Source organism: Eupeodes corollae, chromosome 1 (assembly GCF_945859685.1).
Source record: "Eupeodes corollae chromosome 1, idEupCoro1.1, whole genome shotgun sequence".
Lineage (NCBI taxonomy): Eukaryota > Metazoa > Arthropoda > Insecta > Diptera > Syrphidae > Eupeodes > Eupeodes corollae.
Genome location: NC_079147.1, coordinates 128,785,891 through 128,901,372, shown reverse-complemented (window position 1 = coordinate 128,901,372; position 115,482 = coordinate 128,785,891). Strand labels below are relative to the sequence as shown.

Sequence of the window (115,482 nt, the reverse complement as noted above, 5' to 3'; positions counted from 1 at the left end):
CCAACAGCTATGGGAAGAAAAGCTCGGCAACAACAAAGAACTCCCAACCTTAGCCGATTTTACAGATTTTTTTAAATCGCGTTTTCGGACTTTGGAAGCTATGGTGCAGCATGCCACTTGCACTACACAGCCAAAGCCAATCACAAAATCGCCTGTCACTGCTAAAACCCAAAAACAACAATTTAAAACGCAATATCAATGTCAAATTTGCAAAAAAGGACAACACTCATTAATGAAATATTATCGGTTTTTAAACATGGATGCGGAGTGTGTGAAAATTGTCGATGCGATCGTTACAGTTAAATGTGAATATAGAAGATTTTCAGATCTCAGAGCACTTATTGACCCAAGCTCAGATGACACCTTTATCTCTGAGTCAGCAGCAAAGCTTTTAAATCTCACCCAACACCAAACAAACGTTAATGAATCAGGGCTGTGAAAGGTCAGCAACGGCACCAGTCAAAGTTAAGTTAACATAATGTTTAAATCTAAACATTCGACGTTTGTAGGCGCAACCAAAGCGTACATTTTTAAGTCGTTGACTGGCCTTCTTCCGACCCACAAAATGATACCACACAATTATGATCATTTGGCTAATTTGCAGTTAGCAGATCCTAAATTTATGTCCCGCTCCAATCGACATAGTTTTCGGCTTAGATGTTTATCCCGACATTATATTACCGGAAATTATTCGCAGGGAGCACGTAGTCGCTCCCATTGCACAAAACACCCAATTGGGGTGGATTATATTGGGTAAGAATCCTGAGGTTGTTCCAAAGTCGATCCGAAATTTCTTCCAACACATGGATTTCGATCCGAAAATTTTGGGAGATTGAAGAAATTCCTTACGTGATTCGAGCTTCAGACGAGGATGCGAAAAGTATTTCGCTGAAACAACCAAGCAATTATCTGAGTGACGGTTCGAAGTGAATCTTCCATTTAAGGTAGGATTTCGTCCTGAACTAGGATGTACCAATGTATCATGGAATACCTTAGATTGAAACACATGGAAGAAGTAGATGTAAACGACCCAATTTTGAAATTCTCTTTTCACTATTTTCTTCCTCATCATGCTGTATTTAAAGAATCGAGCTTAACCACAAAATTAAGAGTCGTTTTTGACGCAGCCTTAAAAACCTATGATGGTACTTCCTTGAATCAACACCTGATGACAGGTCCTAAACTTCAAAAGATATTGATATTGAGAAGATGTATCGACAAATTTTTAAAGCAACCCATCAAAGTCTTTAAACTGAAGACGGTCACTTTTGGCTCGGCTTGTGCGCCTTATTTGGCCATTCGTGTCCTACACAAAGCCTCTGATGATGAGTCTGAAAGGTATCCAAAGGGAGCTCTTTCGGTCAAAGGTGAGATGTACGACGATGATTTCATCAGTAGAGGAGATTCTATAGACGAAACTCGTATTAAACGCGAACAAACACGACATATTTTGGCGTCTGCAGGTCTCAAACTTCGGAAGTGGACGTCCAACCGCAAAGATCTTCTGCAAGACTTACCCAAAGAAGGTTGTGAGATAAGTTTTGAATCAAAATATCATGTCAAAATATTAGGCTTAAGATGGAATCCACAAGAAGACTCATTTTCCTTCAAAAACTTTCAACAGGAAACTGATGAATTGACAAAAAGGACAATGCTATCAGCAATTACAAAACTTTTTGATCCGCTCAGCTGAATTGCGCTATGTATCAAAGCCAAGATCATGATTCAAAAATTATGGTGCAGAGGAACCGATTGGGATGAACCCATTTCATCAGATCTCAAAGAAGAATGGCAAGTTTTTCAGAAAGAACTGCCTTTAATACAACACGTTAAAATCCCAAGATGGATAAATACACATAATACACGGCAATCGGTGGAATTGCACGGCTTTGGTGACGCGTCGGAGAAGGCTTATGGAGAAGTTGTCTTCATACGTGTCCTTGATAATGCCGAAAATAACCACATACATATTTTAATATCAAAAACAAAAGTGGCTCCATTGAAAACAGTCAGTCTACCACGACTAGAACTTTGTGAAGCTCTACTCTTGACATCACTGTTAAACTACACAAAAGAAGTTCTCGATGTCTCGAACGCAAAGGTATACGCATGGTCAGCCTCAATGATTACGTTGGCTTGGATTAAAGCACAACCTTTCAAATGGACAACGTTTGTCAGTAACAGGGTTGCTGAAATCCAACAATCAACAAACTGCGATATTTGGAAACACATTCCAACAGCCCATAAGCCAGCTGATTTAGCATATAGTGGCGTTTCACCTTCAGCATTAGGAACACAAGACCTTTGTTGGATAGGGCCCTTATTTTTGCGAGAAAAGTGGCAATTTGAAATACCCGTACAACCATCTACTCTCGACACCGAAAGTGAACGGAAAAGAAACAATGCAAAGATCATTAGAGCAATTGCATTCTGTTATCGCTATAAATGGAATTGCCTTGCAAAAAGACGGAAAACATTAAGGATTTCAGGAGAATTGAATCCGGATGAGCTACAAGTTGCAGCCTTATTAGTGCATAAAGCAGTACAAAGGCTCATGTTCACTGCAGAACTGAGTGAATTAGAGAATAAAAACACAATTCCCAAATTCTTGTTATCACTCAATGCCTTCATCGATAGTAATGGGTTACTTCGTGTGGGTGGCCGACTCGAGGACACACTACTTTCACATAACCAGCAACTTAAGATCATTCTGAAACCCAATTACCACTTCTCTGAGCTAGTAATGCGAGATGCACACAATAAGACCCTACACGGAGGAAATCAGCAAATTGCGGCCTTCATTCGTATGACTTACTGGATAACAAGACCTAAACAACACGTAAAAAAAACATATACATAATTGCTCAATATGTTTTAGATACAAAAAAAGGAGTCTACAACAACTCATGGGAAACCTGCCAGCACCACGAGTATAAATATCCAGACCATTCACCCATACTAGAGTTGATTACGCCTGTCCTATAGAAATTAAAACATGGAAAGGAAGAGGAGCTAAAACTTTCAAAGGAAACTTTGCCATTTTTATTTGCCTGTCTACCAAGGCAATCGACCTCGAAACAGTGTCAGACTTGACAACACCGGCATTCCTAACAGCGAAACAGTGTCAGACTTGACAACACCGGCAATCCTAACACCTTTTCGTCGCTTCACCTCACGCTGAGGCATTTGTGCCCAAATTTATAGCGACTGCGGCACGAACTTTGTGGGAGCTAGTCGCGAATTAGCTTGTATGCTAGAAAAAGCTAGACACGATTGGAAAGAAATCACAGGGACTCTATCTAATTCAGGAACAAACTGGAATTTTATTCCTCCAGCTTCCCCTCACTTTGGTAATCTTTGGGAAGCTGGTTTGAAATCAGTTAAACACCATCTAAAACGAACCACAAGAGATGAGAGGTTAACTTTCTAGGAACTCTACACACTTCTCACGCAGATCGAATTCCCTGTTTGAATTCCCGACCTCTATACCCTCTATCGAATAAAATCGATGATCTAGACTACTTAACATTAGGGCACTTCCTAATTGGTCAACCCTTGCTCACAATTCCTCAAAAGGGCAAAAGCGTAGAAAACATGAGCTACCTAGACAGATGGACAAAGACTTAAGCCCTCGTCAACGTATTCTGACAAAAATGGAACGGAGAATACCTGTCACGATTGCAACAACGACCAAAATGGACGAAAAAGGAAGCCGAACCTAAAGTTGGAAGCCTTGTTTTGGTCAAGGATGAAAGACTTAGCCAAAATCACCGACACACATCCGCACAGTCGCAACACTAAAAACTAAATCTGGAATTATGAACGGCCTATCAAGAAAATCTGTTACCTACCGTGTAACACCTCGACCGATAAAAACATCCTAATTTAAATAATAATAAAAAAAATAATTCCTACGGAAAATAATTGATTTCAAAATATATTAAAATCATCAAAAATAATAAAATACTCCACACAACACAACACCACATTTAAATCATTTACAGTCCACTCAATAAATCTAAAATAACATTCAAAACAATGCAAAGAATCCGTAAATTCAGAATTCGAAATAGAATGTTACAAAATCAAAATCTCAAAAAAAAGGACAAACTCAATATAAATTTTGTATATACACAATAAATTCAAATAAATAAATTTAAAAAAAATAATTTCATTTAATTACACCACACCATCGGCAAAACACAATCGCATCTATAGATCCAATAGTCGTCGTCTTTTCAGTTTTCATATTTCATATAAATATTTACACAACACAACTAAATTAAAATTTTTTTTTAATAATTTTCACAAAAGTTTAATTAATTAAATCAACAACATAACACAATGGACAATTATTTAAAACATTTTTTTACCACCAAAAATTATCGCACAACACTAAAACTTAATTAATTATTTTCTTATAATGTTTTTTTAAAATCAAATTGAATTCAAAAAGAATTTATTTATTTATTTATTTATTCATCTACAGATATAAGTCTTACAGATTACTGACAATTTTGATATAAAAATATAATTAAATACTTAAAGCTAATTTATAATATACTTTGCAATTGGATTTTAAATTCACATCTGTTTGTAGAAAGATCAAGTTCATTACATATAGTGTTGAAAAATTTTATGCATCTAGTAAATGGTTCGTTGCAACCATAATTACATCTATGTTTAGGATTGTTAAAGAAATGACGAAGACGCAATCTTCTTTCCGGAATATAGATTTCAAAATTATAAATGATTTGTGGGCATTTGATACGGTATGAAAATACGTCATGGACAAACAGCACACATTGAACAGAACGCCTTTTTTGTAAAGAATCAAGTCCAATCAAAGCACATCTTGACGGATATGAAGGAGTATCAATTCTCCATTTTAGTTGCCTAACAACAAATCTTGTGAAAGCCTTTTGAACTCTTTCAATACGAGTTATGCCAATGGAAGTAGAAGGACACCAAACAATTGAACAGTACTCAAGGATCGGACGAACTAGTGACATGTACACTGATTTCAGAGCATAAGGGTTAGAAAACTCGTTGCAGTTTCGCTTGACGAAACCAAGCATTGAATTAGCCCTTGCAATTACATAATCTATATGTAACGAAAAAGACAACTTCGGATCAAAAATGACTCCAAGATCACGAATCTCAGATTTGCGATCAAGAATCTGGTTGAACATATGGTAGTTGTGGATCATAGGAACTAAAATACGATGTGCCGTAAACACATTACACTTTGTGATATTTAATGGAAGGATATTCCTATCACACCAATCAGATAAAACATTTAAATCATTTTGAAGATTTTGCTGATCAATTCTATTTTTGATACATAGAAAAATTTTCATGTCATCAGCATACATCAAACAAGATGCATTTTTAAGAAGAGAGGGGATATCATTTACAAATATATTAAAAAGAAGTGGTCCCAAATGGCTACCTTGGGGAACTCCTGATGAAGCTTGTATGATATTAGAGAAGAATTTCCCCAATTTCACACATTGTGTTCTTTTATAAAGGTAGCTGGAAATCCATTTCAGAAGCAATCCGTGAATGCCGAAAGCTCGAAGTTTAACTAAAAGAATTTCATGAGAAATAGAATCAAATGCTTTTATAAAGTCTGTGTAGATAGTATCTACCTGATAACCAGATTCTAATGAATCGACGACATATTTACAATAAAGCATGAGATTTGTTGAAGTAGATTTGCCTGACATAAATCCATGTTGTTCAACGCAAATATGCTCTTTTATACTAAAATACAAACGATCTTTTACTATCAGCTCAAATAATTTAGGTATTGCAGAGAGCTTAGTTATAGCGCGGTAATTTGTTACAAGATTTTTCGGACCAGCTTTGTAAATAGGACTTATGTATGAGAACTTCCACTCATCAAGAAATACGCCAGTACAGAGAGATTTATTAAAAATTATTAGTAGTGGGAACACTAATGTGAATTGACATTGCTTCAGAACCAGAGATGGAATTCCATCTGGACCAGGATTTGAGCTAGATTTTAATTTTGAGATACCATTAAGAATGTCAGACTCAAAGAGATGAAGTTTTGAGACATTAGCATTGTTAATGCATACATTTTCTGTTTGACGAAGATTTAACTTGGTATGTTGAATATAAACCGACTTAAAAAATTTTGAGAAAAGTTCACATGAACTCTGTAAATCAGAAGAAATACTACCATCAAATTCCATATTTTCTTGAAGAGTTAAAGAACGTTTCTTTCCATTTAAGAAAGTCCAAAAGGCTTTGGAATCCGAAGAAATACGGGTTTGGATGTTCAATATGTATTGCTTGTGCAAATACTTGTTTAGAAAATCATATTCTTTACGAAATCGGCAGAAAAGCTTTCTGTCAGCTTCGGAATTTGATTTTCTAAATTTGTTAAAAGCTTTATTCTTAACATTTTTTAAATTAATTAATCGTTTATTAGACCAAGGTGTTTTAAATGATTTCAAACATTTCCTTTTTGGAATATATTGTCTTAAACCAACCGAAAAAATATCTATAAACTTTTCATAAGCACCTTGAAGTGATAAACCGGAAAGATCATGCATCCAGTCAATGGACTGAAGGTAATTGTTAAGTGCAACGAAATCTCCTTTGTTGAAATCAAAAAAATCATCATTAGACAAAAGTACAGAGTTTTTAACACAGTTTTCAAATTTTAAAATAGAACATATTGCAACATGATGAATTGAATTTTTTAAAAGTGGAAATTGCACTTGAATAATTTCAATATTAATATTATCTACAAAAACTAAATCTAACAATCTATTAAGTGAATTATAAATATGGTTAACTTGAGAAATATTTAAAGAATACATAGAATCAATAAAATTATATTCATAATCTTTTTTCATATTAAATGGAATAAGACACTTATCTTCATTTGAATAATTCCATATAATATCTCCTAAATTAAAATCCCCAACAATAAATGGGTATTGATTTTCCAATAAATTACCTACGATATTTTCTATGTTATAAATATGACTTTCATATATATCTGTTGTACTCTTCGGAGGTATATAACTTACAATAAATAAAATATCTTTACCAAAAAAGCTAACATTAATACATAATTGTTCAATATTTTCTCCAGTCTTACATAAAACAATACTTTTGCTTGGGTAAGTGGATTTAACTGCCACTAAAATTCCACCACCTCTTTTTAAAAATTCTGTATATGATCTATCTAAACGATAAATATTATAATTAGAGTGAAATATTTCAGAAGACGAATAACTCGCATTTAACCATGTCTCTGTAATAATAATTACATCATATTCATACATAGAGCTAGAAATATATAATTCATTAGTTTTAGTTCGAAGGCCACCAGCATTTTGGTAGTAAACATTAATAAGATCTAAGTTATTTGAAATGCTTAAGTTTGTAGAGTAGATTGATCCGGATGCATCTCCATTTGTTGTAATTTTTTGACTTTGAAGTTTTTTGGAAAGTTAATAAATTGCCTTACCAACACATTCTTCGGCCAGTTCAATGGATTTAGGGCAACATCAAATAAATGAACAGGAAATCCAATTTTAAATGTAACATACGCCAAATTATTTACATTCGTATCTTGTTTCACCAGCTTAAAACATTTTATTTCACCTTTATCGCAATTTATTTTTGCAGCCACATACTTCTTAATTGATTCTTCGCTAGTTAAAGCACTGAATTTTGAAATATGAATTCATACCGAATCTGATGTGACGTCATCAACGTTGGCTAAAATCGGCAGCCATTTGCAATTTTTGCAGCATAAAATAACTTACATTCTGGCACCGAAATCAAAATCGCAAAAAAAAAACGTTACCGAAACCGAACGTAAGCACACGCACATACACACACACGAGATAAGTAAAAAAAATGGGAGAGTAAAATTTTAATAATTAAAAAATTAAAATTAATAAAATTTATAAATGAAATTAATAAATATAATTCAGCAGCACCAACAGCAGCAGCAGCAACCACTAAACACAACACGCACTTAATCACTTTGATGTTATTATTATCAATAAAAAAATAGTAATAATTGGCAACCGCACTACCAATATATAATAATTTAATATAATTTTTAATAGATCCTCAAAAACATTCTCACTTTCACACGCCCGACACGAGAAATAAAAAAAAATAATAATAATTTAAATGCTAAAAATTACGCACAAAAAAAAATAGCGATCGACCGCGACCCGACATCAATGAAAATTGATTTACGTTTAAAGACGATCGTCAATAGACCACGGCGAATTCAATAACCTGCATTGGTAAAGAAGAAAACAACAACAAGAACATCATACAGTAACCTTAAATGGGCAACGGTTGTAAAAGCTCATTTAATGAAATCAATAAGGAAAAGAAAACTATGAGTTTTTTGTTGTTAACCTTGAACTTGTTTGTTTTGTTTTACGTTCCGTTAATAATTTTTTCTCTTTGCATGTTTTCACCAAAGAAAGTTAGCAATAATTTTGGAAGTATTTATGCAGCGAACAAAACATATGCCAGGGCCGGATCGGACACATACATCAAGGCGTCAATTTGCGAACATCGTTCACCGGGGCGGAAAATGTTTGTCATTATTATAAAGATGTATTTATATTATTTTAAAAGACAACTAAACACAAAATAAATTAAATATGTATAACACTATTGTGAACTAACGAGTATTAGCCCAATGTGACATTTCTTGTCAATCTAATGATTATTCTTAAAATAATAAAAGTTATTTTTTAACCTTCTTAAATAAAAAGAAAGTCATCACTCATTCTGATTTCTTATTATATTCAACACGACACCACTTTGTGAAATACCAACGAATTTTATTTGCGAATTAAGTAATTGTAACGAAGCATAAAAAAAGAAATTGCATTTTATATTTATTAATTGGAAATCTAAATAGAAAGTTTAACTGTTGAGAAGAAACAGCTTGGGTACAATGGTAAAAAGTGACAACTTTTTTTATAGAATGGAATTCAAAGTATTCTCAATCTTTAAAATGCAACGAATGGAATTGAGGAAAATGATCGAAACGCTGTGTTTGACATTGCATTTATGCTACCAATTTCATTTCAAATCAGACGATGATGAAAATTTGGATAAAGATCTTCTATTAGGAATGAGGATTTTGTAAGCGAGGAAGAAATTTCTTTATCAGTGATAAGAGCCTTAATATCTAAATGACTTACTAATATGACGTTAAACAGTTCTAATAATTTTCTGATACACAAACAAAAAAATCGATATATGGGAAGCGTTGGCTTACTAGGCTTGGGTAGTTCGTCAACGAACTAGTTCAGTAAACTAGTTCAGTTTACTGAACAATAGTTCAGCAGTTCACTTATATTTGACAGAAAATGTCAAGAAACTCGTATTTTTACACTCAAATATGTAAAATGTTATTTTTAATAAAATTAATATATTTACATTGCTTTCAAATTTTGTTTTATTAACTTGGAATAAATTGTTTTTAAATTTTTCTTGAAAACAATAATTTTTTTCAAATATTCTGTAAATTGAACAAAACTGAACGAACTAGTTCAATAACATGATTTGAACTACATTGATCAATCACTCAAGTGAACTTAATTGACCAACTCTAGCTTACACGATCAGTGTGTAACTGTGTATAAAATCAATATTCGAGGTGCGAATCACATGGTTTTTCGATTCTGCGACATAGTTCTGTGGGTCGAAAAAGGACGCTTTAAGAAGTTTCATACATATAATTAATAACCATATGTTCCCATTGTACCTGCTTTTGTACATGTTAAAAACCACACTACCTACTTAAAAAAAAAAACAACTAAAACAATATTTTTGTATTCCTTTGACACCATAATAAAGTTATGAGATCAACATTTTGAAATCTTAATTTTAAATGGCTTTGGTAGTAAGTTAAGATAACATTATTTTAAAGGTGGTTCCAAAATGTTTAATTTATTGTTTTAAAAGAGGCTGGTTCAAATTCGTTGGCTTAGGTTGTATATAATCTTTTTGTTAATTTAATTTCATTTCAAGAAGAACCTTTCTTTTAAAATTAATTTGAATTTCAGTAATGTTTCATTATTCCAAGTGTCGCAAACAATCTTTTTAAAGAAGACATTTTAATACAAGTTTTTTTTTATTTTTACCAAAAAATGTGAATGCGAAGTTCTTACTCACATTTCAAGGATTCCAGGAAGGTATAAACCATTCCTGTAGGTACACTATTGTTCCAAGGACACTACCAAGTGAGTTCGTATTTTCCTATCGAAAATGTTTAAAAATGCAAACATTGGAATTCAGTTGGTCGTGTCCTGCATTCACACTTTTTTGTAAAAAGCAAAAAAACTTTTAAGAACACGTTTGCATTCGGCTTTTAATTATTTGTGGAACCTATGGTTTCATTTTCTTTTTTGTTATTATTTGAATATATATTAAAATCCATTCAAACACAAAAATAAATATTAAAATATTTGTTCCTAATTGCGAAATCAATAGAAATCAACGGATTCCAGGTCGCTGAGCATTTTGTCACGAGTTTGTTGCTTCGAATATTCCTTGATTTCCGTTGGAATTGAACCACACTGACCGAACATGAATTCCAATTCATCGGTGGTCAATTTTTAACTACGAAGCTCCAAGGCATCAATGAATTACTTTCTCATTTGGCCTTCAAAATAGATAAATAATGTTGGCAGATGCTTCCCTGTTAAATTTGGGATGCAGGTGGTGGCTATCGACCGCAGGAACTGTTGCATATGGTGGTGTTAAGCGAACAGAGCGGCACAACATTTGTGTACAAATTCAACACAACCCAGATACCTTCTCCAGCTTTGGTCACTTCGCTGACATAATCTTGTTCGAAAATTTGACACACTGAACCGAAAAGAGCCTTGTCTGCGAATGCTCTCATCTATGCCATTCGTTTGTGATGATATTCCTCGCGTACAATTTCGTCTTGGGAGTCTTCAGATTCGTCCATGTTCATGTCTTCGATATTTGTCTGCTTCTCACCACCAGTTCGCTTCTCAATGGCATTCTCGAGCATGGGTGGAAAGATACCTTTTGCACGGAAGACATCATTCCATTCGGAATCTTCATTTAGATCCTGCATTTTTAAACAAATTAACAAAACAAGAAGTGCTTCATTTGACAGCTAAAATCAAATCTAAAATTCTCACCACAGCAATTTAATAAAAAAAACCTGTCAAAACAAGTTAATGCACCGCATCGGATTGTTGTTGGATTTCACATTTCAAAATGGACGTAATGTCAAAATTACAAATACAACAATGTTAACAAATGAGTGTTGGAGAGTAAAACGTACGAAAGATTCCGGTCTTTATATGGTGTGTCTATGTTTCACGGTCAAATATCTTCAATTTGGTCTATGATTTAACCATCAATCTTCTTACAAACAAACAACGCTTGCAGATTATTAAATTTTAGTATCACAATGCGTGCTCTGTTAAGGAAGTTCATCGCGCGATTTAATGTGTACGTAAATAAGCAGAATTGTCGATTTCGGAGAGAATATCAGCCAGAAGAAGAAAAAGTCAAAGTTTGGTGCAATTTATGGGCTGGTGGCATAATTGAACCGTACTTCTTCAAAGATGATGCGAATCGTAACATAACTGTGAATTATGAGCGCTACCGTTAGAAAATACCCAACTTTTTTTGCTCAAAATGCTAGAGCTTGACTTGCATGACGTGTGGTTTCAAAAAGACGGTACTACATGCCGCTTGTGGGTCTATGTTAAAGCTCATGTCTATACAGACAAGTCCGCTTCAATGAAAACATTGAACCATTTATTCGTGAGATACCGGACGAAATGTTAAAAAGAGTATGCCAAAATTGAACTAAGCTGATGGAATATTTGAGGCACAATGAAGGTCAACATTTGCATGAAATAATCTTCAAACATTAAATTATATCGATTTTTTATTTAACTTTCCCATAGCTTTTAAAAAATCGTATTTTAGATATGCATATGTGCTTATATCAGTGGAGAGGAGTAAAAAATTCAAATGGTATGAAGAAGTAAAATTTTTCACCAACAAATTAAATTTTAAAAGTTTACTAAAAATTCTTTTGCGCAATGCATGTTTTCTTACTAAGCCAAAAAGTCAAGTATGTCATACCTATACCTACCTTTCGTCATTGAATGTAATGCAATGATGATCTCATCGCATAAAAAAATGGTTTCGAAAAAAACTTATTTGAGCTGATGCATATGCAATGTCATTCTTTTTTTGCCAGCTGTGGCATTTTAGTAAAATTTAAATTATTTCTGCCAAAAATGTGCCTTGTGTCATAAGATCTAATATGCACGTAACCCTTGACCCGCTTTTTTAGTCCTGCATGCTAATTGAAGTAATAATCTTTTTTTTGTTGTTATTTTTTTTTTCATTGAATATTGAGAGAAAAAAGTTTTTCTTATAATATGAAAACACCTCAAGCAAACATAGAAGTTTACAGAAGCAAATTCAAAAAATTGTAAGACCCAAGAACATCGTCTTATTTTCTTAAATAAGGAAGCAATTACTGAACAAAGAAGTGTGAAGTGCAGTGATTAATGTAGACAGTTTTCTTTCTATTTAGGACAGCATATGTGGGTTTACCTTGTTGTTGCTTAAGTTTTGTGTTTTGTATGGAGTAAGTTCAAGAGCCAAAACGTGTGTAGAATAGCACTGAAAGTAGGGGAGTATTTGTTATTATAATGCATGTATTATTTACCGTTTACTTTTTAGTTTTGCTGTAAGGTTCAAGTTAACACAGCGCAGCTTACGTTAACCCGAAACATATGCCAATGACCTGCACATCCAATAATTTCCCACAGGTGACCAAATCTGCTTAGTTGCATTTAAACCGGATGCATTTCACGCGCGCATTGGACAACACGCCCAACTCCAATAATGGTGACGCATCTGGGAACCAGGGGTGGAATCGGCTAAGGTGATTGTTGATAAATGACAATCAAAATGATCGAATTTGATGTACATAAAGTGATAGTCAAATTGATACCTAAAAAGCTATCACAAAAAAATGTGACCGTCGTTTTCAAACAAATTTGTTTATTCCGAATAGAGCTACCAGACGCTTACACAAACGACTGGAAAATTATTTTCTTAGTTCACTTTGTTTCTTTTAAAAAACACATTCCTGTGACCTACAAAGCTTACGACATTCGAAAAAAAGGAAGAAAAGTTAGAATTTTATTCAAAATCAGCCAATTTGAAACTTTTACTTAGATATTTTTTAAGAATCAATTTAAAATTTCAGCAAGGCAACAACGAATTTTGACAATTTTAATCTTAAATTGTTCAATCGAATTGAATTGAGTTGAATCATCTTACACAGACGGAATGAAAATGATAGTCAATTTGAATATCAAAAAATTGATAGTCAAGAATCACCTTAGCCGATTCCACACCAGGGTTATGGTAGTTTTATGAATTAGTTTTATGTATGGCTTTGATTCAATTCAGTTAGTCTTAATTCGGATCTGATAGAGAACAGTCAAATAAAATTAGCTCATTAAAATATAACGCTTGTTTCATCTAATCAGTAAGTCGGACGGTTGGGCTGATCCCTCAGGGGTCAGCGTTCGTTTTTTTTTAGAATTTTCCTTCAGGGAATCATTAACTTTCTTTGTGCTGGATGTTGTTGCATTAATAATTCATATTGCTGATGATGGATTTGTGAAATTCCCTATTGATAATACCCGTGAGACAATTATGGATGGTACGCTTGACTTGAAGTTCCAAAAGTTGTGAGTGTCCCCCCCTTGCATTGGACTGTTGTGCTGGTGGGTGGAATTGTTGGTGTGGTTGACATGTTGGGGGTGTTTGTGTTACATGTTACAAATTGCATTCGCGATTAATTAATTATACAAAAGACGACGATAATAAAAAATTAAAGAAAAACGACGACGACGACCAAAGTAAACAAACAAAAACTGAGTCTGATTTTAATTCTTGACTTGTCAAAATGACATAAACGAGATCAAGTGTTACGATATTGCGAGTCAGTAATGTGGTTAGTATTTGAGATAAGGATAGGTTCGTAGAATAGGAATGGGGACACTGAAAACTGATGAGAAATCTCAATGGGATAACTGAGTGATAGGTATTTCTGTAGGGAGAATGGATATTAATTGTTATAAATGTATACAGAGAACATTTTTTTAGCTGTTTGGCTGAATTTGTTTGCTAATTGAGCACAAAATGTTGATAATAAAGTATTAGCCGAAAGACATACACTATTAGATGAGTTTTTACTCTCCGCTTAAAAACGTTCTTAAATGTTTTATAAAGGAGGCTAACAAAATTTAAACAACATAAAGTTTACGGATATATTAACCTCACCTTTACACATTTTAGTTGCTAAAATCATAACTTTAGTTATCAAATTATTTTAGAACACTGTTGTCCAGCTAAGTATGGTCTAACTATTTAAAGTGTATGACTCCCTACATATGAAAGCATTCCCAGATTCTAAAAGCTTCCTAAATATGCCATATTTAAGAGCTAAAACACAATAGTTTAGAGTTTTTTGCTGCATTTCACGCAGAAACGTAAGAAACTGTTTTGAAACGTAGCTTTATTCCAAAAATAAAATACACGTCTCTTGTTTCCATTTTTATTTATGCTAAGAACGCTAAAAAAATTCAAAAATCCAGAAAGTGAGACAGGTTCTCATATGAAGAAATGTCGGGCTTTTTTGACGAAGTTTTTCGAACTCTATTTTCGGGAGTCTATTATTACTATCGCTATCAGTCTGCTTACTCGTATTTTGATCTTAAAGGAGTCAACAAAACTTAAACATTTTAGAGACGTAGTGAATATGCTCTAGAGATTAGACGTTCCGAGAGTTTCGTGCGGCAAAATATTCATTATTATATTGTTTTAAATACCCAATAAAATTCTAAGTGTGGGAAAATATCGAAAGTGACGTGCGAGCAAACCAAAAACAATCTCAAGTTATAAATAATAAGTTTAAGCTCAAAAACAATAAAATAAAGATTATTTTTGTTCCTCTCACAATTTTAACATTTTTTTCCTAAAAAATCAAAAGTGTCGTTAGTTTGGATTTCTGTGCGTGTGAGAATGGCAGGTAAAACACGACTTGGAAAAGGAACCAAAATCTCTGAGAATCCAGACACTCCAATTCCATCTAGCTCTAAAAACTCAGAGAAACTGGTAAATACTCCCAAGCATACCACTCCAATCGTACCAGCCCCTTTGAACACGGAGAGCAAATTAACACAAAAAAAATCAACAATAATTACACCATCCTCAACCGACATTGACATCTTAATGAAAAATCTGAGTGAAGATATTGTTTCTAAAATCACAAAACAGATAAATGATCTTCGAGCTGAATTCATCTTACGTTTCGAACAAATAGAAAACAAACTTTTTTCTCACGTCAAAGAAGCCGAACAATCCATGAAATCACTCCAAGAAAAGGTTGCAAAAATGGAATCCCATCATGCCGACACTGACCACCTTTTGAGAGAAGTAGGTGATCTACAGAAAAGATGTGATACATCTGAAATTAGAAAACGAAAACATTATTTCTATTGTCAACAAAATTTGTAACACCATCAACTGCGCGCCTCCCACACTGAATGCTGCTTTCCGATCGAAAGGTAGATACAGAAACAATAGACATGAACTCCCCACACCGATAATACTTAAATTCAGCTCACCTAACGAGAGAAATTCAGTATTAAAATCTGTTGCTCTTTTTCATAAAACTAACAAGAGATTAATGCAACTGGAAGACATCGGTTTTAAGACGGAAGGGAATGCCAAACACAGCATCTCCTTGCACGGGAGCTTAACGCCAAAAAATCGTTCTCCGCTACATCAAGCCATGCGTCTGAAAAGAAGTGGTGCTCTTTTCAATGCATACACAAGATCTGGTTCAGTTTTCATTAAGTAGAATCAATTCTCATACAAAACGATGCTATGTTGAATTCCATCGCTGCCGCTACGATACCCGAAGACGAAAGCAGAGAAAACAACAACAGCACAACAACATGACCCAGAGTAGTAAAATTTATTTTATTTTAATTTTATATCATAGACAAACCATATAAAGACCGGAAACAAATCTGTCATTCTGGTTTGCCTACAAGCTGAAACGTCTACTTACACGCACCCTTAGGTCTAACATCAATTCACCGCTGCTAACATCAATTCACCACCCTCTAAAGTCAATTCACCACGAAAATAAGGAATAGTGCTGAGAAATTCCTTAGGGGTGGCACCTAGTGGCTACGGCGACATTAGCTATTGCATTTTTTGGGAAGAGTACGATAGCTCAGGCGACAAAGTTTGATGACGGATTTGTATAGAACAGTTAAAAACAAGTATTTTTTACTACGGGAGCGGGTCTGTTTCCCCCCATTTAGGAGGTAGGGACATTTTAAAAAAATATGTAAGTTAAATGGAAACAAAATAATGGTAATACTTACAACTAAGTTTTATAAATTTTTCAAAGCCAACTCTTTTGTCTATTAGCTTTTTTTGAAATCAAGTCAAAACTATGCAAATTAGAATAGTTCCTTGAGATATTACATTTTTAAATAAATATTTATTAATCGAAACATCTCAGATGCCAACTTAAGACTAAAATCGAAAAACATTTTTGCTGTTAACTGTCGTTAAATATTGTTTAAGAAAGACCTTATGATTTCTTATACATGAATCACTTATTAAGAAAACAACATGTTCCTACGCGATTCTATTGAAATGTAACATAATATTTAATATTGTATTTTATGATCGAGAGGATCGTGCTTAATGCTTATTATTATATTTTGGTTCATATTTTCTAATTAATAATGGAATAGATGTGTTAATTTGCATAGTTTTTGAAAAAAATTGTTTTAAGCTCAAAATTTGGCCAAAAAAGGTAAAAAAAAGTTTCTAAGTGTAATTTTTAATACTTAAATTATCTATTATTGTTTTTTAGAATTCATTGTTCATATATATTTTTGATCAAAAACTGAAAACCAGATGATTTTATGTCTTCTTGTTCTTGAGAAAATTACCAAAAAAATATATTTCAATTGAATTATTGTTTCCTTCCTTGAGTATTTACATACGTAGTCTTATTTTGATAGGAATAATCGAATATTTATTAAAGTATACCCAAGATAAATAATTTTTTTTTAAATAGAGCTTATTTAAATGCTAAAGAAACTTTTGTAAGAAGAAGTGGCAAGAAATTGTTAATTTTTTATATATTTAAATACTATATTTAAAAGTGTGTACTACGTATAATACACTTTTCAATTCATTTGTTGTATTATGTAAAGAAAACCTGAAATATATTAGCGAAAATGTAAAACATTATTTTTTTTTAATTTTGAATCTAATATAGAGTTCTGATTGAGATAAAATTAAACGTTCCAAAAATTATATTTTTGAATGTTATAATAATTCTTTTTTTATCGAATTTAGAAACGATGACTATTTCATAAAAGAATTTTGATAATTACAAAACAGTGACCAAGTTTTAACAATTTCAATATAAGTTTAGTTTTTCAAATAAAAATAAATAATAAAAGTGTGACATCACCTCAACATCACACATAACTTAAATGTTTATTTCTTCGAGGTGAGTTTGAAAACGTCAACAAAAATTCCAATGTTCGCATTTTTAAACTTTTTCAATAGGAAAATACGAACATTGGAACTCACTCGGATGTGCTTTTTTAAGTTGTTTTGTTTTTTACTAAAAAGTGTGAACGCAAAGTTCCTACTCACACTTCAAGGATTCCAGGAAGGTATAAACCATTCCTGTAGGTACATTATTGTACCAAGGACACGACCGATTGAGTTCCAATGTTCGTATTTTCCTATCGAAAATGTTTAAAAATGCAAACATTGGAACTCATTCGGTCGTGTCCTTGGTACAATAATGTACCTACAGGAATGGTTTATACCTTCCTGGAATCCTTGAAGTGTGAGTAGGAACTTTGCGTTCACACTTTTTAGTAAAAAACAAAACAACTTAAAAAAGCACCTCCGAGTGAGTTCCAATGTTCGTATTTTCCTATCGAAAATGTTTAAAAATGCAAACATTGGAACTCATTCGGTCGTGTCCTTGGTACAATAATGTACCTACAGGAATGGTTTATACCTTCCTGGAATCGTTGAAGTGTGAGTAAGAACAATGCATTCACACTTTTTTGTAAAAATCTAAAAAACTTTTAAGAACATGACCAAGTGAGTTCCAATGTTCGTATTTTGCGGCATTTTAGTAAACAAAACAATTCGTCGTAGAAGTCAAATTCTCACCACAGCTATTTTAATAAAAAAAAACATCTGTCAAAACAAGTAATTACACCGCATCGAATTGTTGTTGCATTTCAAATTTCAAAATGGACGTGATGACAAATTACAAATACAACAATGTAAACAAATGGGTGTTGGAGGGTAAAACGTACGAAAGATTCCGGTCTTTATATGCTGTGTCTATGTTTTATATTATTATTTTCGTTTATATACCATTCTATCTTTTCTTTTATCTGTCTTATTTTTTTTGTCTCTTCCATTTTCTTATCTTTTTTCAATTACTTAAAATTTATTGTCTGTAGATATTTATGTAAAAGGAGTTGTTTTGATACGCTTAATACTATGAGTATGTTGCTAAGGTATCGCTGTAAAACTGCTCAAAACAGAGTTGAGTGAGTTGATGGTGGCTTCCACTGGTAGCAGCAGTGACGGTATACTTCGAACAATGGTAAATATTTTTAGCCGTCGCGTTGAAGGGTTTAAATTAAGTCATATTAATGCTCAAAGTTTGATGCTGAAGATCGACGAGTTTAGATATTTGTTTGAAAATTCTGGAATTGACGCGGTTTGTGTTTCGGAAACATGGTTCTCGAAAGATATAAGTGACGCTTCATATTCTGTCAAGGGTTATAATCTGTTTCGCTCAGATAGGATTGACCGAGGGGGTGGAGTTGCGATTTATGTTTTCTTGCCATTGGATTCTCTATGCGAATACCTTTTTATAGATATAATAGGGGAAGTCAATAACCTTCTACCAGGCACTATTTATAGGCCGAATAGAAATGTAGATTTAGAACCTATATACCATCTTATGGACCAAATAACAATAAGTTCCACAAATATTATTATATGCGTGGACTTTAATAGCAACTTATTAGTCGATAACAGTTTAAGTAAAAATATGAAATCTTTTGATATGCATTCTGTTAATTTTTCTGTACCAACACACTTTACTAAGACTTCAAGTACTTTATTGGACCTCTTTTTTGTAACTGAGAAAGATAGGGTTGTTTTTTATAATCAACTCTCAGCTCCAGTTTTTCCAAACACGACCTGATTTTTCTGACTTATGACTTCTGTACTAAAACTACTTCCGACAATAATATCATAAAATATAGGGACTATAAAAACGTTTACATGTCAGCACTTCAAGAACATATTCGTTCAATTTTTTGGGATAATATTTATCTTCTGCCTTCGCCAGATGACCAAGTGGAATTTCTAAATGAAAACTTAAGAACGCTGTTTAACTGCCACGTGCCTTTGAAAACAAAAAAGTTTAAATGTGAATCGAAGCCCTGGCTTAGTGAAAGAATCAAACAATTAATGGACCAACGAGATCGAACTTATAGAAGCTGGATAGTTTTCCGGGTGGAAGAACTTCAGAGAGCTTATAAGACCCTTCGTAATAAAGTTGTCCTAGAAATTAGAAATGCCAAAGAACAATTTTTCTCTAGCCGACTAAACGCTAATGATGATGGTCGAAAACTGTGGGAAAACCTTCGAAAGCTTGGAATTGGTAAACAACGACAAAACAATCTACATAATATTGATAAAAACGAACTCAATCGTAAATTTTTATCTACTCCAAACAATGTAATTTCAACTCAACTATCTACTGATTCAACATTTCCTTTGATAGACCCTGCATTAAGCTTTTCAGGAGTGAGCAATCTAGATGTTGTGGAAAGTTTTCTGTCCATAAAATCCACTGCTGAAGGAATTGATGAATTAAATCCTGTATTTTTGAAATCAATTTTGCCAATGCTTTTACCCTATATTACCCATATTATCAACACAGTTCTTACAACAGGAATTTTTCCTCAGAAATGGAAGATGGGTAAAATAATTCCTATTCCCAAAAACTCACTTTGTGAGAACTTTAGACCAATTTCCATTCTTCCATTTTTGTCTAAAGTTTTTGAACGCATTATGCAAAAACAACTGAACGGCTATATAACCCGCAACAATTATTTGGTACCAATTCAGTCAGGCTTTCGCGCTCAACACAGCTGCACAACTGCACTTCTTAAAGTCATTGAAGGCATAAGGACCGAATTGGATAAGGATAAGGATAAGGTAACGTTTTTAGTTCTTCTCGAAAGCTTTTGACATGGTGAACCATACAGTGCTGATGAATAAGCTGCGTTGGGAGTTTAACGTATCTTCAGATGCAATAAAATTACTTTTTTCTTATCTTAGCAACAGAAAACAAGCTGTTTATTTGAATGATAGTCTGTCTGAGTACCTACCTTTACTTAAAGGTGTTCCCCAAGGTTCTATTTTATCACCCCTGCTATTCTCGCTGTATATAAACGAAATCGCTTCTCTTATTCCCGACGCTTCAAAGCACTTTTATGCAGATGACATACAAATCTATAGAAGTTGTTCACTAGGCCTTATCGAAAACTGTGCTTTTGATATCAATCAGGATCTCGAGCGGATCTCAAATTGGGCAGCTAATAACGGTTTGTCTCTAAACCCAAACAAATGCAAATGCCTTGTAATATCCAAAAAAGAACTTGATTTGTCATATTTTCCCTCAATCATGCTAAATGGTACTATATTAGAATTTGTAAACACTTCTAGGAACCTTGGTGTGGTTTTTAATAGGACTCTTACATGGAATGACCATATAAACTCATTAGTAGGAAAAGCATAATATGGCACTTTAAGAACATTATGGACTGCTCAAGGCTTTACACCGATTAAAACACGAACTCTACTTGCTAAGTCTTTGGTTTTACCAATCTTAACCTACGGATGTGAAATCTATCACAATTGTGATTTCTATAGCAAAAACAAATTAAAAGTAGCCTTTAATAGTGTAATACGATATATTTATGGATTAAAAAGATATGACCATGTTTCCCATCTGAGACGAAGGTTTTTAAAAATGTCTTTCGATAACTTTATCAAATTCCGAACATTGATTCTACTTTTCAAAATTATAACTACGCGAAAACCAACATATCTTTATGAACAACTTCGGTTTTCAGTATCAAACAGATCAACTTATTTAATACATCGTCGTTTTACGTGTCTTACATCTGAGAGACAATTTTTCATCAATGCATGCCGCCTTTGGAACTCACTCCCACCTTACTTGCGAGAACTTAGTGACATACAAAATTTTCAAAAAAGTTTACATGATTTTTTTTCTAATCAAAACGACTAGCTTATCTTTTACAGACATCTCACTTCTAATTCTCTATTTCTTTCTTTTTTTTGTCCTTATTTTTTTTCTATTTCTTCTACTTTTTAATATTATTACCAAAAGTAAAAATACTATAAAGTTTTTTGCCTAAATTTTTTTTTTCTTTTGTTCGTAGATGTACACGTCATTATTTATTTTTATTATACTTTTCTTCTTTGGCTATTTAAAATCACTTTTATATTATATACAATTGTAACTTATTATTTAAAATGTTATCATATATTATTTATTCATAAACTTTCACTACCTTATAAGATTCATCTTAATGTGTTAGTAACAATTACCAAAAAACTAAACTAAAACTAAACTAAATGTTTGGTTTTTGAATTTAAGTAAATAGGTGCTTTTGAGTTCCTACATATTTTTTCTAAAAAATTAAATTAAAACAAATTAAGATAAACAAATAAGTTGGGAAGAAACGTTTGTGTGGCACTCACAAATTACATGTTTCAGAATCCCTTTTCACTTCAAATCTCAAGAGGTTCAAAGCTTGTACATCAATAGATATGACACGTTTATTATGTTTTTCAATTAGCCATTAGATAACAAAATTGTCACCTTTGCTGTTTTTGGGACATTTATATTATTGAAATTCGTGTTTAAATATTAGTTCTAAAGCATCTAAAGCAAATTCACTTCAAGAAGTAGATTTATTTAATTTTTTAAAATCTTTTAAGATCTTTGGTATTATACAAAAAACCAATTTTTAAATAAATAAAATGCACGACTGGTTCGCTAGAACTTGCTAATTTCTTCCAAAAAGTCTTTTTAAAAATATTTCCTATTTCCTGCGAAATAAGTTTTTCTCAAAAATTTAAATGCCATTTTATTTAAAAAAAAAATTGATTAACTAATTTTTTCGAAAATGATTTTAAATTTCAAATTTCAATCACTAAATAAAGAGCTTATAAATATATGTAAATTTTACATTTTAATTTCGTCAAACAAAATTAATATTTTTCTTAATAAAAAAATACATTTTTGATCATAAAAATCATCATCAATTCGATCATTTGATCATCAAAAAGAGTTTGCACAGAAAGTGAAGATTATTGAAATAGAAAAATCACATGTTCTAACAAAAAAAATTTGTATGGGGACTGCTGTTATTTTTCGTATTAATAAAATAAAAAAAAAATACCTACGCTAATCGGCTGAAAACCTTAATTTCAATCAACACAATTGTTTAGACAGTAGGAGCCAGGAAAACAGACAGACGGACGCAATCGTGGTACCCACTTTTTCGACGTAATGTCATATTTGATTAAAAGCTCTAGTTCAAAATTGTTTACTAATGCAAAACATACCATATAGTTAATATATGTCGCAAGTAAAATTCACTTCAATGATCACTTTTTATGTGTGTCAAAAAAATTGAATAATAAAATTGAAGGCTAGTTTAAGGAATTTAAAGGCAACTTAATATAAAATTGATGATGTCTTATTCGAGGTTTCTTCTTAAGAGCCTGAATATTTGCTGTTTTTTCTTAGAAACAATTTTGATGAAAATAATTTAAAGTATTACTAAAGTTTTTTTCAAATTCTAAATTGAGTGAAAACAAACATTTTAGTTGTTTTTGACAGCAAAGCACTTTTTTGTGAATGTCGTTAAATTACTAATAAATCTATCAAAAGGTTTTTATTTTTAGTTCTTTGTTTTAATAGACAAAAAACCTAGAAACATAGACCAGAAAACAGCAAGAAGCAAAACGGTTGCAGAGCAGCAGAACGAAGCAAACTAGTAGCCGTGGGTAAATGTAAAAGTGGTGTTAAAGGCAGGAAGTTCGAATACGGTCCTTTGAAATCAAATGTTTTTATTTGGTTTTTTTATCATTTTTTTTATAATTTAATTTGTAAATTTGTACCTCGAAGTGGTGACAGTGGCGGTCGAGATCAAAATTTCAACAATTTTGAATTGAAAACTTATTGGAAACTTATAAACTTAAAAATCAGATGTCTTTTCAGTTAATTACAAGAACCTTTCATTAGATAAAAGTGTTGTTATCTGTAACGCTTTCGCAATCAATTTCTCTTAAGTAGTTGATGAAGTATATACATTTATGTGGGGTTCAAGCTCCTATTATCTAGGGGTTTCTTTATTTACTTAGATAAAATATTAATTTATATTTAATAAAACAACAAACAACAGAGCAAAACTTTTACACGTCTTATCCTCTTGGCGGATGGATTTCGAATGAATGACGACTCTTTCTGATCTCTCCTGCTGACACTATAATAAGGAAGGGATAGAAATAGAAGGGACGCTAGTTCTATTTTGTTATGTCTGTCCGTTCTGTCTCGTTCGTCTGTTGGCGTAGGGTGATGTGCCAAGGTTTGGCCAATCCCACATCCGGCTGTCCTGACTTATTCATCCGCCCCGGATGAACCACTCCATTGCTTCATGAATTCCGCCACTGTAGTTGTCCTAATTGGCCCTTCTCGGTTCCCGACCTTCTCGACATCATGACGTCCATGTTTTAACATTTTCATGATCTTATATGGTCCCAAAAACTTCGGCCTTAGCTTCATGCTTGTACCAAACTGAGTACGTTTGATGGCTACTAAGTCACCTAACTTATATTGAGGCGCAACAACTCGTTTATTGTCGTATGACCTCCGGTTCTCCTTCAGAATAGCCTCTATGTTTTGCCTCGCTGTCTCCCTCACTTCATCACGCTCGGTGTCCAACTCTATCATGACCTCATCTTCTAAAATTGTCCTTAAAATTGAATAGTCCGGAATCCTCATTTCCAACCCTGTCAGTATCCTAAACGGACTGACTTTGGTATTTCTCGGCGGTGTATTATTCAACACTTGTTGTACCTTATCAACGTATTTATACCAATTGCTAGGACTATCGACACATGCTTTGGCTAACATCGAGACGACAATCTTATGGACGCGTTCCACTTGTCCATTCCCTCTCGGAACTCCAGTCGCTATTAGTAAATGCTGTACACCTTGACTCATGCAATACTCTTGGAATGCTGTTGAGGTAAAAGCAATACCTCTGTCCGAGATTATTCTCCTTGGGTTTCCGAAGACTGTTGACTGTTTCTGTAGTCTGTCAATCACCTCAACTGAACCTGTACTTTTCACTGGATAAAGCGAAGTGAATTTCGAGAACGCATCTACGACTACAAGCAAATGATTGTATTGCTTGTGGGTTGCTTCCATAGGGCCAACATGATCCATATGGTACGTCCCTAAGGGAGAGTGTTCCTTATTGATTGGTGTCAATAAACCCTCTTTCTTCCCCGTTTTCGCCTCTATCACGATGCACTTCAAGCAACTTCTTACTACCTCACCTGTTTTCTTTGCCAATCCAGGTACGTAAAATTCTCGCTCCACCAAACCCATAGATTTTCTCGTGGTAAAATGGCCTTGTTGGTGAGCCAAGCTGATAATCTCCCGCTCCATTGAAGACGGCACAACAATCAATTCCTTTGTCGGGTCTTTGTACACTTCATCAGACTTCATGCAGTAATCTTCATAGTCACTCGTCTCCAAGATCCTCTTAATAGCTCGAATCCATCCCAACGAGAAACTCTCACTGGCACATCAGTTTTCTTCATCGTCATTGCAAAGGCGTTGCAATCCGTCACGATCTTAATCTTGATTCCCAACACGTAAACACGCCACTTTTTCAAAGCCTCAATTATGGCTAGCACCTCCAGTTCGTAGAAGTGTAGCTTCTCCTCGGTTGGTGTTGTTTTCCGACTCATGTACTGCGTAGGATGGAACTCTTGATCTTCTGTGTCTTGTTGCAACAACACTGCACCAAACCCGTACATACAAGCATCCGTATGAATCTCTGTTGTTGCTTTGGGGTTGAAGAGCTTCAATACCGGCGACCTAATCAATGCCTCCTTCAATTGTTCGAACGCAACTAATTGGTGTTGGTTGGTGTTGTTTTCCGACTCATGTACTGCGTAGGATGGAACTCTTGATCTTCTGTGTCTTGTTGCAACAACACTGCACCGTACCCGTACATACAAGCATCCGTATGAATCTCTGTTGTTGCTTTGGGGTTGAAGAGCTTCAATACCGGCGACCTAATCAATGCCTCCTTCAATTGTTCGAACGCAACTAATTGCTCGACATCCATCTTGAATTCGCGGTTCTTCTTCATCATATCGGACAACGGTTTAGCTATCAAAGCGTACTCCTTGACAAATCTCCTAAAATATGACGTCAAACCAAGGAAACGTTGGAGCGACTTCTGGTTGAGTGGGATAGGAAATTCTCTGATTGCCTTCGTTTTCTCCGCAGATGGCTGTAAGTTATTGCCCTCTATTATGTACCCCAAAAATTCAATCTTTTTCTTCAAGAACTTACATTTTTTCCATCGGATCTGCATACCGTTCACGAACGTGACCTCCAAAACTTTTGCTAATTTCTCCAGGCCTTTTTTCTCGTTCGCGGCAGGGATAATAATATCGTCCATGTACACGATAACCACCTCGTCACGAATGAGAGGTCTCAACACTGCCGAGACATATCGACAGAACACGGCTGGAGAATTGGAAATACCAAAGGGAACGTACTTAAACTCGAATTGTCCATGATGGGTCACAAACGAAGTGTACTTCCTGGAATCCTTCTCAACAGGTACATAAAAAAATCCGTTGCTCAAGTCCAATGTCGTGAACACGTGAGCACCCTTTAACTGATCAATGACATCATCAATCAACGGCATTGGAAAATTGTCTCGCACAATCTTCTCGTTCAGCTTGCGATAGTCACAGCAGAGGCGTTTGGTTCCATCCTTCTTTTGGACTAACACAACTGGCGCTGCGTACTCAGAGGAACTAGGCTGTACGATCCCGTCCCTCATCCATTCTGATACTTGCTGCTCAACAAATTGTTGATCACAGTACGGCAACCTCCTCGGTCTCATGTTTACCGGAACATCATCCGTTAGCGTTAGACGCATCTCCACTGGTGACGACCTACACCTCTTAGGTGCGTAACTCTCGAGCATCTTCTTCAATTGCTCTCCGTCCTCTCGCGCCATATGTCCCACATCCACTACATCATCATCGCGAACAAAATCTTTATATCCAGCTGACAGGCAAACAGTTCCCAATTCCTAGAGCAATTCATTGATTGCTAACGAATCATCATCTACATCACCATCTACGACGACGTGACCACAACCACTCTGACCCTGTATCTCCGACCCTTGGCATGAAACACCCTCATCAGTCCTGTACTCCCGGTGCTCGTTGCATTTTACACCTCTCGTTCGGCCTCTACACGCTGCCCTGCCAACACTCGCAACTACTGTTACCACCGCCTTGTTTTCAGACCTAACGTCCACAATCGGCATCGATTCATTGCTACGCGATTTTTGCGACCCTTTTTTAGTGAAAAATGCCGCCACTTCTATGATGTGAACATCTACTTCCTTCAGCACCTCATTACCTATGACCGCTGAATACGGGATATCACCCTCCCTCGCCACATGGAAAACTAACGATAAGCTCAATTCATCTACTACCACCTTCGCCTCGAAACAACCTAATGTGATAATTTGTTTCTGCCCCAGCCCAGTTAAACGCTTCTTCTTTGTACCTAACTCAACACCAGTTAATAACAACAAACTGTCATACCGCAACAAATTCAGGTCACTACCCGTATCAAACAATGTTGATAAACTCTGGCCATTCATCACGATATCTTTAAATATTCTGTTGCAATCGAGTGCCAACAAAATTGGAACTTCAGGGACTTCCTCCGCGCCTACTGTTAATGCAGTGTATGCTCGGGTTTCTTTTTGCTCATCCCGCCGTCCTACGCGACCCTTTTCCTTGCATTCTCTCAACATATGTCCTACCTGACCACACTTATAACATCTTATATCTCTCTTCATAGGACAATCTCTAGCTACGTGAGTTGGTTCTGAACACTTGTAGCATTTCTTTTCAAGCTGCTCCTGCTTGACGGACGCGCTTGGCGATGCTACCGGACCTCTGGAACTAGATGGACCACGTAACTTCTCGTATATCGACATCTGGGATTTCAGTTGCGCTATCGTTGATGCTTGATAGAGGACTGTTTTGTTCTGTCTAGTGTCTGGGATTCCTTCGACAAAATAATCGATCAGACTTTCATCGTCCAGTTGGATGCTATTACCTATCTCGATGAGGTTGTACAAATATTCCCTGAGTGATTCCGAACTCTTCTTCTTCCGCGTTCGTAACATTCGGTGTACTTCCGCAGAGCAAAGACTCTCACCAAACTCATCCTTCAAGGCTTTTCTTAGATCTGCCCAATTCTTTATATTTTTTTCGCTAAGTATAAAGAGCTTAGCGGCACCTTTAATTAATTGTTTCGCGAATATAAATTTTTGGACCTCGTCCCAGCCTACAGTTGTCGCGTTTTCCTTAAAATCGCGTACCCAGTCGGACACTTTTGGATAACCAACGCCATCAAATGTCGAAAGGGAGTCTTCGATATCGCGAAGAGTAAAACGTCTCCCTCTGTATTGTTCGCTTTCTGGAACACGGGCGGACTCGAAGCTATTGTTCGCCTCTTCATCGTCATGCATCAAGCCAAGATGCTGGAGTAGCCGCTCCTGTAGCACCACCTTTACCCCAGTCCTGTCTAATCCCAATTCGTCCAACTTTCCCCTTAATTCACTAACTGTCAGTCCCAAAATAGCTACCCTTTCCATTTCCATACCTTCGGATCAAATTCAATACTACTTTTTTTTCTATTTTCCCCACGTTAACTGTCAGCAAGAAGAGAATAAAAAAAAAGAAAGAATCGTCACTCACCCTTACAATACAAATTTTTTTCTACACGCTGCAACCAGCTACCAGCAACAACAAGGGTCTTCTTCTTTTTATTCCGCTTCTCTTCTTCGCTTTCGTTTCTTTTCTTCGTGTTGCACACCGTTGGAGCAAACGACAGTAAAACAAGTCGCAGCAGGTTTGCTTTTTGTCGATGCCCTTTATTTACTTCTTTTTTGTTGTGTAGAATCAAAATTCGGTACGGTTTAGCTTCTCCTTCTGGAGTATATAGCGAGATTGGCTTATTCGCTATACACACAGACACACACGCCGATACGCTTTGGTGGTTAACTTTCGTATTTGATCGTTTTTGGAATTTAACTTTACTAACGTAGCACTTAGCACTTCCCGGACGAGCCCCAATCTGTGGGTTTCAAGCTCCTGTTATCTAGGGTTTTCTTTATTTACTTAGATAAAATATTAATTTATATTTAATAAAACAACAAACAACAGAGCAAAACTTTTACACGTCTTATCCTCTTGGCGGATGGATTTCGAATGAATGACGACTCTTTCTGATCTCTCCTGCTGACACTATAATAAGGAAGGGATAGAAATAGAAGGAACGCTAGTTCTCTTTTGTTATGTCTGTCCGTTCTGTCTCGTTCGTCTGTTGGCGTAGGGTGATGTGCCAAGGTTTGGCCAATCCCACATTTATAATCTTCACCCCATTTTTAAGTTAGAATCTCATTTGCATGGTTTTGTGAAAAAAAAGATGTTTGAACAACTTGTTTGTCAAAGTTACAAATGTCCTCACCCTCACATTGAAAAAAAGATCAAAGGTTAAAAATGTCCTCACATTCTCAAACACATGTTCAAACGCTATAGAACAAGGCTATGAAGTTGACTGTGTGCACATTGACTTTTCTGAAGATTTTGATTAACTTAGCCCCGGAATATTTTGTGTGTACTTATAGCTCATGCTTTTTCACCATTTTTCTAAGCTTGAATCAAATCATACCTTGAAAACAGAGGTAGAACTTAGATGTTGTCATTCAAAACCTTTTATTGCCCAATCTGGTGTTAAAATAATAAAGTTAACCCATGATCGTTTTCTTTTACAAGACTACATTGACAATTTTACATTTTGGTGTGGGCCTAGTTCTCAATCCTTTAAAACCGAGGCAATAAGTTTTACTTTAAAACGAGTCGGTACTATTTAGACTCATAATTATGATACATAATATAAAAATAAAATATATAATTTACATATACAATTATAACTATATATATAATTATAATATATTTACTTATTTATGTTTCAAAACATTTCTATTAATATTAAAACTGTAACAATTAAAATTAAAAAGAAAAATGAATTACATATAAAGAAAAGAAATTCAAAATAAAAACACCACCAACTAGGACGAGACCGACGACGACGACTCAACTGCTACTGCAGTTGTTTATATTATGAAATATTACAGCAATGTTACCTCGCTCCCCCTCTACGGTGGTAAGCTGCTACACTTGCTACACCACCATCCACTTTACTAACCAACTTTACCAACATATTCTCGGTAATTGCGCATACCCGAATTCCGACCATTTGGTGACTCCATTTAAAAACAACGGAAGGCTTACCAATAGGAAAACTATGTTTAATAACAGAGTTTGCTCAGGTCGGAGCATAATTAAAAATGCTTTTGGTCAGCTCAAAGTAAAATTCCGTAGGCTTAAATATTTGGATATGAGCAATATGGACCTTCTAGGGCAAATAATTGCAGCATGTTGCATACTGCATAAATATATAACTATGCAAAAAGTAAGAATTCAAAAGTTGATTTTTACATAAATGTTTTTAATTCAATTTGTATATATGTATGTATTTCAGGACGATTCCCCTGTAGTTGAGTAAGCTCACAGCTGTGATTCTTCCAGCGAAGATGAAGATAACATTCAATCATCCGCTGAAAACAAAGTTAGTTCTAAGAGAGAACAGCTAATGACGCTGCTATAAGGAAAGCCTCCATTCCAAAAAAAACACGCTCTCGGTTTAACTAACTTTTTTTAATGAAGTGTATGCAAATCTTATAATCTAATTTTGTATTTTAAAAATAAATACTTAACTTCAATATTTATAAAAAATCAAACTAAAGAACTTCATTCTTGGGAAATAATAGATTAACTTAAATAAATTAACAAAACAACTTCATAATAGGTAATAAAATAAAAACTTAAGATACAATTAAGGCAAAAAAGTAACAGTAAGTATATTGACCATGACGAGACATTTCAGGTTCTTAGCTCTTCAGGTAATTATGTAGCTTAATTTATAGCTTTTTTTATAAGATTTGGTGGTCTTCCTCTACTGCGCCGGCCGTCCCTCGGGATTGGATTCGAAAAGCTTCTGGGCTGTAGCGTTGATGTCCATCCGCTCTACATGACCTAGCCACCTAAGCCGTTGGACTTTAATTCTGCTGACTAGGTCAGTGTCGCTGTACAGCCCGTAGAGTTCGTCGTTATATCTTCTCCTCCATTCTCCATCTATGCGTACGGGACCAAAACTCACTGAAGAATTTTTCTCTCAAAGCATCCTAAGACGCTCTCATCTTTCTTTGACAGCGTCCAGACCTCAGCGCCCTAAATGATAACCGGGATGATGAGTGTCTTATAGATGGTGATTTTACATGCTCGAGAGAGGACTTTACTTCTCAATTGCCTTCTAAGTCCAAAGAAGCAGCAATTTGCCAGTTATTCTTCGTTTGATTTCAGCGCTGGTGTCGTTGTCTGCATTAATAGCGGTGCCTAGTGAGACAAAGTCCTTAACTACCTCAAAGTTATAGCTGTCCATGGTGACGTTTTGTCCAAGACGTCGTCGTTCAGTGTCCTTTTTTGATGACAGCATATACTTGGTCTTGCCCTCATCGACCACTAAATCCATCTTCTTCGCTTCTGTCGCAACGCTCAAAGTACAATTCTTTCCAGAACGATGTTGAAGAAGTCGTATGACAGTGCATCGCCTTGTCTAAAACCTTTTTTGACATCAAATGCATCGGTAAGATCTTTTTCGACCTTGATAGAGCAGCGTGCATTCTCCATCGTCATTCTGCACAAACGGATAAGTTTGACAAGGATGCCAAAACTAGACATTGCTCGGTAGAGCTCTTCCCTATAGATGCTGTCCTACGCGGCTTTAAAATCGATAAAAAGATGGTGGGTATCGATATGAAGCTCCTGGGTTTTTTCCAAGATCTGCCGTAGTGTGAATATTTGGTCGATAGTGGACTTCAATATGAGCAGAGGTGTGAGAGATAAAACAAAAAGTCAAAGAATTCAAAAGCATATTGAACCAAAGACAAATTTACAGAAAGGCAAACAAAATTTGATTAGCGCATCTCCTGCTTTAAATCGCCTGTCTCTGAAACAAAGTAATATGTCTCCATCCTCCTCTCACTCAAACGAAGTAAAAGCTAATAAGAATGGAAAATCTACGTTACTCTCTGAAAGCGCATCAGGAGAACTATCGTTATCTTTGCCTCACTCTTCTTCTCACTCACACAAATCAAATCGATACAGACGGCGAGTGCAATAAATGACGTGATCAACTGCAATGATGAGAAAGTGATGCCCACAAGAAAAACAAACATTTTTCTCTCGCCGTTCTTCTCACCACAACGGGAACTGTTGATTGGGTTTGTAATGTGATCCCCTCACCACTGATGATGTCATCGTAGGTTGTGCTGTTGATGTGAATTTTAACACTTTTGCTTCTGCCGAAGACGAATTTCCTACCAACAATACCAAAGCTCTTATTCTACCTCAATCAGTGGAGGAAATTGACGATGTAAACAAAAATGCGAAAAATGAATATAAAAAATGCTGCCGGCGTTATGTGAAAGAAATACACACTAACGAAAATCGAAAAAAAATTTGTGCATACAGATGCTCTACACTAACAATATAAATTTAGTATTGTAAATTTACTTCGCTGAAACCCTAAAGTATACAAATGCACAAGCATGATCAACAGGTTTTGACAGCATTAAATCATCTGATATCTAAATAATCAACATGGCTTATCTAAAAAGAGAAAAACCGAATAAAAAGTGGTCAATTGCCAAAATTATGTATAAGAATAATTGAGTTCATCAATAATTACAGCAGCAGCTTCTTCTATAAGCGAATCAATAATTTGTTTATTTTTTCAGTTTTCCTTGGCATATTAAGCCAAAATAAACTTTTGAATTTCACATAAAATAAGGATAACAATAATCAGCTGTTCTCACAACTGTCAAAAATCGTTGCAAGAACACCTTGCTTTTTTATTTGCATTTCGGGCGTTTTTCAATGCTTTGAATTGTTGTTAAAAAAAAGAAAAGAATTCAAGTCGGAACTGAGATTTATAAATTTCAAAATTGGCTGCCGACTAAATCTAGTTAACACTATTTTTAGTTCTGATTTGTTTATGAAAGGATGAAAAGCTTTAGTTGAATAAGCACATCGATTACAATGTCAGTAAAGTTAATGGGATCCTAGGGTTTATCAGAATAAACTCTATTGATTTTTCCGACCCCTACAGCCTCAAATAATTATATACTGCAATTGTCAGATTGGTACTGAAATATTGCAGCATAGTTTGGAATGCCTATTATATCACTCATTCTTCTAGAATAGAAAAAATACAAAAAAGTTTTACTAAGTATGCTTTCTATAAATTAAATTGGAATATGGCAGGTCCATCTTTTTCATCTAGTTGCCTGCTTACTGACATTCAAACGCTTGAAGTAAGGGAAAAATATTTTTCAATAATGTTTGTAAAAGTTTTAATAAGCAATCGCGTCAAATGTTCTTTTTTGTTAGAAAGAATACTTTTCAACTTTACATCAAGGACTCTTCGCTCTAATTTTCATTTGCGAGACTTTAAATAGAAGAAATTATAGTAGAAACGAACCGTTTGCACGTTTTATAATAGGAACGAATTCTGTTGTTGAGGTTATAGACATTTTTTCTAATATTTCAAGAGATGTTTTAAAAGAAATGTTATATCTGCTTTGTTATCGCTATCTGTTTTGTAATTAAGATGTATCATTTCTACTATTATTATTTATTTTTGTACATATAATTATGTTTAAATTAATTATTATATTGACTTGTTAAAGAAGTCTGTAAGAGTTGTACTCTGTTTGATGAAATAAACTAAACTAATATACATTTACAACATTTAAATTTAAAAGCTATACAAATCTCCCAATTTAAGACTATGTCAGCACTTCAGATTCTGTTGGTTAGGATTGTTTCGTTTTTGAACGATGCCATGAAATATTCTAAATTAAGCATTTTGATTTTGATGGCCTGAGGACTAAATGTGAGAATGTGTTCTTGTGTCATATTGCACACACTTTCTCACATTTTATTTTCAGAAGCTTGTTAGACAAAACCAAATGTCAGTTTGAAATTCTTATCTTGTTAAATGGTGTATTTTTGATCATGAGTCAACGTTTTATACCAGTATAGGAACAGAATTTCTCACTTCAGCTTTCAGAAATCTGAGAAAAGTATTTTTATGATTCCATGTCTCAAGTATTCTCTATCGCACAGTTTAAAAACGATGAAAACTCATGGAAAGCTATTTTGTTTCCTATGGGAATATGAATAGTGAAATCTTAAAAATAATATCTTCTTAGTTGTTTCACTTCTTACTTACTTTTTGTTTGACATATAAAGCTCTTTAGTATCTGCCCCTCTTACCAATGACGTATGTTTAAAAACTTTAATTTGCTTATGTGTGGTTTCTAAATCACTAGCACGCATACTGCACGTACGTGCGACAAACTTTATTTCAATTTTGACTTCTAAGAAGATAGTTTTCCTATCTTCGTATTTTTAATCTTTGATTTGCATTCTCTATTAACGAAATGACATTTGTAATAATTAAAATAAAATTTCGTCTTTAATGATCTGAAAATAATATTGAAAGCATCTAGTGTTTACAAAATAGAAAAAGAGTTATGTCTGTGCTCATAGGGTTCACATCCAATTGTTATTCTAATTGCTGTAAGTTCCTTATCCTTGGAGCAATAATAAATGCCAAATTGTATGCGAAGTCTGAAAATACCTTTCACTTGTTCAAGCAATATATAAATATTTAAAGATCTGTATTCATGCTGTGTGTTTACAAGAATACTTTTATTCATCAAATCATTTACTTTTGGTAATGCTTGGCTAGTTTGAAAATTGTTTAGACAAATATTCAATTGCGTTGTATTCTTACATAAATGTCAGTATTCAAAATTATTTTCAGAAAGCTGGAAAAGCCAACAATCAGCTATCTAACATAGTTCAAGTTTTATAAGGTCAAATTTGTATAATATTAGTTTGCACAGTCAACATATAACATTTAAAGTTATGGCAACTTTTAATTCCTCGCCAAACATATTAAATAGTTGCGATAAGACGGCAGAATCTGTTCTATCAACAACAGCATTGTTTGTACCTTCGGAATCGCCTTTGCATGGGTATAACTACAATTCAACAGCCTCGTCTATTGAAAATCATTCGTTCATTGGAATCCAACAAAAAAATCTACCAAGTATTAACCATCACCATGTAAATTCTTCTTCGAGTCTCACTTTTATGGAGATCAAGCGGGAGCCTTGCCAAGTGTCTGAAGTAACGACCTCAAACAATCTTACAAATCATAATTCTAAATCAATGTCATCTATGACCACAACTTTGGTTAAAATTGAATCTTCGTCACCGATAATATCGGATAGGGATAAATCCCTTTCGCAAATGACCGCAAGTATGTTAAACTATATTATTTTACTTGATACTTAAAGAATACAAGTTCACCTTTTCTAATAGATAATTTAATGTCTGTTGGATTAGCAGTATCAAAAAAAAGAACTCAAGATTCATCACCTGTACAACAACCTTCCAGAGATATTAATTATTTTGGAATTCGTGTTGCAGACATAGGTACCTAAATACATTTTATTCTAACCAAAATGAGTATCAAAGAGAAAGTACTAATTCGTTTGATTATATTACTATAAAGGTGGAGTGACGACAGCAGGCTGTGGCAATATTTATTTTGCTGGGGCTGATTTGATTCCTGGTACAAACAATGAAGACATCAGAAGTATACATAACTCAAACAGGCCCCCGCCAACATTTTGGCAATATCCAAGTAAGTTCATATGATCTAGACTATAATTTTTAATGTACTATATTTCTTAATTTTATTCATGTTCATAACGTGTGCTCAATATAGTATGCAACTCAGATGAAAAAAATGTGGCTACCCATGTGCTATGAGCTAGCTAAATTTTGATAGCAAGGTGCACATTTGGCGGCGAACTGCCTAGCAAAGAGACTAGCTTTCTCTAAAGAGCTTACAAAAAGAGTGTTATTGACACCGAGCTGAGGAAAAGGAAGAATTCCTCATGTTTTTTCAAAAATGTCCAAAAATTTGTTCAATTTTTGAGACATTGCCGCAATTTTTGATCATGTAAATATTTTTGTATGTCTAATATGGGCGTTGCAGGCCTTCCTAACTTGTTTGAACTTTTTCCGGTTTTTCTCAGAAGGGTTGGCTTTATAACTACGGAAACTGACTTCTTTGACCCTTATAACCTCTTTAAAGCTAGCATCAAACCATGCGCTTTCCTTAGGTAATACTTTTAACCCTGTTCGGGATAAAAGTTCTCCAGAAGAACTAAACTTGTGATCATATCAGCGCTGGCGTCACGATATTTGAATGGGCTTGTTGACTAGCTGAGTTTTTTGTTCAACTCACCGAATATTTTAGCACACACTCCTTCGAGTGTTGTGTGGCCTGAATGTTGAAGCCATGAATAATTGTGTACATTAAAATCGCCCGTAACAACGATTTCAGTGCAACGATACGACGAAACAATTCTTTGGATGGAATAAGGCAAAGCATCAAATTCACGAGAAGGACACTCTGTCTAATAAGGGCTTTGATAAAGGAAGCAATAGTGAATGATTTGCATATTACGGAAAACCACATATAATTAAAAAAGGAAATGGTCAAGTACCATATTGTGGTAAGAGTTGATAAGCAACATCATTCCTAATGTATATGGCGAGGTCATGATGGGAAAAGAATAAAGGCACCAAGCTATACCCATAAATACAAAATTCAGCAGGATCGGAATTCTCACTTACTTGGGATTCACTTAGTGCCAAAACAAGTGGCCCGTATGGCGGTATGCCAACACAAAATTTACATTAAGCGAAAGAATATTATATTAATCTACTCTGAATTATCCAGTCATGCAAATAAAAACAAATGTCTAAAACCAAAACAAATAGAAATGAGAAATAAAATTCACTGAATTGAAACACAGAAAAGTGTTTTGTGTGGGTTAGCACCCAGTCCACACCGATCCAAAATATTAGCCTGTCTAAGGCATTTTGTAAGAGTTCTTTTAAGGTTTTAAGATGCTTTCCTGAAACTGCTATAGCAACGTCGTCTGCATACACGATCACCCTGAAACCCTCCGCATCTAGACTAGTTAGGATTTCATTCACCACTAGGTTCCAGAAAAGAGGGAATAGAACACCACCTTGCGGTGTCCCTCTACTAATCGTCTGCCAGAAGAGTTGCCCAGTTTTGAGTTAATTATCTGTTAATGAGTCTTAAGAAGGAATCATAATAGACTTATAGTTCGTAAATCTTTAGGATTCACTTGCGAGCATTTACCTTTTTTGGGTATAAAAACAACTTTAACTTCTCTCCTTGCCGAGGGAATGTGGACCAGGTAAAGACAGCTGGTAAAAATTGTCTCAAGGATTGGTGCAATTATGTCTGAAGTTTTTTGTAGTTCGGCTGGTATTATTCCATTTGGTCCTGCAGATTTAAATGGTTTGAAGCTGTTGAGAGCCCATGTAGCTTGTCGCTTGTGATCAGACCTTGTGGATATGTTGTATTTGAACTTGAACGTATATGATTGTTGCAATAAGAGAACTACCAGAAAAGTGAGTGTCCAGTAGTAAGTTCAGTTTATTACTTGAATTTGTGTACATTTTTCAAACAGCTTGGCATCGCTGTATTAGTTGAAAGAATTTTCAGGTAACTTTAGGCTTCAGAAGTTTCTTCTATCATCATAGTCTAGTGAGAGGCTAGTCTTGCAGATTTGTCTTGGTTGAAGAGTTACATTCATAAATTCTGTTCTGAGCGAGTCAAGCCCTGAGGCCCACCATTGTGGTTTCCTCTTTGCTCTTGTGAATGTAAGTGGGCAAGCAATTTCTAGCGATCTGTTCATAGCTGAGGTGAGGTCATTGACTTTATTGTCAAGTTCGTTAGAGTAAGAGATATGACTAGATAGTCCAGGTTTTAGTAAGCTTTGTAATAAGTTCCTGTATGAAGCCCAGTAAGTTTTCCGATAATTTAGAAAAGTCAGTGGACTAGGGTTTTCAATCACATTGATATTTAACTTGATAGATCTATGATCAGAGAACGAGTGTTGTTTAAATACTTACCAGTCGAAGATCATATGGTGTATAGTATTGGAGATAAGAATTGTGTCTAGGATTTCTTGTCGAGTTTTAGTGATGAAGGTTGGTTCATTTCCACCATTACTTACTAAGAGGTTAGTACCAAGAATATGATCAAAAAGAGGCTCACCTCTGTCGTTGATATTCGTACTCTGCCATACCGTGTGATGAGCGTTAACATCGCTCCCAATAATTATGCGGATCCTTTGATGTTCTGCTTCAGTGATGATTCTCTCAAGGGTTTTTCCAGGAAGAGGTCCAAATTTGTCATGGTCAAGATACGCCGACACTAGCCAGAATCTTCCTTTGTTTTTTTTCCAGCATAGCTACGGTGGTATCTTTGTCTCTGAAATTATGGAGTAAAAATACATTAATGCTACGTTTCACTAGTATACAGGATATCTATGTTTAACTTTATCTGTCTCATACATTCGTTGTTCGAAGACTCAATACTCCTGTGTACTACACCCAGGAGTCTTGAGTCTTCGAACAACGGATCTCACAACTCATGGCTCTTGGATCAGGACAATGTCTTTCAAGTACTAACTGAAGCATTCAAGAGTTTGTCCTCGCTCAGAAGAATCATGGTTAAGTCTTCCTCAGTCTGCATTAAGGATGGATTATTGTCGACCTTTTTAGAGGGTAAAGTCGTGATTGGAGAGGGTATGGGTGCATCGTCACCCTCTGGTGGGAGAGAAGACGACGTCCCAGGCCAGTCACCTTCAATTTATGTTGGAGGTCCCTTATCAACGATAGCCTCATCTTTTGATTCGAAACCATCATTTATAGAGCCATTGGTCAGGGCTAGAGGAGCCAAGAATTCTTAATTGAGTACCACAATGGCACTCCTATAAAGACTCTTCACTTCCTCTAGTTGATCTTCCAGTTATTCGTCGGCAGGGGTAGATTACAAACCTTGATCATTTCGAGAATGTCCTCGATACAGGAGGTTCGATTGGAATCCAAATGCGGGCTCTAGGTCTGCTAGGAATGTCTTCCTTAGCGACAACCTCGAGCCTCGCACCTGGCCAAACTTTACCTTACCGGTTCACAGCAAGCATGTACAAGTCCCAAGATCTCTGATCGCCACAAACTAAGAGTTTGACATGACCCTGAAGCCAACCCCCATAGCTTATGGAAGGAAGTGGTCCTGAAAGCTCTTTCAAAATGCTTAAAATGCCACCCGAAAGCTTAACCTTGACCATTTGCCAACGATCAGCCGTTATTGTGCCATCATCAACGCTCCTGTCAATGACCGCAACCACGACTTTGCCCTTCGTGACGTCACTGAAACTGGCTTGTTTCCTGATGAGATTAAGGGAAGTGCTGGTTTTGTGCACAAGAGGCTGTTTTGGTGTCGGAATGACCCCCTCAGGAGACCGTTTTTTTTAGACGTGAAGTCTTTCCCGTTCCTTGCTGCAGCAAGAACTCTGTTTGCCCATTCAACGCGAGTGGTTTGTTGCGGTGTCCTTTCAGCCTTTAATGATTCACCAGAGGCCTTCATGATTCTCACTCCTTTCCATTTCTGGATGTACTCTAAGTAGTAATTGAACGATCAAATAACTTGGCCGTCAACCCAGAAATCTCTATTATTCCCTTTGTTGAAAGGATAGGTAGATCCTGGTTGATGCGTTGATCTATATCAACGGTAGCGAAAAAAACAACTTTATTTAATTTGACTATACTGATTTTTTCTTCATACCGTGAGGACCTTGAATGACTTTCGAATAAAGAGCATCAAAGAGAGCGAAATACAACTACGAGAATTGTTTTCAAAATAAAAAGACAGCGATTTTCATCTAAGGGTTGTACAATAAGAGTCGAAAGATTATATTTCGCTAACAGGTATTTATACAAAAATTCATGTTATTTCAAAAGAGATATTACGTTACATTTTCAGTTAAAGTTTTAAGGCGAATTTATAAATATAAAAAAGATGGCGATTGGTATAATTTGAGTGCTAAATTTGAATTTAAAAAGTACATTTTGACAGTTACATAATATGAATTTAAATCCAAGATATTTAAGAGTTATTTACAAAATTTAAAAATAAAAGTTAATGATGATGATGTTTTTTTATCGGCGACTCCGACTCAGCCATCTGAACCTTAGATGATTTTCGTGACTCTCCCCACGAGCCACTTTTGAGGGGGTAGGTTGTCCTCGTGAATAATGACAAGGCTACCAAGTGTAATGTTTGGGTTGGATAACGCCTACTTTGCACGTCCTTGGAGTTCTTGGATGTACTCTGATGACCACTGCTTCCAAAAGTGAGTATTGACGGCATTTATTCGCCGCCATCGCTGAAGATAGCTGATGTCGGAGACGTCGATAGAAATGGCCTCTAGCAACTTTAACGGCTGCCTCCCAAATTCCACCGAAGTGGGGTGCCCCGGGGCGTATAAAATAAAAATGTATGGTGGAATTAGAACAAAAGTTAACAATATTTTGTTGGTTAGATTTCTTGTATAACATATCGCATAATTCTTTCAATTTTAACTGTACGCCAACTAAATTTGTCGCATTGTCACAGTGATTGTCTCTGGAGACCTCTACGACCTATCATCCTTTTGAATGCTCCTATAAAAGCATCAGTTTAAAGTTCTGACACAGCTTCCAAGTGAACTACTTTCGACGAGAAGCAGACAAAAATTGCAACATAAGTCGTATACGGAACTTTGCCTCGAATTGTATAATAGGTGTGTATTGGACCACGAAAACACACCCCACAACAAACAAATGGACGTGATGGTGTTAATATTTCAGCATGCAAGTTTCCAATAGCCTACTCATAAAGTTTTGGCCTATACCTTGAACAATGGGGACACTTTCTTACTACCCTTCGTGCTACCTCTCCAATATTTATTACCCAAAATCTTTGTCTGGTCAATGCGACAAGAGCTTTTAGACCAGCATAGTAGTTCGAATAATGAAGATGCGATCTTTGGGCAGTAACAATGGATGATTACTTCAATCGGGAATGTTTGCATGCTTCAATCGCCCGACCACTTTTAACAAAAGAAGACCATTCCTATCCTCGACGAAGGGACTAAGAGAATTTATGGATCCTTCAAGCGGTGCGTTTAATTGCATAGCTTTAATTTCCTTAGCAAAGTACTTGATTTGACGTTATCAATGATTTGGCTGTCAGAAATTCACTAGGAAACGGAATTCTTCATACACGCAAAGTGAGGTAACTTGCAACAAACGCAAAGATTCTGATAAGTTTTGTACACGAACTTACTCTCTCTATTGTTTCCAAATAATAGTTTTTGTCTGGTTGTTGACAATTTAAAGCCGTTTTTGGTTTTTTCAACGAAAGGCAATTTTCCTCCTATTCAACTAAAAAGTCTGGACCCTTAAACCAAATCGAGTTTTGTAGCTCTTTCACGAAGCATCCTCTCTATTGTTTACAAATAATAGTTTTTGTCTGGTTGTTGACAATTTAAAGCCGTTTTTGGCTTTTTCAAAGAAAGGCACTTTTTCAATTTTCCTCCTATTCAACTAAAAATTCTGGACCCTTAAACCAAATCGAGTTTTATAGCTCTTTCACGAAGCATCCTCGGGAAACGTAATCTGCAGGATTATGGCCTGTTGGAACATGTTTCCAAACCACCTGCTTCGTTGTCTCCTGACTTTGTGCTACCCTATTTCCAACAAATGTGTTGAGCCTTGATGAGTCTGTGGATATCCAGTGCAAAACAATTGCCGAATCAGTCCAAAATGATGCTTCCGAGAAGTTTTGTCGATCACTCTATGAATTTTTACCCAGAGTTTGGTCAAAAGATGTGCTGCAGTTGTTGCTTCTTAGCTGGCGCAACTCTAGATTTGGTGACTAAAAGCTTCACTTCTACTGACCCGAAAGTAGATTTTGAAGAAAGTGAAGATCGATCATAAATTGACGCCACTTAGTGTCAATGTTTTGTGGAATTGATGCATCCCAGTCAACTTTTTTCAATCCAAAGCTGTTGTAGCAGGATCTTAGCTCGAATAATGATGTGGCTGAGTAAACCCATTAGATCGAAAAGGGACGAAGAAAGAGATAAAATGGATCTCTTAGTGTATTTTGTATACGTTCGCTTCGGCTCGTAAGAAAAACTGAATTCGTCAGCCACAGGATTCCAAGCTATGCGTAACGTGCTCGTGAGATTGGATTCGGTAAGCCTTATTTCTTTTTGTTTTGTTTCTCGATTAAGGAAAAATGATTGCTATTCCATTTTGAAAGCTCTAATCCAGCTGAATTCAAAATAGAAACAACTTCATTTCGTTTTTGGGTTAGAGTATCTAAGTCGTCAGCTCCAGTCAACATATCGTTTCCGTAATAATCAGACGTTAGAACAGAAGCACATAAACTTAAATACTCTTGATTTTTATCGGCCAAATTTTTCATAAAAATGTTAAATGCAATTAGTTTTTTCTATATTATATTTTCTTCTGCACTAGAGCGACCAGCCTCTTCCACCATTTTTATTGTTTTGACGATCATTTTTTAATTTCCCGGCTTTCAAATATCAAATTGTTTGTGGTCAGAATTTTACTCCGTTTACTCTGTTATTTTATTCTGAGCTCACTGAGCGCGCTCTGAACATGTTCAGAACTAAAAAAGAAACACGAATTCGAAGCTCTGAACGATCAGAGCTGAAAAAGGGCGTTTTTCTTTTTTAGTTCAGAGCTGAGCTCTAAGCATACTCTGAGCGAACAGAGTAGAGTAGAGTAGAGTTCTGAACAGAGTATGTTCAGAGCTCTCTGATTTAATTATGAAACAACTTGAGCACTAAACTGTCATTTTTTGGTATATAGTTTTTTTTATGTTAGTTTGAAGGCGTTCAAAATTCTCCTTAATCAAATTAATCAGAAAAACAGTCATAACGTTGGTCCATTTGACGCCTGAAATAAATTTGATTCATAAAAATGCTATATGCAATTAGTTTTTCCAAAATTATCTTACCTTCTACAACAGAGCAACCAGCCTCTTCCGCCATTTTTATTGTTTTGATGATGATTTTTTTTTATTTCCCGGCTTTCAGATATCAAATTGTTTGTGCTCAGCATTTTACTCCGTTTACTCTGTTATTTTATTCTGAGCTCACAGAGCGCGCTCTGAACATGTTCAGAACTAAAAAAGAAACACGAATTTGAAGCTCTGAACGCTCAGAGCTCAAAAAGAAACACAATTATTTTTTTGACAGTTCGAGCTCTGCTCTGAACTAAAAAAGAAAAACGCCCAAAGAAACATAATTATTTTTTTGACAGTTCGTGCTCTGCTCTGAACTAAAAAAGAAAAACGCCAAATTAAACATAAAAAATAAATTCAATATTTATAACACTTTAAATATAAATTATAACGAAGTATAAAAAAATATTGAGTTTTATTTTTTCATTAATTGGAAATTTTAAATTGAAGTTTAACTGGCGAAAGATACAATAGGAGTGTGTGCAACTTCTCTCCATAAGATAAACTGCAACCTCCTATGCGATGGATGTGCTAAGATATTGTTGATACATCTTGACAATTTCGGCTGTTAGAGCATATCGATAAAGTCTAAAGCAAAGCAAAATTATAAAAAGTTCGTCCTGTATCGTAGAACCGACCATAAGTATTCCATCCAATGATATTTGTGACGATGCACTTAGGAGCATTTTATCTCAAAAACCGGCCAAAATTATTTGAGATGAATTTTTTGCAAGAAATTAATAAAAATGCATAAATGAGTACAGTTTATGTATATTTCTGTAAAAAAAAAAGGGTATAACACGAAAACAAAATAACATTAACATAGAAATATAGCTTTTTGCTTAGTCTGATTCGTTTAAACTGTCCAGTCTTAATGTTTCTTCACATTCTTCATAATCTGGTTCTTTTGGCTTAAAAAGGTCTAACGTTTCGCTTAAGTAGGGCTGCCTTTTGCTGCATTTTCGTTTACGTTTACAACTTATCAAAGGATCTTATGTGAGAAAAAGGATTCAAAACATCTTGATTGCACATAATCCTTGAAAATTTTCTTGCAAAATCTTGACGGTATAAACGGAAGTGCTTATTATGGGCCTCGGTAGCCTCCTCGGATAACTGGCCAATAGGGAGGATGGAATATTTTATTATAGTCGAGATGTGCACAAGTATTTTATGAAGAGTTGGCGTCATTGGATGATAACCGTAATGTTTTACATACATTCTTGCAGTTTCCTTGCAAAATTCTTCAAACTTCATGGCATTGATTCTGTGGCCGGATGACAACGCTTCTAGAATAATCTTTAGCTTTAGCTTCTTCGCTGAACCAGCTAGATCCGGTTCAGCGAAGAACCTTCGAGACGTGTTGCCCGAGTTTGAATTCCCAAAGCCAGCTTTTGGCATATCTATTATTAATCCTATCCCTTCCCTGTATTCCTGTTGATTTTCTCTTTTCGTTCTTTAATTACGTTCTTTTTTTCTGTAGTTCGGGCTTGTAATTTTTAAAGAGGAATTTTGTATGATAGGTGGAGTACCGTTTCAAATAAACGGATTCTAGCATAGAGAATTGACAAGCCAAATCTAAATGACTGAGGATCCTCCACATTGGTATATTCAAAGTCACTAAAACTTTTTGATGTTTTCCCACATATGTAGCATCTCATGGTAGGGGATGTACCAGTTACCGCATTACAAATGTTTGCGTCAACCATTGTTAGAAGCAATGTGTGTCAAACGAAATTTTCTGTTTCTGTAATAACTATTTGGGTCTTTAGTAATTCTTGTGCTTGTTTTCAATGTACTTTATTTCTTCAAAAGTTTCATGAAGAAATCGAATGCGGATTGGGCGGCAAAACCGAGTGGATGACAGTGTCAGGTTTTGCCATAAATTCTTTTTTTTTTTTGTCTCCAACATGTGACTGTAATCTCAATGGGACTAGAGAACTTTGGAATATATTCGAGTCGTCTGCGTCGTGATTGTCATCTGAAAACTTTTGTTAATAAGCTGTTTGATGAAAGCCATCACAACCCCATTTTGAAATTAGTTCCAGGTTTTCCAATTGTTCTTCAGCACAGTTTTTGAGAACATCTTCAAGATAAATACAAAGTCTAGTACTAGTGTGATCGAGTAAGTTTTGGAGCACAACTTCTGCACACGGTTCCGTAACTCTTACTGACTCTGGTTTTGGATAGCATAGTTTTTTTGCTTCTCTAATGAGAGGAAAAATACTCTTGTGCAATAACTCCCACTTGTTGTGGTTGCTACTGAAAGAGAAAAATGTGTTAAAAAACAATTTATAAATCAGATATTCCATTCCTCGTCCTTCATTTGATACTTTGTTTTTGTGTGGGGCTATGCCTTTCGTTTCGTCCATCGTTCGCTCGTCCCAGTGTTTATAGATCCATACCTGTGGAAAAAAAACTCAAGACTAAAGAAGGTAGAAGAAGAAAAAAAAATGCTACTTAGCTTTGGCCTCGGAGATTCCTATCACTCCCAGGTTGGAGTTATGGATATTATGTTTCCTTCCCTCTGTAGATACCTTGTTTTTTTTTTATGTTTTGGTCCGCACTCATGCTTGTTTCTATACTTTTTTTAATTTAAATTAAAATAATCACCCGGAGGCACTTGCGCACGGAACAAAAATTGAAAATCGGAATATAATAAACAAAGTTACTATCTGACGTCTTTCATTGCTGGTTGACAAGTTAGCGAGGGTCCAAACCCAAACTAGTTCTTATGCTAACTGATAGAGGTAGTAACTGGCTCTATCTTAATAAACAACCGACGTCGGTAAGAGGAATCTTATGTATATAAAAAAGTAGAAGCCGTTGAAACCGCGGACGGTAATTAATTTACATAAGATGGAATTGAATATATGTATAGCGGATGAGGTGATGGATTAGATATAGAATGAAGCGATGTACACTCGGTCCGTACAGTAAGGCCTCAGATGTCCGTCACCAACTCAACTAGAAACACTCGTAGTGTGTGGCAATCAATTCGGAGGCATCGCCGTGTAAACACGGTCGAGCGAAAATAATAAAAAAAGAAAGTGTAGTCGGGTTAGTTAGCCTAAAGCAATTATAAAAAAAATTGTAATTTAAATTTAATTGCTAAATTATTGATAGTTAAGTGTAAACTGCGCGGTTGGGTTTGTTTGCTATTAAAAGCAGAATAAGTGTTAGAAAAAGTGTTTTTTTTTATACAAAAAAGGTGGATTATTTAACAAAAGCGAGGAAAGCTTTTTCAACCCGGCAAGAAGAGTGGAAGAATTCTCTATCCGAAAAAAGGCCTGTGAAGTACCCAGGCTCTCAAGTAACACATATTTTTTTACTATTTCCGTGGAAAGTCAGTCAAAAAAAAAAAGAAAAACCAAAAAATAAAAAAAAGAGTTCCCTGACAGCGCGCAGGACTCCACTGATTGGTCTATGTATATACATATATATACAAACTTACTACGTTACCACTATAACCCACTTTAAACCTTTTTTTCCGATTTTATGTTTATAAATTTTATTTTTTTTGTTCTTATTATTTATTTATTATATTCCAACTCTTTTATTTGAATTTTCAAATACCTTTTTGCTTTACCTATAATATTTATTTATTTAATTTTTTTCGTTATTTCTTTTTGTTAATCACCTTTACTTATATTTAATTATTTAATTTCTATTGCGCTATTTTATTAATTTGCATTGTGATAGGGAAAATTCCTCGAGTTTTAGTTTTGTTTTGCTGTACGTGTTGATCAGGGAAGAAGTCGCCGACGTCACCAGTGGCGCAATATTTTGCATCCCTCTTTTTTATCCACCCACAACGAGCTCTTTGTAGGCAGGAAATTAGGGTTCGATTAGAAACAACAAAAATAAACTACTATAGAAAACGATTCAGATACGGGACGCTAGAGAAGCAAAGACCCGTCGCGTGGCTCCGGCTATTAAAGCTCCCGTTGTTGTTTCTCTATTAGTTCCACGGCAGTGAACTTTCCTGGATACGCTTTTGGGTAATCCGAATACCAGGCCGAGTGGATTCTAGGAAGGGTGGGTAAAGGCCAGGCCGTGACGTCATCAGCGACCGCCGAGAAAAGTGAAGAAGTGGTGGTAATGCACAATTAATTTTAAAATATCCGGCATGATCTATGTTTTTGTAAAAAGTTGAGTTCCGGTTACGGTAGCAAGACCCCCCCAACATCCGACCAGCTCAGCTGTGCACCGCAAGCATGCCGCAGCTACCGTAACGGACATTCCTTCCTCCACCCAATCCCTATCCTAGTTCTCATCCCAGAGGTACCTTCTTCGCACGAACATATCCTACTCATTCCTCGTTAGAGGGTGTCTTACCTCAATGCAAACGGCACCCTTCTCCTATACCAATTGCTCCCGATACCTTTCCTCCCAACCTCATTACACACTGTCCTTGTAAAGTCTACTTCAACAAAGATATTTAAAGCTTGTTCGGGTGTGTGTTTTTATTTTTGGTTTCTGAGCGGTATCTATCATTTTTCTAAATTTTGTGGCTCTTGTTGGTGAAGAAGTTGCGCCTATTATAAGTTTGGAGGCTGTAACATTTCCCGACATCCGTTGACTAACGCTAGCGGCGAAGGTAAACTCTCTAACAGGTACCTGCTCGCGGAGTTCTTTTGTTTTCCGTACTGCGATCCGTCAATTCTTGAAAACTCTTGCTTGGCGTCCAGCCCCACTATTCGCTTTCCAGTTACGAATTGATATAGAAGCATTAAGCCATTCATCATTATTTTTCAAAAATCATTTTTTGATATATACATAGAGGATATCCATATCTGCTTTAAATCAGTTTTGAAATGCTACAAATCATGACTAAAAGCTTGAAAATCGTTTTGGGGACATTTAACCATTTTTCGGAGGCTACATTCCATAAATGACAACTTATCGTCTAAGTTTCTCGCTGTGCTCTCATTAAAAAGCACATATAATGTTTTTCGATTTGCTGTCGAATTTAAAAGAAAGCAACAAAAGTTAGAATAAAGCTAAATTATTGGACAGAAACATGTAAACTTCAAAGTGCTTTTTAAGGAGGAAAGATGAAAATGTTTTGGCTTTTATAATATATTAAAAACCTCTAGTTTATTTTAAAAATAACTTTTTAACCCGACTACACCCGGCACTATAACAAAAACACCAACACCAAAAAATAGACTAAATTCTTAATTTTTCGCGTGTTTCAATGCTACCCCGAGAAAATAATGTTAAGTGTTTTTAAATTTAGGGAAATAGACTTAAATGACTTAAGAAAAATATGCAAAATCATTTTTTTAGATTGTTTCGATATTATAGGTCCAATAATATTAAAAATAGTTAATGAATCTTTCATCCATGGTGAATTCCCGAAAAATTTAAAAGAATCCATTGTTATCCCAATACCTAAAGAAAATGGAACTACGGACTGTGAAGAATTTAGCTCTTATGAACAATTTTATAGATATGTATGTGATGTTCAATTATTAATAGAAAATCTATCAGGTTTTCGACATAACCACTCATGCCAAACGTCCCTTAACTGGCTGATAATGACTTTGAAAGAAGAAAGTCATAGTGGTAACAATATTGTTGCAATATTCTTGGACTTTCAAAGCGCATTTGAAACACTTCTTACTAAATTTTCAAAATATGGTGTTAAAGGCAGTTAACTTAATTGGTTTAAATCGTACATAATTGATAGAACCCAAAAGACCTGTGTGAATAATTCAACTTCAAGTGCAATTTATACATATTTCGGTGTACCTCAAGGAACAATACTTGGCCCATTACTGTTTCTGATATACATCAATGACATTTCTATAGTTTTAAGAAATTCTAAAATATCTTTGTTTGCTGATGATCATGTTCGTAAGTGGTAAAATAACATCTGAAATTATGTAAGATATGAAATAAGATTTAAATAACCTGCGTAATTGGCTGCAGTTAAACAAACTTAAAATTAATTTGAAAAAGACTAAATGCATGATGATCAAAAGTAGTGACAATGTAAGTTTATCGGTTGAAGAAACATTGAACAAGTGAAAGAAATGAAAAATTTAGGGGTAATACTAGACAATAACGTGAATTTTAAGAATCATATGGTTTATGTGTGGAAAAAGAAATTAAAAAAATTGGGATTCTTAAACGCATTCAAAAAATATAACAACTATTTGTGTCATTAATATTTATAATACAATTATTAAACCACATTTTGAGTTTTGTTCCACAATTCTATTTCTATGTCATAATGAGCACATAAATCGACTGCAAGTTCTGCAAAACAATGCTATGAGATCCATTCTTAAATAAAGCTTGCATAGATCAATAAATTGGATTCTATATTGTCTAAGATGGTTAAACATCAAACAAAGAATCATGTTTAATACGTTACTGTTCGTGCTCAAATTAAAAAACGATCTAGCACCTAAATACTTGACATCAAGCCTAACCTAAGTGGGAGACAGCCAACCGAACTACTTATGATCGAATTTTGATTTTAGACTTCAGTTTTATAGAGATTCTAGAACTCAAAATATGCTTTTCCATTGTGGACTTAAATTATTAATGAATTACCTTTCGAAGTAAAAAATTACGCTGTTTTAAGAAGATTTAAACAATTACTTATATCTCATATCAGAGAAACTATAGTATAAATAAATTAGTTTTCCAATGGAAAGTACCTGCCCATATTATTACTCGTAGACGCACTGCAGAATTTTTATAATTATTAGATTATACGCAATATTTTTAACGTTCAAGAATAGATGTATGGATACATTTTTATGCTAGATGGAGCTCCATGCCAAACAGACCGGTCCATAAAAACTTATTTGACTAAAGAAAACATCCCTCTGTTGGACTGGTCGGGAAACAGCCCTGTTATGAACGCAATTGAAAAAGTGTGGAAGCTGATGAAGAGGAAAGCAGCTAAAGATGTGGCCACTTATTGAAAGAGTAATTCACGTGTGGAATCACCACCGACAAATGCAGGAAACAGTCAAATCATGAATTGCCAGTATGCCGCGCAGAATTGAGGCTCTTATCAAAGCAAAAAGAGGTTCAACCAAATATTGAAAAAAAAATACAAAAATAACAAAAAACTGAAAATATTAATTTAAAAAAAAAATCTTTAAATCTGTTGCTTTATTTCTAGGAAGTAGTTTATATTCTGCATACAAAAACATTTTACTAAATAAAATATACATACATACAAACAAAAGTGTCTACTTAGAGGATTTGCGTTAAAATCAGTTTTTGCGGTGAGTAGTTCGCCGATAAGAAAATGTCCTTTGAAGTGAGGGGCCGTTGGTGGTATGAAGTTAATTGTATTACATGACCACTGCACTCTTTAATTATGGTTTCACGTGCACCTTCTGAGTATATTGTGTCATATAATTCAATTAGTTGATTATTTGCTCCCACAAATTTCACAATGTCCTCTGCGACCGATGAAACGTTTCAATGCTCCAAAAAACGATTCGGTAGTTAAATCGCTTACTAGTTCAATATGTACCGCCTTTGTCGCGAAACAACAGAAGATTGCAACATTATGCCTTGTGAGGTTGCTTGCCACGGGTTTTGTAATGAATCCAAAATGGTCCACAGTAGTCCACTCCTGAATCTTGCCGGTGTGATTCTTGATGAAGGTAGATTTTCCATTACTTGTTCAAGTAATTGTGGTCTAGCTCTGGTGAATTTAATACAGTGGTGTACAATTGGTCGTGCCATTATTTTGCCCTTTATAGGCCAAAACCTTTGCATCATTTGAGCAAGCAATGTCTTTGGGCCACAGTGTTTGTGCTGCTCATGAATTTCGTTCATCAATAGTTTTGCCAATGGATTGTTGTATGGTAAAAGCATCGGATTATTTTTATCAAAAGGGAGTAATCAGGAGTCTAGTCGACCTTCAACTCTCATATTTCCCTTGTCATCCAAAAATGGAGACTAGCTAGCAAACTGGATCTTTACCTTCAGTTCCTTGTATTTTTGCACGTCACTGATTTCTTCCTTGAAATCAAATGCCTTCATTGCTCGTATTACCACTATCAGTGATGCTTCTAGCTCTCGTGCGGTTAAATGGATTTCTCTTATACCCTCTTTGTTTCTAGCTTGAATACAGAAGCGTTGGATATACGAGAATATCAGTTGAAGCATTTTAAAAGTTTCTCTATGATTTATCTTGTAAATCATATTCAGATCACAATCCTGGATCACTGTTGCTACATTAATAATAATTCTTTCTTTCACTGTTGTCTGGGATCCACATTCCTTGGGAATAACTTGCTGGCCAACTATCTTCCTGACCATGTAGAAATAGTGGGCCGTAAAACCACAGTCTACATAATGTAAACTTTTCTGGTTGAAGACCTCTTGATATCACATCTGCTGGATATTGTTTTGAAAAACATTTTGCCATTGCTCGGAAAGTGTTAGTGTTTGAATATTGGAAACTTGGTTAGTAACAAATGTTTGAAATAATGGTAATGGTGAATTTATTCATGCAAGTGCGATTTCATAATCTGTCCATAAGAATTTAGACACGTCTTTAAGGTTTAAGTCGTTCTTAACTCTAGCTGTTAGTTGAACCCCTGAAACGACAGCGCATAGTTCTTGTCGCGGTAATGGTTGTCTTTTTAGTGGAGCCACTCGGGATTTTGAACAAAGTAGTCTTACTATTACTGTTCCATTTTTTAGAATTACTCGCTGGTACACATATATGCCTTTTCAGATGCATCAGGAAAGTTGTGAATCTGTATCTGTATCTGTACCTTATTGTTAAACATATGACGTGAGAACTGAAAATTGTTTAAGCCTCTCAATCTTTCATTATACCCAATGGATCGAATAGTTTGGCAAGATCTGATGTAACAATCCGCTTCGTTATTCTTGTTTTGACAGAAAATCTGTCGGTCTTTGGTTGCCATGTTAAACCAAGTGCCTTGATTGATTCGATACTTTTATCTCCGAAATCAATATTGAATTCCTGGTAATCTTCAGCAATGCCTTGAAGTAATCGGGGATGATTTGCACACCATTTCCTTAGTTTGAATCCTGCTCCCTTTAATATTTGTGTGACTTGGTATTGCATTTTTTAGGGTTGTAACAAAAGCTGTTATCGCCGGTCAAACAGTCATAGACATAGAAATCATTGTGTTTTGGATCCTAGTGAAAATCTTTCGCTGTTTTCCTTGGCGATCTGTTGCAGACACTTGGTAGCCAAATATGGAGCTGCTCTTGTTCCATAGGTCACTGTGTTGAGTTCACAACAATTCAGAGGTGCTTTTTCATCAATTCTCCATACAATAGTTTGGTATCTTCTGTCGTCTGGATATATGATTATTTGACGATTTCTTTTTTGGATATCAGTACAGAATACGCATCTTGGCAGTCGAAAACGAAGTAATAATGAAAGTAGTTCACCTTGTACACAGGGCCTACCTGTGTACATGATATCATTTAATGAAAATCCTGAAGACGTTTTTGATGATGCATCAAAAACAACTCGAAGTTTGGTGGTGCTGCTATCTCCTTTGAAAACACAGTGATGTATGAAGTAACTAGGGGATACTATGTCATTGATGTAGATTTTGGTCATGTTGCCTAAATCTTCGTACTCTTGCATAAATTGAATGTATTGGTCCTTTACTTTCCTATTCTTGGCTAATCTTCGTTCAAGTGCTAGAAATCTGTTGACTGCTACTTTACGATTTAATATTAAAGATGCACATGCTCGAGGGGTTCAATCCTTTCTTTTCTGTCCAATTGATTTCAACGACTGATACTGACTTTCCAAGAACGTCAAAAATTCTTTTATTGATTGTAATTCTTTTGGTTTAGTAAGGGATTGCTCGTAAAGAGTTCCTTTGCTTTGATCAAGTTTGCTCACAAGCAAATGTAGTAAATTGGGATCCTAAGTTGCCGTATCCACACCAATGTTGCCTAACGCCATCAAACACACTTGCGTAGTGTCGTGTAGATTCTTGATGCCCGTTACTGATGGCTGTGGTTGTGTACTGTTGGGTTGCCCAATTATCTTTTGTAAGGGTGGAAGTGAGAACCCTGATATTGTTGTGTCTTTCTTGAGGGCTGGTCCATGCTGTTCGGTAGTTTTCTCCAGTCAGGGATAGATGACGAGTTAAATTCTCAGCTGATCCACTTAGATGTGTGTTGCGGTACCACATCTTCTGAATGTTGGGTATAGATTGGTTGTCTATCATTTGCAAAAATAGATAAAAAAAAACTGTCGCCAATTCTGGTTATCACTATCAAATTTAAGAATGGTAACCTTGGGTAGATGTAGTGAGTTGTTTTTGACGATGCCTATTTCAGAATTGACACTGCCTTGTGGATGTATTTTTATGGATAACTTTACAAATGTTTGTTGATCCCTCTGCTCCATATTGATGAAGTCTATATGTTTATAGCCTTCTGAGGCTGGGTTATCACTTGACTCCCATATGGTGTAATTGGAGGATTCAATGTGCTGCCACAACTGCTCAATAGATCGGAACTTGACTTCGTGGTATTGTTGTGGTTCATTATTATCCATTGATATTCCATCCAATAGTATCTTAAAAGGGCACATAATTACTCTCTGTCTTCTTGTCATGAAAAATGCTCTTTGAAATAAGCCGTTTGGAATCGGCTTAAAACTGTAGGTCCCCTCCATCCCCGATAACATTACTCGTACACTGCAATGGTTGAAAGTTCTAAGTCACTAGGCCCTATATCTCAAAGGACTGTCACGCCACCCAATTATTATTATTATATATAGATCAATTAAAAAAAACTCAACACTTGTAAGCTAAATAAATATAAGAACATTCTACTTTAAATATATATTTAGATGCAAGGAAGAGGTTAGACATTTAAAATATACTAATTTAATTATAAATAATAGTACCTACGAATTTATGCATACAATTTTTTAATTTTTTTTTTCAGATCCTTTTCCACTTGAATCCGTAATATCAATGTCACCTGTTGGGTTACAATATACCAGAGATCCCAACAGAGGGCAACTAGTTTTGCTTCCTGCAGCATCTGCCATAGGTAGGCATTAAATTCACTAATCTTTTTTCAGTTGACGTTATATATTTTGTGTGTGTATTTTTGTAACAATTATCTTATATATTAGAATCTTTTCAACCAACCGCGCTTCTTTGGCCACCATACATGCAGCAAAACCCAGGAACTTCAACGACAGCCCCAAATTTTTTATTTCCATTGATAAGTTCGCAGCCAAACACTCCAACTCAGTCCATTCAGCTTGTCGGGACCAATCATTTGACAACAACAGCTGCACCGTCTACTGTTTGTCATCATTCACAAGGGAATGCCTGTCGTTCCCTCTCAATTTCTTCTGATACAAGAAGGATAGAACAACCAGCAAAAAACAGTGGAATGAAAAAAGATGATTGGTTGCAACAAAACAGTTTTAACAGGGGACACTTAATTAATCTTGATTCTACGAGCAAAACAATAAAATCAAAAGAAAATGAATACAACTATTCCGAATCAACTTTAAATCTTATTGGCCCACAGCCATTAACAGTAAGTGAACAATCTCATAATTTCTTGAATAACTTACATGCGCCATCCGAACTTTTAACTGTGCCAATGTTACCTAATTATAAAACTCCAACCAATACGACACTTTTAACTCCACCACAAATTGAAGAGGCAAATAGCATGTACAGAGATGCAGGTAGCAGGGTAACTGGTTTTTCTAAAATGCCAGAAATGCAAGATGTAAATATTCAGACAGATACTCCTATCTGCAGTGATGATGATAGTTCTACATTAGAAGCTAGTACGGCTGAAATGATTTCTTGCAATCTGCCGTCATCCGATACAATCAAATACACATCTACTCAGTGCTATAACAATAATGTTGGATGTCAAAATCCTTTGTCAAAACAAAATTCTACTGAATCATTTCAACAATATACTCCGGAATATGATTTTTCTAAACACAACAGTCTTTTAACTCAGCCAGAAAGGTATGTTTATGAAAATGAATTTGAATCAAACACAACTGCTAATAAAAACGATTTATATTATGTGGATCGTATGACTGTACTTACCGAATGTAATAGCGGCAGTTTGGCATTTAAGACTAGCACCAATCCTCCCTTGGTCGAAATGTCTGGGCTAGAGTTACTTTCCAACATAAGCACAGGATCACTTATTAATAATGATTCCCATAAATCAGTTTGTGTTAAGCAAGAGCCATCTGAAAATGTTGATAAAGAACATGAAAATAAGGCTTTTAATGAATACGAAGTAATCGATACTAAGCTTAATGATTCAGAAATACAATATGTAGACTCGAAGCTAAAAAAGTCTGTAGATGAATTTACTAAATATTCTACGCCAGGTGGTGAAAAATCTTTAGGAGGTCTCAATCTACTTTGCGCTTTAGCTGAACAGAGGATACAAGAAGAGGTTGAGAGTAATAACTTTAATAAAAGTACAAGAGAAAAGACACTTGAAGTAAAAAAAAAAAAGCACAAACATTCCAAATCAAAGTCTACCAGGCAATGGAGGTACTACAAGGAAACGAAAAAAAAAAATTCGAAACAACGGCAGGGATATGGTTTTAGTTTCGATTGTGAGGAAGTGCAAGATAATTTAAGAAGGGCCTTCGAAAACGTCGACAAAAAGAACACTAAGTGGCCTGGACCTGAAGATTTTTTTAAAGCAATGGAATCAGATATGCGAATGCGACTAGCTGATATAACAAGACAATACAGAAAGAAAAAGAGAAAGTTGGATGAAATTAATAAAATAAAAAAAAGAAAAGTTAGTTCCGAATATAAATTTGCAAACATTTCTTGTAAGAATCCCAGTTTTATTTGTTTCCTTGATAAATTTCAATCAAAGTCTTCGAATTTTCCCCCACCTGCTAATGAATCTAAAATTCAATCTTTAAATAATCAAAACAACAATGTCACTGATTGCGCAATAGAAACAAGTGAAGATAACGAAGAAACATCAACTTCCCTTGGTAAAGGAACTTCTTTAATAAAAGACAATACTTTTAAGCAATCTGAAAATGTAGTTTTATGTGAAAATAAACGTTTTAAAAATAAATCACATACAAAAAAGCATATTCCTACCCTAAAAGTTGACAAAATCACTTTGAAAAGCAGGTCTCCCATACCTAAAATGCAACATAAACCAAACATTATTATCAAAGAAGGAATTAAGCTCAATAAGAAAATTGATAAACAAATTGTTTTATCAAATGAACATTTATATAGACAGGAAACTCGGGTATTAACTGATATGGGTGGTCTTTTTTATGCGGGCATTTTAAAACCATTACAACCACCAGACGTCTATGCTATTACACTCGATGGAGAAAGAGGAAACAAATCGCATATTATGTCAAGGGAAGACATTTTTAAGGACACTGTAAATCTAACGTTTTTTATTCTGATCAATTTGACTAATTTTAAAATTTATAGATATTGGAAGTTGTACCAAAAACTATTAAAAAAGTACCAACAGGAACTCGACTTTGTGCATATTGGAGCCAACAATATCGGTGTTTGTATCCAGGAAAGGCAATCGAGTCCGATACTACAGATGCAGGTTCCGAATTTGTTAACGTTGAATTTGATGATGGTGACAGCGGAAGAATCCGTTTACAGAATATACGATATTTGATGAGTGATTATCCCATTGTTGGTAAGCCCTTTATTTATTGTATTGTTATGTAGAACACATGGTTATTCTCTATTAAGAAATGTCGATAAGACCTGCAATTCATATTGGCACAGGCTAGAAAACTTGATGGCCTTGCACATGAGAGCGAACTACGAATGTAGGAACAAACGTGATTTTACACATTTCAAAAAGTCAATTTCAAACAAAAACACATTTAAATTATAAGAAACCAATTGACACTATTGTTAGGATAATAAGATGTGCATTTTTTTCTCTAAACAATTGCAATGTGATTGCTACAAACTGTCAAGCTCTATTCTCGTTCCACATACCATTCACACTACAACGAATAAATTGTTCGCGCGCAACATAACCTTAAAATTATACCCTCTTGTTTTGTTTTTGTGTGAAAGATCATAACTGAGGAAAATATGGAGAAAAGTGTAATTCCATTCGTCGCTGTCTGCGAATAGAAATAAAGCCCATGTGAAAGAAAAGTCAAAATATGCGAACATCCACAGTTCGTAGTTTGTAGCTCATGTGCAAGATGCTTTAAAGTTATTCAAATTAAATTATTAAAATACAAATAAAACTTTTTCGATCCAGGTCTCTATTAGTTTTAAATCATATATTCTTAAAATTCTAACTAATATTTCTTTACATTACAATGTTGCGATAATCTTTTAATGTTATCGAGTGGGTGTGACAATTTTTTTTCAAAAAATATAATTGTTACAAAATTGTTAGGTGTCTATTATTTTTATGAAAGCATTGTAATAGGATCTGGTAACAATTTTATTTAAATTTCAGCAAATGACAATTTGAATCCTAAACTAATTTATTTTGATTTGATTTTATACCATTTGCAGCCCTATTAAATTCTTAACCAAAATTGTCCCAAGAAATGTGCAACAAAATAATTAAACAACTATAGACTTTCACATCCTAAGATAGTCAATTTACCAACCCCGAAATTTTAGGTATAAAGCTATACCAAAAACCTGTTACAAATTAAAAAAAAAATTAAATGCTTTACAAGTTTTTCCCTTATTTGTCATATAGTTGGGAATTGTTAATAATAGATTATTCAGCAAACATGCCTTGCTAAAGTTAAAACTAACTGATACAAATTCTGGTATAAAGAGAAAATGTATTTATATCATCGACCATCGCTAAAGCGCCATATAGTATTAAAGTTTTGCGTTTTGCCCAGCTACGACAGTTGGGCTTTTCAGTTAGATGATGCCGTAGCTTTCTAAGACGCAACTTTCAACACTGATGTGTTGTAAATTATATTTTTTTTAAGGGAATTTGGTCAAATTTAAATGCCTAGAAAATGACAGCTTAAGTGTTTGCCTGACACCTGACGAAGAATAAAAATTTAAACAAAATGACAGTTTAAGTGGTTGCCTGACTCCTGGCGAAGAATACAAAGGGGATTGCTCATTTTATAAGGGACATCAGGCCCGGAGTGTACACCAATGAATTTGGTATCATATTAAAGAATGTTCTAAGCCAGATATATCTGCAAAAATATTTTGTCGATAACTCATGGGAGATCTGAGATATTTGAGATTGAAGTTCGAAATGTCCAACCATTAAAAATCAGCACTTTTTCGACATAAATGCTAATATCTATGGATACAGAAAAGTTAGAAAAATATCAAGAAAATTGTATGTTTTATTTGTTTTCATATTCATTTTGTGAATTGAAGCTGAAGGAAATTGGTTCGCTTTTATATTTTTATCTAATTATTTGTAGATCTTCGTGCAACAGATCGTGCTGTATTTGTTGACACTAGATTTTTCGAAAATAACAAACAAATGTTACAGCTTGTGTCTGAAAAAATGAAATGGAAAGAAATATGTTCGACATGAGTAAGTAGGATATTCTTTTCATGTTTTAATATTGCTGCGTTTGTTGAATAATGATCAGTTCTAATTAAACGTATCGTTTTCTCAAGCTCAAAAAAGCAATCATAAAAAAAGAGGCCAGTTGTAAAAATAATAATTTATTTGATACAAATTACCTATTTGCCAATGGTCCCGTATTGTGCTGTGGGTGAGATTGAAGTGAGCGAGAAAAAGAATTTCCACATGCGAAGTGGAAGAAAATTATGTTTATTCATGCTTATACACAAGTTAAAAGTATTAAATCAATAAAATACTAAAATCTGAAACCGCAAGTACTGTGGAGTTAAAAAATTTATTTACATGGCAAATATAAAAAATGAATTAATTGATTTTAATAACAAATTTAAGAGAATTCAATAAAAAATACAAATTCAACAAACTTTAAGTACTGAATTCAATTGAAAATAAGTTTAATTATTAATGTTAAGTTTGTCTTGGTAGAACTCTTAAATGGCCATCTGATCCTGTTATTACGGTTTTAATTTTTTAGCTCCTTGATGATGACCAGGATTTATATATGTTCTGGCCTGCTACCATTTGGATCGCTCTAGAAGAGAAGTTAAGTACTCCATTTGCCATTTCTGCCAAAAGCCTTGAATCATATTTTGGAGTAGGTTTCAATGTGTGAGCTGGTTGATATTTAGGTTAACAACAGTTGGCTCAGGTACTGCTGTCAATGGTTCACCTTTAATGAAATCAATATTTCTTCAATTTGAGTTAATACAGTGTAGAACTCTTCGAATCTCAATATTGATGATCACATAACTCTTCGTAGGTGCAATTTAACAGATTTAACCAAAGCCTCTCACAACCCACCAAAATGGTGTGAAGAGGGTGTAGCGAGCCGCTTTGCCTGTGTGGGGTCGTGACTAACATAATTGAACCCAGGACTCATCACAAAAAAAATAAAGCCAGTCTAGCATCCCGGTGGTACTGATGCGCCAGATATTTACTAAACCCTCCCTACCTGGTTGTCTTCCTCGCTAAAAACAACCCCATTCCTCAGCTTTTTCTCCTTACCCTGTCTTCTTCATTTCCCCCCACTCTTTCATTCCTTTATGCAAAAAAAACCTAAACCATCATCTTTGTCGTTTTGAGATTCATTTAAATTCCATTATGTTCTTTTAATAAATAACAAAATGTTTTATTAAAATACCATATAATAAAGGCTTTAATTTTAACTCAAAAAGTGTATATATGTGTGTAGTGAAAATTCAATTAAAATTAAATTTTACAAAAAAATTAATTTATCACAACAAAAAAAATTAATTTATTTTAACAAATAAAATTAATCGTATGTGGCAATCATACGCTAATCAAGGGAAATCTAATTGATTCGATTTGAATCGTCTTCGATTTAATAGAAATTGGATCTTCAAGATATCTTTTACTCGCTTATTCTTTTAAAATTACAACTCCCCTTCTTATAAAAACCCCCCTTTTATTTTAAGTTATGTATCTTTTTTCTTTTCTTTTTTGAGAACACTTTCGTTAACCCGCACTTTTAATCATATACATATGTATATGTATTAGAATGAAAGAAAATCGACTTACCCGTCTGCTGTAGTGGCCACTGCTGTTGGAAGGCTAGGGTCGATGAATAATTTAACGTAGGTTAAAAGATTTACGAAATTGTTCACTGTTAACTTCAAAGAAAAATTTAACTAAATATTGTTTAACGTTTCCCGGAACGTATGTCATCTTCGGCTTTAAGCAGATATTATTATCACCAAAAAAATTTGATTTTAAAGTTAAGTTTAAAGCAAAATTATTTAAAATTTATATAAATAAAAAAAATGTATATAGATGACGGTGGTCGAACTGAAGTAGGCTTTACTCCGGTGCTTTTTGTCGGCGCACAGTTGCCCGTTTTGACTTTTTTGGTTTCAAAAATCATATCTCCTAAACGAATAAAGATATTGCTTAAATTTTGTATCTTGAAGGAAATTTCCAAGAGTACAGGGTGTTTCAGAAATTGGGGTAAAATAAGAAGTTTTAACAAAGGTGATAAACATAGCGGTATTTTAATATGCAATCAAATTTTTAAGTAATCTGAGTGAGTTGAAACAGTAGAGCGAAACGAAAAAGGACCAATTCGAATGAACAGTGGGAAAAAAGTACTTTTTTTTAAATTTTAACGCATTTTTTTTTTTATTTTTTCCAGTATTCAAGAGTACATAATGTATTTTGGTGATATATCAAAAGTTTTACACTTTGTTGGAAGATTTCCATTTCTTAAAGAAAGAATACTTTTGGTAGCGAAACACTGACGCAAAATCAAGTTATACTCTTGCTTAACAATATGGAAGTTAAAAAATTATATCAATTCTGCAGGCTAGCTATTTTCTATAGATGTAGAATTGTAATTGAAGGTTTTTAAATATATTATGTTTTGCAGTAAAGCCATGATTTTTGGTTTTGTTTGTAAACTTTATAAAACATAATTTTAATCAACGTAATCAAAATAAAAACCATTATAATCAAAGTCAAACAGTGGAAAAAGAAATAAAGACAACAAAAATAATATGTAAACACTAAATTTCTTGAAAACTATCACCTAAGTCCGGGGAAATGTGTAATAACCTCCTCATTTCTGCAGAGTATCGTTCTTTCAGATCTTTTTGGCTTCTCACATGCCTTAAGGAAGAAATAAGTGGATCCTAAGAAGGTGGAAGCATGTTAAATATGTCCTCATTCTGCCAAATCCTTGAAACATTACACGTATTCTGATATCGATATTTCTTGTAATCTTTATTTTGCATTCCTGGGCTTCTTCTGACAGTTCTCCAAGTGGTAGTGATTGATGTTCAATGATATTTTGAGTATGAACCAATATTTTGTGTGGAGTAGGTGTGAGTAGTTTCTTAGAATAATGTTGTTTTTAAATCTCTGCCGTTTTCTTAGTATACTCCCAAAATTTATCTGCATTCTCTACTTCTTTGCAATTGAAAACTTTCAATATTACTTTGAGCCTCATTATTACTTCTCCATTCACTCCAGTTATTCAAGCAGTTGCATCTGACTGTTCAAAAAATCTTCTTGCAGTGTTTCCGTCACTAGTGTTTCCAAACCCTTGCTTTGGTTTATCCACATCTAGACCAAGCTCATCGCGAAAACACCTTCGAATCCCTTGTTTTCTTCTTTTTTTCCGCCTCCTTGTCGAAAAGTATACGCAAGCTTCAAAATAAATTCCATGCATATGATTCCAGCGTGCAGTGGACAGGTTCCATATTCGTAAATATGTTCGTCCTCAATTGATTCATCTTTATTGAAGTTTTTTTGTGTCCTTTTGCATATCGCGTAAACTATTTACAATTTTATTACAGGATTTAAAAAATTAACCTCTAAAACTCTTAAAATTAAAGGTAGTAAATATAAATAAAAAATGATTAATTTTTTTAAAATAAAATAATCTTTTTTAAATCCACACAAAACAGAGAAATCATACTTCCAAAGAATTTTCCATAAAAAAAAGGGTACAAAAATGACTGACTTCATCAATTCAAATAACCCCTACCTCAGTTCGATGCAAAATAACGTAGTTGATCTTTTGGATTTATGTTAAGAAATAATAAGGATTCTGAATCAGTTGTGATCTTAGTACCACTCGTTCAATCTTTATTTTTCTATACAATTTGAAGTCAAAAAAGTGTGCAACAATTAGTGGTTCCAAAAACATTAAATTAAACAATTAAAAAATATTTGTATTTTTTTAAATTATCGATCTAAATAATGGCATATTATATATGCCATTATGCATATTATGAAATAAAAAAGAAAAGCGTTTCAAAGCCCTTTTTCTCGTTTTTACATTAAAGTTAAGAAAAAAAATAAAAAAAAATTATCACCATACAAAATCTTCAACTTTGGCCTGCTCTATAAGGCACACCAGTAACCCAAATTGAATATTTTTTTAGATTACTCGAGCTTCAAATAATTGTGAATCCAGCGAGCTAAAAAGTTTTGCATTATAGACCCACTAGAAAAATGCATATTGCAAGCAATTTTGCATAAACGGGTCGATGTGCGGCGCCTAGACACTCTAGGCTACCGGGCTTCTACAGCTTAGAAGTGTTGAATGTTTTATGTTGAGTCTAGGCTTCCTAGTTAACCTGCGCACTACTCATTTTCATATTTTAGAGAATCCACCAAAGCTCCTATCACTTTAATGGTTCTCTAACTCACCAAGACACGAATATCAGTCTCTATCTCACTCTTCTGAATCTATCTCGGATTGATCTCTTCTTTTAAAGTGAAAATGTTGCGTCTCAGAAACTCTACTCAACCTAAGATTTTTAACCAACCTTACGCCTCCGTATCTGCAACGATTATTATCTGATAGTAAGGTTTGCCGTCTTTTTGTTGCATATTTTAGGGATACCCTGTTTCGATTGGTTTGAAATTCAAGGCTAGGTAACAAGGGTTGGAATAAAATGCCATGAAATATTGTATTCAACGAGCGAAGCTGCCTTTGAAAATTTAGGTTTGCGAGAACGTAATAGCTATATGGTTAATGGGCCAGCATAGTCACAATAAGAATTCAAAAACGGACCACTCGGTTTAATTCGTTGCGAGGTTGTAAGCTTACGTTGCATGAAACATTTTGTACACCGATCTTGATGATTTTTATGAATATATGTGACAATGAGGGAGGATATTTTATTAGTGCTACGAACAATAATAGGGTATTTTATATGGTAAGAAACTATTGTTTTTTATTCTTCCTTCAAGTCGAAGAAGTCCATAATTATCAATAAAAGGGGAGAATTTTAGGAGCTTATATTTTAAGGTCAGTTGGTTTTTAGTTATTGGGGTACGAATATTGGCCATGAATGATGTTAATTGAACGGCTTTTAAAATACGTTTTCGTTTTTCGAGAAGATTTAATTTCAGATAAACTTATACCATTGGTTCACGATACACGATACCACGACGAAATATTGTGAATCAGCGAATGATTGATATCAGAACTATTAAAAGTAGCAAACACAACGTGATTGTTTTTGTTCGACAAACATTTCGTGAAAATCTGATTGCTGATATGTATTCACACTTGCCCACCGTACTGTAGTTAGAGTAGTATTAGTTGAGTTAGAGTAAGTTTAGCAATAAGGTTATTATGTAAGAATAATGGAATAAAGCTTTTAGTCTTAAGCCGAACAGTGCACTTGTTGTTTTCTTTCCTACTCTCGTGGAGAGCAGTGCTCTCCAAATAATACAAAAATGCCTTCAATATCAACGTTATAATTTATTTCATTAAACTTCAAATAACAAACTAAAATATTTTATTCATAATAACAGAAAATAAGTATTATTGTTTTTTTACCGTTAACTTTGTCACAGTAAAAACCATTTTTTAAATATATGGCTGTTCATAAAAATAGCAGTGCATGACAAAGTACTTTATCTATTACGTAAGAAGTAAGAAAAACTGCAAAAAGTAATATGAAAGTATGCAAATAATGTTAGCTTACAATTAGTACTTTGTTGCATAACCATTGTTTTTTATGACTGCCTCGCATCTACGGGTTCCTCTTAAACCTGACAACTCTCGACTGGTATTGCGTTCCACAAATCTTGGGTTTTTCTTCATGAACTGCGTACTTAACATCCCCTCCACATATTTTCGATGGGGTTAAGGTCGTGGAATTGAGCGATCCACTCCATAACGGATATCTTCTTCTGTGCAAACCATGATTTTGTCTTTTTTGATGTATGCTTTGGGTCATAGTCTTGTTGGTATACCCAAACTAATGGCATTTCCCCTTCAGTGTAGGGTAACATAACCTCCTCGAGAATTTTCACATACTCGGTTGAATCTTTTATATCCCCGATGAGATTATTAGGCCCGACCTCGTAATATATAAAGCAAGCCCATTTCATAGTTTTCTCTCCACCATGCTTCACTGTTTTAATAGTGTACCGTGGATCGTATGCTGCATTTTATGGTCTTTGCTTTCACCGCTCCATAGAACATTCCTATATATTATTCTTTTGCCCACTCTCTATGTGCTTTAACAAAATCCATGATCTTTGCCACATGCCTTTTTGTCAAGAATGGTACCTTGCGTGGACTTCGGGTTGGTAACTTCGCTTATAAAAGACGTCTTTGTGTTCTGACAGCGCTAACAGATAGTTGAAGTCCATTTCTTATTTTCCTAGAGCTTATGTAAGGGTTCTGTTTTGCTAATTGAACAATTTTTCTGTCAGTTCTTTCAGTAGTCATCCTTTTTGGGCCTCACGTTTTCGGTTTATTTTGCCATTTAAAGGCGTTACATTTTTTGCTGAGCAGCCTAGGATGTCTGGAATATTTTGGTAGGTTTTTCCCTCCAAACGCAGTTTTTAAATAGGTTTTCGAATTACTTCGGTGCAGTGTCTTGACCGTCCCATTGTTTATTTTTGAGCCAATATTTATTAGTTTTTTATATACAAGTATGTTAAAAATACTTAAAACTTTAAATAGTAAAATATGTACTTCCCGAAAATTAAAAAAAAAATGTATTTTTAGCCTTCTTAATTATAAAATCAAAAGCACTGCTATTTTTATGAACACTCTATATCCAGAGAATTTGAAATAATTTGTGTTCGCCGGCAAAAGTAGAGTATAACTTTAAGCTAAATGTCTTTAATATGAAAACGAAAGACCGTTAGATGCAAGCAACATGTTAATTTTTTTTTTGGAAGAATTTCCGTTCTTAAAATAATTGACAATCTAATAAAATGTGATCAGTACTACTTTTTTTATAAGCCCAACTGTACATCATTGGGACGAGGATTAATCAAATCCATGTAAAAAAAAAATAAAAAAGTGCATTTTTAAAAGTTAAATGAAAAAAGACAATTCAGAAATAAAAAACGAAGACAAAGTAGTGCGGATACTGACGATTGTGCCTAAAATGTCGAATTTTATTGGTCGAATAGAGTATATTAATACTGGCGATGATTTTGACTCATACATTGACCGATTGAAGAATCTGTGAAAACTAAACAAAATTGAAGAGAGTGGAGACAAAAAGTCGTTTTTAATTGCAATTGGTGTTCCGATTTGTACAAGGTTATGAAATGCTTGACATCACCTAAGACGCCGGAAGAATTGAATTTTGAGGAGCTAGTAAACTTACTTAAAACACATTTTTCTTCAAAAAGAAATGCAACAGCGGAACGCTTTAAATTCTTTGCTAGAAACCAAAATCCAGATGAGACGTTAGCAGACTATAGTGGCAATTAAAGGTCTAGCAGACACGTGTTCATATAATGCTTTCTTAGATGAAGCGCTAAGAGATCGCTTCTTCATGGGTATTAGAAATTAAAAAATTCATTCCAAATTGATAAATGCTTCATCCAAATTATTCAATGTGAGCTGCGAATTAGCGTTAAATATGGAAATGGTGGAACAGGAATTAAATAACATGGGGGGCGAGGGCGAGCGATCAACAGATGGTGAACAGAGCGCATGTGGAGCGTGGTATGGGTCGAGAAAGTGCGAAAGAGAAGGAGGGGCAATCTTCATCGAATAGTCTTAAGAACAACAATAGGTATGATCGTACAAATTTTCATTGTTTTTACTGCAGGGAGTGGGGTTATTTGGCTAAACATTAATATAAAAAGAAAGAAGAGAATGTGAATCGCAAGCAGGGGTACAGTAAAATCATAACGGGGAAAATAAATCAAAAAAACGTATAAAAGTGTAAGTTTTAATTACATAAATAATGTGACTTTTGGTCAGAATAATATGTATGACTATGATTGTTCAATAAATGAATTTGAGACCTATCATTCCAACAGTTTAAATTTTTTAAACTTAGGTAATCGTCCTCTGTACATTCAAGTGTCTTGCGATACTAAAATTTTGTCATTTGAGATTGATACTGGTGCATGTAATACACGGAACAACTTATGAAACATTTTTTGAAAAAAAAATTAAAAATAGTAAATCAAAATTTGCATCTGATTTCGGGGAACTCGGTTGATGTTGTTGGATATATGTTAGTGAAGGTTAGACATCCGGTTAGAAATGATGGTGCTCGATGATGATAAGCCTTTTACCCGTTTGTTGGGCCGTTCCTGGTTAGACAAACTGTTTTTTGGCTGGAGAGACAGTTTTCAGGGTTGTGCAGTTAGTAGTTTATAATGGGCCAGAGACGGGGAGGAGAAACTGTTGAAGTATATATCGACAAAATTTACATTTGTTTTTTCGAACAAGTGCGATCCCAAAAAAAAAATTAAAGCTAGAATTATATTAGAAGAACATTTCTCCAATTTTTTGCAAACCATATTCGGTGCCGTACGGCTTGCGGAAAGCTGTAGAGAAGGAGTTAGAGCGTTTGGTGAAAGATGATACGACTAATTTTTGGCATAAAATGTGCACCGGTAATTTTTCAGGCCACAATATACGAAATTCTGAGAGGCATACCTAATGTTCAGTGTTATTTGGATGATATTTTGATTGATGGCCAAGGCGAAACAGATTGCAAACAAAATCTAGAGAATGTGCTTAAACGGCTGGAAAAGTTCAAAGTCAAGGTAAACTTGGAAAAGTGCCAATTTCTTAGGGACAAAATTGAGTCACATTATTACAAAAGGGGGGATAAAACCCAGTGATAGTAAGTTTAAGGCCATTCAGAAGGCTCCGGTTCCTCAAAATATAGACAAACTTAAATCTTTTTTAGGTTTGATTAATTATTACTCTCGATTCATACCTAACTTATCTAGTGAGCTTGCCGTTTTGTATGCGCTTACTAAGAACAACGTTAAGTTTGAATGATCAAAGGAATGCGATGAGGCTATGAAAAGAAGTAGGGCATTGCTGGTAGAAAATAATTTTTTAGTTCACAATGACCCCCAAAAGGAAATTGTTCTTCATTGTGACGCCAGTCCCTATTGGGTGGGAGGAGTTTTATCTCACGTGATTGATGGCGTTGAGCGCCCAGTTTTATTTGTATCTAGTACGTTAAGCAATGTAGAAAAAAATTACTCCCAACTCCATAGAGAAGGGCTAGCCATAATATTCTCTGTGAAAAACTTTCATCAATATATATATGGCAAAAAGTTTACAATATATAGTGACCACCAACCTCTTAGGGAACTTTTTAGTTCCACAAAAGCATCCCCGCCCGTTTCCCAGTTTCGATTAGTTTGAAATTCTAGGGCTAGCAGAGGTTAGAATAAAATGCCATGCAATATTGTATTCAACGAGCGAAGCAGCCTTTGAAAATTTAGGTTTGCGAGAACGTGATAGCTATATGGTTAATGGGCAAGCATATTCACAATAAGAATTCAAAAACGGACCACTCGGTTTAATTCGTTGCGATGGAAATGACAAATTAACTGCGAGGTTGTAAGCTTACGTTGCATGAAACATTTTGTACACCGATCTTGATGATTTTTATGAATATCTGTGATAATGAGGGAGGACATTTTATTAGTGCTACGAACAATAAGAGGGTATTTTATATGGTAAAAAACTATTGTTTTTTATTCTTCCTCCAAGTCGAAAAAAGTCCATAATTGTCAATAAAAGGGGAGAATTTTAGGAGCTTATATTTTAAGGTCAGTTGGTTTTTAAAATCCACCAAAATTTAGTTGCTTGTCCAATGATGCCCTTGGATTTTTTGACACCATCTTGCAGTATCCTACCAAAGATGTTGCCTCCAATCACCATGTCTATTCTGTCAGATTTGTTGAACAGTGGATCAGCCAAAATATAATTGTTCCATTTTTTAATCTCATATTTAAACGATCTTTCTGGCTTGGCAATAGTTAAGGATGGAAGAACAATAGCTTCTACATTCTCTTCATAGTTGCTTAAGAATCTTGGCTTTAGTTTTACCTCCACCTTATGTCATGATTCTCCAACTACTGCTTTACCTAGACCATGAATCTTTAAGTTAGTTTTGATTCGAGGAATGCCCAATATCTGTACTGCTTCTTCAGATATATACGCTATTTGTGAGCCTTGATCAATAAGTGCTCTTAATAGTATTTGTTCTCTATTATATGCTTTGGCCATTACTTGAGCCGTTGCCAGAATTACGGTTGTCTCTGCTCTATTCATTTGGATCTTCTAGATGCAGTAGCTCATGATGAACTCTGTAAAAAAGTTTACATTTAACTTCTCCCCATTTGAGGTTGAGGCATTTGTAGCAAATCTTTTGGTCTCTTGTAAATGCTCTTCGGTTTTCAGCACTGGTTCCCATGAATTGTCGGCATTCAATGGTTGTGTGATTAGTGAGTTTACAATAATTACACACGGGTTTACTTTTCACCTTATTTTTGGTCCTCACCGTATGATGTGCTTTGAAAATTGGCTGTTTGCTGCTTTTGAACAATGGTTCATTTTCGGTCACCGCCTTCAAAGTCTGGTGTTGTTTATCGAAGTCTTTTAATGTCTGAATTTCTTTGGATTTCCTTATGGTTTGTTCATACAATTTAAGACCATCATTTTCTAATTTCCGAACAATTATGCGGGCAATAAAAGGATACGCCTCTTCTATTTGCACATAAAGAGATTTAATAGCGTTAAGGCACTCATTTTTGGTGTCTAGCAGTTCTCTTACGCTCTCTGCATTGTCACTGTTTATGACTTTTTGGTCCAGAAGTCTGTCCCACTGTGTTGTAAACAAAATACGTTTATTGTAGTATCTTTGCTTCAGTAAAAACCAAGCTGCATCATAGTTTTCACTTAATATATTTAAATGTTGAATTAATCTCGCTGCTTCGCCTTAACATCCGCTTAATCGTAGCATCTTTTCAGTGTTTGCCATCCGCGTGTTGTTGTGAACCATATCTTTGAATAGATTGTGGAACGTTGCCCACTCTTTTACTTTACCATAGAGTTCGGGAATTTTAATTTTTTCCAATTCCAAATTGGAATAGTGCGTTAACTTTGGCTCTTTATTTTTCGAGCCATTCATCAACTTGGGAAGCTCTTCAAAATACTCATCAAGCATTCCGTAATATAGTTCTTCCACTTCTTCATTATTGAAGTCTGAGAGCTTGTTGGTATAGAGATTTTTCATCTCTTCAAATAAGATTTACAAATATCTTATATTGGCTGTATCCACTGCTCCCAGTATTTGAAGATCGTCGATTTTTTTTTTAAAAGATAATGTATTGACCAATGAATATATACTTATGTGTATAGGAAAAATTAGGTTTTCCTTCGGCTTTTTTTGGTCACTTTGATCGTGGCAATGAAACAAGGTTGTTACATTAACTTTTCCCGACGTTTCGGCAGGGGTTGCTGCCTTCCTCAGGGGAACTTTATTAAACATGAAATATAAAACACATAGTACAATATTGTGGACAACAAGAATAAGAAAAAACTTACAATTTAACAATTAAATTTTAAAACAATGTAAAAAAACACTTCTAATTAAGAAGTTCAGTCTATAACTACAAAAAAACAAAGAAAAAACTCTTATGAGGAAACAAGTGAGCAATATACAGATGATATACTCTGTGTGTCTTGCTTGCGATTCATATTGTTTTTGTTGTTCAGGATATGGAGCGTTTCGAGTGTATATCGCTTGGAAGTATGTTTTTCCGTTTGAAGAACTTTAACACAATCGAAATCCGGAGATCAAAGTGACCAAAAAAGCCGAAGGAAAACCTAATTTTTCCTATACACATAAGTATTTTTCTTTTAAGAATATTTATTATCCTTTTAAATCTTTTTATATCAAGGTCTCCAATTGCTTTGGGTTTTTCATTCCTTGAGGGTAGGTCTTCTGTTTGTACTGGTATTTTACCAGCAAGACCTTGAAGCATTTTGAGGATTATTTTTTGCAACTTTTGCATCGTACTTTCAAAAATTTTATTTTTGAAGTAGTCCTCTTCGCCAATACCATCAACACTTAATTTTTGTTCGATTGGCATCGAATTAAATTTGGAGTATTTCAAACTTTTTTAAAAGCTCCTCGCATTTAGCCTTCCTTATGGGTACGTCCGACAAGTTGGCATATGTATGATGGACCTTATTATTATATTATATTATACAAGTGAAACACACGGCTGACAAGATATAACTGACTTTATTATGATAATGTTGACGTTATATAAGCATGTACCTACTTAGTTAGTTTACATGTTGTTATACTTAGTTATTAGTTATAATACTTACTTTAACATCTCCCTTTTAATATATATTATTATAATACTAAGCTGTTTAATATATCTAATCATAATAATGTAAAATATATACCTTCAATATTTTTTGAAACTAAAATATGATCTTCGTTATCACATTCAGGACTCAAAACTGAACCATCACTTGATGGACTACTTTGTGAATCCAACAAAGTTTCAACAATTGGTTTGTTCGGCGGCGAGGGAACCTTTCTAATTTGCTGCCTATTACGTCGATAAATCTGATTATTTTCATCCTGAATTAAATACGATCGCGAAGTCATTATTCATTGTGAACTGCGATAAAGTAAAGACTGTGTTTGAAAAGTAATGATGACTGTGTTTGAAAAGTAATAAATGGAAGTGTTTAAAAAATAAGTTTTTGAGTGATTTGAATAAACCAAATTTGTGTTTTATTTAAAAATGTGAATAAGTTTTAATTGTCGGACCAAGCCGAATATTACTTTGGTGGTAGAATAAGGGAATACATTTGCTTTTGAATTAGAAGAAAAAGTGGAAGAGGCAAATACAAATGTTGCCTTATCTAACATGGTGTCAGTTCTTTTAGCCGAAACTCAAAGGAATGATGTCCTAAAACAACTAGAAACCCAAAGAAGCGACCAAAAGCAAGAACAGCAGAATGTTCTCAAACAACTAGAAACTCGGAGGAATGATGTCCTGAAACAACTAGAAGCCCAAAGTAGCGACCAAAATCAATAACAGCAGAATATTCTAGAGCGGTTCGACGAACAGAAGGCAGATTTGTGGTCTCCGAAGGAAAAATCAATACTCTCGAAGAGCGCGCCGAAAAACAAAATATACGTTTCGAGAAAATGAACAAACAAATCGAAACCATCACAAATGAACTAGAAAAAGTGCGAAAGATGAAAGCTCGAGAACCTTCTGGTGAGTGCTCAAGGAAGAGAAAAATAAATCCTACAAGCTTTGATAGTCAGATTCCCTGGCCAATCTACAAGAAACAGTTTGAAGCACCAGCTATGACAAACAGCTAGGACGATCGCAAAAAATACATTGCTCTTCCGCTTGCTTTAAGAGGATCTGCTGCTGGACTGCTACAAACCATCCCAGCAGAAGAATGGTGACTTCACAGTTCTGGTAAAAGCAATCGAACAGCGGTATGGGAATAGCCACATGGCAGAAGTCTTCCATGTTCAGCTTTACAATAGGATACAGAAAAGAGGCGAAACTCTGCAACAGCTTCAGGGCTATCCGAACTACCGGAAAGCGAACACTACCAGAAGCATTGGCTTTCGCTCTGACGATGGAAGCTGCATAACAAGCTTTCCAAAACGTGCATCGCCTCTTGTCAGAAGGCTACTGTGGAAAGGAGTCAGCGAAGCGGACCAGCACGATGCTAGAACTGCAATAAGACTGGGCATCTACAACGAAAGTGCAGATTACCGAGAAGCGGAACCGCATGGCAACACTTTGTAAACAGAAGTAATTCAACTGGTCAAAGTAACACCAACAACGTTGCTTCCGAAGTTGTTTCCCACCCGGGAAAACGAATAAGAACCAACTTTAAGGAGCAGAAGCTGCTTTCTGGTATGGAGGATTGAACAAGATGCTATAAAAGGTTCGACAGCGATTCTACTGGCTACATGCAAGTGAAGATATCAAGAAGTGGTCCCGAAAATGCGATACCTATGCTGCCACGAAAGGCCTGAACAAAAAGAACCACAGCCAAATGCAGCAGTATAATGTCGGAGCACCTTTCGAAAGGATTGCAGTAGACGAGGCGGGTCCATTTCCAGAAACAAATAATGGAAATCGTTATATTCTGGTCATCATGGATTACTTCAGCAATTGTCCTGAAGCAAACGCGATTCCAAATCAAGATGCCAAAACAGTCGCAGACCAAATTGTCTTCCATGAAGTTTGTGGGCTTCTTAACATCAAGAAGACAAAAACAACACCACTCCACCCACAATCTGATGGCATGGTCTAATGATTCAATCTAAAGGAACATCTTCGCAAAGTTGTGGACTTCAACCATCGACACATTCCGCTATCTTGAATGGTGTATCGAAGTGAAAGACATAGCTCAACTGGCCATACGTCGTCTGAGATTTTGATGGGAAGGAACATCGGACTGCCGAGCGGAATAAAATTTGGATGTCCATTGATGACCTCAGAGAAACACTCCTTCAGATCCACGACAGTACCAGGTTGAAAATAAAGATGTTCAGTGACCGAATGAAGACGCACTATGATATACGAGTGACAACAACAGACTTTCAAGCTGGGGGACGGGTGTGACTTTACAATCCCCATCGACAAAAACTGTTGTCACCGAAACTTCAACGGGACTCTGAAGGTATTCTTAATGTTTGTAACTTTTATATTATATTCTTTAAAGATAAAAAAGTATAAAATTAATTTGATATTAATTCGATTGTTAAATTTTGAATAAAATTAAAAATTCTTGAAAAGTATAGCCGTATCGAAAGAACTCTGCGTAATGTCATAGGGGCTTTTGTGAGTATTGAGGCAGGGGCTGCAAAAATGAGTTTAATGGTTAATGATACAAAAATACATACAAAACCGAGGTCTTGGTCAAAACGTAACCATCGATAGACGTAACTTTGAGGTAGTGAAGGACTTCGTCTACTTATATCGTCGCTATATAAGACCCTTATCATCCTCGTCCTGCTATACGGTGCAGAAGCAAGGACTATGACAAAAAAGTACCTTGGGCGGTTCGAGAGAAAAGTTCTTCGTGTGATCTACGGTATGCATCGAAGCGGAGTGGAGGGGAAGATAGAACGACAAGCTGTACGGGATGTACAGCGACGTGGACTTAGGCAGAAGGGAAAAAGTCCAACGAGTAACATGGCTGGGTCACGTAGAGCGCATGGGAACCAATGCTCAGGCTCGGAAAGTCTTCGAATCCACACCCACAGGACAGCGCAGTAGAGGAAGACCGCGGATCAAGTGGTGCGCACAAGCGGAAAGTGAACTCACCCAACTTGGAGTGCGAAACTAGGAGCCGAGCTAGATGGAGAAGTTTGTTGGGTAAGGCCCTAGTTCACACAGGACTGTAGCGCCACCTTAAGTAAGTAAAACGCTACATTGTTTCTTAAGAAAATCTTTCAACAAATTCCGAAACTGAATTAAATTTATTGCTCTGGTTCCAGTATTAAAGGAAAAGATGGTTGATTTTGCAGTATCAAAAAACATCGAGTTGTAGAAAGTATTTAACAGAACTATAGTTTAAGAAGAAATCACTTGGTGACGAATGAAGTAATAACAACTAGTAACTAGTAAAAGGTATAAGCTTGTTTGAGGAGTTGCTTAGAAACGACTTCATTCAACAATAGATCGCCCACCTATATTTAGTCTTACTGTGTGTGTTGATAAGCAACGGTCATCTTAATGATTTCATTTTGTCTGTTGGATTTTTTGATCATGAAAAAAACAGTTACTAAATTTATTTTTGAGACCCCCTGATGGAACTACAAATAAAGGGGTAATCGGAAAGAGAGCTGTCATCGTCCTTTCCAGCTATTTTGTTCATTTTGTAAAGAAGATGAACGTTTGGCAAAAGATTGTCCATGTCGCCGCAACCCATGCGGATTCACAAGTGCACCGCCTCTTCAATATTCACGATTCTATGTCCCCATTTAAATTGATGACCATACCGTCCAATCCTTAGTAGACACCGGTCGATATGATCGTTATTTAATATACGTGGGTGTGGTCGCATTATGTTTTGCGTAACCAAAATATATTCCTTAGCCTGCTCACGTGGGCGTAAATCAAATTTGATCTACGTAAGGTGATAGTCAAATCGATACCTAAAAAGCTGTAAAAAAAAATGTGATTGTCATTTTTAAACAAATATGTTTATTCCAGACGCTTACACAAACGAATTTAAGAATTATATTCAAAATCAGCAAATTTAATACTTTTATTTAGATATTTTATAAGAACCAATCTAAAATTTGAATCTGAAATTGTCCAATTGAATTTAATTGAGTTGAATCATCTTACACAGACGGAATAAAATGATAGTCCATTTGACTATTAAAAAAAATGATAGTCAACTATCACCTTAGCGGATTCCACCCCAGCATCTCTCTCGAGGAATTCCAAAGTTTCCTGAAGAGTCCCAAATTATTAATATGTAGCATAGTCTCTTCGTATAATGGAGTTATCGTCATCATCGTTTAGTGTCGCATTTACTCTCTTTTTGACAACTTCTCCCGATTGTGCACAAAGATTTTGTGTAGTCCACCTGTCTGAGGTGGTCGCTGAAACGCTAGCGAAGGACTTGCGTATTACCTTCGGTTTCGATATTCCGGGCGGCAAGCATTTCTATAAATTCGTTTTTCTTGGACATGTTAGTGAAACTCAGGCTCTTGATCTCGTCCATGGGGACGTTTGCCTTATCTTCGCTCATCTTACATAGATGGTGGCGGATTGTAAGCTTTCGGATGGCGAGTGGTCAGAAGCCGTCCAGAGAGAATCATGACTTGATAGTTGGAGGATTCTGGACGGCGAGAACGGCCGGTGTTCGGATACAAAATTTTAATATAATAATTTTTATAATTTTGTATGCTTCTTTTTCTAATGCTGAGGTAAGCTCACCCGATTCCGGAGTCGTCTCGAGAAAGCAAAAAACGAAGAAAGAAGAAACAACCAACCCACTTTTCCCAAATGAAAACATATCTCTTGTTTTCCAAATATTTTTATTATTTCATTTAGATAGCTTATGAATACAATCAGGTTGGAATAAAGGGCAATAAATGTACATAGGTGCCCAGCAACACTACAGGTGTGAAAGGGAATACCACCTGGTGCCCATGCCCAGCAACACTTTAAAAGTGAAGGGAAACATGTTTTGTTGTTACAAAACAGCACGCTATGTTGCAGGAGCCCAGCAACTCGAATAGAGAATTGGAGTATCGTTAGAAACTTATGTTTTGGTATGACAAAGGTCATAATAATCGGATAAGCTTCGGAATCCCTTGTGTTTCTTTTGTTTGTAAGTCAATTTTTCTACCAGAACAACATGTGAATTATAAAAAATGAACATCATCAACATTTTGTACTTGTTTTTTGAAATCGGGTATGCTGGTGGTATGCTGTTATGCAAAATATTAATCTACCTGTAGAAAAAAAAATGTTCACCAAGGTAGAGCTCTTAATATCAATTTTAAGTACTTGCAGTTTAAATTTAAAGTTTTCCCATTTAAAATACATGTAAAAAAAATATTTTTTTTTTCAAATTTCTAATGCTCGCCCGATTTTTACAATATTGTGAATCGGTTTTATGGACCTTATAGGGAATTTCACGCTCTTTAAAATTGTCTTTATGTTTTTTTGTGTAACTCGTAGTGGTTCGCCAGTAGGAGTCGTCAAAGTTAAATTTTTTTGAATGAACATTTTTTTTTGCAATTTTTTTTAACAATTCGCAAAAAATAGTGAAAAAAAAGAGCTGAATCGTAAAAAAAGTCTTTTAACAAATATTTGATGAATTTACGGCAATTATTCATTTGATGCCGAGAAAAAAAAAAATTTTTTGCGGAAATGATTCACCCTAGTGTGTATGTGTTTTTTTATGTGTATTTCACCATGTGTTGTCATTTGGTTGTTTTTAGTTGTTGGATAGGTTGTATTTAAGAGTGTGTGTATAGAACTTATATGAGTATAAGTGTATAAGACTGGGAGAAAGAGATAAAGCATCGTTTTGTCCAACCCGAGCCCCCAAATTCTTCCCACAACGTCGCGTCGTAGAGCTTAGCTGAAGTATATACCGCGTTTACAAGGAGAATTGAATCCGAATTGAATCAGGATTTAGCGCCGTATAGACCTGGATCGGATCGAAGTAGAATTACTCGATCCAATCCCACTGCAAGAGGTGAATCGAATCGAAAATTTGTTTGTAAACCCGAATCGGGGGATCGAGTTATTGGTGTGTGAGGTTTTGCTTGTGTGCGTGCGATAAGTTTTTTCCCTCTTGTTTGTTCTAAGCAAAAATAGTCCATTTAAATAGAGTATTTTTGGTTCTAAGCTGAATTTAATTTGGCGCTCGTCTTTGTGTTTAGAGCATTGTTCTAAAATTGTATGTTTATTTAAAAGTAGCAGTACGCACACAAATAAAACCGAAATGTCATTTCGATTCCATTTGAATTCGATTCCTCGATTCAGTGCCACCATATACCTGGATCGAAATCTCAATTCGATTCGATTCCTCGATCTCGTCTTGCAACCAGGGTAATAATCTAACTGGACCGTTGATCAGTGGAAGAATATACTGTTCTCACACGAGAGCAGAATGGCCCTACAAGAGCCAGATGGTGGTTTACCAGTGTAGACGCGACAAAATGAGAAGTTTGCTCCATGAGCCATAGCCGCAACAGTGGGGTATCTGCTAGGTTCGATACTTGGGAGGTATCAGTTACGAGGCTGGCACGGAGCTCGTGATCTTCATCAGAGAAGCTGTCCAGAAGTGCGTGGAGGAAGTTCTACAAAAACATGTCATTGTTTTGCGCCCTTTATTGGAGAAAATTGTATTTTAATGCAAGATAGCGCAAGATGTTGCGAGTTTGAGTGTATGCAACAGTGGGGTGTGTATAGGGGACATGCTGCATACTGCAACCCCCCTTATTGGGCTGACTATACGATTTGGGATGGGTGCAAGGTAGAATGCTAAGTTTCTTTTGAAATAAGCTGGATTTAGGGAAAATTAATTTTCCCTGGGTGTATCTTAATCCGTATTCGATTATTACTATCAAAATAAGATAAAGTATGTAAATACTAAAGCAAGAAACAAATATTTTAATTAAAATATTTTTTTTGGTAATTTTCAATTTTCTCAAGAACTACTAGACACAAAATCATCTAGTTTTCAATTTTTGATCAAAACCAAATGAGGACAATGAATTAAAAAAAAAGAAACAATAGTAGATAATATTAAAGTTTTGAAAAATAACTGTTTAAACATTTCTGTTTTATTTTTTTCGGGAAAAAAAGCTTACCAGACAATGAAATGTTTGAAGGACAGAATGGAAGATCATTGTGATTATCATGTATTTCTAGGGGATACTCGAGATCCACATCTAAAACATTACCAATGTTTGTATTTGAAATTAACCAGCCGTTAATCTCATCTAAATTAGTTGGAGATTCAACCCATCTGAATGTGGGAGGTAATCAGACATCGCCCAACCGTATAGGTTATTAGCATCTAATTACATTAAATAATCAGATGGTTTACTTGAATCATACCATGTATTTATTATTTGCTTTACAATGTCGCAAGCTACATTGTGTTAAACCTCCTCTTATGCCCTTAGCGAAAAAGTTATACATACATGTTAATATCTGTCAAAAGTTCAAGCTTATAGCATAAAACACCCTTACGAGAAGTTGAATAGATTTATCATCTTTGAAAAATGTAGATAAAATTAAAAAAAAAAATTTCATCAAGAGTTTTTGCTATCTTATCTATTCTTGAAGGTAAAAATCTAAATGAGTCTATGAACTGGAATTCTAGAAACTCGCTCTGGTCACTATTTATTAATAGTTTTGTTGATATGGATATATATTTCTCTTTGTTGAGAGGAATAATATTGATAAAATAAATGAGAATCATAACCGGTCAAATTATGAAAAAAAAATTGGAATGAATTTAGGTATCTTAAAGTTTAAGTTACAATTTAAATGCGCTGCTCCTCTGAATTTACCAGTTAAGTGATCATGATCGCTTACATTTACCAAGCCCCATACTGCTTTTTTACAAATATGATATCTTGTTGCCTGCTGAAATTTGATTTTATCCTGAGGTGTTATGTTAATTTTGATCTTCTTACTCAAATTATGTCGATGAATATGTTTAGAATATTCAATCAAGTTCGTAAAAATACTTTTACACAGCCTTCACCTACAGTGAAAAAAAAAAATATATTACAGCTCTCATAATTTTCATATAGCATAAGAGATAAATCCTTTAAAACAAAATTTACTTACCGGTGTATTTGAACAATTTATTTAGAGATGGATCAAATGAGCATTTGATAAAGTATGAAACAGCAATCGGGACATGTTTTTTAATCGATGTAGTCGATGATTTTGAGGCATCAGGTTGGCAGCTATCAATATTCACAATCATGCATTCAAAATCTGCATAGATGGCAAATGGCAATTCGAGTGACCTCGATTGATGCTCAAACTGTAGTATATTATTTGTCTCATTTGGTATGGCTGTCACAATTTTGTTGCATTCAGTTTCATGCTTCTCAAATCCTTTATCCGTGTTGAATATCAGCAGGCATAAATTACACATTCTAATTGATCGTTTGCCATGATTAATTTGAGCTCCTATTAATCTGGACCTATTTTTTTATCCTCACATAGTGATTGTATTCGCCTTCTTTTGTAAGTAACAAGTTTATATGTAGGTCTCTCTTATGGCTAAAATTATAATATGGACCTACAACTCTATAGTTTTCTCCAGTTCCATTTTTTTCTACTCCGAACACATTTACACTTATTGCTGGGTTTAGAGTTTCAAAAATCGAAATATCTTTAAATTTCAAAGGTAAAACTAAATTTTTCAAGTTAACTACAGTTCCATTCATTAAACTTATCACTCCGTTTTGAATGTTTTCAATCAGATATTTACTAGCTCTATGCGAATGGTCATCTATGGGGGAAAGAGCTGATATAACTGCCCATTTGAAACAGAATTTATCATTATTTTGCACATTAACAAAAGTTTTTTCAATTCAATACTCCTCGGTAATTTTAAGTAACTTGAACCATTTAAGGGCTTATATTCGTTAATATTGACTTCAGTATGTTTACAAAATAGTGTCCATCCAGAATCTCTGTCCTCAAACTCTACAATTTTAGTCTCAATGATCTTACTCATATTTTCAAGTATATCTTGCAAGTTATCATTTTGAAGAGCTATCTGCATTAGACATTTGAAAGATTTTATATTATCTCATTTTTTTTATTTTTCATGCACTGTTGTATATTTCATAAACTGTGCAAACAGCCCAATGCTGAAGTTTACACTTCCTTCAAACGATTTTCCAATTAGTTGTATAATATCAGTGTTACAACTTTTCAAAAATATATTAATGTCTATAGCCCCCTGATCGGTATTTTCTAATGAGTACGTTTCCACTTTGCCTTCAAAACAATGCCTTTTCTGTTAAACCGTGTATTAATAACTGGAACTCTACTTTTTCTCTATGATCATAGGCTCTACTGTGATGTGACCATTCAGAAGTACTAACGTCTATTTCACAAGTAACGCATCTACGTTTTCCCGGTGCGTTTGGCAAAGATGGAGGGTCATCATTATCAAGAAGTTTTCTTTTATTATTAGACTTTTCGATTTCATTATTAATTTCAAATTATCGGCGGGTTGTTCATATGATTCCTACCGAAGTTTCCTTAATTGAATTCGTTCGCGCATACGTTTTTTAACATTGAGGACATTTTATCTTATAACCATGTACAGCTTTTATATGACTGTTAAGAGTACACATTTGTATAAATTTGCTACTGCATACGTTACAAACAAAATTCGCCGTTGTATTATATTAACTTTACAGTTTATACCGATTGCAAAACACGCACTTTTTGGATAACTTTTCTTAGATATGAATATTCTACATACATATATCTTTAATAAAATTGAAAAACTTATATGGGAAGCAATGTTCTCTACTCACGATATGGAACAAGACTGTTAATTAGTTAGCATAACATTTCTACTTTTATATTACGATAGAAATACAAATTCAATTAAGTTACCCGCATACTATCTATAAAACATAAGTCCTACCGAGAGATTTTTTTTCATAGTTCTGCGATTGAGATACTCTATAAAATAAAAACTAGGGGTTGAACTCTCTTACCACACACCTTACCTGTTTCAACATAAAAATTGTAAAAATGTTTGTATGGGAAAGGTGAAAGGATCATTCTCACCCTATGAAAATTGGAAAAATATGTTTGTGTGGAGGAGATTAACTATCATCTTTCTCACACTCAAATACCCCTATCATTCAAACCAATGGTATGTGTGTGTGTGTAAGAAGATTGGGTGGGGGTACTTCTATAAATAAGAAATGATTTGGTGATAATTAGAAAGTCGATTTCAAGAAGCGTGTAGCTCAACATAATTACTAATATTATACATAAAGATTAATTCCGATGAAGCAGAATACTCCGTTTTTACTCTGGATGATTTCGCTACTTTTGAAGCAAATTCATTAACACTAGCCAGTGGATATAAACCAACAAATGAGCTATCGAAGTTAGAAATGGGTCTAAAATATAACAACATTTTTCTCGTTCTGCTTCCTTTATACAAAATACTTGAAAATTAAAGCTGTCCACAGAAAGCATATTACTAATATATCAACGTGGATCAACGTTTGAGCTGAAATTTACAAAAATATAAATAATTGTATGTTAATATAATTTATAAGCATATATGTATATATGTACATACATATATAAAAATATATAAGAAAAAAAAGTGAAATTAAAAGTTTTAAAAATCAAATTTATTTCTTCTATTAATTTTACAGAATTTTGTTTTTATCGATCCAAGATTTATGTTCTTGTTGGAATCCCAACCATTTTACAAAAACTTTATTTCTTCTCATTTGTAGAACTTTTTCAACTAGATATACATCCCCACAATCAGTTTTCAGCAGTACTAGTTCATAAAAGCCTCCTTGAATAGGTTTTCCTTGAAAGTCTTCGAGAAGGTATGTTATAGGTTTTGTTGCTTTGCTTGTCTATAACCAGAAAACCCAATGTCAGCCCAACACTGAGAACATAATTCTTTAAACTGATTAAATGTCATATCAGAGTTTATATGATCTTTGTAAACATGCATCAAATTCAGTTCATCTTGTTTGAAAAGAATAATAAAATTAGCATTGTCTGTAATTAAATGTTTTTGGTATATGAGTATAGGACTGTTATAAGTAAATACTATCAACTCCATTATGACGACCCGTGAAAAATAATCTCTTATGCTATTTTGCTTTTGGCATGCAACATCATCGAATGTAAATATTGAATTATTTTTCGTGTCTGATGAGGGCATTATCTCGGAATTATTTTAGAATTCATTGTATTCTATTCCTTTCACGGATGTAATCAGCTTTTTGAGATATATATATGTATTTTGGTTGATGTAAGGATTTAGAATAAATATAAGTATTTTCAAACTTTTATCCCTTTGGGCTGAGAAGAATACTAAGCATAACATTTGTTTTTCCACAGTTTGATGGTCCAACAATAATTCCTCGAATACTGTTTGAGAATAATGAACCATGTTTTTTTTTATTTTGGCTTTGGAAATAATATGATTGAGCACAACGTTCGAAATCATACTCATAATAAAAGAAAATCAATTAAAAGAAAGGTGCTTTTGAATACGGTTATAGACAAATTAAAATTTGCTACATATTCCTTCATATAATTATTGTGGCCCTGGAACTAAATTGGAAAAACGATTACGTAGAGGAGATAAGGGGATTAATCAACATAATGCGGCTTGTCGTTTGCATGATATTGCATACTCTAAGAGTAGCTCTGTCTCAGATCGACAACGTTGCTGATAAAATTCTAACTGAGCAAGCGTGGAAACCATTTAAAGCAAACGACTCTTCAACCTCTGAAAAGTTTAGCAGCCTTTTGGTCACCAACATGATGAAGACGAACACAAAATTTGGTATGGGTAATAAAGAGAATACAAAAAAAAACTACCCGAGCTTGTAAACAGCCTTGTAAGAAAAATATTTTTAAAAAGGCCATAACTCAAGCAAGAAATGCTATTAAAAGCAATATCAATTGTTGTGATAAAACATCTATGGCAAATATTGCTCTGAAAGCTGCAAAAATGTTTTTAAAATAAAAAAAAAAATATACGAACTCCAAGAATAATCCCACTTCCAAAGAGAGGTGGTTTTCTTCAGTTTCTAGCTCCTATTCCATCTGGCTTTTCAGCTGTTGGATCTTTAACAGGTGCAGTTGCCGAAGTTGCAAAAGCACTCAATCTTGGTTCATTTATAAACACACCTAATACAAAAAACTGATTGATTTGCTGCCTAAGAGACCTTTAAATAATCATGATATTCTACGGTTTGGAAAGAAACATCTCAAGGACTTTAGAGGAGTTTTTATGCGAGACTCATTACCAAAAACCTCTACGGATCAAGAGTGTAGCGTTATAAATTTGGATAGTGAAGCAGGTATAGGTAGTCATTGGGTAGCATATATTAGAAATAAAAAATATAACATTATAAAGTATTTTGATAGATTTGGTAATTTAAGACCACCAACTGAAGTAATAGACTATCTTGGTAATCAAATAAAATATATTTATATTCGAGAACAAGATTTTGATGTGGAGATTTATGCTTAAGATTTTTGTTAGACCAATCATGAAATGTTTTCAAAAGTTTGAATAAAACCATGTGAACACTTCAAAAATGTCTCATTTGTCTTTTAACCAGGATGTCGCTTACATTAACATTAAGTGGGAATGAATCAAGTCTCAATGCAGAATATTTTCCACCAATTGTACTGCAATCTAATTTGTTTGCGGACTTATAGATTTTCAAACATATAACTCTATCCCAAATGTAGATGAGTTTAATAATTTGATACATGTGGGCGATAATGTTATCTCGCTTCCTACTGGTTCATATGAGATAGAAGATATAAAAAATTTAGTACAAAGAAAACTTAATGATATTAACAATAAAAAAAAAGTGAATTTAAAATCAAGGCTCGTAAGATATTGACTTCTGTAAACCGAATTCAATTGGATTTCTTTTAGGATTTAGTAAGAAGCTGCTGAAGGCAAATAGGCAATATGAATCAGATCTCTATAAATAGAGTTAATTCCATACGCATTGAATGTAATATTATAGATGGAACGTATATTAACAATCAATCTGCGCATATTTTACATGAATTTGCAGTTAAAGTAAGTTCAGGCTATAGAATCATAGAAGTTGATCATAGAAGTTCCGAAAAATGTGAGGCCCTAGTTCACACAGGACTGTAGCGCCACCTTAAGTAAGTAAGTTCCGAAAAATGTCATTTATTTGCACGTGAACGTCAGACGAATAACATCATTGTGTTTAAAGTTCATAGATCAAGACGGAAAAGTTATAAATTTTAGAGGAGAGACGGCTCGATTACATTTACAACCGCAGCCATGATTGTATATAAAAATATAATAACCACAATCCCATATAAAAACACTGCCGAAAATAATTCATTACTCAATCAAGCTTCGAACCCATTCGCGGTAACACGTAATCTTACAAAACATAATCAAGATTTTTTACTCTCATTGGGGTATATAACAATGTGTTGAACATTTTCCAAGACCCCAAAATCTATGAAAGTGGTTCTAAATATGAATATCATACTTACTCACAATATCAAAACAATTTTGAAAAAAATGGCATCTTTCAGATTTGCATACAACACCAAAATCGTAATGTTCTTCCTTCGGAAAGTTTTCTATATGTCGGATGATCACTATCGAGGACAGATGGAAAAGAAATAATCAGCACAAAACTTGTAAACAATGCAATGGATTTTCTCTTCGACGAAATACGTTATAAGCTGAATCGAAAAGAAATTGATTACAATCGAAATGTGGGGATTAGAACAACAATCAAAAACTATTTATCGTTGAAAAAAATGAGAGTGATATGCTATTAAATGCTTCATTGTGTCCTGATTCAGTTATTTATTTGCACCCATTTCATTGTAACTACTGCATTCGACGATTATAAAAAAAATGATTCCCAACGCTCGTCTTGATCTAATTCTCTCTCGTTCTAGGATGGATGAAAACGTTATAATCTCCCCAACTGATGAAAATGTACAAGTAAAACAGTAAAGAGTACCACACTTGACTTTATCAGATTCGAATGCAAATGCAAATAGTTTTATGAAAATTGCTTTCCGAAACTGGAGTCTCTATGATTATACCGTGTTATCAAGCTCTGACCATCACATCTGGAACGTTAAAACAACAACGCAAATAAAAAAAACCTCGAAACATTGTATTTGCACTACAAACTGCAAAAAATATCTGCTGATCCAACAACGTTTTGACCATTGTGATTTAACAGACTTAAAACATATTTATCACACAAATTCTTAACAAAACGATAGCAATATAATTTCTATTTGATTTATGATGCATACTTTTACTTTTCCATATCATACTCGTATACTAATACATTTAATAAAACAACGTTATTTGTCACGAAAAAAATTGTAGTTGATGCCAACTGTCAAAATTTTTTCGCGTTCCACATTATCCACACTCGCAACGAATAAAATAATCGCGCGTACTTAACCTAAAAAAATCATTCTTCAGTGGTGAATGGAGTTCGGCTGTGGCTCATTCGTAACGAATTAAAAACTCTCATGTGAAAGAAATGTCAAAATCGACGAATATTCGTTCATTCGTTGGTCGTGCTGATGTGAATAGTGCCTTAATTACCTTAATCCAAGGAAAATCCTAAAGCAATAGATATAGATGGTCAAGTCTTATTAGTCAAATGAGTGACTTGATGGCAACGATGCATCAGGGTCTTGATATATCAATGCACGTATTATAAAAGTAAATTTTAATTGCCGGCATTAATCCTTATAGAAATATAGTGCTAACCATATTTAAATATTTTTCAAATATTTGTATTTCCATTGACTTTAAACATCCTCAAAATTTATTCCATTCAAAAATTCTAAAGCATCAGATAGAGGGGTCAAGTTCTATTAGTCCGATGATTGACGTGGTGCTATCGATGCATCAGGGTTTTGATATACCAATGCAAATTTGATTTTGATTTCTGATGACTTTTAACATCCTTTAAATTTATTGAAAGTGTGCCACGAAAATCAGAGGGTCCCTGAAAATGTGTGGATTGTAATGGTCTGCATACAAATACTTATGTTTGTATGTGTTTTTTTTTTTTGTTGCCCTCTTTCTTTGTATAAATGCTTTGAGCATTATCATCTTAATCATCAGTTTATAACAAAAATAAATACAAGCAACATGAACCATCAGGACGCAAGTATCAAAATTACACAACAGATGGAAGAGTGGCAAGCAAACTATGGCTGCCATGCTGGGAGTTCCAGTAGCTTCAGGATGCCGCTTTGGTGGAGGTTGGTACTGTGGATACTACCAACATTTACAGCCTTGTGGCAGTGGCCCACCTGCTGTATTCTTTAAAAATAAAAGCTTATAAAGGGGGGTTTGATGTAAGCCCCCTACCGGCAATACTAACTATTTTTTTAAATATTAAAATTAAATTAAAATATTAAAAAAATTAACATGTATTTTTACTTAACGATTCTTTTCTCTCTTCACTTATATGGACCACCTTTTCTGAAAAACTTAACTTTTGTTCAGTTTTCTATGGTTATTTTTGCGTTCCGAACGTGAATTTTACGTTTTTGCGTTTTAACGTAGACGTTAATTTTACTTTTTTGCGTTTTAACGTGAACGTGAGTTTACGTTTTAACGCGAATTTTACGTGTTTGCGTTTTAACGTGAAGCATTGTCTAAAACCCAAAATAACACCGGTATCTAGCATAGCATAGATCAGAACCCAAAGTGGTACCGGTGGCGCCGGTGATACCGTTGATACCGTACCTTCTAGTTTATACTACTGAGGTACCGGAGAAATTCGCTGTTAGAGTTTTTCTCGCATACAAATTTAATACAAAAATACACTATTTTATTTAAGCTCAATCGCCAATAAAACATTACAAATTTTATTGCAACAAACATGGAGGGAGGTTATTATTCGAAATAGGTTATTATATATTTCGAAAAGTCAATTTTGAGGGGAGTTTTTATTTTTACAATGGCCGGGCACATCTTGTAGGGTATAAGTATCAGTTGGCATATATAATTTCATATATAATAGCATATGTAATTTCAGCTAAATCCAGTCGTTATTTATGTATTCAAACTACTACTAATAGTGATTTAAATTACTTAAAGCTAAAACTAATTATTTTACAATTTAGTTTAAGAAATTAAACAACCGTTTGTTTTTCATATTTAATCAGCTTAGACCATCTTATACAAATAATATTACGAAAATACCCTCAAAGTGTGGAAAATGATATTAAAGAGAACTTTTGATTTTTTTTTGTTGCAGATTATATTTTGACACAAGCATAATGCACCTAGAATAATGCAATCAAATATTTTTTACTAATAGTTCATGCTAATTGATAAAATCATTTAAAAAGACTAAGCCTAAACTTTTAAGTGTTTAAAACGTTTTTACTTTTGATTTCAGAGTACAATGAAAATCCGTTCAGCACCCTCGGAAAAAATAAGAAGCATAGCTCCTTAAAAACTGCACCAGCTGATACAAATAATGATTCATATAGAGAAAAAATGCGACATTCAGTAGATCGACAAAACGATATTTCTATAAATCGCAGAAACAAAAAGGAATATGACAATATCGAATCAAATTTGAGTGAAATAGTATACAAAAACACACAAGACTCCAAGAAAAAGAAACACACAAACCGCTATCGTACATCTCATACTAAAAGTTTGAACACCGTCATTATTGATGAACAGAAAGAAAGAGAAAATGTACTAAATGAATATACCAAATTACAAAGCTTGAATTATAATGAAATACAATCAAATCGTGGAACAAATTACATCATAAAGTCACAAATAGATAAAAATACAATTTCAGAAAAATCTGATACTGAATTAATGGTTAAGAATCTGAAACACGAGATGAACGGACTAAATGATCAAGATTCACCTTCTAATGACGCTTACAAAACATCTGATAAGGTAAGTTATTTATAACAATTGTTGGCTTCGTTATCAGAGAAATTGAACAATTGAACTTTTTTACGTTTATGTGAAGTAATATCTTTTGACGATGTGTTAATAAGAAAAAAAAAACTATTAAATGAATAATATACAATAATAAATTAACTAATTATAATTATATACAATAACGAACGGAGTAAAACGTTTACAATTAGAATCGCTTTAGAATAACATTTTAAATTATTATGCTTTATTATTGCTTTCGCAACGACTTAAGAAAGCCTCACTAGGAAGTCAAACGGGATCATATTACAGAATATTGGTGATGAGAGTAAGATTCGCCATGTGGTGGTCGGAGACAGGCCAAGTTCCGCTGCAAACTTACACGAGCAGCGGCGATATTTTGGACAGATGTTGTGTTTCTTTGACATACGCTTGTTGGCTAATTGTTAACTGAGCCGGTGGCCTCGAATTTGGCCAAACAACATTGAATAGATGACTTACATAAATGGGCGACCATAAATCATAAATACGACGCAATGCGTGTATCGCTACTCCTAGCGAACATCCATTTCGACAATGAAGTTTGATCATTTCGACGTGTTACTTGATGATGTAACATTATGACTTTAGTCTTGACTGATTAAATGATATGCTTAGACAGAAAGTAAAAGAAACAATATGGCCGCTACTCTTATAATGACGATACATTATAAGATTAATTCTCTTGGACACATTTGCATTTTGGGTTGGAAGAAGTTGAATGTTGCTTTTGCAAGACATTATCTTAAAGAACCCTAAAATTAATGAATATTTCATCTTTTTTATGAAAAAGGGTTATATTGCTTTTCAAACTACTTTATTTCATCAGAAAAAGATAGGTTCATAATAAGTTGACAAATATTAATCAGTGAAAAAATGTCAAATAGAGAATTTAAAGCATGACAACGGTTAGGCATGCAATATTCCCATTACATTTATCTGAAAAGGAAAAAATCGTAACATTCAAATTCTATAGTTGATTACGCTATCAGGCCAAATTTGCTATCGAATTGAAATGAATAATTCTATCAACTTAAATGTTACAATTAATTTTCCTCAGATTATAACTTACAATTTTTTGTATTTAAAGTTTGTATTTATATTCTTTTTTGAGTTCTAATGAAAATCCATTTGCTAAGTCTACTTTATGCAAAATTCCATAATTTGAAACTAGTAAATAATTATGATTTTGACGTGACTGTTTAACAAAATGGGTCTGTTAGTTATAGGTTGAATTAGAAGAATATAATTTGTTCCAAATGATCGAAAACAATTTCTATGTTTCGCATGGCATTGAACTTCTTTTTTTAAATTGAGCCTATAAAAAAAGTAACATAATCTAATCGGTTAAAAGAAGCGATCAAAGTGCCATTTCAAAGTCGACCCTAGCGGTGGTTACGAGTATTTAGTAAAAAAAAAGTTAAATGGTGACTTTAGTTTGTACGGAAATAGACCCATTCGCTTTTACTAAATTGTAAGTGTAAATTTATTACATATCTGCTTTTATTTTCGATTCTCAATTCATTTGATCGTCAATTTTATGTGACGTGCTTTTGTTCTCACGGCACAGTGGGCCTTTAATTAAAGGTAACCTACCATTACTTCGCGCTTCAGCGAACATAGGTCTTCTCATAAATTGTTTTGATAAAGACAGACCATATCGAGCTCGTCCCGCCATTTTATTGTAAGCGACATTTTCAATTAAAAAGACAACTTAATTATTAAAATTTGCTAGTAACACATAGAGCCTTGAAGACTTTTGTCATGTCTTAACATAAGCATAATTAATAATTTCCAATACTGATTACGGTACAAGTTATTTCAAGGATGAGTAAGCAAGCCTTTTAATTGTCGTTTACGATAACATTTATTTTGTCGCTTACGATAAATTGACAGGAAGGGCTCTATATTTTGCCGCTTAAAGATATCGTTATGGGTTTCTTTTACATTCACAAAATTAATAAATCGAGTCAAGCGAGTCATCCTAACCTTAAGCCAAGCCATCACGACTATACTTTTACAGGCCCCATCTTGCAGGACAAAATGATCAGCTTCATTAGTTATTTTCATTAATTTTTTTTTTTTTTTTATATCCGATGGAAATCTTCAAGACACTCGGTAAGAATCGGTACCGAGTAGTGTGGGACTCTTACCGCACTAAAACCACCGGTGAATCAGGACCAATCTATGAAAGATCGACAAATGATTTTTATTTCTTAATTTTTAAAATCGCATTGGGGAAGTTTAAGGTTATAACACTTTCCCGTAGCTTTTAGCCCATCAGCTCATGAGGCTTGGTTCTTCTTAACCTCCGAACATTGTCTCGTACATTTAATACGGTCTCCATTTCAGAGTTAGTATGACTTTGCAGTCGCTGATTGTGTGATACAGCGTGTTTCTTAACCACTTCTGTAACCATTTCAATTTGAAGGTCACGATGTAGATCGCTATTTCTTATATACCTAGGGGCATTTATTATTCCACGAAGGACCTTGCTTTGGAATTTTTGGATGGGTTCAGCATTTGTTTTCTTTGTACAGCCCCATAGTTGGATGCCATATGTCCAAACGGGTTTCAATACTTGCTTATATAACATTAGTTTGTTCTGGATAGATAGGTCAGAGTTATTTCCTATTAACCAGTACATTTTTCTGTACTTCAAGTTTAGTTCTTCTCTTTTCTTTTTGATGTGTTCTTTCCATTTAAGCTTTGCATCCAAATTCATTCCAAGGTATTTGGCGGTATTGGAGTAAGGTAGTTCTGTACTGTTTATAAAAATTGGAACATTGTTTATGTTTTTGTTTGTAAAGTTTATATGCGTCGATTTTGTTTCGTTTAATTTGATACGCCATTTGTGCGTCCAATCACTAACTTTATCGACTGCATTTTGCAATTTTTGTGTAGCCTTCGTAACGGATTTATCTGGCACCAATATTGCAGTATCATCAGCAAAGGTGGCCATGATAGCGTTGATGTCCACTGGAATATCCCTTGTATATTACAGATACATGGTTGGTCCTAGGATACTTCCTTGTGGTACACCGGCTTCAATTTTCTTAAGTTCCGAGTAATCTTGGTCGTACCGTACTCTAAAGAGTCGGTTCGTAACGTAGGATTTCAGTATTTCGTAGTACTGCCTGGGGAAGTCCCTATGCAGTTTGTACTCAAGTCCCAAGTGCCAAACCTTGTCAAAAGCTTGAGCAACATCTAAGAATACAGACGAGCATACTTGTTTTTCTTCAAGTGCCTTTTCCACAACATCCGTAATTCGATGCACTTGGTCTATCGTGGAATGTTTATTTCTAAATCCAAACTGATGGCTCGGAATTAGTCTTCTTTCTTCAATTATTTTGTTAAGCCTTTTAAGTAGCAGTTTTTCAAAAACTTTTGCCATGATTGGTATAAGCGATATTGGTCTGTAAGATGTAACTTCTGTTGGTGGCTTACCTTGTTTAGGTATAACAATGACTTCCGCAATTTTCCAATGATGTGGCACATATCTTAGTTTAAGGCATGCGTTTATTATAAATTGGAGTTTCATGAAGGCTATAAGAGGCATTTCTTTCAGAACCTGAGCAGTTATAAGATCGTACCCTGGTGATTTTTTGTTTGACAACTTATGTTGACACATGCTTCTTACTTCTTTGAGCGTGACAAAAGGTATTTCACATTCGTCGTTTCTGTCAACAAACTGTAAGGGATCTGTAGCTGTGCTTGCTGGGAATGGCTTGAAAACATTCGCGAGATGTTCAGCAAAGAGATCAGCCTTTGGTTTCGGGTTTCCGATCCATTTACCATCTTGAGATTTTATCGGCGGGTTTTGTGTCTGAGGTCTTTTTAGGCGCTTAGTTGCTTTCCATAAGGAGTATTCTGTAGAAGCATCCGTCGTCAGACTTTTCAGGAATCTACTTAGTGAATCATTTTTAAACTCACAGATTCTTTTTTTTTAATTCGTTGTTAAGACGGTTAAAAACTACCTTATCATCTGGGAATCTCGTGGATTGCCATTTTCTTCTAGCTCTTCTTTTTTCCAATATCAACTCCTTTATTTCGATAGGATATTTTATTTCTTTTTCTCTCGCATTCGAAATAGTTTGAGTACTTTCTTCTGCAGCCTGCTGCACATCAGCAATAAATTGTTCTACTTCATGATCAATTTGTTCAATTGTTTGCATAGGGGATCTTAGGTTTATAAAATTTTCAAGTTTGTCTCTGAATTCGTTCCAGTTTGTTCTGTTATTCACGAGCTTGGAATTACTTTTTTCTATTATTTCTGTTTCGCTCAGTGATAAAATTACTGGAGTATGATCTGATGATAAATCGTAATTACCTTCGACACTTATATGATTTCGTTTAATACCTTTAACTACGAAAAAGTCAATAAGGTCTGGTATTTTGTTAGTATCAGATGGCCAATATGTTGGCGAACCAGAAGAATAAAATTTTCATTAATGCAAATACGAGTGGTCGTCAGCGTCTGCTATATGCCCTCAAACCAAAGTCAGCACTAATATCTATTTGTGGTTAACCACATATTAGATTAGTGCTCACCACCGATCCAACTTTACTACTTGCATTTTCTTTACCTTAGATTTCACAATCAAATTTCGCAACTTAACAGCAACAATTATACCTACTTAACTAACTAACTGTCCTATCAAAAGATCGAGTGACGAGATTAATTTATTTATCCCAGTCTCTTTATCAAACATCATATTTAATAATGATCAAACAGGCGTTGAAGGTGAACCACACTTAAAGGCCAAGTTTTTTTCATTTCACATTTCTCAATTTTAGACTAACTCAAATAAAACCGTGCAAAGATGCACAATTCAACAAGGCGTTAAAGTTATTCAGACTTATTATGAACACGGACTTTCAAATCAAAATGCATATCGTAAACTCCGTGATTTTGTCGGTCAATTTAATCCTCCAAATGTGCGTATAATCGCAAATTCGTTCAAAATTGGAGCTAACCGGATTTTTAAGGGATCATGTCTAACAATTGAACTTTTCACGCTCGTCGTTAATACAATTTATCAGTGATGATGCCACCAAACACACAGCTAAAGAAACAATGCCTCTTTGACAAATTACATGGCCGTGTTGTCTCACGTGGTGGCGATCGAAAATTTGGACCATATCGTAGGTGTGCCTCTGTGGTCGCGGCAGCCGTTTGCCCGACAACTTTATGCCAAAAATAATATACTCTGTTCTTTTTGTCATTTTAAAAATAAGAAAATCGCTATAAAAAGACAGAAAATGAGAAATTTTGTCAGACAAAATATGTACGAGCATGCACTGGTGTACAGACCTGGTTTGCTCAAATTTTGTATCAACTAAACAGAACGTTTCGATGTCAAAAAAAGCTTTAGGCAAGGTGATGCGCTGTCATGTGATTTCTTAAACATCGTAATCGAAAAAATAGTGCACAGCTCCGAGTCAACACTAAAGGCACTATATTTCAAAAGTCTGTCCAATTACTGGCTAATGTCTCCCATATCCTAGGTAGCACACAATCGATACAATATGAACATATGTACCCTTTTTACGCTGACCCGTCAAGAACAATAATATTGTTTTATATCACTGTCTCCTTTTTTGCTGCTTAGAATGTAACAATGATATAATTTGGACCTATCATGACGAAATTGTATTTGTCCTTGCTTATTATTGCTGCTTACTCGTAGATGCTAGAAAATATTTTGATCATGAAGGAGTCAACTAAACTTAAAAATTGTAGAGAAAAAATGTTTGGTTCTTGAATATAAGGAAATAGGTGCATTTAAGTAAATAATTTTTCCAAAAATTAAATTTAAAAAATTTAAGGTAAGCAAATAAGTTGGGAAGTTGGCGGAATGGCCTGGTTGTCGACTGGTCCATATATTCGGTCCATGTTGTCGAGACTGTTGTCGATCGTTACTGTGTTTCTAATCCTTGTCTGATTAGACTCTATTTCGTGCGTTCTCGCTAGAGCATTAGCATTACCATCCCCAGGGTTAAAAGAGAACACTATATTACTTGTGAGATGGTTAAGCCCAGTAACAAACACTCGAAGGGCGTTTTTTCTTGCCCTTTTGGTAAGGCATTCTGTTTCGACAATTCTAAGACCATAACTCATTATCGTCTTATTCGTTATAAACATCAGTACCTTCGTTACATCGTTATAAAATTCCTGCAAGGTTTTAATATCGTGCCTCATATGGCTTAATTCCGTTTCAAGCATATGAACATGCCTTTTGTCACTAAATGTTAAATCTAACCGACCTAAAATAGCGTCTATATTTAATGGTGTTCCGTGACTGGTGAGTGGTGAATGTCCCCTTATTTGCTTCATGTGTTTTATGCCTGCAGTCTTCTTTGAGTCGTTCCGCCGTTGCTCAGGTTTTAGGACTGAGTTTTGTATCTAGGTTCTCGTGGCCGCAGTTGAAGGATACTTCGTCGGTGTGTTCCTTTCAATTTTCTCGAATGCTTTTTTTGTACTTCAGAATTTTCGGAAAGTAGTAAGCCATTAGCAAGAATCAAACAGTGATCAGAGGCTCATCATAAGTGTATGTGTTAGTACTTAGTAAAAAAATAATACAATTATAGCCTTACACAAGCACAAAATACAAAACATAATTAATATTTAACTATTACAGAACAAAAAAAATTCATTCATTCTTCCCATAGTTAGTTCTATGGAAGTCAATATGTATAAAATCAAATGTACGAAGGTGATGAGTTCCGCCTCGGAAATTCAAATGTACACAAGAAAGCAAATAAAATGCATCAATTTCACCATTAATGAGTTGACGAGCAAATACTAAGTCATTATTAACACGCCTTTGATGGAGAGGCTACATTTGAAGAAGCAGAATACGATGTTCATAGGGCAAAGCGAATGAAATTATGTTAAATTGATTTAATGCAGAGTTCATACCTGCAAAGCATATTCAAGATGATGACGCACATGGCAATTATAAGAAAGAAACAGTAACATAGGGATCATTGAACTCCTTTGCCCAACGTGAAACTATTAATGTCAGCTTGTAAAAGAATACGATCATGTGTGAACTTTATAATTTTAAAAATCTTCATGTTGTCTGCAAAAATGAGAACTTCACTTGGGCGTAGAAATGACGATACATCGTTAATAGACAGAATAAACAAAAGAAAGCCAAAATGGCTGCACTGGGAAACACCAAATTGAGCAACAAAAGATTCAGAATGACAATTTCTAAATTTTACCTCATAGGATCTGCTTTTATGGTATGATTTGATCCAAACTAAGAAAAATGGTGAAAAACCAAGAGCTTTAAGCTTAAATAAAATAATTACGTTTGTAAGTTGGTCAAAAGCTTTAGAAAAGTCAGTGTAGGTACAATCAACTTAATAACCTTGCTCTAAAGCGTTTGAACATATGTTTAAGAATGTAAGAAGATTTATAACGGTTGATCTTTTTTTCACAAAACCATATTGGTGTTCGCAAGTGAGATTCTTACTAAAAATTGCTACACTTTCACAAACAACTTTTTCAAACACTTTAGGAATGCAAGAAAGCTTTGCAATGGGCCTGTGGTTGGTTATATCTTGAAAATTGGTACTAAAAAAAGCTTCCAAAATATTTTAGGATTCTTTTGTTCCCTATCAGTAACATAGATAGCATATACAAAATTAGAAAGAGACTTACATTGGTTAAAGAGTTCAACATAAAAAGATAAGTTGATAGAGACAGAGTTTTGAGATGAGTTTTACATGCCTTATTTCTTTTGTTACACAGTAAACGCAATTCTATCGTGTACCAAAAGTGGCTAAAGTTTGTATTTCTTGATTTCCTTAAAGGTATATTTTTCCACACAATAATTAAGGATCTTATAAAAAGTTGAAACTGCTTCGTCAATGTTAGATAATGATAATGTATCAGAAATGGTTAAGTCTTCAGACAACAACTGAAAATTTAATCTTTTGAAATCAAAATTAAATAAGCAATCAAAGGAATAACTGTGTTCAGTAAGGTGATAACTTAAGTCAAAAAAAATGTCCGACCGAAGGGGGGTGATATTTATCAATATTAGTAATTATTGATCTAAATAGATTCTAGAACAATGGTAGTTATAGCGTCAGAAGAAAAGATTAAATCGGGAATTAGATTTTTAGAGTTTTTAATACACCTTGTTTGCTGTAAGTCAGTAAGATAGACTTTATCGAGAAGATATAGTTCCAATTGTGAAAAAGAAGGAAAGGCTTCAAGGCAGGATTCGTCTCCAGATAAAATCCAGTCAATGTTTCAGAGCTGGACAAATTTATAGAAAGTCTAATGCCAAGGAGAGATCGTTATAAACAGCCTCCAAACTTTTTGAAGGAATGTAGACGCTTAAAATGAAAATAGTCTTAGTCTGTACCATTATCTTTACACATACCAGTTCAATCGACAATTTAAATGGGAAAAAAAGAAAAATGGAAATATGTATTTTGTACCGCTATGAGAACACCTCCACCTAAATAATTTGAATTACCACATGACGATCGTTTCTGTAAACTTCGGAATCTTGACAGAAAAGTTCTGTGTCGGAAAAGCTTGAAATAATCCAAGTTTCTGTCAAAACGAATGCGTCGCGTCGTGTGGCAGTTCGAAGTTTTCTGAGATTGGTTCTCTTGTTTGTGAGGTACACTTTCTGCGTTATTAAAACCAGAACCTGATGAGAATATCTTCATCTGCAGAAGAGAAAGTAGAAGGAATATTGGGTTGTCTTAAATTCATTTGTCGAAGTACGAGTAGAACTATCAACCATGTTGTTGGTTACAGAGTATACATTTAGCTTGCAAACTGCAGTGTTGAATGACTTCAGTAGCTCTTCAAAATCTTTAGAAAGTTTTAAAATGTCGTCCTTAAAAGAAGACATTTTAAAAGCTAGTTGGGATACAGAGAGCTTAAGGCAGACATGACAGTACCAATAAGCAAATTTTGAATTGGATTTTTTTTTTCAATGAAAGCGTTTGTTGAACCAACGCATTTTGCATGGTAAAGATAAGGGTTCGAAACAGGCAAATGGAGGATTATTATTGGAACCCTCTTGGCAGTTTCTATTGTAGCAATCCATATTTTACTTTAAATTAGTCAGTTCTTTGTGCTATCTCTTGGCCTTATTTATATCGCATATTCGGCCACTACGATATTTCTTAGGTGGAGATCGTTTTAAAGGCATTTTTCAACTTTTTTTGGCTTTCACAATTTAATTTAAATTGATTTATTTTCTTATTTTTTAACAGAGCTTTTCTTTAAACCAACTTATCACAGGCAAATAGAGGATTATTATTATAAGCACCCTCTTGGCAGTTTTTATTATAGCAATCCATATTTTACGAAGAAGTGTTAAAATAAATAATAAAAAATATAGATACAAATTGTTTTTGTTTGTATGGTTTTTCACCCACTGAATTTAATTCACTTTTAATTTAACAAACACTTTTTTAACAATTTAACGGGGCCTTGCCAATTCTTTTTCAAACAAATATTTTTAATAAAAATATATACTTTATTATTACTAGTTTTACAAGTTTACAATTGGGGTTGGTGTCATTTTTCATCCTGCACTTATTGACCCGTGTGGTTTCAATGTGTTAACTTAGGATAGGATTAATTACATTTTCTAATGAATAGCAATTGGCAGCAACCCAAAATGTATGGATTCGATTAAAATAATTACGATTAGTGGAAATAAAGTTTTACTCACTCAAGAAAAATAGGAAAATAATTTAATATTAATTATATCTAATATATAAATTTTTCCTGTCACAGTGTTAGTTGCCATACTCCTCCGAAACGGCTTAACCAATTTGAATAAAATTTTGCATATACATTCGGTAGATTTGAGAATAAGTTTTTATCTACTTTGTATGTTCCTAAGTGTTATGGTTTAATTGCATCAACATCGTTACGCGGTTCAACGATCATACGATAGTATTCAGTAACGCTTTGTACCTACAATGAAGCATTGATTGTTATTGTGGATCTTTGCATTATCATTGCCAACTTACCACTCAGTCATTTCGGTATGCATTCACCAAATCGATATGCATATAGACTATTTGGCATCACTCTGTCAATCTTTTCAGGTTATTCCAGACAAAGACTTCCGCGTTGAAAATACGCTGATGAGATCAACGCATGCTTAAAATCATCGCCACTGTGGCGTGATGTTGAAAAAGTTCAACTGAAAGTAAATATGCGTGGTCCAATGCTTCAAAATCCATCCGCTAAAACATTCTCAAAACAACTGCGAGGAAAAAGTTACTACAGATGAAACTGTGTGCATAAAATTATCGGTCGACTTCTGCAGGATTATTGGTTCACAAGATGCTTTCAATGATCAGATATTTCCGAGCAATTTTAGCAACAAAAAATGTCGATGTCAACGTATTAAATCTCAAGACACAACATTTGTTACCAGGAGACTTGGTGTCATACAAATCTATTGATACAGTTTGTGATGCTACCGAAGCTGTAAATTATCAGAACGAGTTTTTGAATTCATTGCATTTAATAGGCATGATCTCCGGTAATTTGGTCCATAACTTGAACAGACCACGGTTGTGCAACGACACGTGATTAGCAATTATAAAATCGATGAAAAATGTTATCGAAATCATATTTCTAAAGGGAAAATTCCTAGGTGAAAATATATTATTATCGCGAATCCCTATTATACCCACAGATGTGCCGATTGAATTCAAAAGCCTTCAAATTCCAACTAAATTGGCATTTGCATTCACAATCTCAAGGCCAAACGATGCCTTTCTGCGGCTTAGATTTGAGCACTTCATGTTTTCACACTGACAACTATACGGGGCGTGCATTCCAGTGGGATAAAAATTCAATTTGTTTGTATTGGTGAAAGATGGGATCTGTTGCATTAAGGGATTGATATTGTTTTTTTGTAGCATTGTCATAATTAGCGATATGTATTAATTTTAAAGAATTAATTTTAATGTATTAAAAAATTGTTTGGTGATTAGTTATTTTTAATATTTTGCCACCGTTTGTCTCTCCCACTTATATACCACATCCTTACACACTTACAATAAGTTATTTATTTCTAGCAAAATATTATCTAGTAATTATTTATATGAGAAAACAACGTTTGTCGGGTCAGCTTGTTAATTAATATAAATTAAAAACAAAACTATAAATATAATTAGCACTTCGAACAATGAAGTTAAGTCTAATTGAATAAATCACAAATTATATTTAAGAAGAAAGAAGAGAGCAATATACTGCAGAATGTTTTGTGTGACTTGCTTTCGGTTCATGTTGTTTTTTTTTTATTAAGAATATGTAATGTTTCTAACGTGAATCGTTTTGAAACATGTTTCTCTCTCTGTACAACTTCCACGCCTTCAAAGTTTGGAGAATAACTGCTTACAATGCTGTGAATGGCTCAAATTTTTTTAGTTTTATGTCGGACTTATGTTTCGAGATGCGTTGTCTAAGAAGTTTTTTTGTGGTCCGAATATAACAGATGTTACACGGTTCATTTGATTTACCATTGCAGTTAATTTTGTAGATCACATCTGTTTGTTTGTTCTTTTCAGGTTTCGTTTTAAGTTAAGTAAAGCAATGTTCAAATATTTTGTTTGATTTGAAAACAAGGCGAACCTTTCTCAATTTTTCGGAAATGGATTTTTCGAAGTGTCCGGATAGAGTTGGGACCAAAAGTACTCCATTTACCAAGATTTTAATCTTTCGTACGTTTCAATCTCCAAAACCCGTTTGTTTAGATTGTTGTATTTGTAATTTTAACAATTAGTCCATGAATAGATGTGAAAACAAACCAAAACAACGATGCCGTGGGCTAGCGGCACTTTGCAAAGCAAAAACAAAATGGGGAGGTTAATAAGTTTTTTTTTCAGATTTTTCTTTCATTTTTTTCCATGAAAAAGTCAGTTTTTAGCTTTAGTTTTTCTGTCGTTTTGTTGATAGCGAACCAGTGTACATTTCTGTCTTGAAAATGCATGTTCAACATCAGTTTAATATAATTTATTCACTCATATACAGCAATCACAATGAAATTCTTTAAACTTCATAATTAACTTCGGATTATTGTATCAAAGATGCGTTGGAAGAACCATCAAGTTAAGGGTGCGAGCGCAATTTATTGAACTAAAAATCTGTTTCAATTTAATTAATCCAAGTATATTTATAGTTTGTTTTTGATGGCTTAAGCTTGCAACTATTTTTCAATTCCATTTTGATTAATAAATATTTAATTTAAAAAAAGAGTTATAATCGAAAAATACCTCATCCTCAATACATTCTTGATTGTTGGAAGCATACATGTATTTGCTATGAAACAAAATTATGCTTCAAATGAACACCAATATTTAAAAAAAATAATCAGAACGATTATAGCGAACTTGTTGAATAAATCCAGAGTAAATAAAATGCAAATTTTGACGTTATTCACAAAAGTACCAAAAACCATTATGATATCCGATAGTACAATTTTGAGTATAGACCCATTCTGTAAAGCAATTACAAAAGAAGTTTACCTAAAGTCATCAGTCGTCTTATGCGACTGGAGCTCCGCAGATTACTTACTTTGCTTCAAAACTCGAGATTCTTTTTAGGGAATTTAAATTGAGCTTGGAAGAAAACTATTTCATCTTGGCCGGTGATTTAAACGCAAAACATGAAGATTGGGAAAATCAACATAGTAATCCCAGAGGTAACCATCTTTTTAATTAAAAGATAATAAATAAGTTTCATAGTTAAAAAAAGAAAAATCTAAATATAAATATTAAAGAAAACAGTTTTTTTTTTTAAATTATTATTTTCATAATGTGACTTTTAGTTTAGTCAAAAACAAAAGAGAAAAAGAAAACATTGAGCCATATGGAATAATGTTCACCATTAAAGTGTATTTTGATATATAGTATAAAAAAGCAATAACAGGTATTTATATAATTAATAAAAAATGTGACTTTTAGTTTAGTCAAAACAAAAAAAATTAAGGAAAAAAAAGAAAAATATTGATAATGGGCTTTTAGTTTAGCTAAAACAGATAATAGTTTGTAAGTGAGAAAAAAAAGGAAAAAAATAGGAAAAGAACTGCATATTTCTCAAGTTTTTTTTTATTTAATTTTTCAATTTTAAGGACTTTTAATTTGGTTAAAAACGAGAAAAAAAGGAGAAGATACAATCACATTAACATCTTCTTACAACTCAAAACAAACTCAAACACTCGTTTCGATATTTTCGTGCATGTGAGACATAGCGTATAAGAGGCTTCCAGCCACGATCTCCGTTTAGTACACTGACACATTCCTCTTGGGAAAGGAAACTAGAATAAAAGTAGAGCCTTCGGATTTCCTGTAATATTGGACAAAGTGCTAAAAAATGCAAAACATCTTCGTTTTGACTAAGGTTGCAAAGGGAGCACACAGGATTTAAGTCTGTTCTATGTGGTCTATAATTCAAATTGAGCATTTCCGTTCTTATCTTGAAGATCAAGCTCATTTCAGAAACTGTAAACTCTTCTCTAAAATAGTTTCTTTCACCAAGCTTCAGATTAAGTTGTCTGTATATATTCCTGGATGTTGATGCAGCCCCTCTCGCAACACAAAGCCTATACATCAAGTCATCTATAACAGAGATACATTCATATAGTGCATTTTTTAATGCTTCCACATTGTCCACTGGGAATGACATTGAAAGGTTATGTGCTACAGCAAGATCATACCAATTTTTGACCGGACTATATCCACAACTAAAACAAATTTTAAGGAGTCTTTTTTGCAAGTCATGGTCAGATCGCTTCATAACTCTAATCATAAAATCGGTGTTAGCTTTTAAGTTTTTCAAGAAAATTTGTGGTAAGCCTGACTCTAGGTGGATAGCATAATTAGGAGTGTTAATAGGTAACCTAAAAATTCGCTTGAAATAATACCTCTGTATATTTTCCATTTCCTCCAACTGTTTGAAACCATATACTTCATTACCATAGCGAAAACAAGTATTCACGGTGGCATTGAAGACTTTGAATTTTGAGATTGGATCTACGAGTTTATTTGCGAAGAACTGGGACCACATTGTATTTATTGCAATTTTTGCAGCGGTTGTTTTTTCTTTGATAAAGGTTTGAATTTTAAGATTATATGTCATTGTATACCCAAGATACTTAAATTCATTAACGACCTCAATTATCTCACCATCTAAAGTCCAATTCCGCCCATAGCCAGTTGATCTATTTCGAGATCTGAAAACCATTATTTTGGATTTGGTGGTATTTATTCCCATAGATCACAAAACTGTTTCAGCTTGTTTATCTGGAGCTGTAGAGTAAGCGGACTGTCTGATAAGATCACTAGATCGTCAGCATAAAACAAGACTTTAAGTGTAATATCCCCGAACTGAACTCCCCCAGGTATACTGTTTTCGACATCGTTCATATACAGTGCTTTTAAATCAACGAAAAAGGCATATAAGTTCTGTTTTTTATCAATGAAACGCCTAGCAGTGGTGCTGAGTACAAAAATTTGATCGATAGCTGAAAGGTTGGCTCGAAAACCAGCTTGGAAGCAACTAATTATGTTTTTATCTTCTACCCAGGTCGTAAGTCTAGTATAGAGTATTTGTGTAAACACTTTTCTTAATGAGTTAAGCACAGCAATTCCTCTATAGTTCTCTGGCAAATCACGGTTACCTTTTTTAAAAATGGCTGTAATTCGAGACAGACGAAAATTTTCAGGCACTGTCTCTTCAATGAATATGCTATTGAAAAGTTCTAACAGATATTCCAAAAACTCAGGAGTAGCATGTTTATAAAACTCTACTGGGATCCCATCAGATCCAGGTGCTTTGTTATTTTTCATTTTTTGTAAAGCAGCTACTAGTTCAACCATTGTAAGATTGCAATCCAGTTCAGAAATAATGACATTAGGGAATGCAAAGCTTATTGTGTTTAGATTAGGGTCAGGCAGAAGTAGAGTTTCAAAATAATTAACAAGTAGATTTTCATCAATTGTGAACAATACCCTCCTATTCCGCCCACTCAACACTTGTACTGTCTTCCAAAAAGATTTCGAGTCCTTGCATTCAACGAGCTTAGAAGCAGTGTTTTTTAAATAAATTTCTTTTTTGAGATTGCACAACCTTTTGTATTCTTGGTTTGATTGTAAATACAGTGATTTAAAAACTGCGCTATTTGTTTTTCTATATAGTTTTAAGAAAGCGAAAGATTTTCTCCTACTTTTTTTGCATTCTTCGTCGTACCATACAGACTGAAATGTATTTCTACGTTGGGAAGAAAGTTCTGCAGACTGTCTTATCACTGAAGAAACTATGTGAGTTATAGAATCTATAGAGTCAGATGTCACACTTGGCATCGCAACCAGCTGATGATTAAGTTTAATTTTATATCTATTTGCATGTCTTTCTTTCCATTTTAATTTATCATTTCCGGTTGTTTGTAGATTTACTAATAGATTTTCTAATTTGCAAAAGACAATTATAGGGAGATGAGACGAAAAATTAGCTGGATAGGTTTCAAAGTCATCAATTATACTTAGCCATTCACCTTTAATAAGACAGTAGTCTATTACAGAGCAACCCTGAGCAGACACGAAAGTGAAGTTTCCATTTGAGTCACTTTGAGATGTTCCATTTAAAACGAAAAAACCAAAGTCTTCAATCAAATCTAATAAAAGTTTCCCATTTTGATTTAGACAATTGTCAAAAGATTTTATTTAAGACCGAATTCTGATAGTCGCTTATACGACCATTTAAATCTCCGATAATCATCATATTTTCACGATTGTAGATAGTTAAAAAGTTATAAAGCGCGTTATAATTTATGCTCCATTCATTATAATTTAAATAAATAGGTAAAATTTGAATATGTTTTGTATCATAAGTGATGTCAATAACTATATAATTCTCGCAGATTTTATATTTAATAATATTATCAAAGCCAGTGTTTTTTATGCCACACATTATACCACCACTAGCTCTACCAACTCTATTGTTTCTAATTGCTGGTATACTTTTTATGTTATAATTTTTAAAATACTTCAAAAAATGCAGTTCTTTACCTTCTTCTAGAAAAGTTTCTAATAAAATAAAGATATCATATTTGTTAATTAAATCAAAAAATTCAGGCATTATAAGTTTGTTCTTTAAACCAGTAATGTTGTAGCAAAAAATGTTTAATTTAAAATTAGTTGAAAAAACAAACATTGGGACCGCAAGATCCGGTCAGTTAATTCCAGTGACCCCAGTATATTCAATAAAATCAACAAGATATTCAGTAAAAAGAACGATAATGACCATCCGTGTCTGAAACTCCAAAGAACTGAAGAGAACAGAGACGTACTCAGGACAGCGCAAATAGACCCTGAAGAAGCCATCTTTGACGATAACTTTTATAAAAATGAAGATCAGAAGGAAAAAGTGGAGGTGGTGGGAGCTGCTTTCCAGCAAGTGTACAAGGTGAATTTTAGCCTTCGCCCCAAGCACGACCTGGAAAACAGAGCCCTACTTAATCATTTTTACCAAAATATCGTTCTGCGAACTGCGGTTTCATGTGTTTCGATGACGAGTCCTTGGCAAATGCCATAATCGCCGAGAAAACGGGACCAAGTCCCTTGTTAGTGACGAAGGTTGAGCTTCAACTCAATAAAAAACAAAAAGTCAGCAGGTGTCGATGGAGGCAATTGAAATACATACCACACTCTTCAAAAATGCACTGAATAATGCATATTATCCAGTGCATTGGAAGACTGCTGTGGTTTATCCTCTCCCGATAAAGGGAAAGGACAACTCCAACCTGTCAAATCTTCGTCGATAAGTCTTCTTCCGAGCATCACCAAAATTTTCGAGAAGATCATCAATAGGTCTCTGACTAAGTCTGCTGCGGACAACAAAATAATTCCTGATAAACAGTTCGGGTTCAAGGGGGGTCATGACACAATTCATGCTGCGTCTAAACTCGTTTCTGATATCCAATGGAATAAATCAAAACAACAATGCATAGGTGCTGTTCTGGTTGATCTGGAAAATTCGTTTGACACCGTATGGTAAAAAAGTCTTTACCTAAAACTGAGCAGGCTTGGCATAAGCAAGCCATTGTTATATATACTTTATGATATGCTTAACGGTAGAAAGTTTGTGGTGAAAAGCTGCAATGTAACTTATACCACAACATTTTTAATTAAAAATTGTCATCAACACGGAGCGGTGAAATCGCCGATTATCTTCAGCATTTACACCAGCGATTTGATAGGTAGTCTTACAGAGGCAATTGCGTACGCCGCCGATCTAACTGCCTACAGAACGGCCTGAAAGGTTGAGGCTATTATAAATCTATTGCAGCTATAATGGAACGACTGGAAACTGAAAATAAATGTCCAGAAGTCGGAGATAATTTTGTTCGGGACTCTGTTGGCTAGGGCCGCGATGGATACGTGTACAAATTGGCGCAAGATGGTCATCGTCGATCTTCACGGGCAGCGATTAGCGAGCAAAAATGTAGTGAAGTACCTCAGTATCTGGTTAGATCAGTATTTATGTTTCGATAGACATACAAATGCTGCTCTGACCAGGGCCAAAAGAGCCTTCGCTCTGACGAAACGGCTGTTTTTTATCAGTCGGCTTGACCCCAGAGTGAAGGTAACTTGCTACATGGCCCTCTTACGGCCGATGATCGTTTATAGTTGTCGTATGTGGTTCAACGTTGCTCCTTCCCAGATGGAGATGTTTCGGGTTTTCGAGCAGCAGTCTTAACGACGCTGTACCGGCTTATATCGAACAGCCGAATCTTCTTACGTGCATTGCTGTTCCAACGAGTTCCTATACAACGGGGCTCGAATCAACAGAATTGACAATTTCGTGATAAAACTCGTTTGAGGTCACATTGCAAGAGCTAAGTGTACGACCAACAATTTAATTTTCGGGGCGTTCTATCGGAACGCCGAGTATTTTGAGAGTGCACGCAGTTCCGCCAATCTACCATGTCTGACGAAGAACAGTGGGTAAGCGATTCCTGTACAATTTTGACTTCATGGCACAAGGCATAGCTCCTTCGGTTCAGTAGGGCTGTGTCCGAACGGGACCGAACTGATAGGGTGAAGTAGGAGAAGCAGTTATGGTTTCTTCAATCGGCGCTTGAAAGTGGGTAGTCGGAATGGGGTTTTAAGCCTTGGCCGAATTACATACTTGTTATATAGTTTTAGATTTTATTTTTAAGAAGAATAGGCATGGTGGCACAAACAACAAAAATACAATAAAAAAAATTATAAAAAAAATTAAAAATATACTAAAAAAAAACATGGAATAATGGTCTAAATGCCATCGTCAACAACCTATCAGTGTGGTTTTAGGCCAGAAAGCTCCAAACGGCAGATCTTGGAAAAAACAAAACAAAAACGACATTTACCATCTTTTCATCGATTTCAAGGCCGCATATTACAGCATACACCGGGACGAGCTGTATAGAGACATGTCTAGTTTTGGAAACCCTGCCAAACTAGTCCGTTTGTGCAGGATGACCTTGGAGAATTCACGCTGCTCCATAAAGGTTGGAAACAACTTAACAGAACCTTTCGAAGTTTTAGATGCGCTGTCATGTGTTTTCTTCAATATCGCCCTTGAAAAATATTGGAGAGCTCTAACGTCAACACTAGAGGCACTATATTTCAAAAGTCTGTCCAGTTACTGGCATATGCTGGTGACATTAACATAATCGTAAGAAATCATCGTGATGTCAATTGGGCTTTTGTAATTTTTGAGGAAGAGGCGGCAAAAATGGTAGTAACGTTAACCGTGGTCACAAAAGAGTACATGCTGTCGTCAAGAAATTACCTACAGTACCGACCTCTCGGTCAAAACGTCACCATCGACAGACGTAACTTTGAGGTAGTTAAGGACTTCGTCTGCCTAGGCTCCCAGGTAGACGTCCTTCTATATGGTGCAGAAGTATAAACTATGAGAAAACCGGATGAAAGCACCTTGGATCGTTTCGAGAGAAAAGATCTTCGTCCCTTATGCATAGAAGGGGAGTAGAGGAGAAGATCTAACGACTAGCTGTACGGGCACTAAAGCGACGAAGACTTAGCCAGAAGGGTAAAAGACCAACGGCAAAGATGGGTACTTCCCCCACTATATATTGTATGAGAAGGTGGACAAAGACATTTTTTACATTGGCTTTAGTTTGTTACATTTCGACCTGGTGATCCAATGTTATGCAGTAGGCATCAATATGCTTAACTTGAACCTGCAGATCATCATACTAATTTTTGCAAATTCTTTAATTCTGTGTTGATGAATTAGAAATCTGCTTTGGTTGGCATGTCGTTTAGCTTTGTGGGGGAGGTGTCGTAGCGGTCGTGTATTGTTTCAGCAGGTTATTCCCTTCTCTTAAAACCATTATTTTGTTTTTAAGTTTTCCCAAGAACTAATGAACCGATTTCAATATATTTTTTTCTGCACAAGCTCTTTTACGGTCTCAATAATATTTGATGATTAAAAATGTCATTTAAATAGATCTAAGTACATTTTTTTCGAAATTTCATATGTTGTAAATGGGTCATCATTTTGTACGAAATTGAAATGTCAAACGTAATAAGCTTTTATAAACTGCATACTAAAAATATTATTAATCTTAAATTGAAAAAGTATATGTATATATAAAAAACTTGCTCACCCGGACACCCTTCGTTGTGGCTTACTTTTTGTGTCATATTACCTTATTGTAAACTATTTAGGGTAGGAGACCATTGGACATGAGCACCGTCATGCTTTCTACATAGATGTCATTTGTAAAAAACATAGCGACCTTCATGGCTGATTTTCTGCCACCGTACACCTTATAACAATGAAATTATTATTAACGAACGAAGACGGAAACTTTAAAGCTGTTATAAAAATTATATGGTTTGGATTTGAAGGGGAAGGACTTTGAACACAATTGATCAAAATTTTTTCACAGTTAATGTAATGCAAAAATCCATACAAAAGAATTAAATTTTAAATTGATTATTAATTTTATTCATGATTGTAACAAATGAGTATATTACAATGTTTTTAGTACGTAACATGTGATAGTTAAACTTATAAATAAGTTAGGTAGGGTGGATAGTTTAAATTCTTCTCCTATTATCTGCCCTTGAGAAAAACATGGATTTTCCAAATCTAAACTACAAATGGAAATTGTTTGGCCTTGAGGTTTATTTATGGACTTGGTTTCTGGTGATCTTTTTGATGACCCAACGTGTACCGTTGCATAATTTAGGTGGGTTCAAATTACGCACGAGAATAAAATGTGGACCGATCTTTAAAATTTTGTGGTGGCATTCCAGCTATATCTAGCCAATTTAAAAGTTCAATGGGAATCGAAGCAAATAGATAATTGTGACTTTAAATTAAAAGACAAATAATTTGGAAACGTAATAATATTGCCAACATAAACTGAGATGTAAGCTATCCTATATTTCAAGTTGGACTGTGCTCGGTGTACAAATTTGATTTAAATCGGTGAAGTAGCTTAGCAAAAGAAACGCTTTTACGATTTTCAAATAAAAAGTTTGAAAAATCAAATTGCGTTAAAATGTTTAAAAATATTTTTTTTACAGGAATACGGGAAATATTTTTAAACAGACTTTTTGCAAATGATCAGGTTCGTACGAACCATTCGTACTTTTTTTTTGGACGTACATAAATTGTGTAAAAGTGTTTTTTTTTCTTTCAGAACTAATTTTTTACTAAAGACAAAAAGTTTTAAAATATTACAAAATTAAGGAAATTTACTTTTTGAAGTGAACTGCTTTGGATGCTCTTGAACTGAGATTAAAACACGAATTGTAGAAATATAAAAAATTGATACATTCAACGTTCAAACGTATATTTTCGCATCTATAAAAATTATCGAACAAGAACAGAATATATTATTTTTGTGAAAGAGTTACCTAATTAACTTAATTTGTAATATTTCAGCAAAAAATTCACCCAAAACCTCACAAGACTATTGTATTTTGACTCTTAAAAAAGGCATATTTAGAAAACTTGAAATCTTGGCATGCTTTCATATGTAGAGAGTCGTCTAAATTATTTAGTAGTTAGTAAAAATTATGTTATTGTAATTTTGTCAGCCTTCTTAACATAACATTAAAAAACAATTTTAAGTGGTGCTCAAAAAATCATCTTTATGTTAAGTGTGTGACCCGCCCCCTTGATTAAAAGTCTACATCCGCCCTTGCCGGATTCTTTGCAAATATTCAGGTCATTGTTCAGAGGAGATATAATAAAGTTAAGATGTATATGGGTGATTATAAAAAAGTTGGGTAGCTTTTGAGGATACTTTGTTTACGATAGTTATAAACTTAAACTTCTACAAATTCGGGTGTACATAATGGCTAATCTAATAAATATATCTATTGTTCCAAATCAGGCCAGTCACTTTTTAGAGTTAGTTGTAAGATATTTAAAAATGTCTGAATTGGACTGCCAGGGGACTGTAACATAGTACTGATAAAATACACAGTTTTGAAAGTATTATAATGAAATTTAATAAAAATATCTAAGGATATAATAATGTCACCTGTATTTTAAAAGTAAAAATCACTTAGAATTAAAAGTACTAATGATCATGAAATGAAGAACAATAACAATATAATACTGTGGGAGTTAACTATTCCAGTCTTCTTAACAGCCTATTAACATTTTCATATTAGAACGTTACAATGATTAACTTTAATATTATTTTGGTGTAATTTTACTTAACAGCGCGTATTTTTCTAATAAATCAAGTAAATATAATAAGCTTACTACGAAAAAGACAAAATTTGATGTTATAATCAGGACTAATGTTTTTTATTTTTTATTTCGAAAATCAACAAACTACATTTTAACAAATCATAGTCCAATAAATAAAAATAAACTTCAGTTTAACAAAAAAATAACGACTGACATGTTGACTCGGTTAGCACAAGTATAGGCAACAAACATAACTAAAACTCTGGTACAGTAATGGCGGCCGTCAAATTGTGTGATCCGCAGCTAACTTCATTACCAACATTAAAATTCAAAGTGGTATTTGACGTTGAGTCGGCGATATTTTGCACGAATTTCAAATTAAGGTAACACAATGGACTTATGAATGAAACTAAACACACAATTTCTTATTTTTTTTAAATAAAGTGGAGAACAATGCACCTACTACATCACAGATTCTAGTAAATTTATTTTCTCAAATCATTGATAATGTTTAATGGACAGTCACTTAATTTTTCTTATGCGGAGTTGTTTTAAGAATTAATTGTGATGATTTCTTAAAATTTGTATTAAAAATAATGAACTGAAATTGGGGGACTAAATAAATGTCCTTCCATTGTTTTAAAATAAATTGTAATCTCAATAAAATATAATAAGACTTTATATATATTGGTTGATGACATCGAGTTACCCAAATTTTGTATGATCACCCCCTGATTCAAAGTCTGTATTCGCCCTTGGTAGATTTTTTGCAAAAATCCAGATCATTGTTCAAAGATAATCTTTCCGGATCTTTGTCACGACGCGATGTTGGCCTACGGTTCGTTTCGCAGGTTGTGTTTGAGTCGATGCTTTTTGTTTTATATCAACTAGTGAAATCAATTGGACTCACCACAATGTCAATGTTTTATGAAAGTATCACTGATAATTTAAATTAATCACCCAATTAACAGTATTATTTTGTGTACAATTTTTACAGCAAACGTAAACTTTTCTTTAACACAACAGAGTATCAGTCCTCAAAGTGCTTTTTTAGATTAGCTGGAATAATTTTCGATTGAGTTTCTTTATTAGTTAAGGATTTAACTTTGGGTAAAAAATAAGGAAAGGCATTTTTTGTATTATTCAGTTGTTTATGAGTAGGGGAGTGTTGCGTCAAGTATTAAAAAAAAACTATTATTTGCAATATTTAGTTTGCCAAATAATTTTTAGAAATGTTGTGCAAGAAATAAATGTTATTATTTCCTATTCTGTAATACTTTTTATATATCTTAAATAATTAATCAATTTTGTTTATTCTACAGATCAAATATACAAAAGTAGACTATAACAGTGGGAAAGGAAGCAAAATAGCTGCATTTTTGCCAGAGCGTCAGTTGTGGGGTTGGCTCGGGCAAGCGTATCGTAAAGCTGTTTTTAAAGGTAGAGCCAGAAAGCACTTTTATAAATCGATATCAAGAGGAGAGGAAACAATAACAGTATGTGTATAACAAGAAAGTTCAAACGTAATTTATAGCTTCTCCATTCTTTAAGGTTGGTGAATGTGCTGTTTTCCTTTCTACTGGACGACCTGACAGACCATATATAGGTCGAATAGAAGCATTTTGGGAAACGACATCTAGCAATAAAATTGTAAGAGTTCGTTGGTTTTATCATCCCGAGGAAACTATTGGTTGTCCTTCTTTAAAATACCCTGTAAGTAGAACCAGATTCAAGTTTCATACAATGATGTTATATTGTTTTTAATTACAACTTCTAATATAGGGGGCATTATTTGACTCACCACATGAAGACGAAAACGATGTACAAACTATTTCGCATAGATGTGAAGTCATAGAATTTTCAATGTACATTGCAAAATTCGGTTCAGATCCTACAAATTATCAGTCAATATATGATAACAATGATATTTACTACCTGTCAGGCTACTATAATCCAAGGTTAAAAGTTCTTACAATGCAACCACAAATTCCAACTTTAGATGATACCAGTTTGTAATTTTAAATTAAAAATCAAAATTTCATTGTGATAGAAAAAATCTGTTTTTTTCTTCAAGTTATTTGATAAAAAAGATGAAGTTTATATTTTAAATTTGTTTTTACAATGAAATATTTGTTTTATAATTTTAATTCTTAATAAACACATGTGTAAACCATGAACTACATATATTCATTAATTATATAATTTTAGTGACTTAATCCTTTATTAATAACCTTAACGATCTCTTAAGCGACTTTTCCAGGAATTCTATATTTAAAGAGATGGTTATAAATATTTGTGTTTTCTTACTTATTTTTACTGAATAGAGATATACATAGTACATACGTAACAAACGACTTCATTATTTAGTATTTTTTTATTTTTTAACATTCTCAAACTATACATTTACAATGTGTTTGCTCTTAATGGATTGTGAATCCTACTTGTGATAGAATAGGGTTGAATTTCCTCATTTCCTCACATTACAATTAATTGGAAATACTGATCGATAAAGCCTTAAACATTCGTGCAGTCCGTCCAAACAGAATGTCTATACTTAAAGAAACGCGCTTAATTGGGATTGTGAAATTAAGGCAATTACTGTTGATTTAATTGAGGCGACAAATTCAACTAGCTGTATTTTTTCTAAAAGAAAGTTTGTAATACTCGAGAGATGAACATTTTGAAGTTTGACAACGGTCGAACTACATGTTTTTGTGCTCTGTTTTGAATTCTTTCCTTACATGAGAATTGTTCGTCACTTTAATTTAATTTACATTTTTATCTTTATTGTAGCATCAATCTTAAAATAATTTTTCTTAAACTAAATTGCACAATTTACAGAGTCATGGTATAAGGCTACCTTACTACTGTCAATATTATAATTATTACATCAATCATCTAGCTAGCTAGCTTTTTAGCCGAATATTATAGCAATGAGATGATATGTTGCTAGGCACTAATAATAGACTGTGTTCTACTCCCACAAAGTATAGGCTTTTATACTTCTTTCAAGTTCTATCTGTGCACCTGCATAACACTTGTTGTTGGTTCTTGCTACTGCTTCAGCTCAGTTAACTTAAACTAAGTCATCGTTGTCGGTCGCAACTACCGCCATTTGGGAGCGACAATCGATGATGGGCAATGTGGTGTATGTGTCAAGGGCAGTCGATGCTGTTGATGTTGATGCTCTGTGCTTATGTTATGGTGCAGGTGTTACGAAAAATACAAGATTTGTATTTTTCGGTCGCAACAACACTTACTTGGGAGCGGCCGATGTTGATGTTGACTTCTAGGCTCAGTATTTTTCGGTCGCAAGTACCGCTAGGTGGGAACGACCGATGTCGATGGTGCAAAGACAGTGCAAATGCATTGGATGGCCTTGGCATTGGCCTAGTTGTGAGTAGATGATGACTTCTGTGCTAGGGTAAGTGCGATTGACAACAACAGCTATTCTTAAAAGGTTGATGATGAAGGCGTGCTGATAAATCGCAACGGTTCATTAGTTGGTCATGGCCTACGTTTGTTTGGTGAGCTTGGAGACAAGTTAACAAATTTTTGACAGCTAAATTGGTTGTGTGATGGTTGGTTACAAAAGACACAAGATAACGTTGAAGGTGGATTGGTCGTAAGCAAGGACGAGTTCTTGAACAATGATTCTTGAGTTCTTGATTTAGCGAGGTGATGCCGACTGCGACTGTTGTGATCGTTGATGCGATTCTGATGTGTTGGCTGATGTAGAACTGCGATGTGATTTTGCCTCGATGGTGTTGAGAATTTTACACCGTCTCTCCATAAATGTGCAGAGATCATTCCAGGATGGGAATTCAAAGGCGTCATTGTTTGTCAGGGTTGTGGAATCCAAGTTTTGGGTGAGTATGGTGACAAAAAATATAATTAAATTAATCTTGTCGTTGGACATGTTGATATGATGATGCGGACGTGACTTGTTTGTGTCGTTTGTTGACACTATCGATTTAAATAGATTTAGGATTTATGTTTCCTTTCGGGTTTAATGGTTTTCGGGTTTAATGATTTTCGGGTGCAAGTAAATTGTGACGTGTTTACTAAAAATCCCAGCTGTAGAATAGGGCTAGGTTAGGTTATAGTAGCTGTCCAAGATTGAAACGAACACACTTAGACCAGTTTAATGGCCCATTGTGATGTTGTGATGTTTTTTGTGACTTGACACGTGGTGATGTTGTTCCACCTGGTGCCTGCCCTCCTCACAGCGTCTTGCATTAGCAGCAGTTTACAAGTAGCGATTGGTATGCCAATACTTGCCAAACGTGGTAGGATGGGCTGTACTGTACCGTTCCTGGCGAGTTCACCTGCCTTACAGTTACCTGGAATGTCTCTATGGCTGGGCACCCAGCAAAGGTGAATATTAAACTGTTGCGCCATCTCCATTAGAGATGATCGACAGTTATGGACTGTTATAGAGTTTGTAGAGACAGAGTCCAGAGATTTGATAGCAGCCTGGCTATACGAGAAAATACGGATATCAGATGTTGATATCAAATTTTCTTTGAGCCAAGACAAGACTTGTTTTATCGCCAAAAGTGCCACCTGGAACACGCTAGAATGATTGAGAGGCGGAATGAGAGACTTAATTTCAGTCGTTCAGAGTACACACCTCAACCTTCTTCTTTTGTTTTTGACCCATCTGTGTAAAAAAGCTGTATAATCAACGATCCATAGATCAAAAATCACGGTTGGCTAATCCACCACCTCCTAGGCCATCCAACTTAAAGCCTCCGCAACCAATGGAGATTGATCAGTCAATCCAATCGCGTAGAAAAAATTACATGAATCGACCAACCAGCAACGGAGATCAAAACAAAAGAACAAACGGATTTGGCAACTTACCCAGGAAGCAACAATGTGTTTTCGCTACCAAAACAATAGAAGATCAAGAAGATTTGAAAGAACTTTTACAGGACTATTTCTATTCTAAAGAAGACGAAAACTATGGGAACAATGAAACTGATTACACAGAACTAAATTTTACCTCTTAGTACCATACCTAGTGTATGTTTTAAGAGATGGCGAAGTGTTAAAATTCTTAATAGATACTGGAGCAAACAAAAACTTCATATTTAAATCAAGTTCCATCTGGATAGTGGATCTGCAAATGGATAGTTAAAAATAACTGAAAAAATTAGAGCCCTATTTTACAAACCCGTAAGCAACAAAACCTCGTCGATTTTGTTTGTTCTTCCCGGACTAACCTCTTTTGATGGTATCATAGGTCATGATACGCTGAAAGAGTTAGAAGCTATAATCTAATCTGATGGGGTGGCGCAACAGTCCGTTGTGAACCAGGGCCTAGAGACTTACAACTCTCAACCATTCCAGTGTGCTAGTACTGTTGTCAGGAATGAAAGGGACCTACAATTTTAGGCCGAATCCGAACGGCTAGTTTGAGGAAGCACTTTTTCATGACGAGAATTACTCTTGAAAGATTTGTCAATTCCTCGCAAGAGGCAGTATCCGCGTAATTTTTTTTTAAATTAGGGTGGCACAGGCAGGGATTGAACCCAAGACCCCTTGCATGACAGTCCAAGGCATTTTTTTTTTTCAAATTCATTTTTATTTATTCAATCTTAAACCTATCTTAAAAAATTCATAAAACTAGCCTAATTATCCATAACTTACAACTAACTTAATGGTCCCATACGGACACTCTAAGCTAAACTATAACACTAATTACTAATGCCTTTCGGCCTTAAGATCTATTTTACTTCAATTTAAATTTTATTTGTTTTGTTTTTATTAGAAAATTTTGAAAAAACTAATATCAATAACCTTTTTTATTTATTTTTACTTACAAACTACTTAAAATAAGGTCCTTAAATAAAACTTAAAAACTAACTTAAACTACCTATTCTACCTATAAACTACTTAAAACTAGAACAACCACAGCAGCAAATCTAACTATCTAACATTTTTGTTTTTCATATTTCGTGGTCTCTCTTTTTTTTTTTTTATTTTTTTTTTTAATGTTTTTTTTTATTTTTTTTATTTTTTTTTTTTTTTTTTTTTCGTGCCACCATGCCTATTCTACTTAAAACTAAACCCTAAACATAAAACAAGTATGTAAGCCGGCCAAGGCTTAAAACCCCATCCCGACTACCCAATATCAAGTGCCGATTGAAGCCACCAAAACTTTTTCTCCTGCTTCACCCTATCAGTTCGGTCCCGTTCGGACACAGCCCTATTGAACCGAAGGAGCTCTGCTCCGCCTTGTGCCATGACGTCCCGATTGTACAGGAGTCGCCTATCCACGGTTCTTCGTCTGACGTGTTAGATTAATGGAACTGCCAATCTATCCTGTATCAGACCGCATCTATCTAAAAAGAGGAATGCCTCTAGGGGAATGAAGCCGCT

The 115,482-nt window shown here is 34.5% G+C and overlaps 2 protein-coding genes and 1 pseudogene across 5 annotated transcripts; 2 read left to right on the top strand and 1 right to left on the bottom strand.

The window, feature by feature from the left end:
• Positions 1-1,720: 1,720 nt before the first annotated feature.
• LOC129944605 (uncharacterized) lies at positions 1,721-8,030 on the top strand. Its single transcript, XM_056054151.1, has 2 exons — positions 1,721-2,839; positions 7,986-8,030. The coding sequence occupies exons 1-2, from the start codon at positions 1,721-1,723 to the stop codon at positions 8,028-8,030; spliced, it is 1,164 nt and encodes a 387-aa protein (XP_055910126.1).
• A 2,481-nt stretch (positions 8,031-10,511) lies between these two features.
• Positions 10,512-11,134, bottom strand: LOC129954165 (viral IAP-associated factor homolog; annotated as a pseudogene).
• A 23,071-nt stretch (positions 11,135-34,205) lies between these two features.
• Positions 34,206-111,272, top strand: LOC129952392 (protein winged eye). 4 transcript variants are annotated; one of them, XM_056064957.1, is made up of 11 exons: positions 34,206-34,344; positions 34,592-35,092; positions 35,155-35,268; positions 35,348-35,479; positions 53,702-53,809; positions 53,895-56,176; positions 56,230-56,452; positions 86,824-87,344; positions 110,418-110,591; positions 110,647-110,808; positions 110,878-111,272. In XM_056064957.1, exons 2-11 carry the CDS (start codon positions 34,696-34,698, stop codon positions 111,109-111,111), a joined length of 4,347 nt encoding a protein of 1,448 aa, XP_055920932.1. In that variant the 5' UTR covers positions 34,206-34,344; positions 34,592-34,695; the 3' UTR covers positions 111,112-111,272. The 4 variants fall into 4 exon arrangements, with proteins under 4 accessions (XP_055920932.1, XP_055920941.1, XP_055920949.1 ...); XM_056064966.1 differs by having other exon boundaries at positions 34,208-34,344; positions 34,573-35,092; XM_056064974.1 differs by having other exon boundaries at positions 34,247-34,501.
• Positions 111,273-115,482: the final 4,210 nt, after the last annotated feature.

Bases quoted from the DNA above. Each gene is read 5' to 3' on its own strand.
- LOC129944605 (XM_056054151.1), top strand. From the start codon at position 1,721: ATGATTCAAAAATTATGGTGCAGAGGAACCGATTGGGATGAACCCATT. The intron at 2,840-7,985 runs GTAAAAAAAACA...ATAATTCAGCAG, and splicing joins TAACAAGACCTAAACAACAC to CACCAACAGCAGCAGCAGCA.
- LOC129952392 (XM_056064957.1), top strand. From the start codon at position 34,696: ATGGCAACTTTTAATTCCTCGCCAAACATATTAAATAGTTGCGATAAG. The intron at 35,093-35,154 runs GTATGTTAAACT...CTTTTCTAATAG, and splicing joins CCTTTCGCAAATGACCGCAA to ATAATTTAATGTCTGTTGGA. The intron at 35,480-53,701 runs GTAAGTTCATAT...TTTTTTTTTCAG, and splicing joins AACATTTTGGCAATATCCAA to ATCCTTTTCCACTTGAATCC.